Here is a 123,100-nt window from a genome sequence, read left to right on the forward strand (position 1 = left end):
TCGGGTGCAAAGGCCTCAGCAGTGTCGACTAAAGGGATATGGACAGTCTCTCCGAACTGAGAGAACAAGCATCATAGAGTAAACAACTACAGACTAAACATGGCGGCCACCGTTTGGTTGCCTGCTAACGTCCATTGCAGCCTGTGTATCCCGTATGAAATGTTCTCCAGAATAAATTTCCGGAACTGCTCTGTACTGAAATGCAAGTTGACCAATATTGATTTCTTTTTGCAGAGATTTTTGTAAGATATAAGTTGACGGACATCGATTTCCACAGGCAAGCAGTCAGACGTGCAGCGCCACCAGCGGCAGGCCGTAAAAGGCAATCAACCAAGCTTTAGCTGCTGCATTTCAATGGCGATGGGTCTAAATTTAGCTACACGTCTGAACTGCCAGGAGCACGTCACATGACATGACAGGGTCTCACCGGGCTGGCACAGGCAATGATGGGCTTCGTCCACACGAGGACTCTCTATGAGGCATCTTTTGTGAGGTCAGGATACCCTGGTACGTCACCCCGGGTACGTCACCCCTGCTTCATCCTGCAGTCTGTGTCCTTGCGGAGGTCGTCAGGAAGGAGGGATGGGTGGGTGGGAGGAGACATGGGAGGAAGACCCTCGATGACAAAGCCTTTTCCCATTTTTAAATATTTAAACATAAGCGGTTTGTTCGAATGTGACGTCACAGAATAATCCTTTTATTTAAAACCGCGTTTGAAGCTATTTCGGTGACAAAGCCTATTATCCTTTTTTGAATATTAAAACATAAGGGTGGGCTGGAATTTAACGCTACAGAATACATTCTTTTGTTTTTAAGCTCCTTTGAGGGTATTTTATTGCAGTTTGATGTCCGTCATCGCTTACCTCCTGTATGGTGGTCTAAGCCTGCCATAACTCTGAACTACATTTTGAACCAGACTTGCAACACTTCCGTTTAACTGAAGCTTAAGGTCCCAAGTATTGCAATAAACCGATGGTTCATCATCAGCTCGTGTCAAAAGGGGAGGATGGACATAAGGGGTAAGGGGGCTGGTCGACAGGAAACAAGTATGCATGGGTTACATTGGATGTGGGAGACGACTGAGTGTGAACGTGAAGCAATTTCCAAGAAGAAAAATTTTAATTTCATCAATTAGAATGGCAGACTATCCGAGATATCTCTGCGGTTTTTACGGCTTATTTTATTTGATACATTTTAATGACCCGGGGCACTGTCTTTTCAATAGTCTTCTCCAGACAGAAAACAAGAATAGGAAGGAGAAGAAGTGGAGGCAATCGTAGTGCAAATTAGCAGAGACTTCCTTTGACACAGATGTGGACAGTCAAGGAGGTTTCGTGCGTGGACAACTCTATGTGTATATCGATCTTCTCTTCCCATCTCCGAGACTGAAAAGTTTGTTTCAAAAGCAGTAAATTTTTTAAGCAGTAAAAAGTGTGTAGAAAATGGATGAGTTAAACAAACACAATGATGTTTGTGTTGCAGAATCTGCTATTTGCTTAACTAAGCCTCTTACTTAATTACTTCACTTACTTAATTATCCTCTTACCAGCGAGTCAATCGATTAGCATATCTGACAGAGCCACCTTTGATGAATCAGCAGTTTTTGTCAACACCGGAAGTATTTGCGGCCGCAAAATCTCTCTCCTGGCGGTCGTTAGTGAGGTCAGCTGAGTTCGTTTCTTTTAATATTGCATTGCCTAGCAATGAATCGTCAGTGATGGCCAACCACGTGCATCTGGGGAGGGGACAGTGTCTCATTCGCTCTGTATGGATGTCGCAATTTGGAGTTTAAGGATGTCCTTGTTATGGATTGTAATACATTATTTTGGCTGCAACTTTCATATTCAACACGGATACAATATTGTATTTCCCTGAAATTTTGACGGATAACACGCAGCATATGATAGTCAGGGTTAGGACACACATACCTCTTCCTGAATGAGGATTTAAAGGCATTTTCAAAGTGTGTACACACGCATGCGATCCTTACAGACATGCTTGCACATGCACAAATAAACTCATAAACCAAAACTAATTTTTACCAGCCAAAGCTTTTCCATTTGCTAATCCTTTGTAAATCCATGAAACTATATGAAAGGATAAAGCTGGACTCTCGATACTATGATACCGTACACAGCAATGCCGACTATCATTTTTTTTTAAATTATATGAGCCGACTTGGTTGAAGAAAGCTATTCGTATCAACAGCCGAAGTCAAACCGGAAGTGGTCTACCCTTGGCTAGATTTCGTCACAAGTAATGAGACATTTCTGTCAGTGAGTGGCACGGAGGAAAGAGCAGGGAGTCTAGTTCACAGACTTGAAATTCGATTTCTGTAAACTCCTGGTTTAGCGTTTTCCGAGTGTAAGCCCTCGGTGCTAAGATATCTTTGGAGTGTAAGTCAGATTAGGAAGACCACAGTTGCCATCATTTTTCACCTGAGAGAGGATTCGCGCCCATCTGCCTTATGAATCACGCTGCAAAGCGAGAGGGAGAGAGAGAGGGAGGTATTTCTGAGAAAGAAACATGAACAGAAACCTGGAGCCCAGGTGGCGCCATGGTACATGGTACACCTTTAGACAAGTCGCTAAGGGGCCTTGCCTCATCTGATACCCAGCTTTCCTCCTCTTACCGAGAGGATAACTTGGTGTTTTCCAGCAACTAAGGTTATGTCAAGGCAAAGCATCCAACCCTGTAAACAAACTGCACGTGCAGAGAAAGAACAGCGTGCCCGAGATGAGATCTGAAATCAGGACAGTTTATTCTCACTGTATTAATAACAGGCGCTAACCGTTGCACCACTCCACCACTCGTTCTCGCGAGAAGATGGAAACGGCTAGATTGACCAGACAGTGAACACTCTTTCCCATCATGTTGAAACTCTTACCCCCCTCACGTGTTATATCACCAGCCTCACGTGTTATGTCACCAGCCTCACGTGCTACGTCACCAGCCTCACGTGCTACGTCACCAGCCTCACGTGTTATGTCCCCAGCAGACACAACCCTCTGAGTGTGGCCTTACAACATCTAGAGTTCTAGTTTCCCTACGTTTCCGGCTTGGTTTGCATATATCATCTTCACTGTCCTCATTTGTTATTCAGTTTCTACAGTTCATATTGCTTGTTATGGAAATGCTTGACACTCAGGGCATGGCCCTCGTGTTGTGCTACAGCTCTGTAAAATGAATTTATGCGTGTGCATGTTGGCAGTCGTCCTCCCCTCTCTCTGTCTGTCCATTATTTAGACCGATGGCCATCTCTCTTTTCTCTATCCGCTTTAGAACCTTGAAGAACGGTGTTGTGTCCAGTCACCTGACCAGACCAGATGAACAAAAGGGTCGAGAGAGAATGTGTTCGTTGGTCTGCTGTTCCACAAAGGTTTGTGAGAAGTTTCCTTACACACTTGGTCTCAAAAGCCTGGGTTCTATTCCCTGTATCGGAAAATACACCTTTCGTAGATGGCGGCAAACTGAATGATATTGCAGAGCCAAATCCCGTTCAGCTTGGCTGTTGCTGTTGCTGTTGCCGATGCAAACTGCAGCTAACAGACTTATCTGGATATTGAATCTCGGTCTCTCACTTTACCAAGTCAAAGAGCTCACAGCCCTTGCTTGAGTGGTCTTCCACCCTAAGTTTTAGCTTCAGTCGTCAAGACAAGGTCTTGATCGTTGCTTATATATTATGTGCACCTTATTTGATCCCTGTTCTTGTCATGTTGAAGCTGGCTTTGGTGTTGACCGACCTCTTTACATAACCGACGAGACATTCTGACAGTCACATGACATCCCAAGAAATCGTAGTTTGGCGCTCAGAACCTCGAAACAACTTTTTTGGTCTACGCCATCTGTCGGCGGAATTTTGTGGGGATTGCCAAGGAAACAGCCACAAGACAGATTTACAGGTGTAAACGTCAAGGCGGGGTCTGAAGTAGTCACCTGCCACTCTCCTGCTCTAGAAATTGCTTTGCACTCGGACAGCCGTGGCAACTACAGGCAGCAGGCTGTGTGTCGGGGTCAGAACCATCGAGAACCAGCTGGACAGGGTTTTCTACACACTCTACAGGTTTGTCCCTTGTATAGCTCTCTTTGCTGTGAGTCAGAAAATTATTATCAAAAAATTATCAGCGCAGTTTTATGCACACACACATCCACGGATAATCGGATTTCTTTTTTTCACTCGCTTTGCCAGCCATTCGATGGATCAGACTGATGATGAACACGATCATGACAATGAGATTGTATATACAGAAGGAAAGACAAGACAGAGATGACGGCCAAAAAATGTAGTGACAGTGACAGCAACTGTGCATCGTCATTCTTAGTTAAAGCCGTGTCATGTCATGTGTCAGTAGAATCTAGGATGTGTCATAATTGCTTTCCCATCTACTAGCTGTGGTAACACGTCTGATGACCTTTGCTTGTCGTGACCTGTGAGATCCTATGACCTATAAATATTCTGTCAAGTTTTTGGAGCAAAAAAAAAAAAAATGATGCCAGGCGCACAATCTTATTACAGAATGATGAGGCGAAGAAAACCTTAGGATACCCAAAAACTTGTTTTTTTGTGGGTTACACTTATTTTTGTCTTCACAGTTGGTGACGTGCTCTGAAGTCTCGTCCATAGTTTCTCGCGCAAAGGTCGGAGAATTTGCACCTGCATGATGAGTTCTGCAGTCGGCCCCGCTTCCCGCACGAGCTCAAGAGGAACGAAGCAGACAGAGTTCGCACGGAAGTATGTCACCCATCAAGCTCCCATCATTCTCTGCATGAATGTGTGTGTGCGTGTTCGCGTGCGTCGGTAAGTTTGTGAGATATTACCTCCCTTAACATCTTGATGGGATGTGCACCATCATGTACCTACTGAGCGATCGGACGTCTGCAGTGTGACTAACGTGCGAAATATGATGACGTAACAATGGATGAACTGTTGGACTCAACCTGTGACTCACACCCAACGTTCGTTTTAAATTTAAACAAGCACAGAGTCATTACAGACTCAATACGAAAAACTATGATATTCGTTGTGATAACGTATACCTGCAGTGACGCACGCCCGTTGTGATGTGACGTGCTTTTACCATCTTGCACATCTGAAAAGACTTATATTGTCCCAGTCGTTTGATGCGACAGTTGACCTAAGCCCCAATTTCAAAGGGATCCAAACTAGGGTCATGACCTTTGTAAAGTGTCTCCCCTGTCCTCGCCACCCACGAGCTGTCGGTTAACTGAATACCCCGCGCCTCCTCTGTCCCCGCCATTAGATCATGCTCTGTCTCTTAAAGCTGAGATAGCACCCCTTTCATGTTTTAAAGTGATACATCCAGATCGCAATATCCGCTCCTCGTGCCAAGTCTTCGCACAAAGCGACTTTAATTACAGAATTTACAGTCCATGGGTTCAACCGACTCACAGGATCAAAGCCGCTAAGCGCATGTGGAGGTGAACGAAGTCGGGGTGATGGGCGAAAAAAAGTCCCCAGCGCCAACCTGGAGGGTAAGTGAAGGACGCAGACAACGAACAGAGAAATGACACCAGTCTACACACCCGAAAGAGGCTGGGTACCCCCAGCATGCCTTGCGTGTGCCGGAACCTTTGCCTGGTGTGCGTCAAGTGACGTTTTAACGACCGTGCCGCCATTGTGTGCACGTGACTGCAGAGCCAACGAGCTTTTGCACCTGAAGAGTTCTTAAGTAGCAACCCTCTTTTTAGGGAATGTCTCTTATCTCAACAGAACATATCTAAATACACGAAGAAGTTCCGGAAGTGCCGGCGGTACATACGATAAGTAGAAAAAAACTAACTGCAAAGTTCAGTCCTCAGTCTCCAAAAACCTTGAACTTAACAGTTTTTTAGTGACGTATGCAGGTGTGCAGTCGGGAGGGCTAGCTTATGAGTCACCACTGTTCCCGAGTTTGCTTTTCTTCAGGCGCGAGGTGCAGACAGAAGATTAGGTATGTCCCTGCACGTGAACTCCTCTCCAGCAGATTTTACAGTTTTACAGTGCATTCATTTGAAAGTTGGACGAAGAAGCTTTTATCAAGTAACCTGTTCGCTCGCTCACAAACCTGTCATAAAGCCATTAAACACAATTACTGAAGCCAGTCTGAGGGAAGAACATATCATTAACGGCACTCGGCGACCTTCACCTGTATGTCCTGTCCCCCTCCCCCACCTTTACAGTACCTCCCTACTGTCGTCAGTCGGTGTTGTTGTGGTGGTGGTGATGGTGATGGTGATGTAAGAGGGACCGGAGGGGAATTAGCACCAGAACCAGAAAGAGATGACAAAGGGATTGGCCCAGAGGTGTTCTGTGGCCAGAAAACTGATGTCATGGCGCTGGAAGTTCAAAGTGCATGAGGTCATAGGTAAACGTGAGATACTAAGTGCACAGCATACATGCAAATGATTCGTGTGCTTCGGTGAAGGCTGTCTTTTGGAAGCACATGTTTAAAAAGTAACCCAGATGCTATATGTGTAAGTAAGTAGATAGCTTCTCCCTGCAAGACAATTTCTCTGCCTGGCGAAATTCTTCTGAGATTTTTTTCTGCATCCATGCTCTATTTTTTGTTTCTGGGTCCCAGTAAGGTAGTCATCCTCTCATCCGCCTAAACTTTTTTTCTCCATTAAAAAAATTAGTAGTATGATAGACTTCTTGGGTTGAGCTTCAACAAACACCACGGGAACAAGTTTCTCAACACAACTGAAATACTTAATGATGTAGATCATTCTTCATATTGTGTGTGTATGGGGGCAGGGTTGGGTAGTTTCCTGCGTGCGTGTGTAAGATTAAATCACTCAAAGTAAATTTGCTCATTAGCAAAAGTAAATACCATAAATGTTTCACAGCCATGAGGACAAGTTTGATTTACTGGTGCCAGCACCAAAGGGCTCATTCAGCCATTGTAAAGCCGCCTTTGAAGCCTGGCGGAAGCTGTAAACATCAACAAACTTGCTGAGGAGAAAACTCTTTCTGGTGCTGTTAAAAAAAAAAAAAGCAAAAAGAATGCTTAGAGTTAGAGTTAAGGGTTAGCTTTAGGGTTCGTGGTTAAGCAATGCCACAATATTTCGATAACTCCGCTCCCAACTCCTCCATTTGTGCCGAGGGTGATATGGGTTCAACCGTTTTGCTAATAGTCTGTGTAAAGCAAATATTTCTCATTTTGCTTCAATGTTTCTCACGGAGCAGACTCCATCAGCTGGGGACTGGGATTGTCTTGTACATAGTGCTCAGAATTCTTCACACATTTTCTGTGCCAAGGCTCGTGAGGCGGCTGCTGCGTGTGATGGATGCTAACTTGTGCACGTGCACGACTGAGTTAGGGATCGATGGGGTGGAGGTGAGCTGTGAGAGAAGTAGGGTGAGAAGCCCTGCTGCTACCCTGCTTACATGGTAAAGAATGAGATGATGGGTTGGAGGAATTGATTCCTGCATTTCTGTCATGGTGGATTTACAACAATTACTTAAATATTAACTTTCAGCATTTGTAGTTCAGTTTCAATGAGAGATCTGGATGGAAGAGTTAAACTTTATCTTTCACACTTACTGTCTCACTTTTTCTCTGTGCCACACACACACCTATCGCACTGTATTTTTCGCTTTGGCAAACTTTATTTCTCTCTGTCTGTCTCCTGATGTCTTTCTTTAACACATTCTCTTTCCTCGCTTGGTCCTGTGTCATCGTTCTTCCTCCTTCTCTCTCTCTCACTGTTGCAGAGACCAGCGACGTCTGTTTCGTTTCCGCATTGCTCTGCAGCTTATTTCCCCACAGTTGATGAAATTCTAGATGTTATCGCATGTTCTTTCAGACTGAATCTTTTTTCTTAAATAAGTGTCTGTCAAAAACAAATTATATTCAGCGGATTTGTCGACAGACTTGTGTCTGGCCTCACGCCAAGCCCTTGGCCTACTTGGTGTTTGTGAGAGACTGGAGGAGGCAGGTGATGGCAACACCCACAGTTATCCCCCCACATCCACAATGAGCATCCTGTTAAACTACTGCCTAGTACCCGGGCCCTCAAACAAAGAATCATACCGAGAAATGGCTGAACCGAGCAGTCATTACATTTTATTGTAGAAGGCAAGTAAAGTAACTTTTGTGGTAACAAATGCACCCGCAAGTCAACTCACCCGATACCGACAAGCCAAGCATTCGCAAGTGCAAGCAGACTAATGGTCAGGATACTTTTGCTACTCGGAGTTAATCGACTGGAACATCAAACACCCGGATGACAGCGAAGCTAACAGTTGCTACACACCGGCCACAAAGCTGCTGGTGGTCGCGGGACCTGACAGAAAGTTGAAGGAGATACAAAAGACTTGAAATGTCCATGAGTCGACATCTTTATTCTGCGGGTAAAAAAAAAAAAAAACCCAAACAATTATTCCGCACTTCCTACACATCAGGCCTCGGATTTTCTGTGCTGATTTTGCACTTCAACTATCGGTGGTCTCTGAATTAGAGGTTGTGTCCTTTTTTTTAAATTTCTTCCTTCTTCCGGCATGATTTCTTTATTTTTAAGTCTTTTTTTTTTTTTCTTCTTTCTAGGCTGCATTCCTGCTTCTTTAAAAATTCTCTTTTTTCTTCCTGTATGCCTTTCCTTGGTTCATTTTTCCTGTTTTTCCTTTTTTCCTTTTTTCTTTTTCTTTCCTTATTCTTTACTTTATTCCTTCTTCCTTCATTATTTCTCTTTCCTTTCTTGCTTCTTCCTTTTCATCCCTTTACAGGTTGATAGCTTTTCTTCGCCGGTGAGCATCTGACATATTGTGAGGTCGTATGCACCATGGCTTAATTATTTTTATTCATGACACCATGGAGGACATACTGAGTTTAGTCTCCATGTCTTCCTTCCCAGATGACGCACGTGATCAATCTGAGAAAATTCCTGTTTGTACAGCGCTCAGAGAGAGAGAGAGGAATGGTCCAAGAAATCATTGTTGCAGCATTTGTCCAATCAGCATTACTCTATTTTTGTCAGTCTTTCTTCTCTCTCATCCAACCATTCAAACTTTTTTCCATCAGAGAAATGCTTTCTCTATTCTGAGCAGTCGTAATGTTGCTGTCGTCTGCTTCTTTTGACGAGGGGAGCTTATCATCCGGAACACCTTTTGCCAATTTGTGAGTTCTCTCCTCTTGCCTTGCGTTGTCCGCCCATGTTTTCGTCTTGTTTGTAAATGGCCTTAAGAACCCAGAACGTTCGATAGCAAGTAATTGAAGTTCTGAACCAAACGACCAGTGGGGAAAGAAAAAAAAATCGTTGCGTACATTCTTTTTATGTTTTCTTCAGTCGACTCCTGGTAAGAGTTATCGATCTCCATTAACAGCGGCTGTCGTCTGCTTCTGACCGCCCCATGTGTCACGTGATAAGCCCAGCGCACGATCTTTCTGGTCTCTGTGTCGTTAACCTCCCTCGGAGAAAATATCCGTTATACCGGGAAACTGACCATAAAAGTCGTCTGCTCAATAATAGTTTTAAACAAGCATCATTCTAGTTCGAGAGCGGAACAGAAATAGACAGACTGCCTCGTGACTCCGCACGTGCTGTGGGTGTCGTGTGGATGTTATTCCATCGTCTTGTCTGTTCTTCTTCAATCTCGAGAGTTAAAACCATCTCGGAAGGACTAATCTGAGCAGGACATTATTATATTTAGCACTGTGACTCGAGATTAAATTATTGTTGATTTATTTTCCCAGCTAAAAATAATGATAGTGGTTGGTCTGACCAATCTTGTCATGATGTAGCTGAGGTAAAATTCTCGTCTGTTTGAACACCTGTTCAAGGGAAATTACAGAATTTTGGTAAAGTTTTCACTGATATATATATATGGATGTAGTACCTGGACTAGCTCCGTTTTATAAATATCCATCCTCATTTTGCTGATGAAGTAGAATATCAAGAGACCAGGATAGAAAACTCTCGTACCCGTGAACTTCGCGCTTCAGAGAAGAGAGTTCAATTACCAACCGCTACTGAAAGACATTTTATTTGTATATATATATATACCCACTAGTGTTTGTGTTTTTCCGTCACAGGCTCAATCGGAGACTCAAACCAGCAATCCTTTGTCGGTATAGTGTATAAAAAAATCTTGTTTGTACCAAACCTGTTTTGAAAAGATAAGTATGAATTGTAGGCACTATCCAGATACAAGATTTATACTTCCCTGACCTGTATTGTTTTCTTGATGTACAGAGAGAATATAAATCATTGGAAGGAAAGCATAGGAAAGAGACAGTCGAGAATTAGAGAGTTGCTGATCGCTGCTCAGAGACTGGGTCAAGGTAATGTATTCACACCTGTTATTGTTTTCTGTTTTTTCCTTCCTGATCACGACAACTGTTTTTGTTCGTCCATCGTCGACAACGGTCTCTAGCTCTGGCCTGCACACCTGCAAGGTGCTCCATGTCGTACTCAGTCCCCGCACGGCCCCTGTAAGCTGGTGCTTCTGCTGTCAAGAGATAGTAAACAGCGGAAGTTGACACGCGCGCGCTTGCGCGGTGACGGCCGTGTCACGACCTCACTGACCTCTGGTGGCGACCTCGCGTGCAGCTGACGCACTCGCGAAGGGGAGACGATCAGGGAGATTTCCTACATGCGCAGACCACTGCGCACTCAGTCCACGTCAGTCGTCAGCTGATTGGGCCGGTGACGCACCCAACCCTTGGGGTGAGCTGCAGAGTGCACTAACTGGACAACTTGGGTACAGGGTCAGCAGTTTCTTGCTTGATGAAGTGAATGAATGAGTGTGTGAAGAGAGTGTGAGAGCATGCAAGATTTCTGTAAGGCCTCACGTTGTCACAAATAAACAAAAATAATTAATAAAAATCAAGTAAAATACGACTAAACAAAACAAAAAAGGAGAGAAAAAATAAGAAAAAGAAACGAAAATGAAGTAAGCATACAGACAAAGAAACACGCGTATCCTACATGCTTTTGAATGTGCTTCATGTTTTATCCCACAATCTTCCACCAAAACGAAAGATTTTAAGCACTAAGAACAGTTTAAGTGAGTTTCGCTCAACGTCCAGAGAAAGTTTACAGATGTCGTGCATGTCATCTCATTGTGTCCAGAGCGACTCCAGTCTGACATTTGTTTACTCTCGTTCCAACTTCATCATCAGGTTTGCTGGACTGCAGATGTCGTGGGCAGAGAAAAGCTGCAGACACTCAGCTCTCTGGTCAGTGTTTGGTTTCAAGGACCCAAGCTGGACGTTGCTGGACCAGCAGAAAAGTAAACAGGTAACAAACACAGGTAACAAACACAGGCAACACCTGTGCGGGGCTCACGTACTTCCTGACTTCTTGTTCGATGACGTGGCATCGATCATGTCACCTCCCTCTCTTCCTGCACATCGAACCCCTCACCCTAGTCTCCTTCCTGCACCGTGCTTGGAACATGAACCGCAGAACACAATCTGTGCACGTGTCGGGTCACAGAGATGTCACAGCCGTCACCCTCGTTTGATTTCCATGGCTGCCAAACTTCGCAGCCGCCTCCTAACCTGCTCATGATTCCCAGACCCCCCCTCGGCCTCGTTGTGAAAGCGCCATTCCCTTCCGAGTGACACGGGATGACCTTGCACTCGCTGGCAGCGCGATCAATAAGCTGTGTGACGTCACTCAAGTTTACCTGTAGCTACCGTTGGGGGTAGGGGGTGGCGGGGGATGTCAGGGGGAGAGAAGGTGGCAGACCCCTAGCTGAGGAGGACACGAGATTTGAGAAAGACTGTGTGGTGCACGACGTTTTCTGCACGTAACCACACTTGCCGAGCGGAAAACCTGAAACAGCCTCAGTGCAGGGGGGTTAACGGGGGGAGTAGAAGGGGTAGTTAGAAGTCGGAGCAGGATGACGACGACGACGACGACAACATGGTACCTGCTTGTACGTGATGAGCTACGTGGTCGCAGCAGTTGTTTACCTGCCTGTACGTGAGGTGAAAAGTGTTTGTAACGGGTCTTCAACGTGCTCGTCACGGAGATGGTACGTGTTGGACTGTGATGCGTTACGTCTTTGTACGTTTTGCCAGAAGACGCGTGTAGTATCATAGAGACTAGAATGTAGGTGTGCACATGTACTTGTTCGCCTCCCAAATGATTTAGGCAAGACATTGTCGTGCTTGCAGTTTGTTTACTTTGTTTATTTAATGTTTGTTTAAGTCCGAATCTGTCTCTCTCTGTAAAGAAAACCTCGAATAGAAGTCGTGATGAGGCTCGAGTGACGTACAGCCGGGAGTGTGGTGCTGGGGATGCAGGCGGAGGTTGCAGTCTACCAGCAGTTCGGACAGCACCAGCTACACTCGTACACCCGGTGTAAACCCTAAGTGCAGCTGTTTGGCAGACTGACCTGCATGTCAGCAGTCCCTCCTTCCTCGCACTTCACCTCGGCTTTGTCACGTAGCCTGCCAAGTTGGTTTTGGACTCGGCTCAAAAAAAAAAAAAAAAAAAAATTTGCAAACGCAACATATCCTGCAACGGAAGGCAAAGCACGTGTGCAAACATACACACGCATACACACAAAACTTAGAGGTGCACATGGACATAAGCACGCGCATTAAAAATACATAAATACAAGCGCACACACTCACACACGCATATACACACAAGTACTTCCTAAGAAATACGAACGAACACACACACACGCATGCAAATACCATTCTCGGAAATATAACAGTTCAGACTCACACACCACAACGAATGATTCACACGCACGCACGTACATACACACGAGCCAAAAGACACGTACACACCGACATCCGTGCGTGCTCTCACGGCCACGAGGGCACACATGTACACACACATGTACACACACATGTACACACACATGCACGCACACGGAGTAAACACGCACACGTGCAGTACATTCTGTAAAGTCAACAATGCAATGTTTGTGACACTTGGAGGATTGGCCGACCGTTGGATCCAAATATACAGCGAAACAACAACTGTATCAGTCATCTCAGCCTTGATGAAGTGGTGCTAGTACACACTTTACACCAAGAACGCACTCCTTGCCCCTACTTCCTGTCCGCGAGATTGTTGGGCAGATGAGCGGTTCCTAATAAAGTAAAAGTTTAAAAAAGTTTTTCTTAAAAAAACATTCTTAAGAAACTCCTTAAATACTTCGTTCATCAGATGGTTTTCTCTATATATCTCACTCTCCCTCAAATCTCGAGATTTATTCCCTCTCCTCTCACCTTTATCACTCCCCTCACCCCATCGCAACATCCCGTCGCTGGGAAACGAAGGTTTGAAGAAGGTATCTATGTTTTCTTAAGTGCGATGCAGGAAAACGACAGCTTCTCCAAAACAGGGTAAACAGGAAACAGATCACGCGGGCATAATGTTTGAAGAAGGAGCCCCTGGGGTCTTAGTTATGAAGCGAGAGTAACTTGTTTGCCAATAGCAATATCGGAAACTCAAGGAAATGTCTTATTTCGAAGTTATAAAGCAAAGTCCAGAGCCCACGGTGACACTTTTACCACGGGTTTATTCTAGTGCTGAAGGGGGAAACATCTTGAAGAGAAACCTCTTTATAACTTCGGAAACGACGCTCGTCCTCGAGTCCAGGGCAACGACTTAACCCTCGCTTCATAACTACGACCCCACAGGTTCCCCGGAAGTGGTGGCAAAGGTATCCTAGGGTAAAGAAACATGAAGCTAGACACAGCTTTATAAGTTGGGAAACAAGAATCTTTTCCTTAAGTTCCTCGCGTTGCCCCAGGGCAAAGTCTTACCCTCGCTTCGGTCCCTGATGTTTTCGCAGACTATTAGCATTCTATGGTCTCGCTTTCCTTGTTCATGAATTCTTGTTCTTTATGCTCTTTTTCTTGTTTTTCTTTGTCTAGGGAAGTTGTCTGGAATAAAATCGAATACCTTGCAAGTAAGCGTGCCATAAAAAAAGGAGAACCAAATAAAAAAAGGAAAAAACTCCAAGAATATTGGATGTGTTTGGTAAGTCGTATCTTGCACTAAGTGATCTCACAGGAGGGAGGTTGGGGAGACAGACAGAGTAGGGTTTTGTACTCTTTTAGACATTACAGTAGATTGATGTTGTCGTCAGCTTGTGAATAATTACTGCACCGCGCATGCGCAGCCAGTTACGATGGTCAAGTTACGAGCTGCTGACGACTTGTGAGCGAGGAATTCGGTCGAGTCTCGTGTAGTCGCGGGAGGCTGCCAAGGAGAAAGATCAGACAGACGGAGACCAACCGTCTGGGGGATCTCAGTGCCAGCGGCCGTACGACGTAGAGCTCGCGGATCCTCGTGAACTTACAAGGGCGGGTAACTTCCGCTAGCGAGCTGCGCAGCGCTTCCCAGCGGTAACCTCAGGCTTCAGATGGGATGTAGGGGTTGTGTAAGGGGGCACGTAGGGGAGGTCAGTCTGCAAGTCGCGGAATTATCTGCCCCAGAAAATCAGCGGATGGTGATCTCGTCTCTTCAAGACTCCCATGGACAACTGTGACGTCATGGGTGTAGCCTCACTTTGAGTGTAAGTGTCTCGAGATCGATGAGTAGAGAAGGGGCGTGTCAGCATTGTTGTGACCTCCACATGAACTTTCTATACCAGAGAGCTGGACATGTCCTCTGTTGATGTCTCCTGTTGTTTTAATTACCTCGCTGTATGCTCAACGCTTTATGTGACAAAGGTGATGAGGAGGAACAGACACCAGGACTGACTTTCTTTTTTAATGACTGGCGATGGTTCATTGAGGGGTCACGTTCAGTCCTATTGGAGAGAACCTCCCCCCAACCCGCCTCTGCATGGGGGGTTCTTTCGTGTCTTCTCACTAAAGATTTGCCTTCGCTCAATGCTGCAAGATATTAGGTAAGAAAAAGCGGCCATTTATTTGCTGTAAAGCTTTCCTGAGACCACGACAGACACAATGAACGGATTGATGTTAAGACTTGCCTGCTAGGCTGTCAGATGTGTGCATTTCCTAAAGGACACTGAGTCTTTGACGGATATAGTAAATGAAATAGACTTATTACTTTTTTTAGGTAAACAGTTTTTGTATTCTATTAGTATTTTTGCGACTGAGAGAACGTTGTTTTCATTTGTTAAAATCCTTGTTCTAATCTTTCTTTTTCAACATGAGAAACCAATCAAAATAAAAATAGCAACAAAATAAAAAATAAAAAATAAAAATAAAAAAAATGCAATTTTTAAAAGTTAAGATCCAGGAAAAATATATAAAAACATTTTAATGAAAATTTCGGCTTTTATTTCAGTGAAGCAGTTAGTCTTGCTGTTGAAAAGAGAGAGTTCAGGGTGAAAGCACTAAAATTGTCAATGTAAAGGGAGAGAATTTGTGTAACGTCTGAGGACTACTTCCGTCGCACCATAGCTGAGTGTGGGTTTCCTTTTCATCGCTGTGTGGTCACTGAGGGTAGACTATAAAGGGCTGATAACCCAGCAGCTACATGCAAGAGGTTCACCGTGTAACTTAGATTACGTCATCAAGGCGCGTGCTGGAAGATACGGACAAGCCGGCACGGTGTCACGTGATACAAACTCACGCACGTGCGCACTGCATTAGGCGTTGCTGCGCGCGCACGAGCACGACTCTGAGGCTACTTCCGCCGGAAGCATTTCCAGGTGCAAGCTCTGGTTGCGTGTTGTCTCACTGACACAGAAACAAACGCAATGATGCACTCGTACAGTACACAAAAACACTACAACTCCACCCTGTAACCTCTGCCTGGCACAATTTTTTATATTTTTTTTGCCCCTTTCCCCTTCGCTGAAAGTAGGCAATGCGTCTGATTCTGTGATGAGAACTCACGGAAACAATATAAATCTCGTGAAAAGTGCACCTTGCCTGCCCCAATGACACTTCTCACAGACATTTTTGGCACTCGATAAATATTCCTTTCGGCATCTTTTTCTCTTGAACGCATTCCCTCCGTCACGGGCCCCGTAACGACCTGACAGAAGTAGGAAAATCTTTATTTTTATTTAGTTTTGTTTTGTAGGTTAGGGCGGATGGATGGTGGAGGAGGCGGCGTGGAACTGTTGCGTGGCGGCTAGTTCGTTCCATTTCGAAGTCTCCAGTTCGATTCCTGCTCAGGTCTTTCTTTCGGGATTTCAATTTACAGAGAGATTTTAAGGGGCTGTAATCAAGGGCTGGGGTCCGATGTACACACGGGTACTGAGGATACACATGCAGCTCGTTGGGTATAACGAGAGAGATGTGGATGTAAGAAGGGTTGGAGTTGTAGACAGGGAGGCTGGGGATGTAGACAGACGAGTTGACAGGAAAGACATCAGGCAAGATAGCCTTATAGTCAACATGAGGGGCCGATATCTGGGTCGGTGTCGGAGATGGGGAGGGGCCGGGTAAGACAAGTAGAGAAGGCTGTTACCTTTCATAGGAGGTGACTGATGATGACGACAGAAGAACATGAGTGTGTGTCAGTGTGCGTGAGTGAGAACGCGTGTGTGTGTGTGGAGAGAGAACTACTCAAATAATCTGTTACACTAAAATAGACACAGAGAAAATGAAAACAGAACACGAAAATAAGAATTTCTATTTATAGACTAAACGCGCAACTCCACAAGCATCTTACGTCATCACACGTGTAGATGTAAACAACAACAGCAGCGCGTAATGTTTTTATTATCATCTCTAGCATATGTGTCTGCATTTAAGGATAGTGAGATGGTTCTTCTAGGACATAAATAAAGTGATTTTCTGCTCCTGCCGCTGGTGTGGAAAGGGAGGTGGGATGGGGTGGGATGGGGTGGGAGGTGCATTCCGCGAGTAACGGCGTGAAAGCAGAAAAATGAAAGCAATTCTTGGGAAAACAAGGCGATGGCGTAAATCAATGTTGTGGCTAATTTAGAGGACTGGGGGCTAATTATAGCAACACCAGGTAAGCAAGGTTAACCACTGCAGCAGCAACACCACCACGTGCAGAGTCGACAGTTACAGCTAGCGGCTTTATCGTCTGAGGCATTATCTTATAACAGGTGGGTCTGTTGGATCAGATGATTGCTCCTATATTATTGTATGTCTGTCTAGTGTGGGGCTTTGGTTCTTGTCATCTTGCTTTAAATAAAAAACAAACAACAACAAAAACCCAACATCAGGTCTTCATTAGTGATGTTGATAAGAGGGACTAACAACCTTTTGTTTTGCCAACAGTTTTCTGCCAGAAAGAGAGTTGTAAGATGAAATATACTCAGCTACAAAAGTATTACAAGAACAGAATACATCCAAGATGACAGGAAACGGTGATAGAAAATAAACAAATATATTAATTATAATATTTATGAATGTTAGAGAAAAGCTGAACAAAAGTAATGGTTTTTATTCCAGGTGAAAGTTTGATCATTGGGTCCACACGTTCGATCTGTCAGCAGATGGTAAAAGGAAGAGAGAGAGACAGAGACAAAGCCACCGAAACAGAGACAGAGATGCAGAAACAGAGGGAAATACACAGAAAGAGAGAGAAAAAAGGAGTGGAAGAGATATGGAAGAAAAACAGCGAAAGAGAAAGACCAGTCATCCATTATATCCATGGACACATAATGAAAGGGAGGGTGGAGGGCATCCTGATGGCGAAGGGTTAAGGCTGTACCGGCGAGAAACAATGCAAATTCCACAGGAATGCCTGCACGTGCGACGGCAAGATACATCGTAAACAAGCAGATGAGTTAACCTGGTTTTGAAGCCTCCGATGGGTTGGCAGTTAACCCACCTGTTAGCAGAGACCTCGGGGCAATACAGGTGGGAAAAAAACAGTAAAAATGTTTTCTTTGGCATAAACAGTGGTAGAAAGGGCTATTCCATCAGATTTATTTGATTCCTAAAAAAGGCAGTAAAAAGGAGAGAAAAAAAAAACTGTCTTGTTTCTAGTGTATGGTATTAAATGGATGTTTCTACTGTAGCTACCCGCCGCCGGTTTGGATCCACATGCACGGTTGTCTTCACGTGTACCTCAGAGTCTATGGATAAATGACAGTTTTCGTTTACGGGGCTCAAAGTTGTCTGAGTACTTTTACCCATTTTGTCACATAGCAATTATTAAGTTGTTGAGGATTAGAATCCAGCAATCAGTGGGAGGAGAAGAAAAAGTTGAGATGAAAGGAGAAACTGTTCTATCATGGACTTTTAGCAAGCTTTGAACAAATCGGTGCTTTCATGAAGACAGGCTCTTGTCCAAAAAAGAAACTTATCTGAATATAAGAAGTCTGTATTGAGTCAGCAAGGCATGAAGCGAAGAAGGCAACGGTAAGACAGATGTGGAAGAGAGAAAGGGAGGTATGAAAATCGAGCAAGCAATACACGCGCATCGGACAGAAGACAAAAAAAAAAGACCGAACACTACATGTTTAGTTGTACTTACTGTTTCCTGTCCAGAAGAATCAGTCACATCAGTCGCCATGTGTAGGAAGTGGCAGAAAGGAGGAGAGCCTAGTAGCTTTATTTTGTTCTACTCTGTAACCCTAACCCTCATTTAGGGGAAACAGTTGGATAGACCCTGACAAACTCACCCCACAGCTCTGTGCTGCTCTTTCTCGACTTTTAATGTGACCCCTGACCTGTGCGTTTTGTTGCACCCGCTTATCTCAGTTCTGACTCGTTCTTATGTACCTATGTCGAAGCCTTTGTACCTAATGACATCTTTAACTGTCATTAGTAAATCTGTTCTCGGTTTGGCCGTCTTGTCTTCGTGATTGTTTCCGTGATTTACTGTCTTTCATTTCACTGCACCATGAAGTCTTTTCCTTTCCTGGTCTACGGACCATGTTCTTTCTCCATTTGTTTTGTGAATATTAGAGATTTATATCTGTGTCAGCGATTTCGACTGAACTCGTGATAAAAATGTTTTGTGTCCACCTGCATCTTGCTGTTTGAATATTTCTCGACTGCTGAATACTTTCTCGGTGCCAGGGTTGTGTCCTGCTCTCAACTTTGTTGCCCCTAGAAGTCCATTCAAAACAAAACTTCAAACTAAATGTTTGGATTAAACTTCGTCTGTCAGCTCCTTTTCTTGCTGCTTCTCAGTATATTTGTTTAGATGTCTCGGTCTGCGTGTCTACTACATTGATTTTGAGTTTTTGTACATTTGTGTTTTGCTTTATTTTTATACAACGAGGTGAGTTTACTTTAAAGTGGAAATGCGCTAGAAAAATCTACTTCTTATTATTTTAATTTGTAATTACTCTCTAACATGTCTCATACAGCTTCAGTTAGTTAATTGGCTTCCGAAAATAGCAAACAGAAAATTTGCCTAACAACCATATAGTTTGCCGTGAATGTCATAAATATATATATCTCTTTGCTCTTGATGTTGAATGTGACCTGTACAGAGCAACACACATTTCAATGTTATTAACCGACCTCTTAAAACTCAATAATTGTACAAAGTGATCTGCCGACACATGTAGTAAATATAATCCTTCTTTTCTCTTGCCGAAAACCGTTTCATGTCAGAGTCAACTGACAAATATCCCCTTCATATATCTCACTCCATATTGTTTTTGTGTGTCTGTGTGTGTGTGATACCTGCCAACAGTCACGTGCACTCACCTCACTCACAGGTCAATGTGCTGAGTGTTCTGTCGCCCCGAAACCCCTTGAGGCAAGTCTAAGGTTTCCTCGTTTATCAGTTTATTTAAAAAATTATCCTCCAGGCGGTAACCTCGCTCAGTGTCGGAGGTTTGCTCAGGTCAACGAGCGACTCGCCTCGGTCACAGGTGTGTCACCTCTGTGACATTTCCTTAAACGCACATTTAAGATAAATGAATTAACAAATGAAAGATCTGAGGAACACATATCTACGAAAAGGAAAAAGTGGCGTTATGATAAATAAATTTAAAATATTTTGGAGCCCTGGTGTTTAAGAAAAGGACATCAAAGGACGAGTGTAGTATAGTCCTCGTCTGTTATTGTCAGTCGTCTGGCTGGCTGTGTGGGTTGGTGGGTGTACAGGAGACTTGCCATTCGCTTCTTTGTGAATCGAAAGTTTAATTTTGCGCCACAGACGCGGGGTGTGGAAAGCAAGGTGCAGGGAGATCAGTAGTTGTCTTCTCTTTGATAAAGGGTAGGGAGATAACTCCACTCTCCTGCTCCCTGCACACAGTTTGTGACCGGCCTGCACTGGCCACGTTCACCACATAACAACTCCACCACCACCAGCACCTACTTTGCTAGCACCACACTCCAATCAAATCCAAGGCCCACCTGTTCTGTGCGAGAGAGGATCCAAAAAACGATTTCATGGCCCTCCACCACCACACCATCCATCCTAGAGCAAGTTGCAGAAGAAAAACATGGCTGTTACACTATTCTAACAGCCCCTCAAAAACATTAAAGGCACAAGGGCTGTCTCGACCATCTCCATCCTCCTTTCCCCTCATTCATCTCTCGAGGGAAAGGCTGTATGGTGCTCCCACTGTGCCACAACTTCATGTTTGATGCTCTGTGCATTGTGCCCACTGCTGTCAACAACTTTTGTTTAGACGATCTGATTTGCTGGCCTTGTGTTTACATGCATTTTGCTGATTTAATGCGCTGCTGCAAGCAGAAATAATTTAACAGAAAGGAGAGAGTGTTGGACATTCTAGTCGCATTGGTTAGGTAGTATGTGTAACATGTGTATGGCAAATAAATATTTCAGTATGGAAATCAAATGTTAGAACATATATACCACATGTCTCTGGCACGCAACGACATAAAATGTTTACAGCATTCTCTCAATCAACTTCAATTATTTGTATTCTGTGTGCATTTTGCTTGCATGTGTTGTTTATTTATGAAGAGGACATCCCAAAAAGTGTTCGCGCCTGTATGTAAAGAGATTGGAGTCCGACTGATGCTGGAGAAAGGCGCCATATAAATGTGCTATTTATTATTTATTATTCGTGTTATGCGTTTAACACAAAATAATAAGTTTGTATTATTATTAATATTGTTTTTATTTTGGGCGCATATGACCGGGAGCTCATAGCGTTCACAAGTGTCATCCCCTCCCAAACACACGCACACCTATACATGCACTCACACAAACCATTCGAACGAGCACACACTAACATACAAACACACTTAACACACACACATCATATTTTTCGGTTTCTGGTGTTGTCGAGCATGTTCCATGACTTCACTTCTTACCGTCCAGCTCTTGTGTGCAAGTATCTACCATCTGCATTCCCTTGGGATAAAATATGACTTGTTCGGGTCACACTTTTTCTGCTGAGATAGCAGCCGGAAATACTGTACTGACAATGCTGAATTAGTCAGACCGTTGGAGCGACCCTGATGACGTCACCAGGCGGCGAGTGTGCTGTGCACGTGTAGCTAGAATCATGAACTTTGGCGAGGTCAGTGCGTCACATCTAGAAACTTGGTTAGGTCACATATATCCACTTGGCTAGGTTAGTGCCTCACATGTAGATAAACTTAACTACTAAACATATAAATTCATACACTTATCTGCATTCATGTAAAAATAAAACTACATAAAAGAGCATATACATCAATATAAATCTCTAACACACATATGACAAGAAAGTCTTTATGATATTTATAAAAAAAATTAAATAAGCTACATCAAAATAATTAGCTACATCTAATATGGTTTGATCTTTCGCCATCACTAAAATATCTTACCAGAACGTCGTGATTTTTTAAAAATCTTTACCTGCATAATGTGAAAACAAAACAGAAACTACATTAAAAATGTAACCGCTTGATAAACGATGACAAAAGATGGACGTTTGACATTTCATTTCCAGCAGCCTGCACTATTGAAAGATAAATGAATGGAAGCAAGCCACGAGCTAAAACGTGACCACGGTCCTTAATGACTTGCAGCAGTATTTATGTGAGTTGAGCGCTCGGCGAACAAAACAGTTCTGCCGGTGGGCTCTCTGCCAGCAACTACATGTTGACAGACTGTGTTGTGCCATATAACACCAAAAAACTTGCTGAGCAGGACCAGGGGCCAGCAAATCTCGCTATTCAAGCTCCAGTGACGCCAAGACCGCGTTGGTCCCTGCTCCACAGTCTATTACTGTATTACTGTATGTTGGCATTTCGGACAAACCGCTCGGCAGTTCTTCCCACCGACTTGGCTGAGTGCCCACGGTTAAAGACCCAACGGAGCTGCTGTTGTCACTTCTTCTTGTTCCTATTCGCCCCCAGTGGAACAAAGGGCCGCAACCAATATGTTGTCACTAGTGGTTTGAATTCATCACACAATCTGAGCATCTCCTTTTCAACTGGTGAGACCACGGACGTGTATATGTGGACTGCTGTCTGTCTGCCAAGACCAACGCTTAACCTCTTGCGAGGTTCTCCACTGTTAGTCTCGGCGAGCCTAAACAAAAAATGTGACTAAACCGGAAGTTTTGTAGTCTCATGCCTCGTTTTAGTATTGAACTGGAAAAAATCGTCTGCCAGCAGTCCAGTAATACAAGTTCGAGGTGAAGCTGTCTAACCGCCTGAGACCTTTGTTTTAGACACTGTTGTATAAGTAAACCATCGTTTTGATAACCAAAATATTAATATTACTTCACTAATTTAGTTGAAGCCAACCTTACCATTTGACTTGCTTTCCTCAACAATATGAATTTAAAAAAAAACAAAACAAAACATTGCTCTCCAGCGTTGCTTTAATACTTTCAATGCCAGTACAGGGGACAGAACCTTTCTGCACTAGAGTTTTATTGTTGTCCCACAGGGCAGAAAGTTGTGCTGAGCTGACATGATCGAAAAACTCTTGTGTAAAGAAGCAGTGACATGAGTGGGTTGGAAAATAAATAAATTAACGAAATATAAGAGGTACAAGACATCGATCGTTTACACCGACATCAACATCTTTTCCAGCTCGTGCAATGTTCTCTGAGTAAATGTGATGCGTATGCCTGCACAAGAAAACTGCACACTTACAAACTTAAATGCATGGCTTGTTAAATTATTAACCATGCTTACAAGCTTGAGGTCCTGCAATGATTTGGGAAAACAAATTACTCTTCATTACCTTTGAAGGCGAGTTAAAAAAAAAGTCGGTTACTATGTACGTCAGCAAAATAGTTGGCATATGGTGCTGTGGACGAAAGAATATTATGAAAAGGTTCAATTCTTTCTCCAAACAAAACAGGGATCCACCTTCCGTGTCACTGAGCGCGAGAAAGGTAAAACTAAAAGGCTTTAGCCATGTTCTTCTCAGGTAGCTCGTTCTTAAACATTATTTTTTATAGCCCTGAAAATAGGTCACACGAGTTACTGCCTGCCACCTGGCGACCGTACTAGAAACTAGGACAAAACAACCCATGTGCAGATGGTGTTTTTAAGTACCGGAGCTGATTTGAATTTAATCTTGCGACCTCAGCCTGGCGCAGAGCGCTGGTCGGTTGGCGAAGCCATGTCACGTGACTCCAGGCTGGAATGACCGAAGGTGATGCTGAGGTGACGTCATAGTTCCATGGCACGTTTTGCGGACAGCGCGTGTGTGTCTGAGAGCGTGTCCGTGTGAGAGATAGTATGTACGTGTGTGAGAGAGAGAGGGGAGGGTGTCCGTGTGAGAGTATGCACGTGCGTGTTATTTCTCGCGAATCGTATGCATATTGCATAATTGTATTTCGCTATTATTAATGTATGCACAAGAGAGTGCGCACGTGTGTGTGTGATATGTGATATAATGAATCGTATGCATATTATATTGATGTGTATATGATTGTGATTTAATGTTATTTGTGCATATATACGTGCAAGAGAGAAAGTGTGTCTGTCTTTTTGCACACGTTCACCAGTCCCAAATTCTGCCGGCAAGAACTACCCAAAGCCTCCATCTTCTCTCTATTCAGCAGGTACGGGTCCTTGTTGTCGCCTGACGAAGAAATACGATGCAAGGCGGTCAGGTCACCCGACTATAATAACCTCGAACAGTCAATCGTAAAAGAAGAGCATAATAGCAGTAAAGCCACAGGCTGTTGCTCAACCTTGACCCCACACGTCAACGGATCCTTGAAGCCAGTCTTGGTGTTCGCGTGAAGAGAATTCAGTTCTTTGCCAAGTGATATCGCTTGAGAAACTTGACATCATGACGACCATTACTTACTAGTCGAGAAATTATAATAACACAGACATTTGATTCTTTATGGCATCAGCTTAGCTCCAGCATGGGTGTGAGCATCTGTCTCTATAATTACAGTTATTAGAACATAATACAATTATACCAGCAACAACAATTAAAACTGACTTCTACGAACACAACACAGAGAGCTCCATAATAAATATACACGCGTGAACACATGGCATGGAGGAAATGTATCCACTCGTACAGACTCCTACTCATCACCACAGACATCAAACGCATGACAACGGAAATCTTAAAAGAGAAAACATCCTCAAGGCCACTGGCCAGCAAAGCAAACAAAACAATTAATACCAATCTTTACCCTCCTCACAATCCCTTCTCCCTAAAACTCTTCTATCCTCCCCATCAATCCACCTCTCATGCAACATCACCCACAGGTCACGGCCACTGCCCAACAAAGCCACCCAACCAAAACAAACAGCCACCACCTTCTGAGAGAAAGAAACAAATTGATTGAAACTTGTGTACAAAAACCTATCCGCACACACAGAGACGCCACAACACTATTATATGAAAATAAAAATGATAAAATTAAAAATGAAGAAATATATTCCTGACCTTGTGCCCCTACAGGAAACGCACCGCCTTCCATGCACACATGCGCGCGCACACACACAGCGACAGAAACTGACTCACCGAGTATCTATTTATAGCCAGACACACTTTCCTTTCATTTTTTTTTTTTTTTGCTGCGTCAGCGTTTAGGTTGTCTCCCCTGGCACCCTTCCTCCTCCCCTCCCTGCTTGGTGTTGCACCTGAATCACTGCTGACTGACTGTCCCATGTCGTTATCGAGGCTTCGTCGCTCTCGTCTGATTCTCGGGTACGTATACGCTATGCCGCGTCATTTCTTGAGTACCCTGAATTCACACGAACCCAGCCTGGCTCCAAATACCCCGACACCCGTAAATCTCATGCTGGATGTTCTTGGGTATGATACTTGACACTATGGATGCCCTCGATTGGCAAAAAAAAAAAAAAAAATTAATAAAATAAACAAGAGAAATTAGAACATGCCAGGGAGATTTTTTTTCATCAAGAGGGAAGTTGGCAAGTTTTCACCACCATCAGCAGTCTTCGAGAAAAATGTGTCACCATCGGCTTCTTGAACAGGGTGCAAGTATATGTCCTCATCGATATTCTTCCAGAAGAAGAAGTCACTGATTGTCTTATCTTGAAAGAGGCTAGACATATTTCCCGCTGTCGATAGTTTTTCTGGGGAAACAAATATTTGGTCACAACTGGAAGTCGAAGTGCAGATACTGACGACCTTTAACGAAAAAGGAAACTGGAATATGTGTCACGTGTCTCTACAAGAACAGAAAAATTGACAGCTCAGGAGTTTTTATAGACGGAAAAGACATGGCAGCCACGACAGGAGGAAGCCGGGGATGTGCTGTATAAAGAGATAAAGAGAGCCTCGTTTTTATCGGATACAGGGACTGAATATTTTATGCAGCGAAGATCAGCTGTCAACATGTTTGAATTGCGTAAAATTTGTTATTCATTCAAGACCTTGATCCGTGTGATTCATAAATATTTATTGTGCATTGAAATCAGCAACAGCAGACACTCTCTCTCTCACAGGCACGCACACGCACGAACACATACACACTCTCTAACGCACGCACACGTACACTTTAATCAATTTTGGGAGGAGTTTGCTCTTTATATCCCCACTACTCTCTCTCTCTCACACACAAAGAGAGAGAGATAATAGAAGGCTATTATTCATGGTTAAAATATTAACAATAGGCCACGATGTCTGCGGCCGAATGTCAGACAGGAAAATGTTAACAAAGCAGACAGCATGGCTTACTGTGGCATACAGAACGAGGGAGGGCAAAATGTTTCTGTTCACTGGAAGAGAGGGTTCACAATTCCATAAAATACAAAACCTCGCTTGGGGGAAAAAAATCCTTAGACATCATAAATGCAGCATTGCTCAGCAAACCCAGTCCCAGACACTTTAAAGACTTCCCAAGAACAGCTGAGAAAAGAAAATTACTAGTTTGGACACAACCGTGTCACTGTTCTTCTTCATCCATTGTCCAGGAGTGTTTACGACAGTTGAAAAATCGCTGCGGAGGTCATTGAACTCATCGAAGAACAAAGCCAACAGGAGTTTTGTGAAACATTTAAAAAAAAACAACAACTGCCAAGCTAGCTTTAAAAGCAGAATAGTCTAGAATGCAGCAACCACTCACGATATAAATGCATAATTATGAACTGACTGTTTATTTTTATTCCCTTTTTTGCTGTCAGACAGACGAGAGACACTTGCACGGCGCCATGACCCACTGACCCACTAACCCACTAAAGGTCCCGGCACGTGCAGGCATTCAGCGCCCGCGTGAAAAAGACCTTGAAGCACAACTTGCTTGTGTGTGTGATTCTTTCTTTCAATGGTTTGGATCAAGCCCTTCTGGAATTTTCTGTTCCTTTTTCCTGCTGGTCGAAAAACTCCAGACAGTCGATGAAAGGCCGCTTCAGGCTTTTGTATTCTTGCGCTAGAGCTCAGGCTGCAGACAGACAAAACAAAGTACTCTTCTCTCCACCCCGCCAGTGTCACTGTTCAATAAATAAAAAAATATTTTAATAATTATTTCTTCTGTCACAAGTCACCCCATTTGTTGTTAATTAATAATGTCTTACATAAGTTGCTTGATTCACTGAGAAGTTCTCTTTTTAAACATCCCCAGCGGCGCTTTGCAGGCAGTTTCTTGCCAGCATTGTCGTCTGACAAAGACATTCTATGGAAATGGGGAACAAGAATGCAAGTTTCTTCTTCTTTCTGTCAGCTTGTCTGTTCACCCTTCTTTCACCTACAGTTGACAATTAAATGCAGTGTGTCTGCATTTCCAACATTTTTGTTATTTGTAAAAAGTTAGTGTAATTAAACATTAAGCATCCAGTATCTCGTTTTTACCATCTTCTTGTTCTCTCTCATAAATCAAAACAAATCGTAAAATGGATGAGATAATGCACGATACATATTTGGACAGCCAATTACCTTTTAGCAAGAATTAATTAGCAGAAAGCTTCAGCCATTTGATGGTGGGACCATTTCCCCTTAGTGACAAAGTAGACCCTTTATATATTGAAACAGTTTGTTAAGATCATGAATTTATTTAGATGAGACATACATGCAAGCATCCTATTCACATTGCCAACTAAATAAACCCATTCTAATCATTTTCTTTCAGTACCTTAACAAAAACTTGATTTCATCTAAGATCATGAATGTATACAACAGACATCTAGACATCTATCTCATTTTAAATTAAACTTTGCTTATTGGTCAATACTATCAGCTTCTGAAGACTTTTTCCCTTGAATTAAAGTCTTAACTGGCGTTTACAATGTTTACACGCAAGTAAGATAATACTATTTTCTTTATTTTACGATGTTGTCTCGACACAAGGACGACATGGACACACTTCCTTTTTCTTCCATCATTCTATGCAAATGGGTGAGATCTGAGTATCCAAATAAAGGTCCCCTTGTCAAGGTGTATACAGATTATTGGAGTGTTGACGCTGTTTAGAAAATGTTGTATGTTGTGTACTGCAGCTGAGAGAATGACACGGACGTTTTTAGTTGTTGAAACTTGAACTAATTCTGTTCAAACGATGCTTTGCATATACAGATAGAGACACGCTTCACTGCATCGGAGCGCCTAAGATACAGAACTTTGTCCGGACCAGATTTTTTTCCCTTTTATTTCCGAAGATGAAAGTTATTTTGGGAACTGTTCTCCTTCATGCGCCTTGGTCACGCATCATTTCATTCACAGCTTTCAGCGAAGCATAAAAGTTTTTTTTTTAACACGGAGGCCTGGAGGTTACCTCCCTTAATCGAGAGATTAATCCTTTTGGGGAAGGGGGTGACTAGGAATGTCCTTATAAAATCCAGAGACAAATCCTTCCAAAAAAAAAAATCTCTTTATAAAGTCCAGACATACCTCCAAATTTAACTTTTGATAAGCCACAGATAGTGTCCACAAGCACTCTTTCCAGAAGAATTTTACAGATTTTACCCATTCACTCAATACAATCAATTAAAACGTCCATCAAGTTGCCAGAGTTGTTAGTTGATGATGATGATGATGATGTAGTTTTATAGCGCGCTAGTATCCGCATCACAAAGATGCCCTCAATGCGCGGTGATCCCAGCAGCCACCAAACTGCAGGTCAAATGAAAACTTCAAAAAAGTTTAAACAAGTGAGTCTTAAGATTTTTCTTGAAAGATCCAATACTATCAGACTCCTTGGTCGAGAGGGGAAGCGAGTTCCACAAAAGCGGGGCTACATTGGAGAAGGATCTGAAACCGCAGTCTTCTTATTAGCATTCCTGACTGAACACTTGGTCGTTCAAGTCTGAAGTGTGCTGCTGAACGAAGGTTCCGCTGGGGTTGGTAACAGCGAATGAGTTTCTTGCAGATAGACAGGCGCAAGGTCGTGAAGACAGCCATAGGTTAAGGTTAACAATTTGTGCTCAATTCTCTTCTCCACAGGAAGCCAATGTAGGTCACGAAGTACAGGAGTAATATGGTCAGATGTTTTCTTTCCTGCAACTATCCTCGCAGCCGTATTCTGCACTCGCTGTAGCCTCGACAACTCGCTCTTTGAAATCCCCCACAGACAGCTGTTGGCATAGTCTAATGTAGAACCGATGAGGGACACAGCAACTGCATTTGCAGTCTTCTTATTAAGACTGGGTCGGAGTCGTCCAAGAGTGCGGATATGGAAATAACATGCCTTGACTACAGAACTGACATGATCAGACATAGTTAGAAGATTGTCGACATAGAGTCCAAGGTTCCGTACGGAGCTGGAGAGGGGGATTCTAGCTTGACCCACTTGGATGGAGTCTAGAGAGACTTTGCTAAGGCTAAGCTTGGAACCACATTAGCATCGCTCCGTCTTCTCATCATTAAGCTTGAGTTTATTCTGCATCATGACTTGACCTCTAAGCAACAATCTTCTACAGCACAACTGCCTCACGCACCGACTCATGTCTGTACTAAATGAAAATAGAGTTCAGTGTCATCTGCAAACATCTTACGGTTCACATTATGCTTCTCAATGAGAGGACCAAGCTGAGATGTGTAAATAGAAATAGAACCCCAAAACAGAGCCCTGCGGACACCACAGCAATGGAACTGTCACTGAAGAAGCTTGATTGACCATCACTCTTGTGTGCGATCACTGAGGTAGGAATGGAACCACTGCAAGGCGGACCACCTGCCCACCTCCATCTGGAGACGAGTCAGAGAGTGGTGTGATCAATGACATCGAAGGCCGCACTCAGGTCAAGGAGGACCACAAGAGTCACTTTCCCTGCATCCGCACTGCACAGAAGATCGTTCATAAGACAGAAGGGCTGTCTCACAACTGTGCTTGGGTCTATACGCCGACTGGAATTTATCCAAAATGCTGTAGCAGTCCAGGTGGAATGTCAACTGCTGAGCAACGACACGCTCCACAAGTTTCGAAACAAAAGGCAAATTCGACACAGGTCTATAGATTTTACACGAGCTCGGGTCCAAGTTGTGCTTCTTTAAGATAGGCTTGATCACAGCTGTTTTAAATTGTCTGGGTACAGAGGCAGAGAAAAGGCTAGCATTGACTATGCGAACTAGTACAGGAAGTAGAATGTCAAGGTGCTGGAGAAGAACACTAGTGGGGATAGGATCATCCACAGACGTGGTTGGGCGACAACGCCGAACTAATTTCAATAGTTCATCTTCCACAAATGCAAACTTTTTGAAAAGGAGTCTAGCCACGTGTTCCATTTATTTCTCAGTCAGTCGATCGTCTGAAGGAAGGTTCGCCATTACGCATACGCATACGTATAACATTGGCCACATGGTCATCCACTTGCAGGTTGGACAGTAAGGTGAAGATGATGTCAGACAGACCGCTGTCCAGAGAATGAAAAATCCACGTTGGCGCAATTTTTAGGCTCGTTGATATTTTGTTCAAAACACGTAAAAAATAAAAAATAAAAAAATAAATTTATTGTCTGGTTGTAATCTATTTACCCGGATGTATGTAAAGTATTTTTTAGCACCCTGTCCTCAGAACTATTATCCACTACTACAGTGACATTTTCTTGTGTTCGAAGATACCCCCCTCCCTCCACCACCAACACCTCACCCAGGCGACCCACTGTACATGCAGGTGACAAGGTCGACCACGTGTCACAACCCGAGCACGTGAAAGAGCACATGGAGGCCAACATGGCGGATGGCCTTGATCCCTTTGTTTGCCGTGTGTCTCATACTTTTTGTGTGTTTAATTAAAATTCCTCGGGCTCCTGCACGACAGCCATGCAGCTCACAGGTGAGCGTGAGATGCACAGATACATTAGATAAACTATCCCACGTGACAAGAGAAAGATTTTCTGTGCCGAGTGTCGCGCCCTTTCCTTCAACTCCTTTGTTTGTCTGTCCTAATTCTTCCTCAATACTAGTCATCTCTTTTGGAAGATTTTCACTTCAGATGGATTTGTATTGATTTTGTGCATCCTTCCTTTTAGAAGGGCAAAGTTTTGAAGTGTGGTGAGACGTTGCCCCCGAGGCAAAGTGGTGGGAAACCGAAAGGACAATTAAATTTCCAAAGTTGCTGAGCGAAGTGCTCACCCAACAAACATCACCTTGAGTTACTTTAGGGCACATTTGGATCCTTGTCGCTGCTTTATAACTAAAGCCCCGAGGGTAAAGCTTCCTGTGCAATATCTGGGCTAATGCTAACTAGGAAGATGCTTGCCTCTGAGTTCCCAATGTTGTTCCCGGGCAACAACTTACCTCGCTTTGCAACTGGTGTTCTAAGTTCCTCGAAGCACGCACTACAGATTAAGTCACATGAGCAAAACGGGATTAAGGGTTACAGTTGGGTTCTTGCATTATCTTTATTATTTTTATTGTATTTTTGTAAGAGTTTTTATAGGTCGGGTCAACTGCTACATGGTCACCTAGTAACCGATAGCTGAGTTGACATGGTATGCCAGAGCTCCTTAAAGCTCTGCTGCATACTTTTGTTTGTAAACCCTGACTGAATAAGCTGTACAAGATACCGTTAACCAAAATTTGAGCGACTAATCCCTCTTGCTCTGGAGAAGCACGCCATCATCATGCATGGCACGAGGGCACAACCGTGACGTCATGAGGCATGTGTATGGGTATTGTGGACCTTGAGGCCAGATGTGTTTACGTGGGTAGGACCGGGAGAAATTTAATCACAAGGGGCTTAGTTGAGATCAGTGGTGTTATTATCTTCTGACTTTGTTGGCATGTCATTCATCTACTTGAGACCTTTTGAAGACAGAAAGAGAGGGATGGGGCGGGAGAAAGGTTTCAGTTATGTACCTCCTTTATTCTTCTTTAGAGCTTTAAAACTGCACAAGTTGCTCTAGTTTCATTCAATTCGTAATACAGATATGTTATTGCTGCCATTCACTTATTTTTGATACACGTGAAGGCCAGCTCTGGAACTAAGACTGGCAGTGCATCCTCAGGTCCGTAAACCTGGTGTCAAAGGTCATCGATGTCAGCCAAACTTCTGCCCTCAGTTCCTGCCCTCCTGTAGGAAATGCAGATGTAGCTTCTGGTATAGGTGGAAGCTTTAGTCTTATGGGCAAGACATACATGAAATCCGTGCTCTTGAGATATAATGTTTCCTAGTAATAACCATGTTCTTTGACAGTGTTTGCAGAGTCAGCTATTTTAGAATTTTCCATTAACTGTTTGATTTGGGTTTAATTTTCCATGGCGTCTTAAAAAATATGAGAAAACAACTTTTTTTTTAAGTGTCACAACTTGAAGACCGACAGAAATGTTGTCTTTTCAATGATTGGGCTGAAATCTGCATGTGGTAGCATTTCTCCTCTCTGCACCAGACGAGAGACAAGACGAGAGAAATTCGGCCGACATTCCTTGTCTGTTCCTAACTGTTTGGAGTTTCTGTACCTTTCTCTTGGAGTTGTTTGTACACTCCAAGCTTTCATGTCCGACTTCAAAACCCAGTTTCACAATCTGGTGAAGTCTTCCGCTCACTCCCCTGTTCCTTATCTACGCCCTTGTTTGTCATGCCATCCCTTTGTTGTTACTTGTTTCCTTTTTGAACTAATCAACTTTCAGTTTCTTTCGATCCCATCGTATTGAGCTCCCCTCCACACGGGAAAATGCACTCTAAGAAACTATGGAGTAAACCGGTTTATTATTACATATACCTAAAGCTCTCGATAAGTTTAGAAATCTTTAGCATTTATTCTCAATTTCACCACTGGTATTTTATTCCCATTGCATATTATTATTTCAAAGCCTTATATACTTGATCAGAAAAATATTCAAGAAGCCGCAAGTAATGATAGAAGAGAAGAAACAGCCTCAATCTCTCCACCTTAGATATTTATAGAAAAAAACGTCCATTTTATTCCTCCGAGTTCTGCATGTAGGCAGTGACCTTTGACACTGCTGTAGATGTGCTTCAAATATCAAATGGTTTCGACCTTGCAGACAACACCGACTGACCTACTACAGGCCCTCAGCGAGTCGAGCTCTCCTGTAGGTGAGGTCACCTTTGTCAGTGTACGTGCTGCACCGGTAGTTCAAAGGTCGAGACCATGATCTTCAACAGGGTGACGCATGTTCTACGTCAGCACTGGAAATAACCTCCAACCAGGTACATGTATAATGTTTTTTAAAAAACTTTTCCCTCTGTCGCCACCTTCCAAGACTATCGTTTTTTGATTATGAGGTAACCGTTTAACGACCGCGGCATGAGTGTACCCGGTGTCTTGTGGTTTGAAGGCTTATCGACACACAGACATCAACAGCTTCACACATGGAGAGCAGAGATACCCGGAAAAACAAAAACTGCCCTCCACGAGAATTTAACTCCTTGGCAACACAGCAATCTTTCGTCTCCACTTAGTAATTTTTATTTTAATGTACGAGCTGGTATATTAGAAATGTTGTGGTGTTTGTATGCTGGTCAGTAGTTATAAATAGAATGTAAGTTTTATTTGTCGAAGACATAAATAAGAATGAATCATCGTAACAACAAACAACAAAAATCGATTTACTTTTCATATTTTACTGTTTTTATTTCAAGCTTTTTATCACAAACGTAAGAAAAAGTTCTTACAGTCAGCACTTAATACAACAGTGGCCTCGACACGCACAGTACAACGTTGACGTACAAAATGGAAGGGGACTCCCAGCACTGATGAAGCTCGTAGTAACATAAACCTCGGCCGGTTTAGTCAACAGTCCGTTCGTATGCGTGTCCCACGTACTGAAAGCGCTCGCTCGCCACTACAAACATAATACTTCGCTCTGATGGGCGTGCTGTGTCCACAGCGTGAATCGTGAAGAGTTGCACACGTGAGCCTTTCTTACAATGGCATTGTTACTCATCGCTCATCTACACCTTCCTCTCTCTCAATCACGCACAAACAATGGTTCTTACAAGCAAACAGCTACGTGTTAAGTAGCATTGTGTTCTGTTGTATTCGAGCTCAACTTACAAAAAAAAAAAAAATAATAACACTCAGTTCGTTGTCACAGGCGCTCAGAGGAAGGACACCCAGAGGCGGGAGGGAGGAGGAACGGGGGGAAATGTCATGACAACACGCGCACGGTGAAAGACTTCACAGAAATGAAATTCAAAAATATATCCCTAGGTTCATCAAAGTGGAAGCAAGCTTGGGTACCTGGTGTCTCCGCAACTTAAAAATCGCCACCACTTGAAAGCATTGCGCATGCGTGTGGGAGGGGAAAAAGTTAAAAATTTAGCTGATCCTGACCTGACCGTCAGTACGCACTGTCCACCTGGACAGGTGAGAGTATGAGGTTGCCTGTAGCCATTCTCTTACAAACTGATCACGTGCGACGCCGACCAGGCTGGCGACCTATTGTCGACTACGTGAATGGGACCTGGAAACTGCAGCATGGTACAGGAGCCAGCATCCGCGCTACTGTTATCTGAGTTGGCACACACCATGCTGACACAGCAGCAGATGTGTGCATCCGAGAGGGGGACTGCTGCAGGATGTTGAGAAGAGGTTACATTAGGGGTGGGAGGTTTCAAAAGCCCGTCGTCTGGACAAGCCTGATCAAATACTCATCACAACCAAGGCAGGGATTCCAAATAATGCATCTACAAAATAATAAAAAAAAATGCACACTCGAACAATTTTTTCATACATCTAAGACAGAAGAGAAACCATCTGCTGTTAAGAAATAAAACAAACCTACTACTGGCTAGGGAAGCTCCCAGCTGAAATCAAGTCAGCAGATCACAATTAAAAAAAAAAAAAATGAAAAAAAGGTGAAAATGACTGCCAAGCAGAAATTCGTCAGTGGTTTCCCAAGAGTACATTCCAGCTGATGTCAAGCTTTGGATGCTTGGTCCTGCCCAGAGCAATGATTGCAAAGGGGCAAGATGGATGAATGATGCAACTAGAAACAGCCCCAAGATTAACTGGAGCTGAGCGAAACATAACGTGCATACACTTTTGTTGTATATAACACAAAGCACCACATTTGTTATCAAACATCTGTATAAACACGTTTTTAAAATTCTTCTGCTGACAGTGGTGATTAGTTAATGTTAATAGGCACTTCTAGGATCTAATCAGAGAATGAGCAAATCATTAGGGTACTTCATGGAAGGGTAAGGAAAGTAAGGTGTAACAAGACATTTTAGATACTATAGCTGTGACAATATACTTCCAAAAAAAAAACCCTAAGAAATTTTAGGGGAATAGGTTAATCCCTGCTTTAAACAGCTGTAAGCCCTAGCTCACAGCTGTGTGAGCAGTAATAGCAATATCAACAGACATAACAAATGCCCTATTTGTTGGGGTGATTAGGGAGACAATGTAAGAATTTTCAACAAGTTGCTGACATCTCTTATCTGGTACTTACACACATTAAAGAAACAGATTTATAGTACTCATACCAAAAAAAGTCTTCCATTTTTACTTTAGTGCAGCATTCTAAAATTAAATGCAGCAAACTGCGGTAGTCCTCTTCCTGAGGAATTTTTTCTTTAAAAAGTAGTGTTCAGATTAGCATCAGAATATTTCTTAAGTGCCCACAACATTTAGAGAAACTACAAACATATATCAGTTATGCTTAATGTGAATCCATGCAGAAGTACATTGATATTTGGTGAGTATGATTTTTAGGAAGCTTGGAAATCCAAAATATTAGACCTTTTGTAGTAGCATATCTCATTTAAAAATGTACATACCATTGAAAATACTTTCTTCTTACTTAGCACCAGTAAGCGTGAGCAGGCTAAAGTGCACTGGCCAAAGACACTCCTCTTCAATATCCCCTTTTCTACAATTAAGCAAATTAAAAATATTGAAACTACGAATGCTTTATTTATAAACATCAAACAAGGAAAAACCAAAATCTGGAAATATTTTAGTTGGCTTTTATCGAATGGTTTATATCTGTTGAAGTGATCTAGGTAAGATTAAATGTGTATTAAACATGGTACCTAAAGAACTCTTTTTAAAGATGACTTGAAATTTTGATAGTTGTCTCAAAAACTGCCTTAAATTAAAACTAGAGTGTTGAACCTATCAACCCCCACCCCCATTGTCCCCAAAATGGGAAATTTTAACTAGAAAGGCTGCAAATCTGAACAATCCTTTGATGAGGTACAGCAAACAAGCAGTAATTGATGGAAGACAGCAGCCATGTTGGAAGTAAACATTTGAAAGATAGCCTTATGGGCAATGATGAAAAAGAAAAAAAACCCTAATGCACATAAAAAGTAACATGAAGTCTTTACTACAACTGTTCTACTACAAGCTATTAACTGTTGAAGAATGGCAGACAACTGATTAAAAAGAAAAACAATTACCTGTATAATCCGAATGTTTACAGAACACAAATGGATGTGTAAGCTAAATTCTTGCTGATTGTCATCACATTATTTCATTGAAAGAAGATTTAACTTGTAGAGTACATTACTACTGCAGAACTCTCATGTTTGGAACCAAAAACTGCACCCTCGGGATCTTTAGACAGTCCCTCCCCTCGATCTCAGCATTTATACTTTCTACTTCTTTGTTGTAAATTTCTTAACTGCAATTTACTGTATTAGCTTTGTAAAAATTAATAATGTTAGAAACATTTTAACGACAAAACAAACATTTAAAAATTTACTTTCAGGACTAATTTAAACATGCAAGCTTTGATGCAGCAAAAATGAAATGCAATAAAAATGTTAAAGCAGTTTTACCATAAAGCTCCAATAATGAAGCCCTTTTCCCCCACTTCAATGGACTAGATCCACAAGGGTGAATACAGGTTTATAGTCATAATTCAAAGCACTGCTTTACTAACTTGGAATGATACATTAGCCCCATACTCAAAAATGCATGCTACGCACATTAGTTTTGGGGTGATAATATAATATGCTGGAGAATAAACGTCAGCAAATAATGGTAAACAGTTGCCCCTTCAACGTCCGATGCTTTTCACCATGCCAGCTTCCACAATGTCACAAATTATTGTTTATGATTATTTGTTGTTTTTGTTTCAAACCATAGCACCACCCCAGCTGAAAGACTTCAGGGATTTAAGCATCATCTGTACACTATATATAAGCACGCTGTTCCAGAATTGTCAACAAGCAGACTCAGATGTGTGGAGATTGGACATGCCACGTTTGGCTTGACTCTACAAAATGCCAAGCATCACACATGCATGAATGTACAAAGAAAAAAAAAATGTCCTCACGTAGACAATTCAAGACACTGCTGTGCTGTAAACATTCTCACTCTCCCTTTGCCTTCAAATACTTTTTTCTGTCATCCAACATGATGCATCAGCACACTCAAATCTCCAGTTTGTAAATTTCTTCACCCGTTGCCAGATAATGGCATCAATGTTTTTTATATCACCAAAATATCTTACCCTCTCCAGTCAGCCGAAGAGGGAAATCCAAGTTGGGAAGGATTCCATCATTCAATGGCTGTGCTTGTGATACACATACTCCTTTCAAGTGCATCACTGATATCACAGATTCCCCAAAGCATGCTCCATTGCCTGCTTTAGGTAAAATTGTTAATGTTGTCAAAAGGAGGCAAAGGTGGGATACAGATTCAAGGGGTGAAAAATAAATCTCAGTTTTGCAGCAGGGCCCAGATGATTGTGTAATAAGGTAATTGCTCCTTCTAGCAAGCTCCTCCATTCAAACAAAAAAAAAAAATAAATAAAGTTAAACAAACCAAAAAATTTACATGGACATCTGCAGCTTCATCACAGAAACCTGTGTTAGAAGCAAGCAGCCAAGTGCATACTGCCAACCTCCTGTGCCACTGAAGACCCACATCTTTTAAATATCATTTTCTGGAGAAGAAAGTCATCACTTGTTCATCCAAGGCTCCAATCCCAGTGCATTGGCATCCAGTGCATTCTTTTCTCGGCACCAGACCAATCCAGAAAAAACACTTTGATTTCTTCAGGTGGCACTGTGGGCACACTGTTGGCAAGCAGCAGGAAGAAGTCTTCCACGTTGTAAAAGCCATGCATGTGCACCACCAACAGCCCTGCTATGTCATGTAGCGATTGACAGCTCGCAGGGCATACAGCAGCTCTGCCTGCATCCGTGCTTCTGTGATCATCAGATTCACATGCACCTGCAGACAAAATGATACCAGATTAGCCGTGATGGTGACGAATGCTTTCCAACTAAATATCACATAAAAATTACAAGGCTTAAAACTAACTAGCCCAATCATCACTGTTGTACAAAAGCAATAACTTCAAAAGGCAAAATAAAGATGCTTTGAACCACTTGTGTATATCTTCTCAAAGTGATTTAAGTTTGATAAAGTCAATTAAGCTATTAGGGTGGTTCAGTTCATTCATGAAGGTGATGAGCACACACAAAGTGCCTGCTACTGTGATGGTCATTGCATGCACCTGGCCCAACAAGGACCTACACTTCTTGGATGGTGGCAGTTTAGCCCTTGGCCTCAACAAAACCTGCTTAAAAGCCTTTATTCTTAATTGTTTTAAAATACATGGCCTACCTTTTCTGAATGCTTGAATTCTCTCATTACACCATCGTAGTCTTTTCTTGCAATGCGCTCTGGATAGCAGGTCACTGTTTTAACATATGCTTTTAAATTACGCTCAAGCAGTTGGTTGACCTGTGCGTAGTCATAGTCATCGTGGCGTATGCCATACATGCAGTGGATGTAGTACCAGATTGCCTGGCGGAAGGCAGATGTGTCAACTTGGAAATTGTCTCCCATCCTGAATAGAATAAAAGAAATTAATATATTTGAAGACTGTTACAACATGGTACCCTCCTCTTCCTGTACTTATCTTGGTTGTTTCACATATTGCAACATGAAATATTTACTGTTAATATACAGATTTTTTTTTATAAAAACTGTTCATGAGCTATCGCTTACACTTTAATGAGATATGTAAAACACCCTTTAAAGAGACTTGAGAGATAAAAAAAGTATAAAAGAGCTGCAGCATCATCAGTAGAGATTACAAACCCCCTTTTAAAATTATGCTCAATAAATCTAAAAAATATCTTTTTTTAAGGCCTCTTCTCTTACGTGTAGTATGTAAGGTTGAAGGCTGTGTTGAATTTGTCGTCCAGAAAGTTACCAATGTCAGAATAAAGGCGATTGGCCAGTGACAAACCATGGTCTTCCCAAGAATAATCTTGAACACGGAAAGTTGTTATATCTGGTAGTGATCCCCTTTTTGCAAAGTCTGAGTATGTAAATTCCCCATCCAACACAAATCGTAATATCTCCTCTTTAGCTGACAACTTGGCTGATGTTGGAACGGAAACTGTAGAGATAAAAAAAAAATTAAAGACATAAGATAACATTTTTGGGGGTATCCTTTCTTATTAATCACCAACTTATTACAAGAAATGCAGGAAACGAATGTCTGAAATCCCTTTCATCCCCCATTATTATTGTTACAAATTAAACTTTGCCACAATTTCTAGTTAAAATGTAAAAGAAAAACTATTCAAGGAATGGAGAACAATAAAATAAAATGCATCATTATCACATAATTTGCCACTATCATCACTAAAGTACTACTTACTTTCGGCACTTTGATTCTCTACACACTCAAAGCGCTTTATCAGCTCCTCCTGTGACGTCTCCTCATGGTCTGCTTCAGTCAGCTGCTTCATTTTTTGCATTAGAGTCTCCAAGCCATTCTCCTCTATTGTCTGAATCACAAGCAAACACAGATTTCATCATTTGAAAATTATGAACCACAAGCAAACACAAATTTCATCATTTGAAAATATCATGTTACATGCTATCTGCTCAGCTTTTCTGTACCTTTATCTGATGAATGTGAATTTACTTAATAACAATCTCCAACAAACTCACATTTGCATTTGGTTCACCCACAGATGAATCACTGGAGTAGTCTTCAGAATCTTCTCCACTGGTGGAAGGTGGACGGAAAGTGCAACCTCCCTGGTCAATCTCCTGAGAAATGCCACAGCCAAAGATGAACGAAGAAGAGAATGGAAATGAGCCAAGATGACCAAGGCCTGCGTCACTTCTGATAGCGACCAAGTGTCATTGCCACGTGTCAGCCTCTGCACATCATACAAGAAACAACATGAAAATATTGCAGCCTGTTTATTTCTAATTTTTAAGAATAATTATTTAAACACAATCATACCAACTTCATAAAATCAATTTTTAAAACATACATTTTCATATATGTATCACAAACTGCCTCCCACATAATTACAGTATATTAACATTTGCAGAAAAAAAATTAAGACTACTGTGTCAATGGTACTGTCAGTGATGCTCTTACCTCTATGTGTTGCTTTGTGAGCAGCCATGGGCGGTGGGCCAAAATCTTGTTTACATCATTCAGATCTTGTAGTTTCTGAGGAGCATAACTGAAGCCCCTAAGCCATTCTGGGTCTCCTCCCTGTATTAAAAATTCTTGCGCATGTAGCCTGACCAAGTACACGCACTGATGCCTTGCTGCTGCCTGTGTAACACAGAGAATGTAAAAGAATAAGAAATTTTTAAGATTGTAACAACATACATGTTTTACATATAGTATAGTAACATCATTTAGTAAACTCCTACTTCATACTTTGTGAAACTTTTTCCAGTAATGGAAGGTGATGGTTTCTTACCATGATGGCAATATACTGCCGGTGAGCAAATGGAAGGGGACCATCCTCCCTCATAAGGTAGTGCTGTGTCTTGAGGAAAGCTTCCAAATAAGCAGGATGATAACCCATCACCTGATGAATGTGTTCCAGTCTATTGTTCTGGAGAAAGGATGCTAGGAAAACCATCTGAGTCTGAAAAAAATTAAAATGTCAATGAAGAATGTTTAAATTAAAGTTGTTTTCTGCAAATAAAACAAGAATTAACCTTTCAGAAAATAAACAGGAAGAGATGATGCAATGATGGTGTAAGAAGTCTTGCCAAAGTTCTTACATATTTGGTTCTGAACATACAGGACATTATCTGATTGCTCAGAATTAAGAGGCCTAATACACACACTATACAGAATAAAATGACTACACTTAAAATTCTGGCTAAAGGTTTATACCAGAGTTTGTTGGAAGGGAAACTTACACCCTGCTTTAAATTATAGAAAAATTTCTCAGCTAAATGATTATGGTACACACCAATACTGTCACCATAATCTTAATATCTCAGAAAGAAAACATGGTATCACTGAAAACAAAAAATGTGGAAGCGAATTTTTACAGTAGTAAAATATATCTACACATCATAACAAATGGATACTCAAAGTTTTATAGTGGAGAGAAATAAACAGATGAACTTAGTTCTGCTAAGTAGATCTTCACCATGCTAAAGCATGTTTAGTGACTCCTCCCTCCCAATCTCCTGAACTACATTACAAAAAACAAAGCAAAAAACAATACCTATGCTTACTACTAGCACAAATTACCAAGACTACCAATGGCTAACCTTTTGTAGTGAGACAAGAGAAAGACCGCAAGCACTCGATGGCGCAAAGCAATAGGGACGGTATTTCATCAGCCACTGATTTTCACACAATGATCTCATATCACCCCTACCCCACCAACGTCATCGTCGATGACATGGGGACCCACTGTTCAGGATGATGTGCATGCGTGTGTCGCGAACCGGCTGGCCGCCCGCTCGCTACATACATCGCGCCAGCCAACCCGGACCCAGCTGCGCGCTCAAGACGACCGACTGGCAGGCTTGGGCTGGCCACGATCCCTGCCAACAATGAACCTATATTTGGCGCTGAGCTCAGCTCCCTGCCTGTCCACCAGAGGAAACGGGCAACCAGCAACTTATTACCCCGTTTTAGTTATCCCACTCTTTAAAATGTAAACCACGATGACATAACAAAAAATTCGACCCCCAATAAACAGAGACTTAGACTAAGCCTTGAGACGAATGTTTCACCAGACCTACTTAAATATACAAAATGTTAAAATTATGCATAATCTGTCATAGAAAATATACACAGCTACCGTCAGCACTTTTGTCTTTTGATCGGCCTCGACACGCAGTTTCAGCTTCAGGCGAATGATCGAATTATGTAAACTGTCCGAGACTGTTAAGGGGTGAAAAAAAAAAAAAAATGTCTTTCCAGAGCTACTTTTTATGGGAGTTTGCCAGGCTTGAAAATCATTACAGCAGAAAGGGTCGCACACTGCCCGCAGGGCAGGACTGGCTTCGTCCCCCAAACCCCCGGCACCTTAAAATAGAACCAGCGCACGGCCGGTCTCTAAGATGAATGTGCTGACTGAGACGCCGGCGTTCGCGCAGCTGTCAGGTGAAACGGGGCACCTGTGAGGTAAGGCCGTGTGTGGGGGGTTGAGAACTAGGAGGGAGGGCACGCGCCGGTTTGGGGGAGAGAAGGGGGGGGGGGCAGGTGGGTTGGATAAAAAAAAAACCAAACGCCCGTCGACCTAGATTTGGTGAAAGTGGCTCTTTGCCGGCGATGACAAACCGTCCTATCGAAACTACCATGAGTCCCATAGCTACCACAAAGATCCAAAAGGACTGGGCTCTCTGCAAGGATAAACTCTAACCTTTGCTACACAACTACTGCTGTCGAATGCATGACCACACAACACTTTTGTCTCCGGCACCTTCCACCCGCTCGACTTGCATCCACTTTATACTACTTTATTCTATACTGTAATTTACAGCCCATTACACCAGCTCTTCAATGACTATATTAGTACCATTCCATTACACATTATCACAAGAAGCAAAAAGGAAAAAAATTCCTATGAACAAATAAATGTACTATTATACTTATGTACAATTGTGAACATGCTTTACACATCCCTAGTTTTTGGAGCTTCCGAATTTATTTTAGGAACACACCTGGTTTAGACAACAGTTTACATTAACTATTGATAAAGGCTTTTTTTAAAAACAAGCTGCACTGTCTAAAATAATGGTGATGTATTTTAACAAGTTATTTTATGCTTCTTACATGGATTTTATCAACACACGGTCCTCGTAGAAAAATTCTTACAGTAAATCAAGCATCTTTTAAGTAACAAAAATATACATACAACTGTGGTGCATAAAATTACTTTTGATTGTGTGAAGATAATTACTAAATTTATCAGAACACAGTTGGCAGCATTCAATATCCCTTACCCTTTGCCAGCACTGAGCATGCAGTAATTTAAATACACAAAGCCACCAATAATAAATGATTCAGCATACTGCACAACACAGATTTCAGTCTTGCAAATCTATCAAGTTATTAGGTTTTGGGGAAAATTAACTAGCAAGAAAACTATATTCATTGCACAATACTGACAAAAATATATTAGCAAAGCAACAGTTGTCCGCTTTAATAAGTAACTGCTGGCTGTGCAAGAAAGCAAAGAACAAAGGATTGAAGTGACCTAAATAAATACATGTGAAATGCTCATAATTTTAAATCATTAAAGGTACTCACTTGTTCGTCTGAAGTGTTGACGGGAACAACCTGCACACACACACAAATGCAGAAATGAGCATTTTCAGTGACCTACTTTGTGGACAAAATTACTGCTGGAACTTTGTGTTACCTAGTGAGGCCGCATTTTTAATCAGTCTGCATACTACTCCTGAAACTATATTTTAACGGTGAACAGATTTGTTTCACAATTTGCAGCCGACCGGCTACTCTGCTCAAGCAGAGATTGAAGAAAGAAGCAGACGACAGAAACCGAGACGGATCAGCGGAAGTCCACACTCAAGATCGTGATTTTTTTTAATTTTGGTAACAGATCCATAAACTAGAAGGAAAATTAATAAAGACAGACATATTCTAATAAGGGTTAAAATAAACTACATACAACTGTAAATTTAAAGCAATCAATCTGATAGCGAGAAGTACGGCAAAACGATGAAGTCAGGGTGCGAAGATCTAAATTTAGCTCAGGTCGGTGTCAACGAAGAAGCCGGCGGAACAAACCGAATAAACATTTCGCTTCAGAAAAAAAGAATACAACTCACGTCCAAGTCAACATCATTTCCAGTATCTTCCATCGGTATCATCTCCGAATTTGAATAGTGACGATCTGAGAAACCCCAAGTGTTCTGCTCTGCTCACTGTTCGACTCGCTCGCTTTACCTCCCTACCGGCTCGCCAGCAACTGAATGCAAAGAGGACTGAGTGCTTTGTTCGAACAGCTGACTAGCTCTCGACCCCTGACCTATGAATGCGCAATGAGCTGCGCGGAGGGCGCCTTCGACCTTGGAAAGTTACCACGCACATTCGTTTATGCTATCAGCTGGCAAAGCGAGGAAGATCGCGAATCGAGGTTCAATAAAAACTTACCAGCTATTTCTGTTGTTTCTATGCATCAGTTTCCTGTACTCAAACGCTGTAGGTCACGTTTTTTAAGACCGCACGTTGACAACACTTAGCTAGCGCATGAATACAAAGCGTAATTATCTCTTGTGCAGCTTGAAGCGAATTTTACAAAGTTTCGCCGCTTACTATAATGATTTAAGTTTCAAGGAACACACAAAAATGAAATGTTTACGTGGCCACGTATATGCACAACAAAAAATAGTCAGAATATACATGTGCATGTTCACTTTTACTAAAAGTGAACAATTTGTGAACAATTTTAATATAAACTTCACTATTTTTTTTTAATTTGCTATTTTTGGGGTTACACAGTTACAATATTTGCCACTGTCCATGCAAAACAATTAGTAGACAAAAAAAAAAGACGTTGCAGTCTGTCTTTTAAATGTGCATATCAGTATTTTTGCTGTTTGTTATTTTTAAAATATCCTGTTCAGAAACTGGACGCATCGAGTCAAAATACACTGGCTGTCATTCCTTGTGTCTGTATGTTTCTAGTGTAAGTGTGAGAGAGAGAGAAAAGTCTCCTAACCTCTGACAAGATCATCTTCGGTAGTTGATTAGCTGACTTCTCTACCAGGCGAGTACCACGATAAGGTTTAATCCTTCTGCGCTTTGTGTGGTAGCTATCATTATCCAGCATCATTTCGAGACAGAAATCCAAACTTCTCTCCTCTGCTCGTGCCGAAAAACAATGTTGAGCTAAGTGTAGGGTGGCATGACTTTAAGCGACCCAAGGATCTAGCGGGTGACCCCGGAGCCCTCCCATTGGTTGAAAAATCGGTGTGCTGCAAACCGCGCTGTGCGATTGGCTGCTGAGCTCACACCCCCAGCTGGCGACCTTCAGGACCCAAATGGCAGACAAGGTCGAGATAGCTGACCGATATTTGCGTCGTTGAATGAGAAACTCTCCACAAACGTATTTACATTTACTGGAAAATTCACAAGAATTCAGTTTCCCGCTGTGCCTATACCTCAAGATATTAGTAAACATGCTGGGTTATTTTCCACCACTTCGTTGTTGGTTCCTATAGAAACAGTTGTGAAGTGTCAAGAACCACATCAACAGGAACAGATTATCACTACCCGCTTATCACCTCAACACCGGCCTTGAAAACGATATAGCGAAATAAACAGAGTGATGTCGGCCGAGCAATTTTAGGCTATCAATACTTTAGCAACGCCTGCTGTAAGCCCCCACAAATGCGATCGCGAGCACTTCATAAATATCTCGGGTATCGCAACAAGGACCCGCTTACCATGCTGGTGGTATGTTACACTGACTCATTTACCTACACGACACGTGTCAAAGAAGATGACAAACAATTCTACTAATCTTCTAGAAAGTATTTGAGTGTGCTGGGTGAGCTGTAAAAGCGGTTAGCGCCGTTATATAAAGCCGATGCTGACAGCCATCAAAAAAGCATGATGCGATGTTTCGATTATGGAAAGCTTTTCTCCGGTCAGCTGATCGGCGTTGCACTGAAAGCTGGACGCGGGGATTACCCTCCACCCATCAGCGGTCTGTCGTCGATCGTTAGACAAGAATTGTCAGGTAGCCCCCCCGTCAACGGTCCTGATGCCTCGCTCGCTCGCTCGCCGGCCGGCGCGAAGGGAAGCAACTCCCATGGAGGCAGTCAAGGGAATGATGGCTGTTTTGCTCGCGAGTGGAAATTTCCAGGCTTTGCCGCCGGCCCGCCTGTTCCTCCGTTAAAACGCAGGCCAGCAGACGACAACCGGCTGCCGATTCTATGGGAGCTGCACGGGAAAGAGGTTCGAGAGGTGGTTGGGGAGGGAGGGCGGAGAGGAAATATACCTACCGCTTCCCCTCTCTCTCAGCTCTGGGAGAGAAGAGGCGAGCGATCGAAGACTCCGAGAAAGCAAGTCCTCATTCCACCATACCGGTGATTTGGCACTGATAACCGCGGGTTGTAGGTTTTTCTCTCCTCGAGCAACTGGCCTTCTGCCGACCACACTCTTCGCAGGGGCTCCTTCCGTGCAGCGCCTAGAAACTCGTCGTCTGTGCTTCCAGAAAAATGGAAGCTGCCTCCACACAGGTGCCTCCAGAGACGTTTAACATCACAGTGTTTCGCTGTCTTTCAGGGTCTGCCAAGTCGTCTAGGGTGCCGGCAGGGGGTACAGAGGCAGCATTTATTCCGCCGGTGGCGGTGTGGAGGACTAGGTTTTGTCGCGCCCTCGATCTCGCCAGCAGATTGGGCGTCACAGCAGTTGGTGACAGTCATCAGGCCACAATGAGCAACGACGTCAAAGATCATAATCACGCGGCGCGTGTGTTTCGCAGGTGGTCTGGTCCCGCACCACATTAATTGGAAATTATAGCAAGTTTCTGGGTTGTCACAGCGAAAGATTTCGGTTGACAAATATCCGAATTCATTTCTCAGCAACAGAGAGAGAGAGAAGGGGGAAGTGGGATCTGCGTAAACAAAATTAGTAACAATTACCGGTAATCATCTGCCTGGAATAACAATAAACATACTGAAATAACGGCAACAAGGGAGTAGATACAGGCTGCAGCAGGAAATGACTTACACATGTGTAAATACCCGGAATAGAACTGAATGCAGCACTTGCATCGTATACATCAGTGGATGGTGTGGTGGTGGTGATGACGGTTGGTTAACCGTTCTTTGGTCTTCTGAGGACACTAACCTACCCTGTATTTATTTTTTAAACTTTTCTTGTTAACACAACTGTTCTTTCTGACAGATTCTGCCTTTGAGCTGTTTCATGACCAACACTGGGCCCCTACTATATGAGGGCGGTATCCATCTCCCTCCCTTGTCTTCTCCAACGCTCTACAGTCAGAATGTGGTATTGAACCTTGGGATCATGCAAGGCTACCAGCTTAACCCAAATACCAGTAATGTGTGTGTGTGCATTTCAATACAGGTTTGTGGAAAGCGAGCTGCGAACGATTCACTGTGACAATAAATCTCTAGTTCTGTGGACCAGCGAACACGACTTCTGCCATTACTCCTGTCGAATAACTCAAAACTTGGAGGGGAATGGGGTGGGTGGTCGTCACAGGCACGCCATTCACGACCTTCCCTCACCCATTGTCACTCTCCCTCGCCCCTAGATGCACTATTCCATTTTTGTTCCTTACCCATACCCACCCTCAAGCTTCAAATCTCTCACCCCTACCCCTTTACAGTAAAAAACATCAACAGAAATTTGGAGAGAGAGGGGGGAGGACCTACAAACAGATGCTGCAGCCAGGCTGGGCGAAGCTGGAATAATCAGGTCAGCAGTCAAGTGCATCGAATGCTCCCTGCCGACAATTGTTGTGGGAGATCGCATGATAACCTGCCCCCAAAACACGCAGCTCTCGGGCTAAGACAGAAATCGGTCGACGATAACTCACACAGCCCCAGCTAACAAGAGAGAGGAGGAGGGGAAAGCACTTTTGTTCCAGTCCCCCACCCCACCATCCACCCTACCCCTCCACTCATGCAGCCAGATTTGCATGTTGATGCAGCACATAATATGCGCACGGCAATTGCAGCAGCACGGCGCTAAAGGGTCTCTGAACGTTTGACATACGATCCCTCCCCTCCCCCCAGTTTCCTTTCTCTCCCTCCTCCTTTTTCCCTCCTTTTCTCCTTCGCATTATCCATGCTAGTCGTGAATGCTTGGTCGTCTGGGTGTGACTCTATCCCCTCAAGTAACACACACACCACTTTCTCCTTCCATACGCAGTTTATTTCTGAATTAAAAAGAAAAACAACCTATGTACAAAGAGTTTGCTGAAATAATCTTTTTCTTCTTTTCATCATTTACAAACGACCCGCAAGAAATTTAAAGAATAAATGCACCAAAAATACTTTATTTTGTAGAGATTTCATAATCACACGTGGATAAACTTTCTGCAAATATCCCAAAGAGTGTGGATGATTGAGTGTGTGTGTGAGAGAGAGAGAAAAGGAAAGAGGATGGGAGTGAGGGGAGAGATAAGGCAGGAGGAGAAGAAATGATTGGTTTGGCAACTCCGACGACGTGAGAGAAGGGTAAAGGAGAAGGAGGAGGTGGAGATGGTGGTGGTGGGGTGCCAGCAGGCGAAGACAAGAATTGTGATTTTTAAAAAGGATTTGTGGGGAAGGGATGCCACCGCTTTCTATCTATTCCAGCCCGGAACCTACAACAGCAGGAGTGGTAGAAATGCCCTCAGGGTAACATGGGCTTCATCCTCCTGCCATCTCGGATTGAGTCCTCCCGGAGTACCTGCCCACCCCCGACTGCTTCCATGCACTGAGTTACCTTCTGGCTACCCAGCGATAATAAACACTAATAAACATAATAAGAAACAGTGCACATTTATCTGAAAAATCGAAATTCCACTAGCACTCGCTTCTCCCAAGCCAATAAATTAAAATTTAAATAAGTAAATAAATACACGCGGGTTTAACAGTGTCTGTGAGAACAGAGGTTGGTCTAGAAATGTGAAAGTAGGAATATTGTCTTTTCTTGCTGACAATAAACACGGTTGGAGAGATTTGCTGCACCCCTCAAATTCTTGCTGTTATCTCTGCTCGTGCCTACCACCTTCTTCTGAATTATTAAAAAAAAAGCAATCTTGGAAGATGAACTGTGTGAGCTGATGAATGAAGCTGATTTTTTGTGTAAGTTCTGTTTTGAGGCATATGCCAGCCAAATGTGGGAGCAGGAGCAAAGACATACATGTAAACTGCTTGTCATGGCGCCGACAAAGGGAGAGCAGAACGTGGGGTGGGGGGTGGTCTCTGGGCATGTCCTGGCACGTGCACTCACAGACCCATCAATACAGCGAGGACTGGCTGTCCTGGGTTCCGATCTCGTCTCGAGCACGCTGTTGTTTTTCTGTACGTGGCATGTTGTTTACAGAGCTGGCTGCTTTGCCGAGATAAAGCACTAGCTGCTGGTTGGGAGTAAACAGCCTCCCCGCCTCCCCTTGCGTGTCCAAGATCGTCTGTCACACTTTCAACCGGCTCCAGCGGCTCACCCTCCTGTCTTCTGGTGCTGGGTTTCAGAGGGAGCGAGACGGGTGGTTCTTTTATCTCAACAATAGAGAGGTGAAGGCCGTTACACACCCGAGGGATCGTCGGCACTTTTGTGTCCGCCTACAACAACTTAGCAGCGCCGCCTGTTTAACCCTTTGATGTTTATTGCAATGTTGTCGCGATCTCCACTTTTTATCCTTTTATATACTGAACAACGGAGGGAGCTGGAAGCGGATAATGGTAGACTTCACTCCCCACACCACACACACACCCGTCTACCCGTCAAGAAAGTCTAGACACGCGGTGGTTAAAGCCTGCGAACAATGGGAACCGTGTTGAGAATTCGTTTTAAATCTTCGCTGATTGCTAATTGTCGATTAGCTGCAGTCAACAACAAACGAGGTACCCAAGACCCAGTAGAGAAGGAGTTAGGTGAACGGGTAGCCTAGCCAGGCGCTAGGTACCCAGTCTTTGCGCCACAAACACCCTAACAACTTTCCGTCGTCAATATTAAAATAACAGGATGTTCATGCGAAATCGAAAAGGTTGGGTGGGCACTGAAAAAGCCTGCTGTGAAGCACGACGAGGTGTCTCGCAAAACAATTTGGAGAACAAAAAGTTGGTGTGGCAGATCAGACCAAAGTACATGTTTAGGTATAGCAGTAATTCCTGTAATTCCGATACATTTCCGGTCACCATTACGGGGAACCTGTAAAGGTCGGCAGGTCTTTGCCCAGTGATAATCAAGCCAGTGTGTGTGTTGGTCTGTCCGGGCGGAGGCAGGTGGAGGAGAACAAGATGCTCTGCTGGCACTGTCATGTCAGAGGCTACAAAGTCCTCGGTCGCCTCCACGCCACAAACCCCGAAACGAAGGATGGAGGGGAGAGTAAGGGGGGACCGCCGGATACACCTGGGGAAAGTTTCAGGCGACATGGAGGGGAAGCGCTGGAAACAGGGGAAGGGGGAGTAGAATGGAGGAGAAGTGAGGGGAGCAACACCATGTCAGAGACATCCTCGGCAACGCCAGCCTGTCCGCGCCGACAACAACCTCTACCTGCTGCTGACCTCAGCGGCGCGCCATCGCCACATCGCGGACATCACGCGTGTCGTAAGAGTCGCCTCCCTGCGACCCGCGCCTACTCCCCCGTTACCTCCCCTTACCACCTTCTCTCCCTCCCTCATCCTGGACACGGACTCTATGTCTGCGCGGACGGACCTAAATTTAGCCGTGACGAAGCAGGCAGTGAATTTGTTTAACAAGCACATTTAAGAACTCTTAAGATGCTTTCGAGACTTTACTTTCTTTTCAAATGCGCACGCGCACACATTTAAACATTATTATTCACAGAGGAACATTAATATCCTCTAAGATTAATAATGATTAACATTAATATTATCATCAGAATATTAAACAGTACGTGTATCTAGTTACCAAATCCACGTAAACCCTTCCCAACCATCACTAGAAAATATTTATCTCCTACAACTTTTATTTTAAAAAAAACCACCCCAAAAACAAAACACTCATATTTCAAGCCGCTGACACCAGAGACGTGTTGCATAGGCGTAGCGAATCGAGCGAAGCTAGCCAATCTAGCCGGAAGTGTAAAGAGCGCGCCCCTACAAGCTAGCGAACCTAGACCCTAGCGTAGCAAAGTAGCGGCTTTGGAGTCCTAGCTTGCTATTCAAAATGGCGACATTGTTGTCGGTTTCAGTTTTGCAGATGAGAGTTTCTTTGATGCTCCGTTAAAAAGGAGTATTGGAACCGGAAACCAAAGTGGTAAAGTTCTTTAATGTAAGTAATAAAAACTCTGATTATTTATGTGGAAACATATATTTATTTGTGTAGCGGGGAGCAATTTTTAGACAATGTGTAGTCGGATTGGCGTTTGCGAGTACGAGCTTTACGATTAAGGCCGTGTACAAAGTGGTGTCTTTTAGCGATTGCTATTTGACAAAAATACACTATTATCAAGGTTGATAAAATATTCACATTGTTTAGCGAGAGTAATTTTATAACAACTTGTAGCCCCGACAGTATCCTCCAATCTGCAGTCTCCGCGTGTACCGGCCTCTTGTGTGTGTGTTTTAATTTTCTGCTTTCTAGTTCAAATTTATTATCTCAAGTTATGAAAAGGCTGAAGGTGGTGATAAAGGTATTTTTTCAGTGTTATAAATGCCATGAAGAGCTGTTATAATGGAAGGCTTTAATATTTTCACAAATAACCCAGCTATGAAAATATTGTGCACATTATTGAATTATCCTTCCTACAGAATAAATAGTACAACTACCCTATTCTTTGATGTTTAGAATCAAAGCTTTAAGTTGAATCTGATACTGTTGCATTTACTAAACATATCACTATGTTATTCTGGTTTTATTTTCCTGTTTTTATTCCTGATTAATGATTTCATATTTTAACAGAAATGAATGTGGGAAATCAATGGACCAAGGGGCATACTTTTCCTCATGGACACTTAGGGCCGAACATAAGGAACAATTTGTAATTCCAACTTGAAAACGAGGTATGGAGAGGATTGCTTCGGAAATGGCAGCCTCAGGATGCACTTGCTCCAGCAGCACTTGAGAAAAAAATGGGAGCAATATGAAAATATGGTGAGTTCCTACAAAATCATTGGCTTTCTGTCTTAGAGTGCAACATTTTCATAGATCTGAGAAACAAAACATCACATGTTTTTAAGGTTGTGCAAGTTCTTATTTATTTGTGACCACAATTCATTCATTTAACCTGTAAACAAGACCCCACCAGTATCAACCAAGCTTTAGTAGAGATTTTGTAGCTGTGTGAAATTAGTCTGGATACATAATGATATGTAAGCATGTTTGGTACTTGTATCCAACAGGTACAAAGCTATATTAGATTTCAACAAGAAAACGGGCCAGGGAAGATCACGATGGAATTTCTATTCCAGAATGGCTGAAATCTTGGAAGGAGACCCTTTGTTCATCCCACCACTGACATCATCATCACTGGGGAGTGTAAAAGGTGAGTGAACCATTTATAATATAAATAAGCAAGTAAAGCATAATTTTAGTATAGCCATATTTAGTAAAAAAATTTGACAGTTCAAGTATTAATTGTTTAATGCTTCTTTTCCTACAGGTATTTGGGGAGGTAGTGACAAAAGTCTGTTCTGCCACAAGAGATGAGTCTAGATATGTAAAAAGCTCAGTTAGGAACTTTTTGTATTCATCACTGTTCCAGCAAGAGCAGTTATCATGGGCATACAGGCTAGACATATTTGGGTTTTCCATGCCCATATATTGGTCATAATTCATTAATATTTATTTTTCAGTAAACACTCTCTCCGAGATCTCCAATACCCAGCAATGTGCCACCCCTACAAAGAAGCAAGAACAGCAAGGAATGTCTCAGGAACTCCTCACCTCTCCCAGTATCGGTTATTAGTACGACCCTACTGAATAAAGGATATTGTCACTGTCTTGATTTTAGTACTAAATAAAAAACTTACACGCCCTTACAAATGGTTTTTTTTTCACTGTGACCGTTAAAAACCAAAAAATCCTGATTTACCTGATAATCATGTACACAATGAAGCACACTTGTTTTCTACCATGAATTAGTAAAATCAAATGAAAATTTATTATATGATAAACACATTACATGATAATCAAATGAGAAATTATAACTGGAAAGTGTTGCATCAAAGCTAAACACGAAAAGTGACACTCATTTGAAAAGCACAGAACATGACATGCATCTGGTGACAAAGCAAATTATTAAGGATGGTGACAGGAATTAAAACACACGCACACTCCTCAATTTACACGAATAAAAACAAATCATAGTGGTGATGCAAATGCAAGAGATATGTATAAAAAATTCAAATTATGCAATGGAAATAATAAAGGTTGCTGGGAGAGAACTGTACACAGTGATGAAAAAATACACAGCAATATGGTGTATGACAATACTTTGCTGCTGCTGTGTCAACTTCAGTATGTAGACAACATATAACCACAACTGCAAAATCACACCAATCATAAATATAAATGCACATAGATAATATATGCACATGGTGGACAACTTATTAATGATGGTGACACAAAGACATGTAGACCTCAATTTGCATGGGGAAAGAAATTATGGGTGTTGATACAAATGCAAGAGATATTTATGCAAAATATTCAAATTATATAATGAAATAATAAATGTTGGTGGAAGAGAAAAGCAGACACTGATGATGGATGCTTTGCTATAGACGTGGTATGGCAAATATAGGTGAATATATTCTGGAGGGTGATTTTTGGTGCCAGTAACCACAAGGTGGCAAGCAGCTTTGTTCTATTGTTGAACCACGTTGCTGTGGCAGATGAGGCTCAATCCAAGCCTGGAGAGCCTGAAAAATTTCACAAAAGATCTCTATGAAAGTTTGTGTTTATTGTGTGTGAGAGCATTATTATAGATATGTGTAGTGGATACATTTATGCATATATATATATCTTGGACGTTCACATTCCTTAAAATTGATTTTGGCATTTTTATTTATATTTCATTAAGTTTATTACATTTTACTTTATTTTATTACGTTAACTTACATCAAAGGCGTCCGCAACATTCGAAGTGAGATTTGAACTGGTATGTCAAGTATCCTGGAACGATGACTCGACGAAACCAATCATGTGGGCATTGGAATTTTCATTATTGTCCTGATTTACTTTCAGTGGACAGGTGGGCCGCAAGCTCGATATTTATTTGCGACGGCTTGGCCACAGCATGGCGGGGTGTAGCTTGCAAAACAAAGACTTCACTCAAACCTCGCCGTAAGTCGGCCATCTTGAAACTCTGGCTTCCGGCTACACTGCGTTGCACAGGGACCGCTAGCTTTCGCTAACCCCTAGATTCGCTAGGCTAGCTTCGCTCGATTCGCTACGTGCTATGCAACACGCCACAGAACCTCCCAAGGTCAGCTAGGGGGCGCTGAAGGACGTAAGATTGTGAGTATGAGCAAGAGTATGAGTCAACGACGGGTGTAGAGACCCCAGTCCGGAGCTCTGGCTGGCTCTAAGACCCCCAGGACGTGTCCAGAATAGCAACGTGTCAGACTGCCAGACCTCTTGACCCCCCCACCAACCTCCGAGGTCAAGGGCCTTCACACACGCCAACAACCCCCCGAGTACCTCCTCTGTCTAAACAACATCTGCGTATCCAAGAAAAGAGAGCGCAGTATAAATAAAATTGAACAGTCGAAGTATCGGAGAAAATCCCTGCACCACGTGACACACAACTACCTGGTGTTATCGCTGGCTGATTCACACCTGCCGTCCCACCATCACAACAGTGAACGCTTTTACTCGGTAGAATGATCACTTTCCGGTACTTCAGACAGAAATACTGACCCTAAGGGCTCTATGGCATGTATCACTGTGTAGACACAGGACCCTGGTTCTTATAAAACTCACAAAGGTTGCACATCCTTCGTCAACACTAACCGCAAACTTACATTCGTTACCAGTGGCGTGGAACACGTGCGCCCGCAGCTTTCCATCCTTTGAAGCCTGAAACTATAATTAGACATGACGACATCGTCAGATGAGGTTTACATGGATGGCGCATGCAGAAATATCTATTTTGTAAGGAAGAGAAAAATACTGTTGACCGTTGTAACACATGTCTAGTCAAAGGCGCAGGAGAAGAGAACTGTGTCGCTAAGGTTAGAGGTGCCTGTCCTTATAACAAACAAGTCAACAAACGACGGATGACTACTTATAGATCACAGCTCACGTGACCTTGTTTTTCTGTTGCAGGCCGGGCGCACTTTTAACAACAATTGTTTTCAACCATTAAATGTTAATGGAAAAAAAATAGGGAAGCGTGATTTTTCTCCTTCTTTCCTGAGTGTTTATTCGGTCAAGCTACAGAAATTTTGCAGTTAAAAAAAATCGTTGCCGTGCGTGCGTGTGCACTGTTGCTGTGTCGGCTGTTGATCGTTTACATTCCTGGACTATCACAACAACCATTCTTCATCTCCAAGTAAGAGGATCATTTAAATCCTCGAGTTTGCAAAAAGCAACCTGCGGCCATCAGAACAGCGATCAGTTCCTGTCTCGTGCATCTGTTGCATCTGTCCATATCTCGAGAGAAAAGTAAAATAATCCTATCCCACTAATCACTGTCATTACCCACTAATTACCCTAAAATGCTTATTTCTGACTAGTAAATAGACTGCTGACCGGGGATAGGGGTGGGGGACATAATGCGGGGTAGCCTGGGTTGCGATATTTCCTGTCGACAAGACCGAAAGTGTGGGACAAGGAGAACAGTGAAATGGAAAGACAGACCTTGGAAAAGAAAAACTTCCTTGCTGAGTAAGGCATGCTGGAGAGGAGGAGGGATGGAGACAGGACCTAACAACCACTCACCCACCCACACACACACAAAAACATGCACGCACACACATGCACGCACTAGGAAGCAAAATTAGGGATCTGAAATCATGGAGAGGAAGCAGAAGTTTTATTAACTGTTTTAAACAGATGATGACTGATTGTCACTGGAAAGAACAGAATTTATCACCAGTCGCAGTGACAGATTCAGTTTTTATAAGTTAATTAAGTCTGCGCCAGACAGGGAAATACATTTCAGCTTCCATGTCAAGAGATTTACTGGAAATGGACTGGTGCCACTTGGATTTGAAATGTTAGACATTATGTTACCCGCCTTAAGATATTCTGACAATAAGACTATGCCCTATGTCTGACACCAATGAAGAGGATGGATGTCATCTTACACCATGATGTCCATGTCTGACAGATCAACAAACACACACACACACCAGCCTTCGCGGACACACATGTGTAAAAATGTACAATATTCACAAAAGAAAAAGAAAGAAAGAAAAAAAAAAATCCACAAACATCAGGTGACCATGATGGGTTGCGACGCCACTTCTCCGACAGCTGTCGCCACTGTCAATTAGTGACGTCCAGGCGCATGCGCGACAACCGTCTGTGAAGGACATGGGCAATGGAGGGAAGGGAGGGGACAGCTGCTGTTTACTGATGTCGAACAGGAAATGAGGTCTCAAGCAAAGCTCTGCACAGTACTGCATGCAGGAAGCACGAGAGTCTGGCAAACACAGTAGTGCCCTCGTTCACACTCACCACGTGTACACTCGCCACAGCGGGACAAACACGCAGACACACTTACCACAGGCAGCACACCCCTGCATGCCGGGTACTATCATAGGCCTCAAGCCTTTGACAAGTGTGGGTAGCTTCTATCGCGTTATCTACCCCCGGATGAGCACCTGCTCAGGAAGGCTGCACTAATGTAATAAATAATAACAAGGGATGCTGGTATAACGCAGCACACGGCTAGAAATATGGATTACAACTGACAGGGGGAGGGTCCATCGATAACACATACCTACAGCAAGAACAGAATACCCTGACATTCCTTCCATACATTAGTATCATAAACATCTCACAGGCTATGAGTAGGTTGAGGTTCAGAGAAACACGATATATCAGACATAAGTAGTATGCGTTTCACAGGTGTAACCGATACAAACATGTATTCCAGGACGGACAGGATCTCTATGACCAGCATTCTTATCGAATTTATGTTTAAAAATTATTTTGGAAAACGCTTATGTGCCATTAGAGGGGAGAAAAACATGAACTTTCATCGGCAGTTTTAACTAAAATGTTCTTCACCGATAAAGGAGTGGATCTTTTTTAGAAAGGACCGTAGGACCGGAAGTACAAATGAAAGCTATTGTAGGATACAGCTGTCGCAAATATTCCGTGAGGACGTAGAAATAATTATTTCTCGTTAGTACTTAGTACATTTTATGTAGGTGTATGGATGAATAGACACGAAGAAACAATCCTTCACAAAGTCCAATGGGTGAAAAGCAGTCACCGTCTGACACAATTCTAGTGACAGTTGGTCTGTCGCCGCAGGTTCTGACGACATACAGCGTGACGTAACGGCCTGACCCGCCCAACCCTCCAAGGGAACTCCCCTGTCTCCGCTCACACCGACCGTTAGACAGGTTCTGGACGTGGCGTAGGGTGGAGACTTGGCGGGTGGGAAGAGGGTCTCTGTGTGGCTTCTACTACTGTCTCAAGCCGTGTTCATGGGTAGAGTAGAGGTGAGGATGTGAGAAAGTTATAACGGGTGGCGAAAGGTACGGAGTGAAACGTGACTGAGGATACGACGGGACGACAGGTGCGAAGCAATAATTTGGTTCGTCGTTACGTCTGCGGCCACCCCACAGACCCTGCCACCAGACCGCCCAGCGGCGACATTGTCATTTGTCCCAGTCATGAGGACTGCTTGTGCGTCATCGACCTCTGGGGACTGTGCCTACCTTCTGGGGTTGGGATGTAGGGGGCGGGTCAGTTCTATTACTGGCCCCACGTCATTCACCAGCCTTAGATCGACTATTCTTCTCTTTGTCTATTGTCCCCGAGCAACTAAATCTGCTTCAACAGCGAAACCAACCCTACCGCCCAAATCCTACAAATCACTGCACCTCACCCTCTCTAATTTACATATGAAAGCAGGGAAACGCCGAGTGACATGTCTTCTATGAAGGTATTGATGGTGAGTCGATGTCCTGGTTACTTTTTCTTTCTTTCTGTCCGCTGTTTGCTGTCGGATTAGATGAGCGGTTAAAAAACCCGTTAGCTGGACGAAGACTTTGGCCTGTTTCGTAGTCTCTTCCCACCCCTCAAAGGGACCTTTAACGACCCCGAGGGGTCGAGAAATTTAGGAACAAGTGCATGGGCAGGAGACAAAAGTTCAAAGTGACATGCATCGTCCGGCAGCCAGTTACATGTATCAGGTTTAACAGGCTGAAAAGGCGATCCTTCTACTTAATTAGTCATCTCACACAAACTCACATCCCGCAACATTTGCTTTACTTAGAAACATGACTTCTGCTTCACTGCAGAAATAGGTCAGGTTGGGAAAATGGTGTAATTTTGCATCATTATCAACCGCCACTTTCTCTCTCTCTACCCCCCGCACACACCTCACTGCACTCGCGGCTTGCGGTCGACTGAGTGGAAGCTTGCAGCAAGCTGCGGGCACAAGAGCGATGCTACGACGACTCGTCGTCTGTGGAGGAATCCTCAGGGCAGACGAGTGGCCGGCCGCACCATCAGCCTCTCCCCTCCCTTGACGCAAACCTCCAGCCTGCTGTTCTTACACCTAGTCGAGAAAGCAGTCTTCCATCCGTCGACCAGATGACGACCGTCGATAACCGAGGGCGCGTGCAATTCGCATGACATCAGCAGGACCCACCTGCCAGAAAGCACGAGACAAAGCTCTTGATCCTTACAGCGTCCACAAGAAAAAAGGTGCTGACTTTGCAGCCTGCCAGAACAACAACAACAAAAATCTGAACAAGCCCACGATTTGCGATAACAAGTGGTCATTAGACGTGACTCACTCTCCTCCGTCCGTTAGGGCGGTCACCCGCAGCGCCCCCACCCGTGACCCTGAGGCTGCGCGATAAACCCTCGAGGTCTGGGCCAGGTGCTGGCATCAGCACTGATTTGTTGCCAAGTCTCAAGCTCCAGCTTCGCCCTCCGCCACAAAACCACTCCCCTTTTATTAAGCCGCGTTTTTTTTTTCTCACCGTCCGCTCTGGTAATAAAATGGCGGCGACATTTATACCCCGGGTGTCTTCTCTCTCTTGGGTTATATCCCAGTCAGAGATAGCATTTCTACCCATCTGCGCATTAGGAAGTTCGGTGGCCGTGACTGTGTGGGTCAGCCGCATCTCCCACCTCTCCCCGTAAACCACGGCCTTGGCCTCTTGAAGGGGAATCCCCTTGAACTCTTGAATTACAGACCGTGACCTCTTGAACCGGAGTGTGTCCTTTTCTTTTCTCTACCTGTATACATTTATAGAAAACCTCAGACGTGACTGCGCAACCTGTTTTAAAATCAGACAACAGCAGAAAGAGAATGTATGTTTGTGTGTGCCGGGGTGTAAGCAGGACGATGGAGACCAAACTGTGAGAGCGTTTAATGAAAATCAAGTTTACTCTCTCGAGACCTACTCCGAGCATGTTTATGTTTATCCTCATCATACTACGCCTGAAACACTCTCTTTGCCAGATTGCACTCGACAGTGCAATGCATCTTCCGTTTCAGTTGTGACACTGAAGGATTAAGCATTTCCTGCCAGAAACTAATGGACGCATCCAACATCCAACATCACTCACTCGACTTTTCTTCCAACAGAGCGCACTTTGCTCGCCTACTAACTTGTTCTTTGGCTAACCCTCGCAGACATGGTTTCTGTACACTTAGTGTTATAAGTTTAGTTCTCTTTTTTACCGTTCATTATGCTTTGTTACAGTGTGCCCAGTATTGCTTTGATACTACTTGAGTTCTCGGCGATACACATTTTTTGTTCATTCGATGTGAAGCCGATGAAGCTGCGACAGACGACAGACGCCGTTCTATATATATATCTGCCTTTAAAATTTCTTGTGTGTGAGAGAGAGAGAAAATGAGACCCACAAAAAACCCAAACCAAACAAAGCAAAAAAACTGAATGTACGGGGCGGACGACAAACTTCCAGTCTTGCCCGCTCGTTGCATCAGCCTGCACGCTCTCTGCACGCGCCTCGTCACACCATCACCACCGCCACTACCACACCACCACCACTCACACTTCCAAGACGCGGAAAAATTCATTCAATCGATGGCCGCCTTGTGACAGCGACAAGCTGATGAAATCGTGCAATCCACGACCCCTCCCCCTACTACTACCTAGACCCGAAGCCAGTTCTGTGCCTCGGTCGAGAAGGGAAGAGCGAAACAGAAAGGAGAACTGTTAGCACCGGCTTACATCAGCCAGTCGAGGGTCAAAGGGTATGCATTCCTTGTGTTGCCGGCAAGAGACCTGCCAGTACAGCCGTCTTGCCCCGCACAGGATCGTCTTCTCGGCTTTCAACATTATTTACGTCAACAGCAGAGGCTTATGGGAAGTCGGTCGTCAACATAGAGGAGAGAGATAACACGACCGGAACTATTTTTACCGCGTGCCGTTGGTTGTTGCATCAGCTGAGGACAGACCCGACAAAGCTGGAGCTGGGTTTCTGAGAATGTGACAATGAACCGTAAACATTTGAACTGGTGATTGAGGTGGGTCTACTCCCCCAACTTCCCAGGAGTGCTAAAGTATCGAGTGTTTACGTCTCACGAGTGACCAGGCAGTGGTGGTGGTGGTGTTGAGGGTTGGGGGTAGAGGTCGTAACCTCTCTAGTCAGTCACCGGAAGAGATCTCGTAAACAAGGTTGCAAGAGAGAGAGTTGACTGTCGATCGCTTGCATCAGCTGAGTAACTGGCCGGTTCCTCCCCGCGCCTTACAGGTCACGAGACGACATCACCCACCATCATCACTCAAGGTTAAGGCCCTGCAAGGGAACCAGGTACTGATGGATCTTCTGACACGTGATTCCATCTAATGACAGCCCGCTACCCCCTCCCCCTGTTGGTTGTTACTCTTTGTCCCTAAAAACGGTAAGTGTCCTGGCAATAACGGAAACAAAACTCGAAGAGATATTATGTCGACACGGAAACTTTCAGCATTGTTCCTGCCATTCTCAAACAGGACAAAGTGTCTGTCTTGGGGTTGTAGGACGAGTTCCAGACGGGCAACTCTGAACACAAACCTTCTCAGAACGAAACAAATCAGCCTAAACTAAACCGACCTTTGCTGTGGTTCACGTCACAGGTGACGCTGGGAAATACCCGTTCCCCAGGTAAGTATGGCAGTTACAAGCAGGAGGCCTCTCAACGCTCTTCACGCCATTCTCCTGTTCTTGCGTCACTCCGATATTATACCGCCGGTCGGTTTCTTTCAATCCTTCTCCCTCCCTTTCTATATTTCATTACTTCCGGTTTGAGTGGCAGGTGAGACAAGGAGGTGAGGTTGACAATCTAGGAAATAATGACTAACGTGATCCAACCCCGCCCTCTACTCCCGGAATAGGACCGTTGAGGGTTTGAGTCACTTTACTGCAGAAAGACAAGGACGAGGGAAACGAAGAAGGACGTAAATGAACTTTGGCAGCCTGTGTCGATCTTGTCTTCTGGTCCCCAAACTGTCACTTCCTGGCTCTTCCAACAGCTGCTTCCTGCCTGCACCACGCAGCCTTGACCTAACTCCCTCCCCCACATTCCTAAAAAAAAAAAAAAAGAAAAAGGTGACATTCATTCATCCGGTCGTGACGAACGAATAAACTTCCCTTTCGGCGAATCGATACTGAGTGCCGCACGTCCTCACGTGTAAACTTATCCCCACACTCGCACTCTTTTGCTTCCCCCTCTCTCTCAGACTTGAACCCATGACTCATCGACTCTGCTGGTCCATTTTAAATTCTTTTTTTAAAGGAAAAGGAAGGAAAAAAAACCGAACACACTCTAAATATAAAGCATAATAGAAGTCAGCGAACGAGGCAAACGGTGCAGTTCGAGAATCTCACAAAAATAACTGACGGCGTAGGCTCGTTGCTCTACACATGAGATGCCGATGGTACACGTGATGATAACAGGACGATAACAATTAGCAATGAAATAGTATTGCTGGTAGTGATGAGCAAGGCACGAAGAGATAATTATGATAACGATGATAAGCTATAACAGTTACTCATGCAAACGATACGGTAATAGAAGTTATCGATAACAGATAGCTGAATAAGGGAGTGAGTTGATTCCACTCGACTTTCTGGAAACGAATTGAAACTATACGCCGCGAGGGACCGACTCCAAACTAAAGAATACGATTCCGACTACATTACAACCCGCTAAGAGCATGCTCATAAGGTGTGAGAACGCGCTTTACAAATTTTGCATAATTATTATTGTTGGCACGCTCTGTGTGTGTTCCCGAACGCTTCTCTTAAGAATTTTACCTGCACACCCCCACTGCGTCACCTAGCTGGCGTTTTTTTTTTTTATTTTTAATGTGAGCAATTTTCGTATTCAACTTCGAAACCTGAATCTCTAGAGACATGCAGCCTCAAGGGAAACAGGGAGTCAGCGCATATTACTGCAACAATCTCAGAGAAACAGATAAACCCCCTCACCCTCGCCCCCTCCGAACGTCCCAGAACGCCTTGATAGTGCGGAGATAACTCCATCCCAAAGAACCCAAGCCATTCCATGGCACAAAGATGATTTCCTCTGCTGCAGCCAACTCGGCCTGAGGATTTTGCTGGCCCAGAGAAGGAGAGATAGAGATGGAGAGATGCAAACACCATGTTCATGGTTGTGGCAGCCTCTGCTGTGTTGCTGAGAGCGGGGCTGAGATGGAGCTGCTGCTGCCACCCCTCTGCTCCCCACCCTTTTCCACCACCTTCCAAGTGAAGCCGACATTTTCAAGACGCGCCTCCTCTTTTACTGTCTTGGCGCGAACCGTGGGAACAGAGAAGTTCTTCGAGCTGGCGGTTGGCAAATGCAGCTATTTTTTTTTTTTTTTCCTTTTTTTAAACTTGCGAAGATCCTCGACTTGTCTGTAAGCGCGTGCGTGCGCGTAACTATGCTGGCAGACGTCTTCAGAGGAGCGTGAAGTTTCGCGTCTTGAGTGTGGGCAGTGGACAAGAGCACCGAATAGCCAGTCAATACTGTCCACGCAGGTTAAAAAGCAAAACTCAGACATGAACTGAGAGGAAGAAGGCGCGGACTAGAACAAGGGAAGCAACTGCGTTAACCATGATGGGATAAGGCGATCGAAATTACGTCCCCTGCATGTTTGCGCCCTCGCTTTTCTTCCCCCGTTGAAGTGGTGTATATGCCATGAAAAAAGTGTGAAATAGATGTGTACCAGCTTTGCACAAATTTTTATGTGTCCATACGGAAATGCACATGATCACACAATCACATAGGTGAAGACCGCAAGTTTTTGGGGGTTCAGATTGTTTTTAAATGTCACATCTATTAAGGGAAGATGAGAAGGTTTATAATCTGGTTTCCTTGGTGAAAAATAAAAGGCGACAGCATTTTCCTATTAAGTAACCGAGCACACATACAAACAGGGTCTTATTTTTATTATTTTCTCCGTTTATATTAGAAACTATTCCTCCATTTAGCTAATACAGTTTACACTCCACTGTGTGTGTGTTTTTTTTATAGTCTGATAATACATCGACAGAGAACACAAACTCTTTCTGCCCATCCCTCTCGACCGACTGATAAATCAGCGATCAATCAGACACAGAAACCAAGAAAAAGACTGTGCATGTGTGTGTGTGTGAGAGAGAGACAGAATGAACAAATGAACACTGCCACGATACACCGGATATTGAAAGTATATCATTGGTTGAAGTGTACTTGTTCCCTCTTTAACACAAGCACATACCCCGTACATTTCCAGATTACCTTAAATTAAAATTTCAACACCCTGTAGACTGGGCAGTGCTTTTCCATTATTATAAATGATCGATCAAATGCTTCGCAGACATATGGGACTGTGATTGTCTGCCCCTGAAAATGGTCGACAAGAGCAGTAGCGGGCCTTGGTGGTGGTCCAGCGAGTGAACGGCGCGAGGCGATCATCCTCACTGACACAGAGAAACAACAACACACACAGACCGACAGCAATAAGACATACAAACGCAGGATTAGATAAGGTGGGTGGGGGGAGAAGAGAAAGAGAAAGGAAAAAAAAAATCGAATGAGCACACACTAAAGAGAGGAGCAGCCAGATGGACAGAAGGCCAGGCGTATTCCACGCACGTCGTGTCAAACAGTTCAGGTCCGTCAATGAATTAGTCTGTCAGCTTTGACCTACATCATTGTAATTTATGCATTTAGGCCAAAAGAAGCATTTTTAAGGAGTCTATTTTTAATCCTTACCGCTTCTGTTCTTCTTGCTCTCTTTCTCCTTCTTTCTACCCCTACCCCACCCGTGTCTTATGCCAGCAAAAAGATATCGTCCTGGCGTGTATAACCAGCAGTCTGCGTCAGCCCGCCACCAACCCTTGTTTATCGGGTCCGTATCTCGAGGACTGGGTACAACGCGAGTGCAAAACGACCATTGAATGAGCGATAACCACGGCCCCTGCATACCAAAGGTATGACTTGTCACTGTCTTGAGGGAGCTGTCAACCCTTATTTCGTTTAAAAAAAGGCAAGAAAGGAGCAGGAAGGATGAAGACAACAAAGATATCCCGATCTCTACCCCTAAAAAAAAAAAAAATTAAGAGAAAGAGAGATAACTCGACTGACAAGAGAATAACAGGACAGACAACCGAGCTGCAGTAGCACTTGAAAACAAAAACAAAACAACAAAAAAAGCAAACTTTCAATAAACAAAAGACTGGCACCAACAGACAACAGAATCGCGCCAGCACTTGACAGCCAGCTAGGAAGACTGAATTAACGCCTGACAGAAACAAATTCGAGTTCTGTTTGATAGAACAGAGTTGGCCTGTAGACATTATAGGCTATAGTTGACAGACATTAACAGTTGACTAACACTTGCTAAACAGCAAGCAAATGGCGCTAATAGTAATACGTTACAAACGACAACAACCACAACAACAGAACTGCACCAGTCTGCACGCTGATTTGTGCATTTCCACCTCAGCCATGTGATTACTGAAGTCTCCAGTCGGCCATTGCCACCCAAGCTCAGACATCTTGCGAGTTCTTCACCAGCCAGCACCCTCGGCTTTAATTTCATAGACTTGTAAGTCCCTATGCATTCAACAGCGCCCACACGGAAGTCAGGCTATTAAAACTGTCATGTTTACAAGATGACTCCAACCTCCACTCAAGAAAGAAAAAAAAAAAAAAGGTCGACTGTTGTTGCCCACTTCTCAACAGCGACACCAGCGGCCATCGAGAAATGTCGGGTTTAAGTTAAGGCCTCTTGAAACATGACGTCAGATTCGGTTAAGGTTCAACAGTCAACGACAAGTTTAACTGCTCATCTTGAGAATACAAATTTTGCTGCTTTAAAAAAAGAGAAAGAAAAAATAGCAGCCAGTGGACCTCGTGCATCGCGTGACACGTCGACTGTTTGCCTACTTGACTGTCGCGCTCTTTTGTTTGAGGAAGCGACAGGAGTTGTTTAGAGTTGTTTACTGCTTGTCTTATTTACAATCTCTTTCTCTCACACAAGTTCGGGGCACAGCTTAGTCCCTCTCATCTCGCATTCACAAAACAAGGTCGATGTGAGACAGCAGAATGCACAGAAGTCTGTGCAGTGGGTGTGAGGTCAGAGTGGAGGACCAGAAGCTGGCGATGAGTAGTGGTGAATCCTTCATGAATATTCTTCCGATTCGCGATTTTACGCGGTTGGTGGCATCTGGCGAGGTCAGGTTTAGCGCCCGTACTGTAGGCCAGATCATAAAGTTTCTAAAGTATATAATACAGGGTATATTACATCACCTAACCTTGACTCCTCGCTATACCCCCGTGTCTGTAAAACTCGTTTCTGTTTGTTCTTCTGATGAGTCAGCTGGAGCAATGAAGGATGAATAAAAGATTTATCGACCAAAGAAAGGCTCTCAAGAGATCAACGAAACAACTATTTGGCGTCGACCTTGCTGAAAACATGACGAACAAAGCGTTCTGCTTTAAAATGGGAAAAAAATCCACAAAACAAAACAAACAAAAAACACTTGCAAGCCATGTCGATCGTCGCCAAGAGACTGGTGGTGGGAACAGCTGTTGCTGTAATGAAGGAGAAACTGATGCTAAACTGGGCCACGTCAGCAACAAAACAAGCTGCCTTCTGGGCCCTCTCATCTTCCCTTCATCCTTGGCATCGCTCACGGACCAGTCATCGATGCTCCACACTAATGAATGTGGAAGCACAGTCGATGACAGCTGTGTTCCCATTACAGGACACCACGGAATAAGCGAGGTCAAAAGAACGATCCGCAAGTTCAAACAATAATTCTGCGAAATATAAGACAGAATATTTTGCTGACCAGTTCCCTGGGTAGATACCACTGAAGCAATAAAGGGATGTAAGTCTGCCTCAAATAGTCCTGTTCACGCAGTTCCAGCATCAGATAAGAAAAATACTGCCAATAAAGCTGTCAAACTGGAATATTCGGACATGACCTGCAGCTTGGAAATCATTCACGACATTGTTTCATGAATTCTTTCCGAACCCGACAACTCTCATAGCAAAGTCGTTGTCCTCTCAGCTGCATGATGTCCCCCCTCCTCCATCTCCCCTCCTCTCTGTTACAACTGAGTGCGTGCGGCGGATGGGATCTAGTCCATCTCATTGTTATCCTCATCACGGGCGTACGTCAGCACAATGTAGCCTTCTTCCTCCATTAGCACTCTCATCGATCCTCGCTCATGCCTCTTTCAAGAAACAACTCTCATCCGCCGCCTCAATATCCATTTCCATCCACTGGATTCCTGCGCAGAATGCTAACCTGAGTGTATGCAATCGGCAATGGGTTTATCGTGTTGAGAGTCTGAATGGGAACTTACTTTGGCGGAGGAGGGCAATAATGTTACAGGCCAAGCAGGGATCAGCCAAACACAGCATAGCGAGAACTTCCATGTTGGTGGTGCGAACACTCCAAGCCTGGCGACGCCAGCGCTCATTATGGTTTCCGGTGGTGAGAGGACGGGAGTGAGGCTTGTTACAATTACAATTATCACCGTTATTCTTTCAACAGAGAATGTAAGTGTGGAGGGCGAAGTGTGGAGAGGGGAGGGAGCAAGAAAAGAGAATAAAGAAACAGATGGGGAAAGAAAGACGGAGTGAAAGAAATGTAGAACATGTTCTTGCGTTCTGCAGAAGCCAAGAATTATGCCAGCCTGGCATTTTTGCTTCGTCAACCAGTTCCGATTCATTCATGAGCGCCAACGGCGACCGCGCAAGAAAAAGGGCAGCTGGCTGACCAAACAAATTGTGCATTACCATTCCCACCCCATTCATTGCCTCTCCTGATTGACAATCGTCATCGACCACAGTTTGGCTGGCACTGGCAGCTCGTTATCCGCGTGCAGCCATTGCGCGTGGCCGAGGTCAGGAGGTCCCTCCCGTCATGCAAATCGCCAGACTGGGTTCCGCTGCTGCTGATGCGGCGGTGGTGATGGTGGTGGTGGCGGCGGACGAGAGCCTGGCGACCACTTCAGATGATGTGTGACGTACGCCGGGTGCCCCGCTAGCGCTGTGGTAACAACACTTAGCCATGTCATTCATGTAGCGAAAAGCCTGTTCAGGTCCCTAAGGTTCGGATCTCGTCTCTTCTCTCAGGATGTGACACCATTCACATGGGTTGTCTCCGAGGCGGTCTATTCCTTTCTCCTACTTCACCATCACAGGACGAAATCCCCGCAGGGTAAACGCACTTTGAAACAAACCAAGTCAATCGCGACTTGTTCCACACGCACCCTGGTGCCTCAGTCCCATGTCAGTCAGAAACCAGCCCACATTATTGTCCCTGTCAAGGGACAGAGGTCAAACATTTGCGAGATTTTCTAACGATTATACTGGTGTTATTTCCCCTAACACGCTTTCCTTCCGTTATCCTCGCTGCTTCTTCGTCGCTCTCGATAACGGATAATGCACAGCCCTCCATCGTAGTTACTGATTTGTTTTCGCCGTCCTCATGTCACACCAAAGGCCATCGGATGAATCCTCAAATCCGACGGATTTTAAATATCTTTATTGCAAAAATTAGTCACTGATAATTGTCCTAATTAAAAAGGGCTACAAATGTTATTATCAGACAAAGAAGTGGTAATAAGAATACCGTGCGAACAAAAGTGGAAGAGAAGAAAAAAGAAATAAACAAAGACTTTGGGTGGGTGAGATGGTAGAAAAGGTGGGACAGACAACTAACGTGTTATTGCTTTCACGAAGAAACTTCTGTGGCTGCATGAGTGTGCACAGGTGATAGATGAGTTTAGATGGTGCGTGGGCAGGTAGGTGGCAGGAGGACAGAGAAAGTCACTAGTAGTTGTCGTGAGTCACACTGTTACAAACTGCTGACAAACCCCGAAAATAAATCGTCGAAGCTGATAAAAGTTGATCAAGAGCCAAGTTTCCGGGTGGAGTCCGCCGGCACCAGACCACTGCTCCCCGCGTTTCCCCTGCTCACCAGCCCCACCCCACACTGAAGCCCCCACCCGGGCTCCACATAATCCCCACGTACAGGTGAGGTTTATGTGTTCTGATATTGCTAAGTTGTAATAGCTTATAGAAAAGCAAATAGAACATGACATAAACAGACACAAACAGACGAAGAAGCAGCTCCCTCCCATCCCATTGGTTTTTCAGACCAAGAAGTAACGTTTGGAGTTAGGTGACCTGTTCCTCTAGCTGGACGCTAAGGCCTAGCTGACAGGTAAAATGGTTATAAAATACTAGAAAACTTGGCTTTAGCATAAGTTAGTGCGCATGCGCACACGGTCCCTAACCTCAATGGCAAGTGCCTCCTAATTCACATCGACGCAGCGAAGAAGCGCACGTGCAGGTGTTGCGACAAGTTTTTGTGTTTGGGGCGCGAGGTGGAGGGAGGGTGGAGGAAGGATTGATGGCGATGGCATTCTGACTCGAAAGACATTAAGCGCACACCCGACCAAGCAAACTGCACGTGCAGCCTGTGCACTCCCACCCCTATTCATGGCGAAGTGCACCGACCTTTAATTGACCTTTTGGCGGCACCAAAAAAGTGGACGATTGTTGTATTTTCCCACGGTAAATACAGCGTTGCTTTATCTCCTTACCTCTACCCTTTAACCCTTTCTTCAACTCCCCCTCCCCCTAGTTTGAGTGCTGCTTTTGGAATAGAAGAGGAAAGATTGCCGATCAGTTGACATGATGCTTGGACCTTGCAGAAGTTGTACCGTCTCTAAATGCTATTGCAGCAAATGAAATTGAAGATTTAAGATGTAAGATTTTCGAACCGAGTCGCACCGTGTGATGCACGCTTTACCTTTGCAAGTCAGAGGATGTAGATATCTCTGTGTAACAGGCCCGCGGAATGACCTTAACTACATGTCACACTAATCGTCTGTACCCTGGCCTGTACCTATCCTCGCTTCTCGCCACCGAATTCCAGCAGACAACTCTCATCCAAGGTCGCTACCTCGGAGGTACATACACATCCGTGGTCACAACCTGCCGAGTGCATTCTTGTACTCCGTGACTGGTCGCTGGGAACACACGTGACAGCTGCTATTTAAAGATATTATTTATTGCTATTATTACACTCAAGAGAGCCTTTACCTCAGAAAAAAACCTGCCCCAGACCAAGGCACCTCCTTGCTACCCGACAACCCTAGCGGGTGAGCGCTACTCATCGATCACCTGACAAATGCCTCAATGAACTGCTGTGACCAGTTGGATAGTGTGGCCCCTACTTCTAAATTTTAATTAGCTCTCAAAAAGCAATCTCACCTGTACAGAGCAACGGCGGAGTGTGACAACATGTGTGTAAAGTAGGTCGGGGGGAGGGGCTGAGGTGATAAAATTTTACAGGTATATAAGTAGATACATTAGTCAGCGTTGCAGACTTAGGCTTAGTCATTCACATTAACTGACAGTCTACTTTAAAAGTCGATTCGACACTAAACCAGAAAACTGGACCGTGACCTCAGAGTTCATCTCACAAGACGTCAGCAGTGAGGAGCTTTTACCTGTTGGAAGCGATTGACCGTGTCGGGTATAGACATTGAGCTGATGTATGTGACTGGACCCAGCAGTCCAGACTAGCAATGGAGACGACCACGCGGAAACGGCTGCCGTCAGTGGTAATGCGATTTGCATGTCAGCACGTCTGTCCTGCCGCACTCGGTGCACGCGCAGACACGAGAGGGCGCTGCAGCCTGCTTTCACGCTTCGCTGATCACGCGCCGCCAGTAATCGTTCCTTCCCTTCTAACTTCTCTGCTCAGCTCGCTGCTAATGAGATCACTTCCTGCTAAATATAGAAAGTGGGGCTGGTTTCTGTGGATGGGGAAGGAGGGGAGGGAGAGGGAGGGGATGGAGAAGCGGAAGATGGAAGCGCGTGAGATAAAGAAAGGGAGAAAACTCAAAAGGGAAGCAATACAAACATGGTATCACGCCTCGCTCGCTAACTGATAGCTATATAATTAGCACCGATGTCGAGATGTGAGCCGAGGCCTGTTATTTCCAACGGCAGGTGATTCGCAATCTCTCTCTGACTGCCTGATGTACGGCGGACGGCCACGTCATCCACGGGGCAGATAAGACTTTCAGTTTTGAACGGGGATGTCATCCTATATGATCTGTTAATTAAAACCCACCAGACGTTGCTAACTTTGAATATCGCACAAAAAAACTATTTACAGCCATTTGGCCACAGAAACAAAAATGTTCATTTAATGACCGGTTGTTTGCTTTGGTGGGGAAGTGTTTCCACCTGAGGGGAGAGGGTACGAAACCCGGAGAAAAATCCCCAACGGCTGGTGGTCCTGAGAACAGGCATCTGAACCCAGGGATGCTCTCTGTAGTGCTGACAAGTGTTTTGTTTTAATTACCAGACTACCGGTGCCCCCAGTTTCGCTTCCCAACAAATGGCGTGAAATGATTACAGACAGCAGCTTGTGCACGAGTGGTAGTCACGTGCAGGCGCGCGTGCAGCGTGGAGGGTGTGTGTCGAAATGCAGCACGCACAACGATGACAAAGGAGACAGCGACCATCCTGTGTTGCAGATACCAAATTGAATAAAAATAAATGGGGAAACGAAATGCAAAACCAAAAGTCGCTGAGACTGAAGCCATTGAGGAGATTAACATTCTACACAGTAAGTACAGCAGCACTTAGTTCTGGTGCAGCCTTCATCCCAGCAGAGGGAGCTGCTACTGGATTCCTAGTGAAACTCTGACATCTTTGGAGAACCGTCTCGAAATCCTTCGTTACATAAAACAAAAATTTGACTAAAGAAAAGACAAAAAAAAAAAAAAAAAAAAAATAAAAATTGGGCATTAAAACATGGTAAAACCTTTCGAAGCAAAATGTCCTCATGAAATACTGAGCACACATGTTGATATTTCTGTGGGTTTCTACACTCCTTTCTCCCTCCCGATTAGACACGTCCACCCATCGTGACAACAGCTGCTTAATATTAATAACTGCTCATCCATTAAGTCAATGATACTTAAATGTAGCTTGGTATTTCCCGCTTGCTGGAAGCAGTCTCCCAAATAAGGTCACATCTTGTAACAAGGTCACCTGCTCACATCAACAACACATCTGCAGAGCGATCTGTGACTAATGACGACGACTTCGGTTGCAACTGTTGTTGCTGTTTTGCACAAGAATGTTACTAAATAGAAAACAGGAAGCGGGGGCCAAGAAAGACGAAGGTGGACATGTGTAACAGCTGCAGCACACCGACTTGCTTAAAAACTATCGGGTGCTGGATGTACACCAACATAAATAAGATATTAACCAACACACACAAAGCATACATTGTGTTAAAGAATGGTGAATACTTCTTACGAAGAGTTTTGAGCTCAACATTGTCTTGTATTCACGTGTTCACTTTCTCCTCATCCCAAACCGAGGCTGCCAGGTGTTGGGTGTCGCCAGTGAACAGCGTGAGAGTAAAGACGAGAACAGAGCTGTCAGTGGGTGCGTTCATCATCTGGCAAAAAGCGTGCATTATCCTCTAAAGATAAGACGAGGAGCAAGTCAACGCACTGTTATCGCTGCTGCCCACAGACCTTTCCCACTGGTTATCTCCCCGCCATCTCGCGGTGACAACATTGGATGCTCTCCCCTCTCACAGCATCTCGACTCTAGCGACCTCTCTAGCCAGCAGCACTCGCCTGATACACCACAAACACAGCTTTGCATCTTGGGTGAGGTTTGGAAAGCAACCCAGAAAGAAAGACTACCACTAAGAAAAAAAAAAAAAAAAAAAAAAACAAGGCTTTGTATCCAATGTTTGCAAATATTTTTTTTAAAAAGTTTATCGACTTTCTAGACACGTGACCCGCCAGCTGTTGACGGCATTAGGATAAATCCCCTTACCCTCCCCGCTTTCTTTTTACAGTATGCCGATGGTATCCTTATTTTCACTTATAGAACTAATCATCTCTTGTGAAACTGAAAGTGTTCAAGAACACAAGAGGATACCAAACTGCTAAATCCAGGAAGTCTGTATATTCTTCAAGTAAGCACAACTTTCACAACGGTCCCCACCCATCCCTAGAGTCTGGTCTAACTTCTGCAAACCCTCCAGTAACCTATACTGCCTAGCAATCACATTACTGCCGAGCAATTTCAATGCAATACCATCAATACATTCACCCTTTTAACCAAATTAATCTTTCGGCTAATCCACCAAGATCACACGCACAATGACAGAATGGTACCCGGGAACCGAGTACACCTGCTGCAGTAAAAAAAGAATGAAGAAATAAATACCATAACAAGTAAAAGTGTTCTTGTACACTCCAAGCAAAGCAGTGAGTCACCTCACAAGAACCTGTGGCCATGTCTTATCCACTGTGTGACTGCTGACTGGGGTCATGGCATGCAGTCAGCAGCGATAACGAAATGGGCGCAGAGATAGATAACTGTGATCACAACAGCAGGGAAATGTTCATCAGCATCACTTCCACCCCAAGTGGACAATAATACTGAAACAAACAAACAAACAAACAAACAAACAAACAAACCAACAAACCTGAGGCTTAGGCTGAAGTCTTGAAAGACCATGTGCAATCTATTAAATAATAGTATGGTGCGATTTCCAGGAAAAAAGAAATGCACGCGCATACAGATGGGGAAGCATGTATGCTCACTCAAATGACCGACATGCAGACTGACAGGTTAAATAAAAACTAGACAGGTAGAAAACAAAACTTTAAACTTTGTGGAGTACAACAAGACAACTGCGTGCGCGCGCGTGCATGTGCACAAGTACCTGCTCTTGGGCATATAAATATAAACACAAACATTTACGATCATTTCTTGTCGGTCCTGGTCTCTCTTCCCTATTTTGCCACAACAACAATCCCATTAATTATTGGTTTTTTAAAAAAAAAAGTATTCCTATGGTTTTCCTACTCACCTCCTTCTCGGGAATAAACTTGCTGGTAATGTGTGCGAGTGTCCTCGGGACTTTGACAGTTCCACGGCCTCTCTCCTGTAACAGATAACAAAAGATATACATTATAACATTTTTTTATTTTCTAAATATGTACAATATACGAGACTACGAGACAGACAATAAGGTTAATGCCCTCAATAAAATCTGTGTACAATGTCAACTTTTTATCTCACCATCATCAATCTAGTAGACACTTTTAGCAAGAGGTCAGCCTAGTGACATAAAGAGGCAGATGTAGCTCGCATGTGTGAGAGAGAAAGAGAGGTGGAGAAGGTTCTTTCTTCAACAAAGTGTGGTTGGCATAAGAACAGGTGGGGAAAATCAGTCAAGTCTGCAATATAACAACAGGTACATCACGAGGGTGCTCAAGATTTTTTATTATTTTGCACTTGAGCTTAACCCACAATTAGAGATTTCTTCAATAACAACAGCAAACCTCAAGCTGCCGAGCACAAAGCTAGTAGAATATCTGAAAACATAAAGCACTTAAGAGATGGTCGTCTGAAAGTTTGTTTCCTCAGTAATGCTCATATAACATTTTTAAGGTGTCCACAATCAATGCTCTCATTACATTTAGCAGCAGCAGATGATGATTATGATGATGAGAATAATGCAAATACAATTATAATAGGATTTGTATAACACATTTCCACCACACGACCTCGATACGCTTCACAAGAGACTAGGGGCAGCGGGGAAAGAGGTCGTGTGATGTAGTCGGTACAATCAAGTACAACATGCAGACACAAACATGCACCAGTTAGCAATACAACAACATGAGGGACCGCATAGATATGGGTGTGGGGGAGAAAGGACTACAGGATGGACTAGTTATAGTAGGTGTTTCCGAAAGAGATATGTTTTAATTCAAGATCAGAAGGCATTAGAGATAGGGGTGGGCCATTCCAAATACTTGGGCCGGTAAAGGAGGAAGAGCGACGGCCGAACGTCTTTGGTCCCATACGTGGAACAGAGAGAAATCCGAGGTGGGCCGAAAGAGCTGACCTGTGAGACTGGCATAGCAACACAAGCTCAGACAGAAATATTGGGACAAGTCCATGAACCACCCTATAGCAAACCATGTTGATCTTGACTTCGATGCGAGCCCCAACTGGAAGCCAGTGGAGATGGTGCAGGAGGTGTGGCATGGTCGGCCTTTCACTTACAGAATACAATGCGGGCAGCACTGCTCTCAGCCAACTGGAGCTTTTCAAGGAAGTTCTATGGCCAGAGGGTTACAGTAGTCGAGCCTGGACAACATAAATGTCATAAGCTAATTTGTGGAGGCAACAGTGAGAGATCTGGCTGATCCTGCGCAGTTCAAGAAAGATGGATTTGCAGACTGACGACATGATTCTTGAAGGGCTTTGATGTGCTGAAAAAAAAAAAAAACCTCCGAGATTTGTGACAGATGGAGAAAACGACTGTGGATCCAGAGAAAGTGAGTGATGTAGACAGACATATGTTTAAGCATATGTGCAGAGGCTATCTGGATGATTTCAGTTTTCTCCCCGTTCAGTTTTAATTTGTTTGCCAAAATCCAGTGTTTGACAGAGTCGAGAGGCTTCCTGAGTACTGATGAACAGACTGCAATGTTGGCAAGCTGGGCCAGATTCCAGAAGCTGAGTATCATCGGCGTACAAGTGATACTACAAGCCAAAGTGGCGGATCACAAGGCCAAGTGGCTGGACATATAGGCAGTAAACAATAAAGGCACAAACACTGAACCCTGAGGATCTCAATAAAAGGACAGCAGCAGGCTCTGATGCAGGGTTGAGGATACTAACTAGATTCTGCAAAAATCAAAAGCCTTCAGCTTTAAAGGTCACAAAAACCACATTGTGAGTGAAAAGTAATACTTTAAAACTATAAGAAGTAATTAGATGCAACGGATGCTAATTTGGATTTCTTTTGATGTAAAATTTTCAGTCAATGCCCTACCATACCATGTTGCTTTCATTTTATCTTTTATCAGGAGATAGTCTTTGGCTTCGCTGACACAGCCCCTTCATTGAACATAAAATCTGTCATCGCACACTCACCTCCTTTCATTGAGGACTGCTGTATGTCCTTTTACACCTGGCCCTAACAAGTTCCCTCTGCTGAAAACTTCATGTGTGCATGAATGCATATGTGTGCATGTGCCTGTGTGGACACATGAACAATGTTTCACAACTGAGTAAAACCAATTTGGTTGGGTAGTAATTAGTTATCTGTGCAGTTGTCAGAGAATGCAGATCATATAAAATGCATGACATTCATCACAAGATTAGTACAAATATTTTCCCCATATATCTTTGTACTGTGCTTTGTTCTGTGTGCTTGTATGCACAATTGCAAGCAAAGGAGAAAGGAAAGCATTTCCTCTGTTTAGTAAACCCTGAAAATCCCATTTATAAAAAAAGAATGTTTGTTATTTGGAAGGAAACCATTCTATAGGTCTTTCTGTAAGCAAAACAAACCTCCTTGCTTGTAAGTGCCCATGATTTGCAAAAATGAAACAAAAAAGCCACTAAAAATGGTAGTGATTTAAAAAAAATGATGCGGATGGTAATGATGCATTTGACTGCTTCTGATGGGATCACATATTTTTCTACCTTTAGCCAGCAAACATCAAGCAACAACTGATACGCTCTTAAAATTATATGTGCTCCAACAACGCCACCTACACCCATGTATGCATATCTAATCACATGATTTTCCTCATCCAACAATGAGATATTATACATCTGCTTTACTATCAGGAAATGTTTGTACAAATGATGCCATAGCATTCGTTGCCTGCCCTGCATATAACCCCACATATTTATTCATGAATGCAAGTAAGCAGAAATCTGAAAATTAAAATCATCCTCAAATTTACTTGTATGATTCACAATGAAAAGCCTTTTAAATACATTTATTGATACAATACGATTTTCAGGATACAATCCAATAAATCCTAATCAGTTTGAAAAAAAGGCACTAAAAAATGTGTTAAATTTAATTTTTTTTTTATCAGAAATTGGCAAACTGACCTAAAAAAAATATAGAAACATCCTTTAACCCATTACAGTTCAGTTAAACATTAATAATTACAAAACAACCTACTCAAAGGATAAGAAAGAAATAGCAAGGGCTAATTCTATGCATGTTGTTTTGTTCACACCTTTTACTTTTTTGGCTATAACAAGCAAGGAACATATAAAACTGCATGGTCTAAAATACATATGAGCTGGAGTACATTGCTCACAAGCATTTGTATTTTCTGTTTCATATGGAAATGTGAAATTTATGGGCAATGTTAACTGTTTTTATGGAAAAAAAAGATAGGAGATCCCATGTAGCTTGTATACATAAAACTTCCTTAGATCTTATGAATACCAAAATCTTTCAATTTCAATTTCAATTACCAAAAAGCCAAATCTTTCCGTAGGTTGCAGAAAGGACTCTCCTCTTGTAAGGAAATCTTACTAGTAAGGTATACTTTGAAGAATAAGACGAAGCTTTACAAACAAAATAGAAGGATCATCAGCGTTGACAAAATGCCACATCAGACATGGTGCTGAATAGTAACAGAAAGATGCCGGGTGGATAAATGCATTTAAATTGCAAAAATCCTTGGACTTAGGAACTTTCTCTGGATCAATACAACGTTGGACAGAATTTTTTTTTCTGATGGTTCAACAAATGTGTGGTCAAACTCTGTTCCTCACTTCCCCATGTATCCAAACACAAAAAAGAAACCAAGGAAAGCGTTACTATAAAATACAGATTAATTTTGGCCAAAAAATTGAAATGAATCTAAATCTTTTCTTTTTCCATTAAAATACAATCATAAAGATAATTATAATAATCTTAAACTTGCTTTCAGGAGACCTAAAGTTACCTTGAGACTAATGTGGAATAAAAGCATTGTCAATCACTCCCTTCCACGATCAACTTTGGAAATGTTCTCTCTGTCGGCAAGATATAATAATAATAAATGCAAAATTTATAAGCTCATACTCACACTCCTAAGGAGCATGATCTTAGCACTTAAGAGCAAGAGCAAAACATGGACAGCATATGAGGGACAGGAAAACAAACAAATAGCATGTGAACTATAAAAGAATAAACAACCGTACTAAACGCAGAATAAAATCAAATACAGAAAACACACAGAGGAACCAAAGAACAAGAGCAGAGCTGAGAGTAACATGACATAGCAAAAGATATGAAGACATAATATTAAAAAAAATTAAATCTGTGACTCTACCTGCTGTAAGATATTCAACTGTTGGCAGCAGTTTATAATAAAGTTTATCGAACACTTCCAAAGATTGGCACATACATTCCTTGCTCAATGACTTATGACATCCTCTCATTCAGACCTCTACAGGCACCAAAAGGACCTTTGCTCCAAGGTATATATTTATATTCATATATGCAGACTAATCTATGCAAAGTAATGGACAATGTCAATACTGTTTAGTGATGTTTACTTAAAGCAAATTATAAGAAATTTAGCATGCAAATATCTTAAAAATTCTGATAATGAAAATTCATGTCTGTGGATCAACCGTGTCTTGAGATTGTGGTTTAACATTAGCAATGATCAGATTATACTTATATTTCTGTGAACAGAGTGAATATTTACTGATACATACGCAGGTAATGGTGTCTTATTTTTAAAAAATTGTAAAAACTCTGCTTTCATTCAGACCTTTCATGCAACCCATACATGAAACTGCACATGACCTTGCTTTGTGTAGATCTCTGAAAGGGAGAAACATCTTGATGCCATACAGACAAGTACATAAACAATGCCTATGGCTCAAGCTTTCACAGATTTCCTTAATTAAACTCTGAAGTCATTTAAGAATAAGAGGAATACAATGCTGTCAGCTTAAAGTTTAAAAATATGTTTGCTAGAAATCATGTTTCAGAAAAGCACCTTAATAATCATTAATTAAAAAAACTACTCCCTTTTATTTTACAATCCAAGGTCTCTGGTAATAAAAACTTAACTAGCAAAAAAAAAAGTCTGAGCTAAATGTTAGAAGCCTCCTTGTTGCAGACTCGTTACTGAAAGCTTTGAGAAAGCAGTTTATAGCCAGAATGTTATAATCTCAGTGCACCAACACCATGACCACAGTTCACATAAATGTGGGCCTTCAGGTCTGTAAAATGAAGTGAAGTGCAGACCAGACTACTGGACTGAAATGCTTACAACTTTAGAGATGACTGAAAAATCACTATTGGTCGTTACTTTTCATCTTCATTCTTTGAAACAAAAAACAAGAAACAAGAACATACACATCATATCTAGTTACAGTATCAGCAGAATAAAGGACATAATAGACCAGGTAAGTTCCTTTCAGACCTACTCTGGTGGGGAGCACACCAATAAGTATAAAGTCACCATACTAGAAGGTGCAGGGAACAGCAACAGGCATTATTGATAAAAACTCTGAGAAGCATTTTTAACCCTAAATTGCAGTTACATTTAGACCACAAAATCAGTGGACTGCTATGCTTTGATTAAATAATCTGTGTATAGGCATGCACACTTTTAGAACAATGACTAAAGGCCCAGTAAGTCACAAACGGACATCAGCTACCACAGCCTCCTTCCCACCCACTTTTTCCTGTTGTCACTGTACCCCTTGACTTTATTTTTCCTGTTCTGTTGTTTATCTAGTTTCTATGTGGAATGGCATCTTAGTCATGGGTACCTGTGTGTCACATGGAAATGTCATTTTAATCATCATCATCCTATAATTGCATTTGTGTCACTAAGCAAAGCTACTCACAGTCTCAAAATATGCCAGATTTAAAAATACTTCTTTTCTAACTATATTTATATACTAAAAACAGGTAAAAAGTATGTGAAAGATAATATTTTTCCTATATTTTTCTGTACTTGTGTATTTCCTTATCTTGGACACACATGAGAAACTGCATAAGACCAACTACTTCACTGTGAAATTCACATTAACTATTAGTTCTGGTAAACATTAACTTGGATTTCCTTCCTATGATATGTTTGTTGTAGAAGATTAGGGCTGAAGAGGGAAATTTTACATCCAATCTGGTCTAACATTACCAGGCCAGTCGCCACCAGCCTGGCATAATAATTTGACTGTATCACAAGCTACACAATGGCATGTCAGATCACCCCACTGATGAGCAGAGAATAGTTTTCTGTTTAACAACCATCATGGAACAGCAGCACACCTGATGTTTGCATAAAGGTTGGATGTGTGCAAATGGATGATGGTGCTGTGTTTTTGAACATGACTGGCAATAAATATTTTATCTCACATACAGCTGTCAGCATCTGCTTTACCCCACTCCAAGTCAAGTGTGAAGATAACTACTAATAACTGTTTACACCTGGATCAAACAAAGCACTGGAACAAAAGTAATCGGATGATGGTGGGTGGCTAGAGTGCATGAGATACAGTTTAGATATGGAGTGGCTGAGATGTTGGTGACATAAGCATCAGTGCTTTCCCCCACCCCATCTCTTTCCAATGAAGCTTGACCTAACTGTAAGCAACAAATATAGAGGTGGGAGCAACCAGCTAAGGCTATATCACTGCAAGGCAGCCAGCCCTGTGAACAGATGCCACATGCAGAGAAAAAAAATATAAAGGTACTAGAATAATAATAAAAATGAAAACAGCACTTGATATAGTGCATTTCCTTGCAGAGAAATGAGTTCAATGGGCTGTCAAAAAAAGTACTACACAAAGAAACAATAGTGGAAAAAAAGAGGGTAGGTTTATCTTGCATAATAAAAGAAAACCTGATGGATAGAGCTGAGTATTCAGGTTCTATTGTTGCTTTTTCATGTAGTGATCCTATCAAAAAGCCACTTACATGACAGTTTTCTCAACACAACAGTAAGAATGTAAAAAAAGCAAGCAAAAAAAAATATAGCACCCCCAATTTTACATTAGAAAAAGAAACAGAGAAAAGTTGTACATACATACAGGAATGAAAAAGATATAAGACAAGGAAATGTAACCTGGAATAGGTTTGAAATCTTTTTAGTATCTTTCATCATTAACTTCTCTCTCTCATACACACACACATGCATGCACACATGCATACAAACACAATTTTTCTATTAAAATTTAGACAGTGTGTGTTGTTACATACCTCAATATCAGTCAACAGCTCTGTAAATTTCTCACGTACATCGTCAAATGGACACTTCAGGGACAATCTCAGAATGCCTGGTAGCAAGTCTTGAAGGAACGCCCTCTTGCCCACTCCATTCAGTATGCCAGTTGGGCCTGCTATATGAGTGGTGACAGGAGGACTACCGTAACCATCTATCCATGATTCAACAGAATCTTGTACTCTCTGGATGGCTTTTGCACGAGCCCCGGGGTCACGCTGACAAACCCCAAACAGAAAGCGCATAGCTTCATCATCTCTAGTTTCAAACTCAAAGGAGTCAGCCATTCAAATCGCGTTTTCTGCAACACAAACTGTCACAAACGGGCAGATCTAAACGAGCAGACGACGACGTTCTTGCCAACACTGATCTGACGAGGCGACTAGTTCACGCACAGTTGAAAATAAAGCTCGTAGAAGACTGCAGCCAGGCCGGCCTTGTTTCTCGAATCAGCTGATTCGGGTCAGCCAGTGATAGCGGTATCGACACTCACTGCTTCACCAACAAGCACGCGTCAGCATGTTACACGACGACTCTTGCCTAACAACTCCACGATCCTCCACTTCCAAGCGATCACGTGTACAATAGCACTGTAGAAAGTCACTAGGGATTTGTTCCGTGAGCATTGACTAACCTTCCAGCTCGATCCGCTTGCACTTTAGTCTAAATTTTGCGGTAGTAGTTGGCCGTGCAGTACACACCTCTCTCCGCCACTCAGGAGGCAACCACTGCGCATGTGCACGTATTCGACCTTCACCTTACTCAGGAGGAACACGCCTTCTTTTCTGACCAATCGGAGACGACAGACGATGTGGCGGGCGAGAGGAAGAACTGGGACGGACTGTATGCAAGCGCAGCAACACTTACGACGGAAGCAAAATATCTCGAGAAAGACATGTCACGCAAAATTCGTGTCACAGAACAAGCGCTGTTAGTTTATTTTTGCCGGTGACGAAATATAGGTGACGTAAGGCAGAAGCACCTTGTGTAGACATTAATGCCAACTATATATCATTTTGTTGTACTTTTTAACTTTATTCGAATGTCTGGATGTTTGATCTGGAGATAATTAATTGACAATTTTGATCATTCACCATGATTATCATTTATATGATGTGTAGGTGCATTTTGTTAGAAAGTGACATTAAATCACAATATATTGCGATGTAGACGGTATATTCGCATTGTCTATACTCTCAATTATCTATTTTAGACGAAGTTTCAAATTTTGTTTTCTCTTAGGACAACCAAAGACATGTTGTTTTCTCAATAAAAAAAATTTCCTTCTTGGATCAAGCATCTCATAAAATGTAGTGTAGTGTAATGATCCCATTTTGACTTACATAAATATATATTTATGGCCTATATATTCATTGTGAATGATAAACTACGCCGTTAAGATTTAAATATAAAATTATAGAATAGATTTCAATAATACGAGATTATGGTAATATTAAAAAATACAGCCTGACAGCTTCACCAAACCCGGACACATGACTAACCCACTTCATTTCCTTACTAATCCCAGTGGAAACCCGGAACTAATCCCTGGGGCACGAGGAAACCACGTGATCCATTCAGCCAATGGGAGCTGGTCTGTGTGCGGCGGTTAGATCCACGTTTGGTTGGGACGCAAATCCATGGCGTAAACAAGAGAGCAAGACAAGGTCACAGCAGTTGGGGACGATGGAAGGAGGTCAGAGAGGCATGTCATGCAGAATATCCGCCTACAGGTCTTGCAGACGATGCAGTTATAGTAATTTGATAAATGGCAGGGAGATTTTATTTATGTCGTATTGCGCATGATGGCGATTAAACAGGTCACGTGTCTGAATTCACTTTCTTCGTGATATATTCTTTAAGCCTCAAGCTGTTTTTACTACCCAGTAGGTTAGAGAACTGGAAAACAGAGTATACGGAGAGATCATATCTCCTTATTTTGTCTTTACCACGAGAGGAGTATGCAGATGAATTTGCGTAGATGTGTGTTGTGTAAACCCTGCTGATCCAGGTTTATTCTGGAAGGTGTCTGTCTCTCTCTGTGTACATGTCTGTTTATGTGTGCATGTCTCTTTCTTTCTGTCTGAGAGAATGAAAGGATATGAATAACCAGCAGATGTTGGTCTGTGCGACAAAGCAAATAACATCCCCAACAATCCTCATCTGTTAATTTCTTTCCTTTTTTCTCTACCCCACCTGTGGAACATCTAAAACGTCCTTCATTTCATCCTAGCACGCACATTGTCAGGAAAACAGGTTGGCAGGCATGACAGGACTCACGTGCCAGAACTCTCGATCGAGGCAGCAGCTGTAAAAACAAACACATGTGCCATATATTCATGTTGGGTTCTGCCATAGTTTATCTGCCAATGTTTCCGGCGACAAGGCTGAAATCAACACGCAAACAACAGGAGTGGTTGTCATAGAAAGAATAAAAACAACCGTCTGCTCGAGCCTCTGGCTGTCTAAACACACGCTGTAAGGTTGTAGTTATAGAAGCGAGGGTTAGTCGTTGAGAAACTCAAGGACAAGCATCTTGCTCCCCAAATTATAAAGCGGTGTCCAGACCCCGTGGATGTTATCTTACCCCTGGGGCTGTAGTTATACTGTGGTGGCAGAGATGCCCTGGGGTAAACAAATTCGAAGTCGTGTCCTGGGAGTGTAGGTAATCTCATTTTAACTATGAGACCAGGAAGCTTTTTACTGATTTTGCCGGGAGAAAAAACTCTTGCTTCATAACTATGGCCTGTGGTGGCATAGGCAGGAAGAAAATAACATCTCCAGGACATAAACAATGGCGACGTCCTTTCTCGACTGTGTGTCATGCAGAGCTTTGTTAGTATGCAGCTGTGACATCTTTAATCATCTCACTTCATTTAAGCAAAAACAATAAGCAGGCACGAATCAATAAATAAAACAAAATATATATCAGTAGTAATATATATCGATGGCAGTAAACAATTTTTCGAAATATCTCTTAATAAGAGAAAAGAAAAGTGGCGAAATTTCTGCGATCAGGATAAGGTGCACCAATTTTACCATTTTTTCTAATAATAATAGATTTCCGTTGCTACTAGATATTTTCATGCCGCACATTTTTAAATCATTAAAATCCAGGTCAAACAGAAATTTCTGACCGATTATATTCAAAGATTAAACAGTGGTTAAACAGTCAGTCGAAAAATCAGTTGGGTATCATTTACGAAGGAGCGGTGTGAGAAACGCACATCCCATGCAAGTGTCGAACCTGTGTTTCTGAAAACATATTTTGTCAGGCCAACAATGAACTCTGCAACGATGCCTTCGTCTGGACAATGAAAGGAGCAACATCAGGACTCTCCTTTTGTCTTTAAAGACCAATCTGTTCAGATGTCAGTAGATATAGGCGTTATAAACTTAACCTTTAAATTTCAGCCTCCAAAACCGATTCGTTAATTAATTATCCGCTAGAAAAGTACGCGATTCGCACCTGTGATCAACAAGCGCCGCTAACAGTGTATTACGTCACGCTAACAGTGTACTACGTCACGTTGGTACACCATTCACAACATCGCCAATCAGAGAGACAGTTCGGGTTATTCGGTCTTTGAAAGTCTGCATTTCTCGTGCTAACGTAACCGTTTTTTCAGAACCACGAGAAGTGCAGACTGTCCGAGTCCGAATAATCCCAACTGCCGCTCATTCTATCTGATGGTGTTGACTGCAGGCGATGTTGTGTCCGCTCACAATCTTTGCTACATGGTGACGGTCTGCCACAAGCTTTGTCATATGGGGACAAACAACCTGCTCTCTTTCTCTTTATTTTCTCTACGATCCACTTTCGCAGAAGTCTCTTCAGTAAAAGAGCGAAGCCTTTTATAAGCCGGTCTTTGTTAATCTTATTGGTGTTGAGCGCGCGCTGTAAGCACGGAGTCGCCTCGTCTTCACTGGAGTGATTGAGGTCTGCCAGTTACCTCCCCTTTGTACAGGTGTCGTGTAGGGAACAGGACTTACTAATGTAAGTATAACTAATGTAATGCAAGTCGCTGGTTCGAGGCCTGCTGAATTAATTTTACAAGGTGTGTGACTAAATGGCGGTGATTGATAGGAAACTGAAAGACTGCGAATTTCTCTTGTCTACCCTGTCCTGTCCTTTAGGCAGGTCCATATTTTGGGTGTACAAGGAGAAAGTGCTCGGTTTCAGCTATATCAGGACAAAACGGCAGTTCAAATATTTTGAGTATTTCGAACAGTAATGCTGTTGATGGTACATGTATTTGAGCACAGTCATGACCCTCCAAAAGGTTATCAACCTCTGTGTTTCCGTCTCTCTCTCTCTGCGAACAAGAATTTCGCCAATTGACATACTCATCTTGACCTCCGTAAGTATTGTGCAAACACACCGGAGACCACATTAATTCAGTCATTCACCCATCGTTAGGAAGACTGCCGAGCCCATTGAGCACACGGGGGTCAATTAACCCCATCCCTGTCAACCTGCCCATAGTCCTACTTTACGACCAGCACGTGAACTTTCCGCACCAAGAACAATGTTGTTGTGATATTTATGGCCTGTTATTATTTGTTTGTTTCAAAATATTACTAATACGTGGTTCAAATGATTTCCCTTAAAATATTTAATCACGGTTTAAATGTAGTTTACATCCTGACTTCATCACACAAGTTGACAGTTTGCCACAGTCGATGATCAAACTTGTTTTTAGTTTTTGTTAGAAGTTATGAAACAGTTCTCTTAAAAGAAAAAAAAAACAAAAACAAAAGACAAAATCAAGGTAGTCGATATCACTAATCAACACGGCTGCTTGAGAAGTCTCGGTGATAGGTTACTTCTTGGTCTTAGAGAAGAGAAGCAATACTAAGGGGACCAGGTTATAGCAATTGGACCAGAGAGGGTTAAGGGTTGAAACGTACTGTCGCCTGATCGCCTGTGACACTAGTTATTTTTTTCCCATGGTCTGACCCCCTTCCTCCGCTTTAGATAAGTGGGGTGGGTCTCGTAGCTCGTACCCTGAATAAAACACACAAATACCTTCAGCTAGACTGGCAGTCGTGACACTGCGCTTTCATTGTGGCTGTAAGAAGCTTGTGTTTGTCCCTGTATCGCTTTGCCTAAGAAATCTTATACACATACGAGCGAAAGAAAAAATGTCCTTCATTCATCCAAAAATAAAAGCAAACTTAGTCCAAATCAACTCTTCAGATATCCAGTGACAGTCTTTTAGTTCTCACCCTTTAAAACGAAGCAATTCTGAATAGAAAAGCTGTATGTAGATAGTGATCTCAATTCACTTGCTATATCAGACATCTCCAGGCTCACTAAGCCTAGTCTGATCTCACATTGTAGATGGAAAGTGGGTTTAAAAAAAAAATAAACAGTATGACAATGTCCAAAAGGCATGGGAGTGTCTATGGGCGTCCTGTCCACATTCATACTTCAAACTTGGCACGCATGTCTAACAGAAAATAAAAACAACAGCAAGTGACACGAATAGTTTATCCTGTAAACAAAGTAGGGAGAGGGTGACTTGTGTATAATTGGAGGCAAACAAGTGCCACCTACAGGCAAGGTAACAACATTGTAATAACATTGGCGCAGAAAAGAAACCATTTCTTTCTCTCATATATATATATGTTGATTTTATTTTGATTTATACAATATAAACAACAGACACGAGGGATTATTGAGGACTTCTACATAATGTCAAACAAGAATGCTAAATCAATAACATTTTGGAATTCAAACAAAGAAACCTGTGTGAATCACCCTAACCTACGGGCTAAGAAGGCCGGGACATGTTTAAGAAATGTGGACTGACAGCGAGGGACCAACATGTGCAGTTCTGGAAGCCTGCTGTCTACACGTGTCCGCGCCTTTCACTTTTCCGCCAATTCACCAATTCTCGATGCTAACACACGTGCAAGTCAGTTGGAAAACAATGGGAGCAACTAGTCAACAGACCCTTGGCTTCCTGCCGACACCCAGAGGCTGGAAACACACCACGTGACTGGAAGTGCTGTTTACTCTCGAAGCACGTGACCAAGTCATCTAGGCGAGCTGGACCTACTCTAAGCTTAGAAAACACCTAATCACGAGTTCATTTTAATGAACCAACAAGTAAAAGCACGAGATTCACAGCTGATGGTGAATCATTTTCAATGTAATGGAAGACAGTATATATCTATGACTCTCCAACACCACGTGCTGGAACAACAAAGGACTGAGGCAGGAAGGAAAAGACAAGGAAGGAAATTAACAATGGAAAGAAAGAATCTAGTTACTGAAGAAAAAGTGCACTGAGCTGTGTGTGTTTGCGCGTACGCATTCTACGAAAGCTAACTTATATCAAAATAATATAATTATACAAAATGTGACATTTTAAGAGTTTGTCGTGACTGCCGGCATCAGCAGTTGGTCAACGTCTGCTTCTGGCTAAGCTGCTCTTTGGGAGAAACCGTCTACATTCATTGCCACGTCAGCTGTACAAGCACGTGCCTAGCTGCAAATACGCTTAAAAAAAACACAACTCATTCCTACTGGTCACCAACATGGTCTAGATGAAAAGGAAATGAATGGAATAGCACGTGCATTTAAATAAAGTCTTTTGCTACTCCTTTGTCTAAACACTCTTGCTCCGAATATCACAGTTTGTTTGGCTGATTTTGTTTTCACTTTTATGTATTTAAGTTATATGGTACTCTGCGAAGCAGGAATATAACCACCAATACAAGATTTATACAGACTACTTATATACAAACGCTTATATAGAAAACAAATTATCTTCATCTCCTACAGCATATTTACTTGCAATACCGCGGGAAAAATTTGATATCACAAATCTGCTATGACATGAAAGTCACTCGAGCAGCTATTTCCACAGCTGTTATATCCGCACTTCAACTGTCAGACATGGACCCTCACAGGCTGCTAGGTACCACGAGGCTGTAAAGAACCTCGAAACCTACGTGTCCTAATATCGAGACTCTTGTCCTTTTCACATCCATTTCTTACCCAGTTTTTAACCCTGATGCACAAAAAACGGACTGGGATATATGTCAAGTTGCCACAACTGCTGTAACAATAATGGGATACGAAGGTCACTTAGAAACCCGTTTTGCGAGACCGAATGAGTGTCAGGTAACATTAAAGCGAAAATAGGTACAATGTCGTTAACTGACAGTTTAAGACACACCAGCAACCGAACCGAGATGATCGAAAAAGGCTAATCACTACATACAAAAATATAATATGAAAGGGTTATTGTTGGGTGATCAGGGAGGACGATGGTGCTTAAAAAAAAAATCATCACTTAGTTTGATATGTTTATGGCCCGTGAGTTGTACCACCGAGGGCCGTGACAACTGACGTAAGCTGATCTCGAGACTGCTGAATCAGTCTGCCTGCTGTTACCAGAAAAAAAAACCCACAGCAACCCTTATCATCAAATCATCATATCCTCGCTAACACTCTTGAGTTCACTTAAGTCTGAAAAAAGTGGCTATTGATCAACAGATCCTTATCCAGTTTCGCTATCACGTGACTTGTTAATAAAGGATCGGGGCTGACTGGCTGTTGAGGATCTTGAAATTGTCGCTGCCCTGGATTAGGCGGTGCTTGCGAGAATTAAAGGTAAGAATCTGTACATGTGTAAGATGTTTTTCGGGACAATAGCTTGTCCTTGTCCAAATGTTTATATGATTCTGTCAAAGCATGCAATATATAGCCATTTTATTTTCTTGAGCATGTCACTCTTACTCCACAATCAAAGGATCCGCAGCAAGTTCTTCATGTCTGTGCACAAGCTCCCACGATTCCAGCTTGACACACCAATAGTCAGGTCACGTTTCATGCAGAATCTCTCATTTAGTTCACCAGCAAAATTCTGTCAAACTGGACCGCAATCTATTTGCGGAAATTGATTATCCCTCTCTCCATCTGACTTTTCCTCCCACCTCCAGTCGTTTTGATTTCATGTGAATGTTGTAGCAGGTGTACCCCTCGTCCTCACACAATCAGCTCAATGCCAGGGAAAATGTGCTTTAAATGTGTCATCTTCATGATTATACCCTGCTTCCTTGCAACCCCACCAGCGACTAACAGAATGCTTATTCGCTGTTTCTGGGAAACAGATGGCGCCCTGGAGTCTCCTTGGTCTCGGCAAGCTCACTTCCGGCTCAAAGCTGCGCGCGCTGTCTGCTCCAAGATGGCGACCCAGTTGAACTTCTGCTCGGCTGTCTCTGCGCTGCAAACCCACTCTCGCTTTTGAGTCGTCATCTTGAAGGCGTTCTTGACATCTGCAAAATAAATAATAAAGCTTCATACAATTCCAGTTAGCCTTTCCGCCTATCTATCGCCACCCTTGGGTTTTCTTAATTGAATACATACTTGTGGAGTCTGCGATTATTTCTGGCTGAGTTTATTTCACTGTCATGTAAACAGCTACAATCACACAGGCGATATGTATACGTACATCTCTAGCTTCTCATCATAGACTTAATAGGGTCTGCCCTTCGCAGGTCTTTTTGCTTCTAATCATGGCGCCCAATTTCAGGATATTTACGGCTGCTAGGAGCATGTCACCCATGTCACTCAGGATGAAACATGGAGCACCTGAATGTGTCCACGTCCCCACCCGAAACAAAGGACCTGCTGCTGTGCACATTCGAAACCGGTAAGAATGTAAGGGTAGAGGGTGGGTGTTTGGCGGGGTGGAACCATTCCAACGGTTGTCAGTCGCGAATGCAAGTTTGCGCGTGTTTGCGCGCATGCACGTGAAATAAAAGAATGAGAGAAAATGACAGCTCTGTTTGCAAGACAACGAGGTTTCCTCAAAACGACATCTTTATCCTCAGGATTTACTTTACCTCCGCTACAGCCAAATCTGTTCCCATGTCTGTGGACAGTACGCAGAGCGGGGACTTAACGCCGACCTGCTGCTAAGACTGATGTATAACTACGACCTTAGGCGACTTCCTCAACTCTCCCTGCACACGATTCTCTAAGCACCAAGCCTTATACAACTATTACTGGATGACATTTTGAATATTGATAAGAGTATGATTTGTAGTTTCTGAAGTATATATCAGGGCTGCCTTCCCTTGAGGGGTGCATGCACACTTAAAACAATATTACAGTTTTTAATTACTGCCTTCGTGACATCTTTAGGGTGTGAGGGGTGCAGCACATCATGATTGCAAGCCATTTGATAGTCAAGGAATGGATTCGTTGCTGTGTCTATGTCGGTGCCACTTTTCAACATCGCAGATTCTTTCCCTCGCTCTCCATAGAAACTCACAAATGCGTATCATACACCACATACACGCATATCTACATTAATGGCGATTAGCGAGCTTTATTTTCTCTCTCTTTTTCACTCTCACTCTATCTCAGGCACAGACGCGCGCGCACACACACACCTGGAAGAACGCATACGAACATTGAATACCGTACACAAACACCTGACAGTAAACAAACCGATTTCCCTTTCAGTGGCACCGAGGTCAAAACAGCAATAAAAGAGAACCAACAAATGACAAACATTAATTTAAGACAGCTGACGGCTGGACATGCCATCAAACTGTAAACCAAAACGTACAATACACATAAATAATTGGATCCTTAAATACACAGCACGGCAGCACAGCCACTGGAATTAAAAAAACAAAAAACAAAACAAAAGCAAATAAACAACAACCAAAAACCGCGGAGCTGGGTGGGATGAGAGACAATTCTGACAGCGAAATCGCCCTCGGAACTCGGTCTTTGACAAGATAAACTGCAGTCACGTGCAGCTGGCGGGACGATTGGTCAGAAGCCCGCGGGCACAGTGTCACCAGCAGCTGCCTACAGCTTCAGCGACACGCAGACTCGTGTACAAGGTGAAGTCGACAGGCAGCTTGTGGGAGAAAAAAAGGACATCGAGTACTTTACATATGATGGGAGGGTAATTTACGTACAGTGCACGACCTCGTGACTCCCTGACCTTTTGAACCACAGGCGCGCGCCGCGCACGCACGCAAGAAAACGTACATGATACAAAGAACACAGAGCGAGCGTGAGAGCTATTCTAACACTTTTTTTCAGAAGTAAATTCATAAATAAAAGCTTTTTCTTATATATTTATACTTTGACTGCACGTAGGAAAGCACCAAACGCAAACAAAACATGATTAAAATTGACATAACTAAACAATAACATAAAATATTTAATTTAATACAATATATAATGGAACAAATATTTGAATAACATAACAGTAATAAAATGAAAGATGAAACAAATTAATATTGACCAAGCAAACTATTGCTGCTGACACCAGCCTCTAATTTTAATATCACTCTTTAAAAATAATCTTTTCAAACTTGGATGTGGTTTAATTTAACAGATCAGTATTCTATAATGATGATGAGGAGGACAACAATGAAATGCCAAAGTATACCCAAAGAAACCAAAATCAAAATGACACTTGAAAAATGTTGAGTATCTGAACAATTAGAAATATAAAAAGAAGTAGTAGAGGAACAATTAGTCTCCTCTAGAACAGGCCAAAGCTACTAAAAATAAAGACAAGAACAATGGCAGGTGCATATGAAGCCAATATTTGTGGAACTGACCAACACAAAAGCACTGGACGGCTGCGTGTGTTGTTTGTGTCGAAGCAATCACTTGTTTCGGTGACTGTTCTACACATAGGGACTTGAACATACACCATAAAAATAAAGAGAATTGAAAATTCGAATTCTGGCAAACGAAACATAAAAACTACCACTTGTAAAACTGTTGGCGAAAGTGGTCGAAGAACAAGAAATAAACAAATACACAAACAAACGAACAATTGTTCGCCTTGATTCAGGAGGTGGCTCGTTCTGACAGAACCTTGAAAGCCGACAAAGCCAAAGACTGCACTAGGAGAGGTCCGCGGTTTGTGTTATCTTGGCAGTCACGTGGCGATACAGGAGTGATAGTGCGTAATTGCACCTGGACTTTGAAGTCGCCGACAGGCAGGTATAAGGTGATCAGTACAGCAAGAGTACGCCTGTTCCCGGCAACAGTGACTCAGCAAGTTGTACAGGGACAGAAATCTTCACCTAGTGCCGGGTGTTTGTTGCCCTACTCACCAGCCCCTGTACTATTCATACCGGCCTCTCTCTCTCTGCCTGTGTGCTCGCCGATTCTATTGAGCAGACCCTACATTTACATTCCCGTCATTGTTTGTACTTGCTAAGATTCTGGCACTTGGTATACACTGTATAAGTTTATTGATATGATATATAAAAATGCAGTTACTCTTTTATGCTAATTTTAGATATTATCATTTATATTCCACACTGCATGTCTGTGTTATTTCCAGATACTGATGACTTACTCCTTGGTGGAATCAATAAAATGCTCATGGCTCTGTGTGTGTTGAGGGAGTGGGGTGGTATATCATCACATCAGTGAGGGTATCAACACACGGGTATCGAACCAGCTACTGTTCGCGATGCCAATCTCAGACGCATATGCTCCATAAGCTATCTCCATCCTTCCCTTATTCGATGGGGTAGTCTCAAATATGACTTCTTTGCATCATGCAACAGATTCGTCTTGACAAGCAACAGTTTCATCTCGCTTTGGTATATAACGATCAAACAACGGATGGATGGTCCGACAGTTGACGCCACTTAATTGTAGCAGCAGTTACCCCCTGGGTAGGGGTTGCGGCTAAGTCGCATATGCATGGTCGACTCGCGCCGTCCTTGGTCGAATAAAAACAAAACAAATAAAAAAAAAACCATGACGCCGGCTGACACATCTCTGGATGATCAGAACAGCCTAACCCTATCATCAAACAGGTTAAAGTTCGTCCACAGTACGCCTTGCGACGACAGAGCTCGATCAGCTGAAGCTGCATGAGGTCTACGGAGCAAGCCGCCATGTCTAAAAGCAAAGAGCAAACATGTTGACGGACGTGGAAAAGCTAAGAGGGAGGGAGGAGGGTGCTACACAATAGAATGTGTATTCACATCTGTTTTGCTCCTTAAGATTGTGTGGCGAGAAGCACGTACACAGGGACAGTCAAAAGTCGGTCAGAAGTACGATTATTAGAAAGAAAAAAAAAATGTCGAGCTCTTATTCTTCGTAGACAGTTCGTTCTGTACTTCAGGACAGACCTCAGGTTAGGATACTTCTGTCGGCCACCCTGCGGTGACTGCTTGCATAAATGCATGTGTGTTCGTGCACGCGCACGTTCCTATGTAGACAGAACGCTCGCGCGTTGTTTTCGCTCCGGTACGGTGAGCGACGCAGGCTCACGAGCAGAGCTTCCAGACAACCTCGCGCACACAATCATGGCGTCCGTCGTGAGGCCAAAGCAACGGATCTGAGAGACACTGTGGATGTTCAGTAGTAGGGAAACATACTAGAGTCGGATGAATAACAGAAAAAAAACTGCACGCTTCACCTAGGGCATGCACAATTCCACTGATACACATGATCACACAAACATCAGAACTGCGTATGTGAGCGCCCGTCAAAAGCGAGACACATGATTATGATACTTGTTTACAACTTTAAAAATAAACTGCAAACGTCTGCAGCAAGTCGCTAGCAAGTGGAACAAAAGTTTAAATTTATTCTCGTTTATACCCCCCATTTGACTGAGCTTTGTTTAAAAAGTCCACTTAAATTTTGTAATGTTTATTGTTGATCCTCTCCACATATATCGATATCATCATCATGGGCCTAGATTTCTGCTAATAATGGATTCTGTGATTAACAAATTGGTGAGTTTGTTTACTCCAACACACCATCATCACTGATAAAAGTCAAAGTAATGTACAGCTCACTTCAGTAACAATTACTACAAAACCTACAGTCAACCTACTGGCCGTAGGAAAGAAAAACAAAACCCTGTCTTGCAAAATAGAACAAACTATGTGCTGCATACGTTAGACATTACACTGACACATGAGGATAAGTAGAAAGAGGTGAGCAAGGAAGGGGGGAAAATTTCTTTAATCTCCTACCCTCCCATCCAAAAAAAACAACACAAACAAAAAACAGAGAGCAGCAAGAAAGCATATGTAGCCACAATTAAGGAAGAAAAGAAATTTGGAAAAATGAAATAAGAGTGACAACTTACATTTGGAGTCAGGGATATCAACTACTTGCAAGGCAGTTAAGGCCACGGACAGGTCAAACTTGTAGGTGTATTCCACAGCACGGCTGAAAGGAAAGTGTTTTGAAGTTCGGCGAGTGATGACGAGGGCATCATTAAAGAGATACAAGCCAAGGGTGGCAATGCGCTGAAATACTCTGGAAAAACATGAGAATAAGATATAAGTTTGGTTTAGTTGAGTTTTAAGACTGAATAAATAATTTTGCTTGTAAAAGATACATATTTCTCTACAAACAGAAGAGGAGGAGACTAATGAAATGGCTGAGACTGTGTCAAATGAACAAATGTGCATGCAAAGTCACACTCTCTCTCTACCACACACACACAGACATACACAGACATGCACAGACTTTCAGGGAAGAAACATGCATTAGACAGACTGAAAATCTGCTTCATTGAAGAGGCAAAATGAACTTTTTTTAAAAGCGCACTATCTTTTTCCCATTCATTATCTCCAACTTTTCTCCTCCTCTTTTTTTTTAAGTCTGCTTCATTCATTTTTCTATACACATCCATAGTTCTTATTTAGGTGTTGGCTCACTCAAAGTACCTGAGCTCAGGTACAACTGTGTCAGAAGAAGGAGGACGTAGATGTGCGACATCCAGGTGCTTGACCAGGTATCTGTTAGCTTCCAGCAAAGCCTGAGAAGAAATGACAATGACAGGATAAAGTGGTGAGAAGAAGGTAAATAGAGACTATTAAATGATTCAGTAAAACTACTTTCAAATGAAAAGCTAAAAGTAACTCAAACTATCAGTAATCTGATTCCTGACATAATATGAAAATTAGATAACTTGTCAGCAAAACTGCATGAGGTTTGCTGCTTTGGATTCACTTCATCATCCTTAGTATGAACTTTGTATGTCACCAAAAAGAAGTTACACAAGGGCTATATGAAGATACCTATTAAAGATATGTACACAATGCTAAGACCATTCAGCACAAACCAACATTTAATTTCTTTGTTTCAGCCTTACCGGACAGTTGATAATTTTACGAGTCAGCTGAACCAATTCCTTCTCTCTCTCCATTCTTGTACGACACTACATGTGAAAGCAAATTGATGGAAAGATATTATGCTGATTATTAAAATACATACCTTAACAAGTTTGACATTTACAATTAAAGTTAATTATCAGTATATGGCATTGAAAACAAAGATGTTTTGAATTCTGATCTACAGTGTTTTTTTATGACCACAGTGAGCACAGAAATATCCTTGTCTCCGTTAGCACTAAAACATCTGGTATCTACTATAGTAAAAATGCATTACATTGACTGCCTACTGTTGCAATAACAGCTTTTAATTACTCTGTGTACTTATCCACTGGCATCAATAATGATTTTTCAAGAACTACAATCGTCAATCAAGAACTACACATGCACAATCAAAGCCACCAACCTACTCAGACATATACACTATACACCAATCCGCATCTCCATCCATCAAATCATGCTTGCATGGGGAGCACCATTACCTCTCTGATGCCACGGTCCAGTTCAGTAAGAGTAGCAATGGCGTTATCCAGATCTTGTCGATCTGCTTGTGTGCGAGGCGTGTGAAGCTCAAACCATGTCAACAGCTTTACATACTCTCCAATACGTATCACTGGTAGGAGCAGAATTTCCTGCAGGCTAACATAATGAATTTTATCAGCATAACTTGGACTGAAATTATTTAATAGTAATTTCTAGTTTTGCTTATAAAAATAATTGTTAAAATAATTTCTCTTTCTCTTTTGTGTTGTGATAAGCATGTAAGCAGAACTGCAAAGTGTGAATATGCCTATAAAAGTGCACGCGCACACACACAGAGGTCTACTTACGTCAGCATTTTTGTTTCTGGCACTCTTTCATGGCGCTCAAGAAAAGCACGGAAAGCTGGTGACTGCTCCTTGCACCGCTCGATACAGCGTAGAATGACTTCATAATTATTTGTGAAGTTTGTGTACACCTTGATATGCATACAAAATTTTATGAAGATGTCGCCAAGGCAGGTGTGCTGTGGATTCCAGTCTGCTAGCCTGTTTTGCAGGTCTTCAGTGAGGGTTCTGTTGGCAAACAGCTCGATCGTTAACTGGCATAAATTTGCATAAATGTACACTGTGTCTTGCCTTTTGTATCCATGTACCAAATTTTTTGCTTACAAAGTATCAAACCTTTATTGTCAAAAAATACACTGTGTACTTCTCAAAATGACAGTGATTCCTATTACTATTAAAAGTAATATGTTGGTGAAAGCAGCTTTTGGAAAAAAAAATAACCAGGGAAAGTGTGAGTCTCTTAAGTGTGAGTATACTACAATTAAACAGTTGCACTTTAGACATGGAAAAATTAAAGGTGTGAACTAAAAAAAAAAAAATGTTCACAACACTGGACTTTCTGATGTAAGGATTCATTAAAGATATTTTACCGGCTGAGCTGGTAGATGTTCATGATGTCTGTAAAGATGATCTGGATATTCTGGGCTCCAGTGATGGGTCTGGACAACCAACAATAAAAGTTCATCACTACAAATGACAACAAATATGCGAAAACTGAAAGTGTAAAATTAATCTCCCAAAAGAAAATTATAAGCATGTCTCAATTATTTCAGAATTTGGTGACAAATTTTCCTGTTGTGCAAGTACAAAATATATAAAAATGTGCTTTCACTTAAACGTTTTATGATATGCTTTACATTGCTTTATTCTAGTAGTTTAAAACTACAGAATAAATTAAACTAAAGAATAAATTACGAAAATTTGGTATCTCCAGTCTAAATCAGTTCTTTGCAAAGAGCTATATGTAAGTATCAAGCATCTGATGGAGGATGTAAAAAAAAATATATTTATATATCATGCAGCTAGATTTAATTGATGGAGCGACATACAAAGCTTCATTTTGGCTAGATAAATGCCTCACCTCTTGGAGGATAAAGCAGATTTAAGAGGGCGCACATAGACATCATTGATGGACTTAAGGATATGCATGTATGCAATCTCACTGGCTAGAATTTCAAAGGCAACTGGTGTACGTTTTTCAGGATGGTCAGCAAATTGCTGTGTGGACTAGAAATAAAAGAAATATATGAAATCATTTAACATTTACTAAAAGCAAGGAAAATAAAAAAAATGTCTCAGCCCAGAGCTGGACTTAATCTAAAATAGCAAAAAAATACTAACTATATCAGGATAAAAGAATAAATGGTTCATTATAACTTGTCCAACCATCTCTGTTGCATTCTACTTTCCATAATAAATCAAGAATGGTTCTCTTCATGGTGGACTCTCACTGACTCACTGACCTTCCTAAGCTTTGAACCCATGACCATTTGCTTATAGGTTGAGAACACTAACCATACAACTATTGAATCCTACTTTCTCTCAACAGGTAACTAAATGTAGTCACCCAAAGTTGTCTTCCCTAAATGAGAGAACTTGACAATGTTGTCAAACACCAACATTTTATGGACATGCTACTGGAATTAATAGTCCATACACTGTAGATCCTTAAAACACTACTCACCTTTCATATGTCTACACAAGAAAATTATAACATTTCATTTTGCTTGGGTTTATCATGACTTTATAAGCCATGGACATAAATGCATTCACCAACATAATGGACAATGTGACTTGGTATAATTAATTAAAACATAAATAGTATGCTAAAACTAAACATAACCTACACCTCAAAAAAAATAATCTGAGCCAGATTCTTACCAGTCTGTTAGTTTTTGTTGCTCTCATGGTCCCAAACTTTATGCTAAGTTCCTGTGTCTTGAGGGTTGATGATTTGTGATTCTGCCTGTGGTGGTTCTGGACATCTTTGCTTGCTTTTTCTCTCCCAGCATCCTTTGCAGATTCTAGAAAACAAAAACAAGCAAGGAGCAGTGGTTAATGCTATGCCCTTAACATACTAAAATAAAAGACACTGTTAACGAAACACTGTCCTACTCATTTTGAAAAATCACATGTTTTAAACATATGAATCAATAAAAGAGCTATTTTGGTGAAATGACATACTTGTATGGAGAACAACAAAGTGCTGATAAAGATAAATACAGTCTGCCAGTATGATTCAGTTTGATTACAACAGGCTTCATTTGATAACTTGAACAACAATATTACCCACTGACCCTACCTTTCTTGCTGTCTCCCTCATTGTCTTCATCATCAGAACCTTGAAAATCTTCCTCATAGTCATTTTCAGCAGCCTCGCCTCTCTCTGCTGACAGCTGCTTGTCTTGCTCGTCTCTCTGAACATGTCCTGCATCAGCACCCTCAGCCTTTTTTCGGCTGCCAGATCTAGATTCTTCCATGTCACCGCCTTCTGTTAAGGAGCTTAGAGTCTGGATCAAAAGGTTACCAAACAGGTTAAAATGGTTGAAGGAATTAAGTACAATAAAATAATTTTAGTTTTTAACACAAGGACAGGAAAAAACCTAAAGAGGCAAGTAGTCATGGTGAGTACAAGTATCCACAAACATACTTTTCAAAGTGAAGTGAACAGGTTAGTAAATTCAGAGTCTGTATATCACTCTTCAGTGCAGTCATGCAGCACTTCATGTGACTTATTATTTATTTTACAAAAGAGATTAGTTCTTCTATATGAAAGTACATATCCAAACATGGAATGTGTACATGTCAAAAATGCAGTTTTGGTCTCCTCTGAATTGTTACCACTAGAGAATGTACAAATTAAATTGACAACTTTCTCTCAGGAAAACTTCTTGCATCTATGCAACTGAACCTCTGACATAAGTGCAAACTGAAGTGTGATAAAAAAAAGGCTAAGGCTAATTTGTTTTTACTTGCTGTCTTGACAGAGTTTGTAAGCTTCCAGACACTGTTAGGGTTGAAGAACCTGCTCTTTCTAACAGGAAGTATCCTAGAAATTCCAGTGGATTCACCTGCAATGAGATGCAAATCAAAGGCCATATATTCTGTGTAAGTCTCTTTGCTATGCACAATCTATCTTTTACTTCTTATCTTAAAAATGTCTCAGTAAGCTTCTTATTCAGTAATGCTGAACATTTTTATTGCCAATACATAGAAGATCTCTGTGTATAGCAAGAAACAGAAAAAAATTATTGAAAAACAGAATAAAAATCAGCTCAAATTATTTTGACACGGTGATAACTGATCAAGATAAAACCAACCAAAAAAAAAAAAAGGGTATTAAACCAAATATGGCAAGGAAAAGAATGAGACAGACTGACACTTTTCAAAAGACATGACATAAAATAATGATTTTCCATGTATATTTCTAGGGTCAATGAATGAACATCCACCGAGGAAGGTAAAATTGGCCCATACTAGAGCCATATGAACAATGAAGTGGTTAAACATGTCTATGGAATAGAATGGAGACAACTCTCCACACTGCCTCTGATAAAACAGGGACCTGTTTCTGCAGGGCAGCTGCTGGGCAAATGGAGGTCTCCCTCCTACTCTCTCATCCACAGACCTGAACAGGCTCAAATCTGCAACCATTTGCTCTGCAGTCCAGCGCATTAATCACTAGGTTACACTGCCTCCCGATCAGTTTAGAAAAATATAGATGACATCCTTGATGGATGGTTAAAACTTCAAAGCTGAAAAACTTAGCATTACTAAAAATCGCTACAAATTTTAAATAAAATGTCAATTTACCTTGCATCACTAAGCACATGACTGAGATAGTTTAAAGATAAGCTCAATCTTACTGCACAATTATTACCGGGTAACAAGTTTTCTTACGCTTTTCTGATCTCCCAAAGCTATCAGCCCATCTTTCAGAACATGTGTGATATCATGAACACCTTGGATGTCTGTCTGTCTCAGCACATCAAATATCATCTGACCTGATGACATAAGCAACTTGTGAGATATTGGTCTTACTGAGTGTCATGACTGGCATAATGACATCATGACTTGTGGGGACCTCGGATTGTGGGTCAGGGATACACTAAGTGTTTTTGTGCATGTAAATGTATACATATTTAATGTCTATACAGTGAAATCTCCCTACTATGCCACCTACCGGGACCGAGCAAAAGTGGCATAGTAGCGAGAGTGGTATAGTAGCGAGGGTTCGTAAAAACGGTTTATTTGTTCAAGTTACCCGTCAGTCCAAAGCTCTCAAGAATCGTCTGCTGGCACTAGCTGTCTCCTCTCATTCTCCCCCTCACCTCTTCATCCTCCACCCCTCCCAACCATATCCGAGCACCTGCATCCTGTCGCTAGTCGACCCCCTCCCGCTCTCCCTCTGTCATGTGACTGTCACCCGGCCAGCGACCACCATCCCCATCGCCAGCCTCCACCCTCCCTGTGTGCGTGCTAGGTTCCATCCACCTAACTGCAATGTCCTACACTACCATACAGTATAATAATCGAGCACTGCACGGAATTTCACAACTTGTGCCTTTTAACAGTCACACAAAAGTGGCATAGTAGCGAGAGTCTGGGGTGGCATAGTAAATTTTTTTTTACATTGAATTTATAGTCGGGACGGGCAAAAGTGGCATAATACCGAGAGTGGCATAGTAGCGGGGTGGCATAGTAGGGAGATTTGACTGTATATACATGCTTGTTGTATATACAGCTGGGTATATGTCAAATATACATGTGCACACATATCTCTTTATTTTCTTTACACCACCCTTCAAGCCAATTAATATATGTACATATTTATACAAAAGGGCACAGGCGGCATAATTTTCTTGTCCAATATCAACTGAGAGAATCTTGTAACTGACAGATTGCAATGGACAAGTTTGGGAGCTTGTAACAGGATGAGTTTTCCTCAAAGTAAGCAAGTTGGCATGTTCTATGCATCCTTTTAAACAAGTCTACAGAGTTTGTTAAAAATGTGATCAACATTCCTGGCAACAAAACAGTGCGGTACAATTTCCAATCAGGACTAAAGATACTTGCCTGTTAGCTGTGCAACTATATCCCGATGAGTTTTCTCAAAAAAGGTTGCCATTATTTCATGACAGGTTTTCATGGCCTCCTGAGCTTGGTCAGCAACACTGGCCCAAACGAGCAGTTTGCTGGTGCAGAAGTAGACTTCTGGGGGAGATTTTCCATTGTAGTCGATAAGCCATGAGGAGTTAACTGATAAGAAACATAGAAAAAAAAATTCTGTTTGTGTTTTATGAGTTAAATTTCATCTATATGAGCTATCTTTTCAAATGTGCCTATTTCGTTACAAATTTATGATTTATGTAGATGTCGTAGGAATACACTTTTAAACAGTTTGGGATATGACAGTTGGATACAGTGGGGACAGTGTGAAGAAGGGTTGTGAAGCTGCATTACTAAGATAGAACTCTACGGCATTGCTCAGCTCCTAGAAGGGTGCCTCATCCAGACAGAAAAAGAAAATTTGAGTCAGTAGCCCCCATGTCCTCCTCTTTCACATTGATTTAACACACACACAATTTGAATCACACACACACAAGTTGAACCACAGAGATTCAACACAAATAATAAACAGAACCAGATGAACAGATGTAAGCACAGTGAGAACAAATGAGTGTCTCTGTTTGCAAGATATACCATGGTTGTAGTTGCCAATGATGCCTGTAGGAGAAGAAAACTGCATGCTGGTCTTGATGCTCAGTTGAACTAACATTTCCATCCCTTCCTCTGAAACACCATAAAGCAGGCATGATCATACACAGCTTACAAAACATTGCTTCATCTCCTTTAACCCATAGGGCTATCAACTTCCTCTCATTTATTTGACTCTAAAGTGCTATAAAAACAAAAAAGTAAAATAAGGAATACATTTAAAAGACTCCAAATGCATAAATATTAAACATTAGTTTCAATTTGAAAGTAAAATTATCCTGTTTCTGAAGGGGAATAATCTTGATGATCCTGACCTGAGGCTGCCAGAGGGACAAAGATGTCAAATTGCCCACCAAGATCAGCAGGCAGGATGTGGTTGGCCACAGACTCAAAAAAGCTGCTGACCACAGGTGTGTCTAGAGTCGTAAGACTCACAGTACAGCCATGGGCTACACACAACTGGCCAGGCTCCTCCGCATGGCAAAAAAGCCCCACACTCCTAGAAAAGGTTATTTATCCTGTTCAGTCAGACTGAGCGAATGTCCCTTCATATTCATAGTTTAGTTTTCACCTCTACATAATCCATACTTTTCCAAAACATATAAAATAATGTGCCACTGACAATTGTATACTGAAATGCCAATGTTAACTGTCCTGAACGTTTGCTGCTGACCAATAGTTGGACTTCCAGCTGTTTTGGGAATTTTCGACTAATGAATTAGCTACTATCTTAGGGAAGGAACTACTGAGTTTTCAAATGGAATAAATTTTTAATAGACTTAAATACCTAACTTAAATTTACTTCTTATATAATGTAATGATTGAGAACATAAATGATCTAGACATTTTTCCATACAAGAAAATCATGGCATAAGTGAGAAAGGGCCAGGACAGAACCACAAAGATTTCAACCTCAGGGATCATAACCCTAACAATGCCAACAAATAGTGATGACCTGTAGCTACCTATAAAGTGCCTGCATAGTATTTAATACATATTAATCATGGACGTATGCCATATTATCCTGAAATTTAATTTGTAAGTACACAAATCGGACCTTAGATTCATTGATGTAAGAATAGCTTAAATTATTCGTTTTGCTCCTGTGTAAAATTAGCTCATTGGAAAGCACTTTCCCACTAGACACAGAACATCTACCTTTTCCAAATCGACAAAAGTGTTGTGCAAACATCCCCACTAGCATTTCTTCAAATCTTCAAATGCAATAAATGATGCCATAGGACACTCCAGAAAACTTACTGTGCATGCCTTCCTTGTAAGGCGCTCTCCACCTGTTCCACTAGAGACTGAGCAACTGTCCCTTCATATTCATAGACAATCGGAATGACACCAAACAACACGGCATCTAGCAACAGCTGCAGAATAGAAACAGAGATCTTGGTTCCTTTTAATCTGCCAGACTGAACAGCAAGGGTCCACCACAATAACAAAAAAACAAAAAAATTAAAAAATACAATTTTTCATTGTTCATATGTCAAACAATTGTGAAATTCCATAATCATCTCCTTAGAACCCCTTTTGAAGTTATAGTAAATAGATTCTGTTTCAACAGTGAAAAAAATCTAAAGCATGAATGCACATGTTCAAGATTTTTAGAAACTGTTTGAAGAGAAGGGGGGAGGGGGGAGCGAAATTGCTTTTTTTAGCCAAGCCAGCAACTAAGACTATCATGGCAAGGCAGCCAGCCCTGTAAACAGCTACCACATGCAGAGAAAGAACAGCATGCCTGAGATAAGAGTTGAACCCAGGACAGCCAACCTTCTCTGTATTGGTGACAGGCGCTAACCGAAATAGCAAAAAATAACAAGAAAATTTAACAGGAAATGCTCACATCAGCACCAGGTATCCTTGAGGAGATAATGATGATGCGAGGGTTGCTGCTCACAATGTTCCCACCAGGCTGAATGTTGCAAATCTGATGGCGTGACTTGGGATACCTGATGATGGTGACAACAAATAATTATGTATAGCAGATATTACCCTTTACTTTGTACCTCTTAGCAGAAGAAAATGGATAGCCCATGTTCTGTTACCTCTGGTTTCATGTTGGTATTACATTTCCCTTCTTGCTCTCTTCTATTTTCCACCCTACCACCTCCCCAACTCATGAATATCTTAGATTAACATCCCATACCTTTTCATGACACTTGAAGTGGGAGGTATCCAGTCTGTATTGATCAGTTCCTCCATTCTCCTTTCCTCATTTGTTTGAAAGATCAGAGTTTCTCTCAAAGTCTTTCTGCTAGACTTAGGAATGTTGTAATCTTCTCCTGCCTGCAACACCCAAAAGCTGAAGTGTTATGTAGAATGTTAAATATGATTTTCAAAGTGGAGTCAATAAATATCTTCAGAACAAACAAAACAAAAGACTGTCACTGCAGCCACAAACATGAAAATCACATTCATGAATACACAGTAAATACACATATGAGATGGTTGGTTAGTTGAGTTTTACGCCATGCCACACATATATGAGGGAGAGAAAGAGAGGGAGGGAGAGAGGGAGCAGGAGCTAGAGAAGAAACAAGACTGCAGAAACTTTGACTGCAAAGAATCAGTTATTCCTAGGAATAATTTCAGAGGAAGGAATTAAAACAAGAAGCCAGCCCAGTTCAGATCTATCTGCTCCAGACCTGTAAAGTATTCAGCAATTCTAGAAAGCAAAAGCATTTCTAACCAGCAGAATGCGGTGACGATCACGACGGCGATCAGTGTCCATGCCAATCTCAAAGTCCAGGGATCGAACTGTAACAGCTTCATTATATCTACTTTTCAGAATGCCCCAGCGGTTATGCATGACTTCATCTGATTTCGGCCTTACAGGTTCATTGGGGTTTGAACCATGTGCCACTGCTCGATTGGACTGTTCAAGATCCTTCGGCTTCCAGTCAGGTCCCTGCCAAGGTGGTCGAATATCCATCAAACGACCTGGGTCATGAGATTTAAAGATTACTGAGAGAAAAAAAGCAGAAAGCTCTTCCTTAACTCCAGGTATGTTACCCCCATTACCACTAATGCAACAATGTACGAGGAGGCATCTGCAGAATGATTAGCCATGGTAGATACTTACGACTATCCATACGAGAAAGGCGAGTTGGTTTCAATGAGATTTCTGGCTTTTCCATGTATTCTGGATAACCAGGTGGTGGTGGTTTGGGCTAAAATGAAAGATTACATGAACTTCTTTGGGTAGTCCTGATAATTTTTAAACAAATCTTCAGTATTTCATTTGGAATATAGAGTGTGATGAATTAATATGTAGTTGAATTTTTTGTACTCTGCTGGTAAAAATAAAATGTTCTATACATTTCAAACACTGGATAGATGTTTGTCAGGGACTCACATCAACAGAGAGATCATAAAAGAACAAAGAATATAATCTAGTAACAATCTTGCTTTTAACATAAAAACAAGGCATAAAACTGAAACCTTCTTCTATACCTCTGTGGGAATAAGGCAAACAATACATTTCTTTTAATTAAGAAACAAGGTAGATGATCTGAATGCATATCTTGTCACCAGAGGAAAAAGCCAAACACTTATCAGTATTTGATTTATTAACCTGTCTACTTCCTTCCATGGAATCAAGTGTGTGGATACAAGCCACATAGTGTCTTTTCCATGCTCCATATTCATTGTCAGCTGGAGTGTAAGGCAGGAACCAGCCATAGCGAATACATTTTGTCATCCAAACATCATCCTGCACATTTAGGAATTCTCAAAAGCAGCGGGCTAAAGAGGTTATTATTAATAATTTTAGGAGTAGCTTTAACACTAAAGCTGAAGAAAATAAGAAAGGAATAATTTTATCATTGTGATGTTATAAATATTATAAATGAGGGAAAATCTTGAACTATAGTGCACTTTATATATCATCTTACTGAAATGCATTATGCTGCATTTGAAAAATACTATGACATCTCAATTATAGCAGATTAGGCAATATTTATTTCTACGACGTCCCACTTTCTGAAGACTCTTACAATTTTCTTCTTGTATATCCCAGCAAATATATGAATAACTACAAAACACACACATATACAAAATCAATGCTGTAATTAAGGCTGATCAGATTCTTTAAAAAAATGTTTACTAAGAAAGAAAAGTAAAGAATTCCATCGAAAGTTGAGATATTTGCACTATAAGATATTACGCTACAAGTTGAGATCATGGAAATAGAATAAGTCTACCAGTTATGATGGTAATGAAGAAGAAGATGATGATGATGCTAATAATGATGAAAATGATGAATCAATGATGTTACAAAACTGTGCATAAGCCTGAAAATACAAATACTGCTTACAATCAATACTGCTTACCTGTTCTGATAGAAACTTCCAAGTCCATGACACCTGTGCACAGCGACACAAACTTTTAGGCTCCAGAAAAGAGAATATATAGAGTGAAAGAAACCTTGGAAGAACAGTCGTGAAGTCAAGGTGCTGTATTGGCACTCTTTCGCGAAACCAGTCCTGCACAAACTTGTACTGTGATCTTGAACATTGGCGAAATAGGACATCTAAGAAACGCTTACGCTGGGAGTCTGTCCACATGTCAAACTGCAATAATAATGATTATAATGAATGGGAAAAGTGCAGATAATAAAGCACTGAAGTTAGATAAACTGTAATTTCAGTTACAGTACACACCTAACAGCAGGTTTATATATGACCATGCTGACTTAAAACTTAAAACTAATAGCTATGACAGTAAAGAAAGTCAGTAAAAACAAGTGAATTATTTAAATATTTTGACAAAATATTTAAAATGCTCATGGAAACTTATGGACATATATATATATAAGTAATAAAAGAATTCGATGGGCAAATGAATGTAAACCAGATCTTGTGAAGCAGGACAAAACTGGAACTTACCCAATGAGAAACTAAGTCTCGCCTCTCCTTGAAAATCTTCAAAAGAAATCAGAATTAAAATATGTAATATAACCTTATCATCAGAGGTCAGTATAAAACCAAAGTCAAGGGAAGAAACTGCAAAATTTAATAAAACTAACAATTATCTCCCTTCAATAACCCAAAAGTAAATCTGGCATAAACAAGTCTTTTAGCTGTATGACATAAGCACATATTAACCAACACACTTAACTTTAAGTCTAAAATCAAGAATTTTAAATTAAAGAACAAAGGCCAAAGAAAGCTAATTTGAACTGTAATGTGTCTGGTCACACTTCTTATGATTCACAGGTTCATTTTTTAAAAACACAAATCTTTTATCTAATACAGGAAGTAGCAAAACTGTCTTAAAATATCATTGTAACAAGAATGATAAACATAGCAGAGATGTTAACAGCCAATTAAGATCACAGTTTTTTTTTCTGCGGTTGATTTTTCAAAGTTCTGTTATTTAACAGTGTTTGAAAACATAGTTATTACATAGCAACTAATAAAAGCATAAATTATCTCTTACATTGCAAATACCTACCATATATGTGGACAGCTTAATATTATTGCATAGTATAAACTGTTGAATACACTTAATGACATTGGACTGTAAAGAAGTTCAGTTAAATAAAAAGATCTTGCGAGGTAGTAGTTAAAAGCTCACCTAAGTGAAAAATTATTTTTAAAGCACTAGTCTGCTAAGTTTGTTAAAAGATACCAATTCCCATGATCTAAGGAAACAGCTTAATTCAGTTGATGTAAATGCAAGCCTTTAAACACGGCAGTTTTCACTTGTGTGTGGGATAAAAGATGATATATGTGACATCTCCAAGGAAGGCTATTTGGCTGCTTTTAATTCCCACATTTTCTCTGGCCTTTAATGATGTTAATCCATAGAAATGGAAAAGAAAACATTTCATGCCCTTCATAACCCTGCCTTATGCAGTTACCTTAGTTTTCACGCATACTTTCTTAACAATTGTCTACAAAGCGACTTCTAGGATTTAACGCTATATTGAAATAAATAATCATACCAACAAAATTTTGATTTATCAAACCTGCTCATTGGATGGTTTGTGAACAATTGGAGTCCAGGCACTATTTTGAGTTTTTAGTTTCAATGTATGAATTTGGTCCATGGATGCAGTTTTCTCTCGTCGTAGGTTGGTTGTTCGTCCAAGTACTTTGGAATCATCCTCATCAGTGATTGACAGTCGTGTCTGCATCAGAACTGTTTTCTTCTTGGCATTGGTACTATATGCCATGATTACATCCAGCAGCTAACAATGGTTCCCTTGCTCTACTCCTATTTTCAATTTGGAACTTAACAGACAAAAATGCACAAGATTAAAGTGTCATTCACAGTATCCATTGCTCATCCACACAAGTATGATACTATACTGTGTATCAACAATTGTAGAACAGAATTTAAAAGCTGTGCTTCAAGATCTAAAGACTGGACATAAATATGCTTCCCCTCCCTCTCTCTCTCTCACACACACACTTTCTCCCACACACAATAATAAACATCAGTATCTGGTGAAAGCAAAAGACAAAGGGCGGTTAACTTTCCCATAATGCTAGTCTTTTTTCACACCCTTCCTTTTGCAATATCACATTACTCTCAGGTCTTGTTCTTGTTATTTTGTTCCTCTTTGTGTTTTAATTCTGTATTTGATTTAATTCCTCATCTAGTATGATTATTGATTCTTTTTATGGTTCATATGTTGTTTTCCTGTCCCTCATATCTTGTCCATGTTTCATTCTTGTTCTTAAGCGCTAAGAGCATACTAAATACTAAATTTCGCATTTATTATTATTAATTATGCATGTAGGGTGCTTGCAGAAACCAAAAAAAAAAAAAAATGAAAATGCATGTTTGAGCTACATGATCAATAAAATATTATTGTCTTTTGATACTTTTCCTAATGCTTTTGTACATGCACCCAGACTGCACCACGATCTATGATTTGAGTGAATAAATAAATAAAAAAATCCTGATAACTATATATATATATGACAAACGCACTGCGATCATTTTCATTACGTCATCACTTACACTTATGTTTGTCCAAGCAAATACAATAACACATGACCAAGACTCACGAGAAATTCTTTAAAGAACTAAAGTAATGTAATGATTTATTTTAGTAACAACAGGACACTGCCAATGAACACATGAGCAGTGAGGGTTCCATTCCATGGAATGCTCCGAGCGACCATTCGATCTGTGGGCTGCACTCTTCTTGTAAGTTTAAATCGTTATACAAATCTTTTTAAAGTAGTCTAAACAAAGAAACACTCTATTTTACAAGTGCACAGGTGCATAAGACTCAGTCTGGTCACAAAAGCGCTAAAATAGTTGTCAACTCACACTTGTGTAGCTGTGACAGTCGTAGTTAAATGGCACCTGTCTGCGCATGCGCAGCGTGCTCGTTTCCCGTGGCGATCTCGCGACCCCAGCGACATGTTCAGACCGCGTCCGTGTTCACACTGGCTGTTCACACTGGCTGTTCACGCAGCTTTGGACCAAAGTTGTGAATGAAACATAAGCTGTAGCTCGACAGCTTCAACTTCAATTTTTTTCCCTCTGTCCATCTATAAAACTTTTCTCCCTCGCGTACAAACTATATATATAGCTTATATAAAAATAAAAGCTTAATTATAAGCTTTTAGAGGACAGTCAGCCGCTGATCGTTACCGCAATAATTACTTTTGTTGGATTTTATATACAGTGGAACCTCGGTTAGCGAACGCCTCGGATAGCGAATATTTCGGATAACGAACAAAAATTTCGCTAAAAGTTTGTCTCGGATAGCGAACAAAATTTCGGATAACGAACAGCCACGCGAACCACACGTGACCCAGCCTGCAAGAACTCTTGGGTCCCTCATGGGACCTCTTCGGGAAGAAAGTTGGGTCCCTCTCGGGTTTTGGAAGCGGGACCCTAAGGGGACCTCGTAGGGAATTCCCACGGGTTGCCATGTTTTCCCACGAAAGACCCACCCACCTTCCCACCAAAAAACCATTGCATACCCACCGATCGCCCATGAGAAGTCGTGTTTTCCCATCAAACTCCCAACTCCCACTCCCCTCTTGCTGCATTCCTCACCCTTTCTCACTTTTACTTACACTGGTACACAGGCTTGCACACCATGAAGAAAACATTCAACAGCTTTTCAAAATCTCGTTTCCTCACAACGCATAAATAGTAGGCAAGAGATATCATTAAACAATTTTATTATTTACACCAAAAAAACTATTTTAACAGTTTACATTATTTAAAGCATTAAAATTGTTTTTGAACATAAGCATTCATCCAATTATTTACATAAAAATTGCAGTCAATAATTTTTTACCCCATGAAAGTTATTTTTGAAATAATTATTTATAACATAAAGTCAAACAATTTACATAAAAGATAGAAAAATATGACACCAAAAAATCGATCCATGAGTGGTGGAATCCCTGTAGAAGAAAAGAAAAAAGTTACAATGCATTTACATATTTTGATTTTTGCTATGTAAGTAGAACTAACCTCTCACATAGATGAAAGCTTAACTCTTTCTTTATGCACTCAACACAGGTGGCCGATTTTGCCCTGCTCACTTGTTACGCAGTATTTACATTGGGCTTATGCATTGTTGTAATTTTTTTAGGCCTTTACAGCTCGTGGTTTAAAAGAAAAAATTAATAAATAAGACAGTTTAGGCCTTTATGAACACAATTATCTCCCTTACATGACGAAGGACGTACGTTTGAACGAAAGTCTCGCCGATATTCTACACTACCTGTCCTTTTCGATGGTACACATTGCGAACATCATGCATCTGAAACGTCAAATAACAAAAGAAAGAACATCCCAGAGGATATTCCTGCTTCAGATGAAGGAGAATTTGACCACGAATGGTGTAAAAATGGTTTTCATCTGCTCCCGAATTTTTTGTTTGAAATGTGTTAAAAAAAAAAAATTTTCCAAACTTCACATAATATACCTAATTTTGGTTGGATTATCATAAAAGTGAGTTCACGAGCAAGATTACGGTAAAATTGTTCCACTTCTACACATTTTGATCTGTCATAATCAATTTAAATTTCTGTTCTATCTTGTTTAGTTATTTTTTAATAATTTTTTGAAAAAGGGTAAATTCATGCGTACAGGGGGGTTTGACCGCCTTTAGCCTTGTGTAAAGAAAGAGTTAAAGCTTTCATAAATCTACTAATTACTAGTAAGATTACAAGAACTTGAACAAGAGTGGAATAAAAAGATTTTTAAACGGTAATGTCTTGATGGCCATTTGTGTGTATAAGAAGTTTTGGATAATATCTGAAAGTAACCAATTAATCTTTAGTACAAAAGTAAAGTAAATAGGCCTACTGAATAAATCCACGAAGAATAAAACAATGCTCACATTAATAATTTTAACTTGACAAACTCATTTTGTAATTCCACTCACCATTAGATGGCATCACCCTTCGAATCATTCCTCAATCCATGTCTCTTGGACTGCAGCTGTGCACAAATAGAAATTGTAAGGTAGACTTAAATGCTATTGTACACAATAATAAATTTGTAAATGTAGAGAAAATAATACTTAGATTCACTATTTTTTTTAAATTGTTCGGAAACTTGTCCTTTTAAGTTCATATTGACGTACACCTCAAAGAAATCAAAACCAAACAAAAACTACACACCAATTAATATACTTCTCAGCTGAAGTGACTGGAAACTTTTTCCCCTTTGGTTCCACTGAGCCAACTCTGAAGATAGCAGCCGTTTTAAAATTCTCCGTGCACGAGAGGTGCTGAACCTGTTAAAAAAATCTTTAGTTGTTTCCACCATGTAAAATACTACAATACAAATGCGAAATAAATTAATTCACTGGATTGGATAAGTTTAAGATATAATGCTGAACCCTACTCCACTGATGAGGGATCAATGGTTGCATGATGAATATAGCTACAAACCAGACCCAGTCTCTTAAATAAACCCTAGTGGGACTTCAGAGAAAATAATGGCATTAAGTGACTCAAATCACCAAGTTAATTAAGAGTTTAATCAAAGCTGTTCTTTATGAAAGTAGAACAATTTTAGTGGTCATAGTTAATAGACACACAGACTGCTCATTTTGACACCATGAAAAGCAAGTGACAGAATTATTTTATAAATAAAATCTATGCATATAAAATACTACATTATTTTGTACTTCATAAAATGTGTATTATTTTTAATGCAAATATTACACTGACCACACATTCTTGTCAGGAGAGTTAACCTGTAAGCTGATGCTATGCCTGCCTGTTTGTTAAAAGGGTTTATCAAGACTGTAAAGCATAACATACATATTAACTGATATATTAGCTAAAGCTAAAGGTAACATTTAAAAAAGGTGTCTAGTACTAACACATTATACTTAAATGGCATACCACTTTTGTTCTAATTCATTTCTTCATCAGCTCCTCTTTCCCCATATTTTGAAGAAGCAGGGTGACCTGATTCAGTTTGTGAACTACATTCTGTAGTGTTTTGCTCTGCTCATCAACTTTGCTGAGAACTCTGTTCAAAAATGTATTTGAAATCAAAATGTTACTTTTAGTCTTTAAAGTAATGACAAAACAAAACTATGGATGTAAGTCTATTGACAATTTTTTTAATTAACAGAAAATGTTTAGATGGATATAATAAGGATGTGCATGTAGACCACTAAAAACACAAACCTGTGCTTGTATAGTGATCCTGATGAAATCATAGAGGGAGACAAAATAAACTTACTGGTAAAATTCACTGAGCCAGACCTAGTCAGTGTGATCTGCAATTAAAGATTGTTATAATTAGTTCTTTTTGTAAATCATGTAAAATAAACTGAAAAAATGGCATGCAGCATTTTAAAGACAAAGAAAATATATGTGATCAGATAAGTGATTGTTAGAAAAATGACAGACTTTGACAAAGTTCATTGCATAGCATTGGATTTCATACATTTTGTTTTTATTTCAAAGTGTATAAGTACAAAAATAAAATTCTTTCTTTTGCTTTGCATTAATTTTCCAAAATTTTAGTTGTTCAGAAAGCAATGTGATTGTCTCGTTGCTTTCCCCTAGAATGCACCAAGACGGACACAAACGTTTGGTAATCGCAGCACCGCTGTTATTGAGAAAGCAGACGACGAATTTCAAGCATGACTCAATGAGTTCATGTCATAGATTTCAACTTCGAAGTTAATCATCAATAATACGAGAGATTGTGTGTGTGTGTACTTTACCTCTTGACTAGTTGATTTGAACCCATCATGCACTGTCCTCTTGCTTCTGCCAATCGTATTCGCGCTCAACATTTCGTTTCTGTAATTAGTAAATACGTGCAATTAGTAGGCAAGAGATACGATTAAACAATTTGATTATTTACAACAAGAAGGATATATGGTTAAACCATTTAAATTATCTACAGCACATATAGAAGACAGCGTCATGTAAAAGCGAGTTGCTAGCGGATGTATATGTGTGAGACCTGCCGGGTACAACACGTGAAACATTTCACAAAAAGCACTACAATACTTATATATGATCATAAATTATTCATGACTATCCACTGTTATAAAGTATAGTTGTTTTAATGGCATCTTTCACTTAACTTTATTAAGACTTACTTCAGAAATCGGCGGTGTTTCACTTGAGGATGGACGTACAGTTCAAAATGTCCGCGCGCCGGCCGGTGTGACCTTCCTGTGCCCTGTGACCCGCCCGTACCTTGAGGTACACGCGGGGATATCGGGATGCGACACGATCACGTGGCTACCAAATCGAGAGCGGCTGAAGAAAAAAAGCGCGATGGACGCGTCAGTTTAGGATCGAATTACAGGCTTCCCTCCCCAAAGTCTCACTTCCCTATAGGGGCCGTTCAAACACCCAAAGCCCTTGCACGCTGGGGACCGACCAGCATGTCATCATTCGCGCTCGAGACACAGTTACGATCGGTCGTTCCTTATCTATGAGCATCCTTCTTATTTAGGGATTTTTGTGCTTTATTTTAATAAGATAATCCTCAATCATGGCTCCAAAGAAGATTAAGAGCAATTAATAGTAGTGAGGTAATGACAAGGAAGCGGCCAATAAATGAATTGAAAAAGGAAATGACTTCAAAGTATGAAGGTGGCATGCGTCTGTCGGATATGAGTTGTCATATTACCGAAGAGTTTCACAAAAAAGGCAGAAGGAACAGACACTGGACAGGTTTTGTCCTTTAACCTCAAAGCTACAGAAAAGGGAAGTCTCCCCGATTTTACAATGTCACGTGTGCTCATGGAGGGGAATCCAAGCAGTAATTCCACCCCTTCCTCCCCACACCTGCTTCCAACCACGCCGTCAAAACGGCAAGTTTTCTGTTTAAATGCTTTCGTTAATGTTTTTATGTTTATTTAACTCCATTTATATTGCATTATAACTGTTCTCATTAAAACAAATACCTATATATATATAGCCTGTAACTTTCAAATATTAACGAGTCAACAGGGGCTGGGAACCAATTACATCTATTTCCTTTATTTCTTATGGAAAAAATTGTTTCGGATAACGAACATTTCGGATAACGAACAGTTTTCCAGAACGGATTAAGTTTGTTAACCGAGGTTCCACTGTATATATCTTCGGACATCGAAGAGACAAATTAAGTGTGGGATTACCACACTGCCACTACCTTAAATTTTCTGTAGTTGCGCACAAAAATAAAATTACATTCAGTAGAAGGAAAACTAATTACTTTTACACTCATGGAAACAGTATTCCTTATATAAGTGCTGAAGCTTATATTAAGGTATACCCGACAAATATGATTTGATCGAAGACATCTATCATTATTTCCTCTAAAACTAAGGATTACTGGAACAATTTTTTAAACTCAGCTTTGCCGCAATGCTAACTGTATGGGAGATGTTACTTCTTGCTGACTATCAGCAGCCATTGATTACTACCACTATACAAAGTCTTATGTGTGTGGAACAATCCCAGAATGATATAAAGTATTTTAGATAATTCAACCTTGAATAATATAATTATTCTGTAAAACATAATTCCTCAAAACAAGGTAAACAGCCTTTATTTCACATTAACATGCAGAACATATATAGAATATGGATTCTGCTGTCACAGCTGAAAGTTGTACAGCCAAACAACCACACCCACTAGAAACTGAAGGATGGTTAAAAAAATGTTCGTGTAAAACTGCAGGATGTGCCTCGTGTATATATTTTTCAAGGTCAGGGTGTTTCTTTCCACAAGTGGGCACTTGTAACAGATGCTGTGGGAAGAAACCCTGAGGTTGTAAAGAAAAACATCAGGCACATCCTGTACATTTTTCATGAATATTTATTTTGTTTTTCGACCATCCGCCAACCTAGCTCACTCCACGTGTCTGAAGTTATTGACAAAGTGGGCACTGCAATCGAACAACCTACAAATCAGTCGTGGCAGAGTTCTCACCTATAATCAATGAGGCATCTTTTTTTTTATTTGGATGTGTGTCCAAATAGCAAAGTCGATCATATTCCATTTGGTATGCTTTTAAAGGGCTATGAGTACCACATACTTATTATAAAATATATCAATAAGGAACCTGCTAATGCATGCTCAGAAAACTAGAACTAGGTAAGTTAAATCGGTTCTAAAATAAATTCCACATACATGTGCGCGCGCACACACACACACACATAAACAGCGAAGCAAATTCTAGCGCACAGATGTAAATGGATCATTTTAATTAAACTTTTGAATTTGAGTTTCAAACTTTTATGGAGATAAGACATAACCATTGATAAGGTTGTTCACTGTCTAATAATTATTGACAGCATATTGTGTTACCCTGTCAAGTGTTGATAACAGTAAGCATATTTTAAACCGCCCCTCACCTGTGTTATCTTTAAAAAAAACCAAAACAAACACCAATACATTTACTCAAACCAAAGAGGACGGACTACGAGGAGATCGAAGCTTTCGCAGGTTCTCATGCAGTAACGAGTACTTTTTATTGTTTGCGCCGTCTTTTAAAAAAAAACCAAACTACTATTGTCACCCTTGCCACGTGAAGCAGTCAGTATGGGGGTTCTAGTTGGTTTTCGCCACCTTATAAATAATTTCCCATATCCCACCAGCAAAAGAACTTACTATTTCGATGTCAGTTACCTCAAGAGGACAGACAAGACATGAAATCAAGACCAATAAAGTTGCCCTCGAACGGCTCTGTTGATATGTGACAACCAGTCTGCTGTACATCTCAGATCCAGACCCGCCCTATATTGATGATGGCAACACCAAGTCATGGCCTCTAACGGAAATTCTACCACCTGTCGTCTACTGAAGGAGAATATTCTCCACAAAGATTGGACATTGATACCCTTTAATCAAATATTGCAACCTTCTCTGTACATAAATAAAAATAAACCATAATAACAACTCATAAATTACATCAAAGGAAATGTCATTTCACATCTCTTATCAAGCTGTCCCCCACCACGCGACAAACCATTTGACGATAGAAAGTATTTTAATCATTATTAACACGACAAACATTTCCTTAAAATGCTAAGAAAAACTACTGTCTAACAAACTGCTGAAGAAAGGACTCCTTCAGTTATCTGTGTTACTAGTGACAGACCAGGCAGTGTTCAGTCTCTGAAGGTTTGTCACGTCTGTTTTAATTCCAGGAAACACGCGCAGTCGATGGCTTGGCTAACAGCGACACATTTCTTCATCTTCCTCGTGTGTCCGCATCAATATTTGTAATTTCTGACCAACAACCTGTCAGTAACACAGGGCCAAGGTGAACTGTAACATACTGCAGGTATCAAAGTTCAGGTGATTTCTCGTCCAACTCTTGCCTCAGAGGCTCAGAGTTGGGTGTGAACATGCAAGCCAAGTGTTTCCTGAAGGCCCTGGTGTGCCTGTCAATCTACTTTGCTGTCTTATTCATCACGTGTTTCAAGCATCTGGGAAAATCATGGCAAACGAGCTTTATTTCTGAAGGAAGAAACGCCTGGTGGTGGTCTTCCGTTGCGAGAAATTCCTACACAGGAGAGCTGGTCATGAACAGACAGGATGCTGGGATGGAGGACGGGTTAGAGGTTGCGGGACAAAGTTTCCAGAATACAAGTGACTTTGCTTGTGAAGTGGGACATCGGAGAGATATTATCAATGATGGGATTAGTGCAGGGAGCAGGCGAGATGCGAGTAAAATATGTGTAGGTAAGGGAGATAATTGCACAGGCAGAAAGGATAATTGCAACACTAAGGGAGGCAATGACATAGCTTCTCGAGTCGAGCTGGCAGATGAAGGAACGCTGAGCAGAAGGGCAAGTCGAGATGAAGGTATTTGTCTCTCTCTGTCTCTCACACACCACTTTTCCGCTCCCTTCCCCTTTTACACCAATCTTTTCTTGTTTCCACTTGGCGTGGGATAGGATGACAAACCTCAAGCATGGCGCAGTAGGTCCATCTCACATTTTTCATAAATTTTGTTCTTATTTCCCGTCCTCATTTTGTTTTATATCATCCTTCCACACCCTACCACACAAATTTTCCCACTGCCTCGTGGGCAATGTTTGAGAAGATAAAGTCTAAGGAGTCAACCCCACACAGAAAATCATGTAACATCTGCAGGTGAAGGCAGTCCGCAATGAAAATACAAGCAAAGACTCGATGCCTACTTGATCGCCACCAGGTCGACCCATCGGCAGTGATTTATATGGAGATTTATATCGAGGGGAAGATACGACAAGTGTATGCTCTCGCCGTTAAAAAAAAGTCAAGTGTAGAATACGTGTTAGTCATCCTCATCAATACTGTTCTTATCAACTGCTCCTGCGCACTAATAAAAAAAATCACAGAAACATAAAAATAAAACTACTGTTTCTTACAGGGATCGCAATAACATTTTAAAATAAAAACGCGAGCACAGCAAAATGCATATATGTATGTTTAAGTTTTTGAATGAAAAAAATTAGTTCAGTCATGCTTTTCTGCTAAATTATCTGAGGGTAATTCACTCTTAAACTTTGGGACCGTAGTCATGAGGCGAGGATAAGTCGCTACCTTGTAGCAACGTGGAGAAATTAAAAATACGTGTCTTGCTTCCAAAGTTTAGACCCCGTCGATATTGTTTTCCCCGTGGCCATAGTAAAAAAGTGATGGCAAAGATATTATGGGGGTCAAGAAACATGAAGTGGTATCAGCTGGGTCTCGACACTGGTTTAAAACTTCGGAAACGATGTTTTCCTCGAGTCTTCCATTTTGCCCTGGGAAGACGACTTACCTTTGCTTCATTACCCAGTTTATCATGCATCCACTTTCCAGCAGATGTTATAGTAGGACAATTTTTTTGGGGGGTCAGCATCAATTAGACATGAATTTTCGAACAAGAAGTTCTGGAAGCTAAACATTTATCCACGGGTCACACAACTCACTTTGGTCTAGAAACTTCGTGTTCCTTGATGTTAGTATTGATCGCTTTTGTCATCACCAGTTGACCAATTGCTGACCCCAGACATCACGTGCTACAGGCGATTTTCAGTGGGTAGACGCCGATGGAGGTCTACGAGTCTACGCTGCCCACTACGACGACGTGCGAGTGCCCCCTGTCGTGGTGGTGGTGGCCATCCGGTCGGAGGCGTTCGATCCCGCCCACGGTGTCATCTGTCACTTCACCAACAATGCGGACCAGGATGAAGCATGGGAGGCAAAGACGTCTGGACAGCTAGTGGACCTTCCAGGGGCAGGCAACAAATTGTGAGTTATCTGTCACGTGTCCTACCAGTCACCATTTTAAATGTGCGCCCTTCCCGTCTGCCTCTTGTTGACTATCGCTTTCTTTCTGCGTGTTTCTGTGTTTCTCTCAAACTAAACTATTAATGATGGATATGGTTGCCCTAAGCAACTATGGAAGAACACGTTTTTTAACCTAAAACAAAAGAAAACATAAAATCTATTTTTAAAACGCCCCAATGCAGTAATGTAAAAGTTCAGTTAATCAAAGAACTCATTTTTTTCAGATATCTTGCTGTTTACATCATCTGCCCCATTCCGGAAGTGACATCACGTCCAAAGCATCTTTCGATCATCCTGCACTTCAACAATCTTCCCAACAGTCTGACAGTGACGTACCCTGCCGCAGGCCCGCCTGCCCACCAGGTGGCGCTGTGCGTTCCGCCCGTGCACAGCGGCTACGACATCTGGCGGCAGACGGTCGAGACGTTCGAGCTGCTGCAGCTGCTGGGCGTCAGCCTGGCGCACGTGTACGTGGCACAAGCAGGCGTCAACCTCACGCGCGTCTTTCAGCACTACGCAGCACTCGGCTTCCTGCGGCTGTATTCCTGGCGCAGACCTCCAGCTCCCATCCACACCTTTGGCCATCTAGCGGCCATTCACGACTGCCTGCTGCGCATGCGTCATGTGGCTCACTACGTGGCCTTCGCGGATCTCGACGAGACCATCATCCCGCGCGTGCACGCCACGTGGCCCGAGATGCTGCGAGACGTGCGGGGGCAGCAGGAAGAGAAGGGACAGCGCGTGGGAGCGTTCTTGTTTCAGAATGCGTTCTTCCACGCCGTCCCCAAGGCTACCAACGAGCGGCCCACACCCAGGAGATGGAGGAACAGGCGCAATGTCAGATCCCCGCTCATCAACCGGCAGACGAAGAAAGCCCAAGGCCTGGGGCTGGTCATCGCTACCAGGCTGCATCGAGGCAAGATTTGGCCCGTGAACAAGAGAAGCAAAGCGATCGTGGATCCCTTGAAGGTGCATTACCTGTTCATCCACTACCCAGTCCTGCTGGTGGAGAACTTCTCCATCGTCACCGTGCCCCACGACCTCGGCCTGCTGCACCACTACAGGAGCAAGTGGGGCAGGGGCCGGGAGGAGACCACGTGGGACAATGGAGCGCTGCGATTCGTCGGACCGCTGACCGAACGAGTCTTAAGGACTCTGCGAAACCTGTTTCACTGAAGCGCTTGGTCTTGACTGAGTGTTTTATCGGAGTTGAGAAATAAGTCCTTGCTAACATGGTCAGAAACATCATTTCTACAAGCGCTTTTTTTTTTCTTGGGGTTTTTTGTTGTTGTTGTTGTTGTTGTTGTTGTTTTTGTTTCTCGTCCTCTTTTTTTTTCTTTTTTTAAAAAAAAATTTTCAGTTTGCTTTTCTCTTTTTTTCCTTTTTGCTTTTTTTTATTGTTTTGTGCGAATCATGTGTGAATCACACACAGAATGTTTCTATCACAGAATAGCGAGTGCTTTAGCTTTACATTTACACGAAAGATCTGCTGCTGCAAACAACTTTTATTGATTAATTTTCATTATGTGATCAACTCGAAATTTAAAATGAGGCGAAGATTAACTTAATCGAATGTAAAACGTAAATAATAATAAAAATGAAATGAAACGTGTAAGCATCCCGTCTCGTTTTCTCTCTATTTATCTCTTTCTCTCTGTCTTTGGTGAGCGCTGGCCGGAGCATGGTGAACACGAATAGTGTTTCCACCGAGAATGTTTGTCTCTTAATAGTTGAATTACTTTTTTTTCTGGCTCGGTCAAAAATGCCTCGTCGAGCTTGTAGCAAAAGAAAAGAGAGAGTGGGGGGGGGGAGGAAGAAAATATAAAGTAACGTGTTCTCCCGACAAAATAGAATTTTTTTTTCACCTGCTCTTATGTCGATTTGTCACAATACTAGGGCCATATTTCCACTTCCGTTTCCTTTGGACTACCTCTTCAACCTTCTCACTTCCATGGTAATGGCGCAGAACAGGAAAGAGGGAAAAAAACCTTGCCAGCTTGTTCAGGATGTCACCTGACCTCGTTAAATCTGCGACTTGAAAGCATAAAAATTAAAATAAAACATTAAACCAATCATTATGATACATAAAATAATAAAATGAAATATTAAATAAAAAGTTAAATAACATACAAAAATAAATAAAATATTTAAGAAAAAGCCTTTAATTTTCGATTGATTTTACTCACTCAAAAGAAAAAACTATTAAGTTGGATGAACAAATACTTTACAATAAAAAATTATTTTAATTAGGGAAATAGCAATGAAATAACCCGAGCATGCGCATGTTTCGAGAAGGGGTTAACACTGTTTTACCAGTGTTGTACAAGGCATGGGTCTTATGTTGTTTGTACAAGATCCAGAGCAGCCTCCTCACACACTTACTCTTAAATACCTGGATTTTTGTCTCCCTATCGCCAAGAAGATATTAATCAATTGTAATATATTATATCTATTGATCAATTCTCTGGTATCTCGTAATAAAAAAGTAACAAGATTCCGGTGGTCTCGATAAGTGGTATGAGAAATATCCTAGTAGATAAATGAAAGATAGGCTTTGCCAAATGGCTTTCGGAAATTTTAAAAACTCTCGGTAATACATTCTCACTTAACTCTTAGGAAATTGTTAACTCAGTTGGAAAAAGATGCATTTAACTCCCCTTGAGTAGTGAAAACTCTTGTAGTATCCAAGATAGGTTACAAGCTGATTATTCTAAAACCCTTTCTCACTTGATATTGAGACAAAATATTAATAAGGAATATTTTGTGAGTAATTTAAAGTCTGCAAGAATTTAAAGAGTTGTGAGTTGTAAATCGTAGAGAGAAGGAGGATTAAAATATTTCGACTCCCGGAATCAAAAGATAACAATAGCAGTCCTACTCGCTTGAAGTCAACTATTTAATTATTTCTCAAATGTAAAAAAAAAAATAAAATATGAAGATTGATGTTTATGGTGGTGAATGAGCTGATCTGGTAGTGAAAAGATCAAATAAAAGTGATGTAGTTAAGAATTTCTTGAAGAGCACACTCATTTTAATGGCTTATGTGACTAAAGCAGCGGTTCTCAACCTGTGGGGCGCGACCCCCTGGGGGGTCTCGACGTGCCTACAAGGGGGTCGCGAAGGTGGTCCTTTTTTAAAAGCTTCTTATACCGGTATTAGTGAAATTAGTTTACATTGTGCAACCGAGTGGTGAGGGCGATCAAACTCCAAATCTCTTCTCCCTATTCAAGTACACTGTCTAGGCAATGCAGTGACTTCTCACTTCCAAAACTCAAACCACAATCCCCCTCTCAACAATTAAGCTTCCAATCTCCCTCCTCTCGCCTTTTGCCCTCTCTCTCCCCCAATCTCTCATCGCTGACTCCCCTCTCCCTCTCCAGTCACACCTCTCTCTTTTTTTAAAAACATCTAAAAGGCACGGATTCAGCAAACGTCCATCATTCACACCATTTCGCCTTCGCACATGCTCAGTCCTAGTACTCTAGTTCCCTGACAGAAGGCCATGACCAGACAGTGCGGGGTGGGGGCTTAAGAACGACCGATGGCTGCTGCTAATGGCATTTTTATTGGACATATTTGAGAAGCTGAACGTTGTGAATACGTCTCTGCAAGGGAAGGACACCACCATATTACAAACAACTGACAAGATGAATGCTTTCGTCCGAAAAATTTCGTTGTGGACGCAAAAGATACGCCAAGAAAATATTTTTGATATGTTTCCGTGCTTGTGTAAGTGCAAGGCTGACAACTTGAATCTTGATCAGGTGAAGAATGTAATTATTGCCCATCTAAACGGACTGCAAGAAAGGTTTCAGCATTACTTCGCTGAAATTGATGTGACTAAATACGATTGGATTCGTAATCCATTTCTGGCTGATCCTAGCACAAGCGGGTTGTCCACGCAAGAAGAAGAGCAGCTCATCGTCCTTTCGAGTGACCAATCCCTGAAAATGGTCTTCCAAACAACACCAGTGCCAAAATTCTGGATTAGCATCAACGGTGAATATCCTCTCCTTTCTGAGAAAGCAATGAAAGTTCTTCTAACATTTTCAACTTCATATATGTGTGAGCAAGGATTTTCAGCATTGGCAGCACTGAAGTCGAAATACAGAAATCGTGTGGACGCAGAGGCTGAGCTGCGAATAGCAGTGCGTACGAACATCGCACACAGGTTCGCTTCTCTATGCAACAGCAAGGAGCTCAACCTTCTCATTAATCAAAGTGACTGTCGAATGAAATAATATTTATTAGCACCGCAGAATTTGCTTTAGTAAAATTTCATTAACAGTTATACTTCTTGCAGATACGAACTTTGTTCTCCCGTTGTTGATTTCCTCGACGCGGCGTTCGAGGTTAGCTAAGGCTCCCCCCCTCCCCCCCCCCGCTCTTCCACCGACCTAGCTGGCTAAGGGGGTCGCGGACGTACCGGTGTTCGTCAGGGGGGTCGTCACATGTAAAAGGTTGAGAACCGCTGGACTAAAGCCAAAAGTTTGTGTGAGAGAGAGAGAGTGCATGCGTGTGTGTGTGTTACAGTGAAAACACACGCTGTTACCGGTAACATCCGGCAGCAGGAAATGGCCAGGTGTTAGTGCCTTGGCAACAGATTGGCGGTTGTTATGTCGAAATTGCATTGACAAGCCTTGACTGTAATGGTGATATTTATCTATCGTTTCCCAACTTTAAGAGTACTTTAAAGGAAAAGTGTCTCTGCTTTATATCAATGGAAAGTGTGTGTGTGCATAGCACAGCCACATACACGTTTGTTTGTACTTGGATGTGATTGCTTTTATTTTAAAATTAAAAACATTATTTACAGTACCGACAAACTCTTTCTGTCCTTTTGACAACAAAAAGGATGCTTGACATTTCGTACAGAGCAAAAGGTCACGGAAAGAGAGTTACGCTCTGTCTTTAGACACAATGCACCACTCACACTGCTCAGCCCCTTACAACCACCTGACCTTTTACCTCCATCAAACCCTATTGCAGGACATTGACAGGACGAGTGCTTGTCAACCCACTCCCTGCTTCAAAAGCTCTGCGGCTTTTTGTACTTTGCCCACGCACTTGCAACGGGCTGCCGCGCAGCACGTGTAAAACAAACAAAACACTGGAGAGGTCTAGACTTCTAGTGGTCGATGGAATCATCATAAAATCATCATTTAAACTGTCACAGCTCTCGCCGTGAGTCTTAGTGTCTAGGATACGAGCCGATAGCCCTCTCTAGAGAAGACGTACGAGGTGTGGGAGAGAGCGAGGGGGGTGTGTGTCAAACCACGGTTAGGTCATAAAACGTCTATCTGCTGATAGCAGGCGGTAATAGCTTGGGGTACAAATAGTTTATACAATAAGTCAGAACTGGATATTTTTGAATGCTTCGATTGCTTTGTCGTAGATGGGGTTGCGAACCTTGGGAAAACCTTTTCAGGCCATCTTATTCC

General features: G+C 41.9%; 4 protein-coding genes and 2 long non-coding RNA genes across 10 annotated transcripts; 4 read left to right on the forward strand and 2 right to left on the reverse strand.

Moving 5' to 3' along the window:
* Positions 1–3,857: 3,857 nt before the first annotated feature.
* On the forward strand, positions 3,858–17,832 carry LOC112567115. Of its 5 annotated transcripts, none has more exons than XR_003099752.1 (3): positions 3,858–4,063; positions 4,594–4,732; positions 10,192–11,629. XR_003099752.1 is itself a non-coding variant. In XM_025243659.1 (3 exons), exons 1-3 carry the CDS (start codon positions 4,659–4,661, stop codon positions 17,570–17,572), a joined length of 417 nt encoding a protein of 138 aa, XP_025099444.1. In that variant the 5' UTR covers positions 3,858–4,658; the 3' UTR covers positions 17,573–17,832. The 5 variants fall into 5 exon arrangements, 1 of the variants encoding a protein (XP_025099444.1); XM_025243659.1 differs by adding an exon at positions 17,319–17,832 and having other exon boundaries at positions 3,858–4,732; positions 10,192–10,280; XR_003099750.1 differs by lacking the exons at positions 3,858–4,063; positions 4,594–4,732; positions 10,192–11,629 and adding exons at positions 13,961–14,824; positions 17,319–17,832.
* Positions 17,833–33,192: 15,360 nt separating this feature from the next.
* Positions 33,193–80,957, reverse strand: LOC112565755 (sestrin-1-like). Its single transcript, XM_025241484.1, is given in 11 exon segments — positions 33,193–37,778; positions 38,175–38,400; positions 38,718–38,958; positions 39,223–39,352; positions 39,519–39,655; positions 39,658–39,733; positions 39,961–40,143; positions 40,295–40,465; positions 43,099–43,128; positions 73,042–73,116; positions 80,209–80,957. Coding segments are annotated over 11 exon segments (1,665 nt in total). The 5' UTR covers positions 80,518–80,957; the 3' UTR covers positions 33,193–37,691.
* On the forward strand, positions 51,568–52,376 carry LOC112565756. Its single transcript, XR_003099486.1, has 3 exons — positions 51,568–51,615; positions 51,864–52,006; positions 52,317–52,376. It is a non-coding gene; the product is annotated as an uncharacterized LOC112565756 (long non-coding RNA).
* Positions 80,958–85,705: 4,748 nt separating the features above from the next.
* Positions 85,706–108,539, reverse strand: LOC112566658 (epithelial cell-transforming sequence 2 oncogene-like). Its single transcript, XM_025242952.1, has 25 exons — positions 108,223–108,539; positions 106,907–107,171; positions 105,822–105,857; positions 105,267–105,506; positions 104,510–104,647; positions 104,018–104,105; positions 103,625–103,875; positions 103,082–103,221; positions 102,779–102,884; positions 102,187–102,302; positions 101,241–101,425; positions 100,912–101,001; positions 100,285–100,467; positions 99,109–99,212; positions 98,181–98,279; positions 97,511–97,718; positions 97,090–97,232; positions 96,290–96,435; positions 95,799–95,867; positions 95,212–95,436; positions 94,864–95,020; positions 94,363–94,428; positions 93,935–94,026; positions 93,349–93,521; positions 85,706–88,522 (listed from the first exon to the last, which is right to left on the reverse strand). Exons 2-25 carry the CDS (start codon positions 107,111–107,113, stop codon positions 88,392–88,394), a joined length of 3,393 nt encoding a protein of 1,130 aa, XP_025098737.1. The 5' UTR covers positions 107,114–107,171; positions 108,223–108,539; the 3' UTR covers positions 85,706–88,391.
* LOC112566659 lies at positions 88,538–94,853 on the forward strand. Its single transcript, XR_003099671.1, has 3 exons — positions 88,538–92,989; positions 93,914–94,069; positions 94,357–94,853. It is a non-coding gene; the product is annotated as an uncharacterized LOC112566659 (long non-coding RNA).
* Positions 108,540–115,557: 7,018 nt separating the features above from the next.
* LOC112567101 lies at positions 115,558–119,680 on the forward strand. Its single transcript, XM_025243648.1, has 3 exons — positions 115,558–116,204; positions 117,395–117,620; positions 117,884–119,680. Exons 1-3 carry the CDS (start codon positions 115,745–115,747, stop codon positions 118,833–118,835), a joined length of 1,638 nt encoding a protein of 545 aa, XP_025099433.1. The 5' UTR covers positions 115,558–115,744; the 3' UTR covers positions 118,836–119,680.
* The last annotated feature ends 3,420 nt before the right edge of the window (positions 119,681–123,100 follow it).

Source organism: Pomacea canaliculata, linkage group LG6, assembly GCF_003073045.1.
Source record: "Pomacea canaliculata isolate SZHN2017 linkage group LG6, ASM307304v1, whole genome shotgun sequence".
Taxonomy (NCBI): domain Eukaryota; kingdom Metazoa; phylum Mollusca; class Gastropoda; order Architaenioglossa; family Ampullariidae; genus Pomacea; species Pomacea canaliculata.

Coding starts and splice junctions, on each gene's coding strand:
- LOC112566658 (XM_025242952.1), bottom strand. CDS start 107,113: ATGGCATATAGTACCAATGCCAAGAAGAAAACAGTTCTGATGCAGACA. Junction 96,436..97,089: donor CAACAAAAACTAACAGACTG/GTAAGAATCTGG, acceptor TTTTATTTCTAG/TCCACACAGCAATTTGCTGA. Junction 88,523..93,348: donor TGATATCCCTGACTCCAAAT/GTAAGTTGTCAC, acceptor TTTATTTTGCAG/ATGTCAAGAACGCCTTCAAG.
- LOC112567101 (XM_025243648.1), top strand. CDS start 115,745: ATGCAAGCCAAGTGTTTCCTGAAGGCCCTGGTGTGCCTGTCAATCTAC. Junction 116,205..117,394: donor AAGGGCAAGTCGAGATGAAG/GTATTTGTCTCT, acceptor CACGTGCTACAG/GCGATTTTCAGTGGGTAGAC. Junction 117,621..117,883: donor CCAGGGGCAGGCAACAAATT/GTGAGTTATCTG, acceptor CATTTTTTTCAG/ATATCTTGCTGTTTACATCA.
- LOC112567115 (XM_025243659.1), top strand. CDS start 4,659: ATGATGAGTTCTGCAGTCGGCCCCGCTTCCCGCACGAGCTCAAGAGGA. Junction 4,733..10,191: donor CAGACAGAGTTCGCACGGAA/GTATGTCACCCA, acceptor CTTGATGTACAG/AGAGAATATAAATCATTGGA. Junction 10,281..17,318: donor TGCTCAGAGACTGGGTCAAG/GTAATGTATTCA, acceptor TTTTTATTCCAG/GTGAAAGTTTGATCATTGGG.